At 38.1% G+C, this 101,626-nt stretch overlaps 12 protein-coding genes and 1 long non-coding RNA gene across 15 annotated transcripts; 6 read left to right on the forward strand and 7 right to left on the reverse strand.

Annotated features, from left to right (window-relative positions):
- Nucleotides 1–279: 279 nt before the first annotated feature.
- On the reverse strand, nt 280–4,592 carry LOC103416085 (zinc finger CCCH domain-containing protein 14-like). Its single transcript, XM_008354353.4, has 3 exons — nt 3,645–4,592; nt 2,513–2,573; nt 280–1,362 (listed from the first exon to the last, which is right to left on the reverse strand). The coding sequence occupies exons 1-3, from the start codon at nt 3,730–3,732 to the stop codon at nt 603–605; spliced, it is 909 nt and encodes a 302-aa protein (XP_008352575.2). The 5' UTR covers nt 3,733–4,592; the 3' UTR covers nt 280–602.
- A 1,849-nt stretch (nt 4,593–6,441) lies between these two features.
- On the forward strand, nt 6,442–7,503 carry LOC103401573 (AP2/ERF and B3 domain-containing transcription factor At1g50680-like). The gene has a single exon (XM_008340290.2). It carries the CDS (start codon nt 6,442–6,444, stop codon nt 7,501–7,503), a length of 1,062 nt encoding a protein of 353 aa, XP_008338512.2.
- A 632-nt stretch (nt 7,504–8,135) lies between these two features.
- LOC103401556 (protein NRT1/ PTR FAMILY 7.1-like) lies at nt 8,136–10,829 on the reverse strand. The gene is made up of 5 exons (XM_029087848.2): nt 10,688–10,829; nt 10,433–10,568; nt 10,069–10,286; nt 9,411–9,970; nt 8,136–9,211 (listed from the first exon to the last, which is right to left on the reverse strand). The coding sequence occupies exons 2-5, from the start codon at nt 10,566–10,568 to the stop codon at nt 8,260–8,262; spliced, it is 1,866 nt and encodes a 621-aa protein (XP_028943681.1). The 5' UTR covers nt 10,688–10,829; the 3' UTR covers nt 8,136–8,259.
- A 2,199-nt stretch (nt 10,830–13,028) lies between these two features.
- Nucleotides 13,029–16,840, forward strand: LOC103401557 (enoyl-[acyl-carrier-protein] reductase [NADH], chloroplastic-like). 3 transcript variants are annotated; one of them, XM_008340271.4, is made up of 13 exons: nt 13,029–13,271; nt 13,808–14,121; nt 14,674–14,783; nt 14,878–14,933; nt 15,022–15,106; nt 15,188–15,235; nt 15,388–15,462; nt 15,533–15,644; nt 15,728–15,779; nt 15,868–15,919; nt 16,011–16,068; nt 16,190–16,288; nt 16,376–16,840. In XM_008340271.4, the coding sequence occupies exons 2-13, from the start codon at nt 13,845–13,847 to the stop codon at nt 16,528–16,530; spliced, it is 1,179 nt and encodes a 392-aa protein (XP_008338493.1). In that variant the 5' UTR covers nt 13,029–13,271; nt 13,808–13,844; the 3' UTR covers nt 16,531–16,840.
- A 361-nt stretch (nt 16,841–17,201) lies between these two features.
- Nucleotides 17,202–19,975, reverse strand: LOC103425160 (non-structural maintenance of chromosomes element 4 homolog A-like). The gene is made up of 7 exons (XM_008363234.4): nt 19,461–19,975; nt 19,283–19,363; nt 18,791–19,028; nt 18,587–18,677; nt 18,246–18,462; nt 18,041–18,132; nt 17,202–17,721 (listed from the first exon to the last, which is right to left on the reverse strand). Exons 1-7 carry the CDS (start codon nt 19,660–19,662, stop codon nt 17,473–17,475), a joined length of 1,170 nt encoding a protein of 389 aa, XP_008361456.2. The 5' UTR covers nt 19,663–19,975; the 3' UTR covers nt 17,202–17,472.
- Nucleotides 19,976–26,953: 6,978 nt separating this feature from the next.
- Nucleotides 26,954–32,637, forward strand: LOC103401575 (uncharacterized). Its single transcript, XM_029087849.2, has 3 exons — nt 26,954–27,483; nt 27,587–28,397; nt 31,363–32,637. Exons 1-3 carry the CDS (start codon nt 27,161–27,163, stop codon nt 32,377–32,379), a joined length of 2,151 nt encoding a protein of 716 aa, XP_028943682.1. The 5' UTR covers nt 26,954–27,160; the 3' UTR covers nt 32,380–32,637.
- A 1,834-nt stretch (nt 32,638–34,471) lies between these two features.
- On the reverse strand, nt 34,472–36,700 carry LOC114819558 (receptor-like protein 2). Its single transcript, XM_029088672.2, has one exon. It carries the CDS (start codon nt 36,698–36,700, stop codon nt 34,472–34,474), a length of 2,229 nt encoding a protein of 742 aa, XP_028944505.2.
- A 2,146-nt stretch (nt 36,701–38,846) lies between these two features.
- Nucleotides 38,847–39,607, forward strand: LOC114819421 (uncharacterized). Its single transcript, XR_003766484.2, has 2 exons — nt 38,847–38,953; nt 39,047–39,607. It is a non-coding gene; the product is annotated as an uncharacterized lncRNA (long non-coding RNA).
- Nucleotides 39,608–40,611: 1,004 nt separating this feature from the next.
- Nucleotides 40,612–41,598, forward strand: LOC103401571 (uncharacterized). The gene has a single exon (XM_008340288.3). It carries the CDS (start codon nt 40,612–40,614, stop codon nt 41,596–41,598), a length of 987 nt encoding a protein of 328 aa, XP_008338510.2.
- Nucleotides 41,599–46,114: 4,516 nt separating this feature from the next.
- On the reverse strand, nt 46,115–48,328 carry LOC103425165 (receptor-like protein 3). Its single transcript, XM_008363239.3, has one exon. The coding sequence runs from the start codon at nt 48,326–48,328 to the stop codon at nt 46,115–46,117; it is 2,214 nt and encodes a 737-aa protein (XP_008361461.3).
- A 3,467-nt stretch (nt 48,329–51,795) lies between these two features.
- Nucleotides 51,796–53,027, forward strand: LOC103447116 (uncharacterized). Its single transcript, XM_070807814.1, has 2 exons — nt 51,796–52,795; nt 53,014–53,027. The coding sequence occupies exons 1-2, from the start codon at nt 51,796–51,798 to the stop codon at nt 53,025–53,027; spliced, it is 1,014 nt and encodes a 337-aa protein (XP_070663915.1).
- A 2,237-nt stretch (nt 53,028–55,264) lies between these two features.
- On the reverse strand, nt 55,265–57,463 carry LOC103447117 (receptor-like protein 3). Its single transcript, XM_008386293.4, has one exon. The coding sequence runs from the start codon at nt 57,461–57,463 to the stop codon at nt 55,265–55,267; it is 2,199 nt and encodes a 732-aa protein (XP_008384515.4).
- A 31,168-nt stretch (nt 57,464–88,631) lies between these two features.
- LOC103422597 (receptor-like protein 3) lies at nt 88,632–90,797 on the reverse strand. The gene has a single exon (XM_008360658.3). The coding sequence runs from the start codon at nt 90,795–90,797 to the stop codon at nt 88,632–88,634; it is 2,166 nt and encodes a 721-aa protein (XP_008358880.3).
- Between the last annotated feature and the right edge of the window lie 10,829 nt (nt 90,798–101,626).

The following is a 101,626-nucleotide window of genomic DNA, read 5'->3' on the forward strand; positions in this document are numbered from 1 at the left end:
AGAATAAGACAAAAAAAAGAGTAAGAGAATCCTACTTCACTTTTATTGGGCCTTAAAAGAATTAGTCGACATGTACAGGGCCTTTTGCCCCAATCTTATCACCATCTTTTCTAGATTCAACCAAGGAAAATATTCGGCTGCTTACGTTTTCTACATTTTTCGGAATACAAATTACAGTTTGAAACGTGCAGGAAAAAAATTTCTTGTGAATTTAGCGAGTTATTTTGCAGGTGTAACAATATTCTTAAAAAAACTTGAAATAAAAACCCTAAACAGATGTGAGCACAAAATCAACATCTCATTTTCCTTTAATCTGATAAAAACAAAATGAACACATTCAAGCAGCCAGGATTAGCATTTGCCACTGCAGATGCTAACTGGCGGCCTGTTCTTATCACTATTCACTAGATTAGTTCAACCAAGAGATCTCAACTTGACTCCGAAAGACGGGTGGAAAAACTACTAAATTTTCCGAATATTAAACCCTAGAAAACTAAGGAAGCTGCATTCTTGGAAAAATTTAACAAACACAAAATTAATGCTGTAATAAGTGTATCCTACAACAGAACGGTAAGAGAACACGAAAGAGGTATTGAAAGAAATCACATCCCCGACCTGCGCAACTCTTCTTGTCCATGTGCAAAGTGGCACCTATCCCCAAAGGTGCATGTACCTTTAGTAAAGTTCTCACAAAGCTTAGTCTTGAAGTTGCTTGCCGCAGATGAGGCTGATATAGCAGGGTTCCTCATGTTGTGAGCTCCAGCACCTGAACTCACGTTCCCAATAAGCTCACGAACCATGGCACTTGCGTCTTTAATCTGGTCCAAGGTTCCCTCAAGCTCAATGTTCCTCAGCTTATGATCTGTTTCATGCTCTCTTATAGAAAGCTTCGCTCCAGTCACACGACAAATTTGCTTTGAGTGCACACCGTTTTTCCCAATTATGGCTCCAGCAAGTGAAGCGTCAACACTGATCTTAGCTGTGGCTGTGGCCCCAAAACTTGCTACAGCTCCATGTGCTGGCGGGGGAGGCTCCATCCGACCTCCCATCCTGCCCGGAAATCCTCCCCCTGTACGAGGATCTTCATAGGATTGAGCAGTGGGCCTACCAAGCTCCCAGTCACCATGTGCAAAATGGCATTTATCCCCGAACTTGCAACCTTCAACTGTGTTGTACTTGTTACACAACCGTGTCTTGACAGTTGGAGGAGATGAACCATCTGGAAATGATGGTGGGGCTGCTGAATTTCTAGGAGGAGGAGGATGAGTTGGGTTGCTACCAGTCATCTGAGACACCGCTTTGATGCCACCAGGAACATAATGCAAGAAATGACATCCCTCACCAAAAGGGCACCCAGAAGTGCTGCATATAAATAAAACAAAAACTCCTGAGCCCAAATATGACAGACAGAAAATGTCACAGAATCCTGAAACTATATATCAGAAATGGGCCAAAGAGAAAATATCATACATAAGCTCAGTTGAGGAAAGGTTGTGTTATAGAACATATAGGAAAACACGAAACTTAAAATAATTTCTTCACCAGAATCACTGCCCAACTGGCTAAAAACACATGGTTTCTTAGAAATGTATCAAGATCCTAAAAGTTGTGAAACTAAGTGGAATTTTTAAGCTTAGTCAACTATATTTCAGGCGATCATGTTTCATTAGCAATGGCATAGTCTTCCAAAAGATGATGCAAGGCCAATCTTCTATTATCCAATTACATCACTACCACCCTTACCTGATAATAGAATGAAAATAATAACATACTAACACTGCATATGATTCACTATCATAAAGGACTATCCCAGCTCTTAAGAGTTAAGTCTGAGGTTGGAAATGTACATAATTCGCAATAAAGCTCTGTTTACAATATAAAAATGCCACCATGACTTAGACCTCACCCTATACAAAAATTGAAAGAGAACCAGGAACTTTTTGAAAACGATCAATGAAGTCACAATTTAAACAGAAGTTACATATCCCCGAGTTTGCACAAGGAGTCCCAGACAGTTTTTGAAAGAAAAAATGACTTGACCTCATAGCGCTAATAATTCTCAATTCATTTTACTTTTTGCATAGTCTGAACATAAAAAAACCGTTTCAAAACTTTGCGACCAGTTCTGTAGCTTCAGTCACTTTGATTTCAAAAGCAAGAAAGAAACTATAGATAACCATGATATGAAGGACAACTTCTGCATCCCATACAAACATGATAAACTAGATAGAATCCAGCAAGTACTTAATCAAACTGTTGTCATTCAACGATATCTGTTCGGTCTTTGTTATAGAATCCAGTAAGTACTTAATCGAACTGTTGTCATTCAACGATATCTGTTCAGTCTTTGTTATCATGATTAGAACAGATGATTCAACCTGTATCAAAGCTTTGATGGCCCATTTCATTAGTCCAAATTACTCGCAAAAATTGAAGAACAAACTTTTCTTAAACTTGTCAATATGCATGATTACATTTAGGCTATTCATTTTAGATAAGTTAAGATTAGAACCTGAAAAACTTTGTGCATGGCTTCGATTTGCTTCCTATACCAGGTTGAAAGGACTCCATTTCTGTTGCAGAACATTAATTAATTTCCCTCAGTTACACTTACAGTGGATTATTAATCTTCAAAACTTTAACAATGTATTATTCATCACCATGTTGCCATTTTTAGCAGTAAAAAAATATGTATAAAACACCAATTTCATTGCAGAATCAAAGTAGTGTAAGATCAAACCCCATTATACGGACTAATAAAAACAGACCTCTAAACCCTGTACTTTTTAAACCAACAAAGAGGTAACAAAAAGATAGTTTAAAATTATGGTTTTCAATCTATTAACTTTGAATCAAAAAGTTGATGCTTCGATTCTCAGATAAATGTGAAGAGAACATAGGATTCTTCATCTCCTTCCTCCTCGTCAGTCATTAGCAAATAATATTTAAAACAGTGGATTCCATCTTCGACTTGAATAACATCACCAAAATACAATACCAGATAGCTCAAGTAAAACCAAAACCAAGAGGGCAAAATGTAAGTGGCATACAACTTGAGAGAAAATTCCATAATTTTAACATGTTGTCTTAAGGGTGTCTTTTGCACAAATTATACTACAACTAAAGTCCTGCTTTGAAAAACGAAGATAATAGATACCACAAACACTCATAACCAGCTTTCAATTACATTTCACCCAACAAGCAAACAATTTTCATGAAGACATTAAGGAGCACAATCTTTTGAAGAAACATTATGATCATCAGTTGGGTAACCCAATATGAATGCCCACATGAGATAGCAACAAAGAGACCGGGCTCTTCGAATATCCTGTAAACTCCAATGAACTGAAATTCCGATATTTTTAAACTTGACAGCAAAATTCAACGTTCTTTAAATACTTTTCCTTCATTCATAACAAGCTGGAAGCTTTCTTAACTTAATTTAACCACTTTATCCAACCTTCTGAACTATCGCAATCGAGTACAAAAAAAATAGCTAAATGCACAAAAGCAGAACAAGCACATCAAAGCACCAAACCCTAACTTCAATGCATATAACTTACATATATACATATCGACATGATACAAAAATATGGAAAAGCACGAACAAAAGATTGAAGCTTGAAAGCAATGGGAAGACGAACCTGGCTTGGATTTCTTGAAGCCGCCATTGCCATTAAAGTGCCCAGCTTCCGGCCTGCCTCTCTTCCGGCCACCTCCTCCGAACTCCATTACCGCTCACAGAGAGCCCGAAACCGCGAGAAAGTTGTAGAAAACGGAACCCTAGGAGAGAGAAAGAGAGGGAGATTGAATTGAACTGTCTAGGGTTCGCGAAACAGGGGAAAAGCGGACTCGAAATGGCAATTTAAATGCGGTTAATAATTTGCAAGTGCTTTTTTTTTTTTTTTGGCGATTGATCTTTTGCAACGACCGTCTGTCTATCATGTGTGAGACCGTCATGGAGAGTCACGTGCGCCTCGTGTGACGTTATCATTTGATCATTGGTATCCGAATCTCCCAGGTGGGGGGTACGGCATCCAATTATTGGGCTTTTACCAATTTTATAATGGGCTTTCCATTGAAACTATAGAAGGGCTCATAGGTTTGGGTTTGATTTAAACCTGGGTTGGGCCAGATTAATATACAAAATGAGGTGACTTATGAGAGATTCTCTCTCTTCCCACCCTTAATTTGCATGCAACATGCTGTAGGTAAATTAATATTCTTAGGAGGGATTGTTGTATTTTTTTTTTAATTGGTGCTATGCTATGAGAATAAGTAACTGTGAAAAAAAGTAGGTAAGTGTTTGGTAAACTGTAGTGCTAAAAGTGCTTTTAGCAAAAAATGATGGTGTAGGATTGTCAATACGAAAGTTCATTAATTGGTATTGTTCACCTACCTCCTATAAAAAAAGCGTTTTCTTTTTTTAGAAGTATAAGTAGAGTTGTTTTTGCTTCCTACTATTTTACACTCATGATTTTTTTTTCCATTTACCAAACATAATTTTAACTTTAACTTTTAAAAAAAAAAGTTGCTTTTAAAAAAAATTAAGTAACTCTAAACCAACCCTTAAAGTCTTTGCAAAAAAAAAAAAAAAAAAAAAAAAACCCCTTAAAGTAATTGGGTGTTGGAGAATGTAGCGCTCACTCGATACAGATAATTAGATTGGAATTAGTAAATTACTTTTCTTATAGTATAGTAGGGGAATAAATGAAACTAATTAAGGGACCAAGACATTGGTTACTCAAGATGAAAACATGTCCATTCCAATTCTATCCATACCAAACGAGACCATCGCTCTCATCTTCTGCAAGATAAATGCTAGCTTATTCAAAAACTTATGCCAAATTCATCTTTCAGCTACTTAGGTCTAAACTTTTCATATCACCACATCTTCTCGACATATTCCATGATCTGAATTTCCATCTGAGGCCCCTCAAGGTCAATTCCCTTGTACCACTTTAGCACAAAACACATAAATTATGAAACCGAAAGTCGATAGGGCAGCAATTAGGAAGGAGAATCTGTCCATGTGACATGTATTCAGATCATCGGGATCCAACCAGGGCTTTTGCCTTTAGCTGTGAATCTGTGATTCCCATCACCATGTTAACCAGCTTGCTGCTCACATAATTCCCAAGAGATATTGAAGCCATGCACAGTGAACTTCCAAAGCTTTTATCCTATCTCGGGCTTGACCCTTGAAGAACTCCAGTTGACCAACATACATAAAAACTTCTGAAGCACCAACGAAACTGCAGAATTTGCCAAAATATGCTTAGAGTGCTTATCTTCTCACCAGCCGCACATGCTTGAGCCTTGCAATCTCTGTGACACCAGCTGCAGTCATCGATAACATTCTGATGATTAGACCTATCCCATTCTTTTTACCTCAGATAAACCCTTAGGGTTTCCCCTTAGTTTTCCGACTAGCGGCACGAGAAGTGGGGGATAAATTCCTGTGCAAATGAAATGAGAACGCTGCATATGTCAAAAGCAGACATGCTAGCAGCTAGGAGGTGAAAATCTCCAAAGTTGGATTTCATCACGCGTAGTTACAGTAGGCGGAATTTTAGAAGCTATAATCCCTTATTGTAAGGATATTTGTTTGTTGAGAATGAAGGTAATTATCACTGTGACGTGTCTTATTCATATACATTGCAAATTTACTCAACTAAAATCGAACACTCCGGTTAACTAAATGCAGATACTCGGGATCCCTTGTTAACGAGAGTGGAACAAACATCTTTGGTTTGCAATCTGCATATGTGATTTTTTACTTCTATTTTGCTATGTATCCCAGCCGTACATATGAACAGAATCTGACACATCATCGGTTTTATTCTATGATTAGCACATAAATTGTGATCAACTAATTAATTAAAATTATTTTTGTATCCAATTATTAAATTTATATTTGGAAACTTCTAATCAAGACTGATAGATGAGTGCTATAACATGTCTCTGATGTTATAGCCAGCTATCTACTTGTAACTTGTAATTAACTATATGCTTAACAAAATGGGTTATTTAGTTTGAGGCTGTGACACCTAATTAATTTTCCTAAATTAAGATAAAGCCGCTTCAATTCATTTTTTCTTCGATTAATCCTTGACTTTTCACTCGAAAATTTGGTTTATCTTTTCTAGAATAATGTGTTTAATTTGGTTGTTACTTACCTAATTCAGTTTAATATTTTGAACCCTCAGCCTTTCAAATACAAACCATGTTCATGCAACGAAAGCATATGCAAATCTCTGATTTCAGATTCTCTCCCTCAAAAACTCTCCCAAAGTTAACCATGTCTGCAATGTTAAAAGTTTCCCTCATCATGCTTTTCTTGAATGCCATTGATCACTTTGCAGTTTTGTAATACTCGATCAATTAGTCTTCACATCCATGTCAATATTGTGCTTATCTTTTCCCTTGAGATCATTCACAATGGCAGAAGATGCATCAATCATGATCTCAAGTGCCCAAAGAAATGTGGGTTTGGAGACTTCGGATTCAAACGAAACCGATTTTGCGCTGCTACATCAGAATAAGCGCGCGAGGCACGACAATGATGTCTCATTTGCAAAGTTCAAAGGGGTTGTGCCACAACAAAATGGTCACTGGGGTGCACAAATATATGCAAACCACCAAAGAATTTGGCTTGGCACCTTCAAATCTGAGAAGGAAGCTGCCATGGCTTATGATAGTGCGGCAGTCAAGCTTCGAAATGGTAAAGATTTGCATAGAAATTTTCCTTGGACCAACTTCACCATTCAAGAGCCTGATTTCCAAAACCATTACACAACAGAGGCAATAATTAAAATGATTAGGGATGGTTCCTATCCATCCAAATTTGATGCCTTTATGAGGTCCCAAGCACAATCTCAAATTGAGGAAATGAGCAAGGGCACCAACCCAATAAGAGTGCATGGCGATGGACAAGTATTGTGTCGACAACTCTTCCAAAAAGAACTTACTCCGAGTGATGTGGGTAAGCTCAATAGGCTTGTGATTCCGAAGAAATACGCGGTCGAGTATTTCCCTTGTATTTGTGAGAATGCGGAAGAAAATGTGACTGAGGACATTGAGCTAGTTTTCTATGACAAGCTCATGAGGGTTTGGAAGTTTAGGTATTGCTATTGGAGGAGTAGCCAAAGCTTTGTGTTCACAAGGGGTTGGAATAGGTTTGTGAAGGAAAACAATTTGAAGGCAAATGATGTGATCACATTTTATGCATGTGAGAGTGATGGTCAAGTGATAAGAGAGGAAGATAGAGAAAGTACTACATTTTGGTTAATTGATGTAATGCACAGTGAAGGTGAAAGCAAGAGATCATGTTTTGTTGAGGAGGCCAGTGAGTGTAAGGATTTGCAGGTAAAATTGGAACTAAATTTGGGGGAATGTAGCAGCTCCAAGTTTCAAAAAGGTGAAGGTAAATATAGTGAAGATCACAGGGCATCCATAGCTGAGGAAAAAGGAATTAGGCTATTTGGTGTGAATATTAATTAACCGTCTAGGAGAAGAAGATGATCATTTTATTAGGGTTTTTCTTTCCTCCAAATTATCCTTAATTTCTTGGGTCCTAATGCTTTTGATTATTTTAGGCTGTCAACTCACCGATTTGAAATGTAAGTTTCATCACGATCCGTCAAATTAAAGTTTCATTGTTGCTACAGCCTGTATATATATATTGTCCCAGCCAAGACCCCTACCTCTCTCTCTTGGTAATATATTACTCTCATCAATATACATGATGTTGCTTTCTGCTTCTGCATAATGTCCATTTCTATTTCAAACATATCCAATATACATGTCAATGTTTCTCCCAATCAAGTTTTCAAATCTCACAAAAAAAAAACATTTGGTGGGATCAATCTCATTGTCATTTGTTTGAGTTGGACTCTAACCATTCTAATATCCGACAAGCGATACTAGAGAAGGGGAATTCGAATACAGAACTTCAGGCCCATGGTAAACGTTTTTAAGCATAGAACTACAAGCACTTGTACCAAGTTGTTTTCGAAACGCATTAATTGGAAAGCATTTTATGAAGCTTGACCTAGATCATATCGATTCTTGATCAACTACTAAATGTTCAAATGTGTTACTCGATCTCGTGTTGAAATTGCTAGGGTTTAAAGTAAGGAGAAGTCATCCTCTACTCTGCAATATCTTTATTTTAAAACTTAAGCTTACATTCAAAGACAAAACAAGAGAAAGACTGCCTACAAAAGAACATAAAATAAGGAACATAAAACTTAAGGTTTAAACTTTGTTGAGCACTGCCTCATCTTGTGCTTTTCCCTGATTTGATGAACTTCCGGGTTGAGTTTCCGTGATCTGAGTTTCCTGCCCAGAACCTTGGAGATCATTGCCCTTCTGATTTTCCATGATCTCAATTTCCTGCTCAGAGCTTTGGAGGTTGATTCCCTTGTACCACTTAGCACAAAACAAATAAACCACAAAATCCAAAGCTGTTAGAATTGCAATGAGGAAGTAGAATCTATCCAAGTGACCTTCATTCAGATTATTTGGGATCCAACCAGGGTCTCCACCTCTAGCTGTAATATGCGTTACTATGTTAACTAGTAAGCTGCTCACATAGTTTCCGAGAGATATCGACGCCATGCACAATGAACTTCCAAAGCTTTTAATCCCATCCGGGGCTTGTCCATTGAAGAACTCAAGTTGTCCCACATACATAAAAACTTCTGAAGTACCAACAAGAACATATTGTGGGATTTGCCAAAATATGCTTAGTGAGCTTACCTTCTCACCTGGTGTAACACCTCTGAGCCTAGCAATTTCCGTGGCACCGGCCGCAACCATTGCCAACAATCCAATAATAAGCCCTACACCCATTCTTTGAAGCTCGGATAGGCCTTTTGGGTTCCCACTTAACCTTCCGGCTAAAGGCACAAGGAAATTGCGATAAAGTCCTGTGCAGATAAAGACACTGCATATGTCAAATACAGACATGCTGGCGGCCGGAAGGTGAAACTTTCCGATGTGGGATTCCATCACATCACCTTGCTCCACAAAAAGTGAAGCCATCTGTGTAAACACCACTGAGTAAATTATGGTGCAAAGCCAAACGGGTAGCATTTTTAGTACGCATTTCGCTTCCTCAACTTGAGTTACAGTACAAAGCCTCCATGGATTTGTTTCGTCTGCAGTTTGATCCTTCTCGGTTATTGTCGCTGCCTTGTCCAAAAACCTAACAAAAAGAACTTGAAATATTAGGAAACTAATAAAACTATTAAATCAGAGAGCTTCTATTACTCTTAAAATGCCATCTTGCACTCCTGGCATGATAAAATAAAAAGGATAAAAGTGCAGATGACATTATTTTAGAGCTCAGCTAACCACAGTTAACTTAATTAACTTACATACAGTTAAAGTGCAATATTACTTACAAAATCTCATTACTGTGTAGAATCTTTCTACTCCCTTTGATTGCAGATTTTGTTCCTTCCAGCTCATAAAGATTATCCGGGCTGGTTGGAGCAACACTCAATTTTCTAAAGGCAGCCACGAATACCTGAGCCACGCGTGGCAATGGGTTGCCACATGGTTTTAGGTACCGGTACCCAGGTGATGCTGCCAAATATGACACTAGGGCTAAGATAGCAGATCCTAATGACACCAGAAACCCCAGAGTCCATAAACCTTTATCCTCATAGTAAACCAATATGGTGTTTGAGAAAAGACACCCAACGTTGAGTGCAAAGTAGAAGTAAGCAAAGAAAGCTGCTTTCGAAAATTGTTGTTTGGGATCACTCTCGTCGAATTGGTCTGCTCCAAATGTTGCAATAGTTGGTTGGTGGCCACCGTATCCAAGTGCGATTAGATATATTGATAGGTAAAAGAAAGCCACACCAACTTTGGATGTTGGCTGGCAGTAATTTCCTACACCACCGCAACCGTGCGGATGGATCAGCCAGAGCCAAGACGTCAAGGACAATAGCCCCAAGCCCTGATTAACGAACATTAAGTTTTGTTATACATGTATGTTTGAAGAACAATTCAAAAAATTCACTTGGGACATCTCAAAAAGAAAAGTATATATTATACCAGAACAAGGATGACTTGAAAGATGGCGCAGGTTAAGTAACGACCCCAATAGGAGTCACTGAGGAATGCTCCAACTAGAGAGAACAAATAAACAGTTCCAGTCCATATGCTGACATTGTTTGCCGCAGTGGCACTTTCTTGATCAAGAACTCTGATCAGAAACAAAACCAAGTTCACTCCTACACCAAAGAAAGCTAGTGTTGCTAGGCCTTGGTTCGCTGCACCGAATAAGACATAACATGAATATAACCGAAGAAAAATGTGTATCGTTCTCCCTAATACTATTTGGAGAGATATGGAAAATAATCTTGAATTGCAAAATCTATATATGCTAGGAAAAGTGAATATCATCGATGATGAGTACCTAGCAAGATAAGTGCAAGTTTCCATCCTCCTACTCTCTTTTTGACAGTGGGTTTGGACTCCTGAGTTATCTCATGGATGTTTGTATCCACAACTTCTGCTCCTTCAATGTCTCGGTTAGGGGCTTCGCTTATCATCTGCCAATTTTGTAGGGGACACTAAGTTAATTATGTGCTACTGATAACAAATTAACTGTAAAGCTACATTATTACACAATATATGATGAAGATAGCTGAAATATGTTGGATATTCCAACCTTTTACGAAACTTGATCACTGCTCTTGAAATTGTTGAGCCGGACTCCGGTGATGAGGAAGAGCGTGGATCGGTAATCACAAACAGCAATGTAGTAGGCCAATTCACAAAAGTTGCCGGAAAACTAGAAAACACGGAAAACCCTTTTGTCATTTATGGTGGAAAATTGAACAAGAATATTTCACCCCAAGCAATGGCCCTTTGGCCAATTAGTCCCTTCTTTCAACCCAAAATCTCAATCCAAACTACTCGAAAAACCTCGAAAACTCATAATCAGACTGAAACCCTAATGCAGCTTATATAGAGAGACTGTATAACAGAAAATATATCGATCGCAAGAGAAACAAAGAGAAAGTTCTTGATCAAAGAGAATCAAAAGACTCGAAGCTTTTGCATGTGATATGTGTGAGTGTAACAAATGACTTATATATTCGAAGGCTTGGTGATGACAAGTGCCACATATTCAGGCTTCAGTTACGAATTTCCCTAGAAATACACAGATGTTTTCATCTCTTATCTCTGACTAGTTTGAAGTTTCGGATCTTAGATTTTAGACCAAAAAATTAGGAGATTTATTAAGCTTAAAATTTTGATTAATTAAGTTCACGAACAAGTACAGGTTCATTACGACTCAGCTTCTGTTTAGTATTAACAAATAGAGAATTTTCACAACTATAAATTCTAAACCACAAAATGATTGTGAAATCTCCAACATTTCGGTGGCACCCTAACTCTTCTATTCCACATGTTCTTCTCTTCCACCTTAAACAATATATATTTATTTACCAAAACTTAAAAAAAAAAAAAAAAAAAAAACCTATAAAGGTGAAGAAATAGAGGAGAAAATAAATTTTAATTTATAGTTTTTTTTCTTGTTAATTGATTTCATGAAGGAAACAGTACCTCAATACCATTCTCTTCAAGGGAACTGATAGAATTTATAGCTTAGGACCACCGAACCAAAATGTATCAAGCTTATCTGAGTTATCTCTGATGCTCCGTATCTAGCTCTGGCTGGCTGGTTTATAGCAATATATATATATAATGTGAAGTTTTGAGCTTTTGAGAGATGGATTCCAAGAAGATCACCAAAAGAAAGAGAAAAGAGGAGGATTTTGATTTGGGTTGTTTACAGGTGTATAGCAATATATACACACACAAACACGGAGGTTGGAGATTCCAAATTGGCCACAAACTGCATTAATTACAGACAATTCTAGTCGTGTCTGGATTGCATGGAAGTCCGGAACAATTTACTATACGTTGCTGATCACCTTTTCATCGTGTCTAGATGGAACATGTGAAACTCCAACATATGGACATAGAGTTGGTTGGCCTTTGAATGACCAAAAACAAAACACGATAAGGAAATTTGTTGGGCATCCTGGTTGTTGTGATTTCGATTTCTTACATTTTACTTAACAGGAATGAGAGCGATAAAAAATTAGAGAACTTAGAAATAGAAGAAGTAAGGAAAGAGATTGAATGAACTAACCCTTTTAGCTGATATGATTTATGATTTTCAGGTATTTGGTTTTCGGTTATAAAATAGCAACATTTCTATTGTGCAAACTCTTTTTTAATCTACGATTAAAATGTTTAATGTAACTAATCACTATACGTAACATAATTATCACAAAAAGTTGTAACAGTTTTTTCTTAGAAAATTGAAAAAAAATATTCATTGCAGAAGCAACGCCCAATTATACATTTTTTTTTTTACATATAAAGATGTTCGGGTGAAAAAATTGGACGAAACAATATGTATCAATCATAATTACATATCAAACTTGTTATTTATGAAAGTCGAACTTGAGATCTCACTATAAGGAAAATAGTAATACTACTAAAGCATAGTGCTAGTGGCTGACGAATTTTACAATTAGATACACGAACTCAAATCAATTAGACAGATAAGAAACACTTCGAGATCCTAGTCCTACAAATAGGACCTAGGAACTCATCTAGATGGACCAATTGCAGGACAAGGAAGGTGCCACCAAAATCATCACAAAGCATTCCAACAACCAAAAATCGACCATTGATTATGTTAATTTTTTTGTAATTTACGTAACGATTGTCTTCATTCAACACATATTTAAAAGGGAAAATAAATTTACACACCCGTTGTTCCTTTTTGCATGTTTCAATACCAACTTATGCTTGTTGATTTTTCTTTGATATGATTTATCAAAAAATAAAGAGAGAACGTGTAAGCGGCGAAAATGAGGTTATGACACTTCATTTATCTGAAAAGTTCAAAGACCAATTTGTGAAGAAAGAAAATTGAAGATCAAAGTGGAAAACCCATTAAAGCTCAAGGGCCACATTTGCAATTAACTCCTTTTCTTTTCTCTTTGACAATTGACACTGCGACTTCCTCTTCGCTCGAGAGTTCTCACTTCTCACCCTCACTGAGAAGCATATCATAGATTTCAGCGCCTCTCTCTCTCTAACGAGCAAAGCTGATAAGAACGAGAGTCTTTCCAAATTCCAACTCCCTTTTCTCTTTCCCAATTAAAAAATACACAGCTTTTTCTGTTTGCGCTCTCCACATTGGCGCTCTCAATTGCACAAAGCCAAAGGTAAGAAATTTATGCTGCATTCATCTTTTCAATTTGTTACTTGTATTGCTGTTGGGGCTACTGGTTCAGATCAATTATTTGGGTGCTGAGGTTTTTGTGAAATGTAGTTGAAGTTTGGAATTTTTCCCCCCTCAGATGTGAGATGATGGTGTTGAAATTTACCGGGGTTTAAGGTGGAGAAGGGTTTTACTATTCTGGTGTTATGATTTTTTTACCCAAAGTTTCTGGATTTAGCTTCAATGGCGGATATATGCGTCTATATTTTCTGGGTTCAGCTTACTTTAGGCAAATTTATGGGATTTCCTTCATGGGTTGGGAGTTTCCGCAAAAGGGTTTTGTTTATCTTAGTGTAAAAAAACCAGTATTTGGTGGAAATGCTGGATAATAGTCAAAAATCGATGTTGTTTGCTCCAAAACAGGATAAAAGAGAATTCCTTTATAATGTTTGAAAGTATTGTGTTCTCGAGAACCTATTGCTAGTTTACTTTCGCGGTTTTATGGATGTTAATTATGGTTTAGTGTAATGTGTTGTGTAGATCTCTGTTCTCCTTCGTGAGATTGCATTTATCAGAGATGGCAACAACTGCTGCTTCCAGCCTGCAAATGGCAACTGCCAGACCCTGCATTTCCTCTTCTCGTAGAGCTTTCGGGTCGAGCACTGCAATGCTTAATGGCAATTTTAAGGTGGCTTCATGGACTAAACTTTCGAGTGCATGCCACATATCATCTGTACAATCTTTCCAGAGGTGCTTTACTTCATCATCTATGAAATTGGATAAGTTTGTTACAAAGGCAATGGCTGGGGCTAGTGAAAACAAACCTGTCTCGGGGTTACCAATCAATTTGAAAGGTTAATATTCTTTCTAGCTATCTGATTCTACACGCTTGCTCAGTATTTATTTGTTTTGAGTTAATTTCTTCCCCTTCACTAGAATAGACGCAGTGTTTTCTTGTTGTCGAAGCTCATATTGGTGATTTCTCTCTTGTAATTCACTTTTATGTCATACATTGTGGTAATGGACTTTTTCCAAATGAAAAATTTATTGCAATAAAGAAAGCAGAAAGTTCGTACCTACTTATCATAAAGAAGCTTTTGGTTCCCTACTGAGATAATTACTCTTGATTCGGAATCTCGGATGCATCCACTTGGAAAAGGTGACTGTAGCTATAGCCAGCATACTTGGAGGAATAACATTACTCTCAAGATGATGTTTATTAGATTTCGTTTAGCTACATTTAATTGGCGATGGTTTATATGCAGAAAGTTTTCCTTTAATTGTTAGCTTTTAGATGGTTTCTCATCTGGAATATTGCATATATTCCCAGGTCCATATGCCAATTAGGTACTTGCATTTTGATGAGCAAATACCTTTCCAACTACATATGGATGTGCTTTGTGCAGGAAAGAGGGCATTTATTGCTGGTGTAGCTGATGATAATGGGTATGGTTGGGCAATCGCAAAATCTCTAGCTGCTGCAGGTGCTGAAATTCTTGTGGGAACATGGGTGCCTGTAAGTTGATTGGCCCGATCGCTAGGACTTTATATCTTCCTTTATCTTCTACATTTTGGATATGTTTTACTGACTACGATGAGTCTATGTGCAGGCTTTGAACATTTTTGAGTCCAGCCTGCGACGTGGAAAGTTTGATGAATCACGCATGTAAGATGTTTAATCTGGTTTTAATCCTGTTAACCGGTAAAATTGATGAATAGTTTCCAAGTTTCTAACAAGATATTTAATACCACAGATTACCGGATGGTTCTTTGATGGAGATTACCAAAGTATATCCCCTAGATGCTGTGTTTGACAACCCTGAGGATGTCCCCGAGGAGGTAAAGGAGATAAATATATAGTTTATATTAAAGAAAAATAAAATTGGATTCATATACGTTTTTGGGCGTAATTTCATGCAGATCAAAACAAATAAGCGCTACGCAGGATCCAGTAATTGGACTGTCCAGGTATAAATTAAATTTCATATTTGCTTCTAAATGTTTGTAGAAAAACTTTACGGTGCATGTTGGAGCTTGTGACCAGTTCTCAGCTTAATATACACATCACAGACTTTTTTAAACGACATGTTTTTTCTTGAATCTGGCTTTTATGTTTGCAGGAAGCTGCTGAATGTGTGAAAAATGATTTTGGCAGCATTGACGTTCTTGTGCACTCGCTTGCAAACGGACCAGAGGTACAGTAGTAACCATAATAGAATTTCTATTCTCTATCTTCTGACGGGTACTAAGTTATCTCGTTAATAGGTTGTTAAACCTCTGTTGGAGACGTCCAGAAAAGGATATCTCGCCGCTATTTCTGCATCGAGTTATTCCTATGTTTCTTTACTCAAGCATTTCCTCCCAATAATTAATCCAGGCAAGCTTCCATGTCACGTATCCACTATTTTTTTGTCTTTTACTTGTGTTTTTACTCAAATTAACATAATCTTTTGGTTACAGGTGGTTCTTCAATTTCGCTTACATATATTGCTTCCGAGCGGATCATTCCCGGGTATCTTTTCCATGCATATCACCGTTTGTGTATCGAGTTACATTTTCTAATATTTTACAATGATGGATTCTTAAATTATCTTTTGCAGATATGGTGGAGGTATGAGCTCTGCAAAAGCTGCTCTTGAGAGTGATACTCGAGTGAGTTTTTCTTCCACGTACTTGTACATGTAATTTATCCCGCTTTCGTTTCCTTCCATAAAGTCTTTTGACATGACTTGGCATTACTCAGGTGCTCGCTTTTGAAGCGGGAAGAAAAAAGGGAATTAGAGTCAACACAATATCTGCTGGTACCGTACATTTCTTTTGGATTACATTAATACTGGAATGCTTTTGGATCAACGACGTTTGTTTACATACACTGTTAAGATGACCAAGTTAAGCTTCAAGTTCTGTTTCTTTTAACTTCAGGTCCACTAAGAAGCCGTGCTGCAAAAGCAATTGGATTCATCGATATGATGATCGACTACTCATCGGCCAACGCACCTCTAGAAAAAGAACTATCCGCAGGTAATTTGCCGGTCTCCTCTTTGTTTTCTTGTACCTTTTCGTTTATCCATGGTTATAGATACTGAAGTCTCAAATCTCGTTGAACAGAGGAGGTAGGAAACACAGCTGCTTTCTTGGCATCACCTTTGGCCTCCGCCATTACCGGCGGTGTTATATACGTAGACAATGGTTTGAACGCAATGGGCGTCGGAGTTGACAGCCCAATTTTTGAGAACCTCAACATTCCAAAGGCGCAGCACTGAGGATGGTTAGGCTGGCTGGCCGAACGGTAATCCCAAGTGATGCATCGTACCGTGGGCTACTAAATGCAGTTAGTTTGTGCTACCCCTCCCCGAGTCACTGAATCACCGATGTCTTGGCCAATGGCCTCATTTTGGCATGAGAGAAATTTTACCGTAGGGACGTTAACAGTTTCCGAAAACCTTGATTCGATATGTGTTTACCTTAAAATTGTGTTTGATACTGGTTTACGCTTGTTAGTACTTGTCTATAAATTGAACCCGCTTTTGGTATTTGAGCAGTTCAAATTTATGGGGTTTTTTGTACTACAAATGCAATTGTGTAAATTTTTCAATACGCACGCACCACTTTTATCATTCAAAAGCAATGATCTACACTACTTTAACCTACACAGAGCGGGATTCGAACTCTAGTACATGGGGATGATCAATGTCTTCTTCAATTAGCTTGACACACATTTGCTAAAAGAATGTGCCAGTAATCGTAACTAGGGATACGCACAAATACACGTGGGTAAACACGCACGTGGCACAATCTTGGTTATTCATGCTTGTAAGACTCACAACGCAGGAACAACCAAGATGACCCCACTTGGTTATTCATACTTGTAAGACTTGCAACGCAAGAACAACCAAGATCACCGCGCGCGCATGAACAATTGATTCCATCACTCTTTTCTTTTGTCGAAATGTCGGAACATATTATACAAGAAGCCATACATTCCTACAATCCGAATGTAGCGGAATGTCAACACTGATAATTGATCACACAGCAGTGTCAAAACCTAACTTAATTTAGTGCAACTGCAGAACAGATATCTAACTCGAATTCTAATCTTCCTATCCAAAATATACAATATTGGACACAAACAGATATTCAGCATGTAACTGAACAATATAATCCTGCATAAACCTGGCAGTGATCGGGCAAAATCTATATCTGAATTAAAGCTTGCGCTTAGACCTGCGAAAGACGTTAGATCCAGTAGCATCATCATTTTCAGGGGATTCTTCTACAATAGATTCTTCCTGCACAACCCGACCACGATTTCTGGAGAGTTTTCGAATCGGGGTTGTGGGTAAGGCTGTTTGGGAATCGTATGCTGCTTGTTCCTCTTGAGAGGCAGGTGTAGTGTTTGGGGGTGATCTATGAGGCATCAGCTCCTCACCAACAGGCAAACTACCCATCATTACCTGCAAAGCAAGAAAGTATGTCTTTTAAGGACAGAAGATCGAGCATGACAAGGATGCAAATAAGAGTCGTACACATAATACAAGACCCAAGAGAAGGCCACTGATAGTTATAATATGACAAGATGATTTCAACTTCCTATAGATCTTTTCTTATGGCTGTAGTTTTTAAAAAATTCTGTTTAACAAAATACCAAATGAATCTTCAAATTTGGCATTTTAGCATTCTATAAAACACCTAGGACATGCTTCTGTGATGAAACCCATGCTGCAAGACATTAAACAAAACAATAACACTGAAGAAATGATCACTATGACATACCTTCCAGTCCTTGAAATCAAATCGGAACACAAAATGGTGGTAAGTCACCTTCCGTGATGCCACATCCTCAGCAGAAGGAGCATTCCTAGGCGCTGAAAAAAGAGTAAGAATGAATAAGCCAAAAGCATAGATATTAAAACACAAATGTAAACTAGAGAATGGTTATTTCAGTCCAGCCATCTTTGCTTTGTTATATTCTACTTACAAACAATATGAAAACCATTTGCATCCACAGATAATTCAGCCCGGCCATCTTTGACTAAGAACGACAGAGCAAATAAGTTCTCCACCGTCTGCGCAAAAGAGTTTCTGTTTAATATCAAAGCTTCCAGTCGAACCCGCTTTTTCCTTCTTAGAATGTCAAATATCGTTGACATGTTCTTGTCGGTATCAGTTTTCTCTTCTGTCTGAGTATCATCTATCTGTTCCATGGCATAAACCACAAAGGAGTAATAACATCAGAAATATCGATACAACCTGAAGGAGATGTTCCTAAAACAAATGAAAATCAAAACTATATCAGCTGTAAAACCATTTTAGCTTTACCTCATCAGGCCGATCAGTTGTGGTAGGCTTTACACGTTTACTGCGAACCACAGCCTTCCTTTGCTTCAACTCAGTACTCATGGGTCCAAGCCTAAGAAAAAAAATAACATAACCACGAGTGAACTAGAATTTCTTATATAAACAATGCGACAACGCACAAAAATTCTTAGACAACTGGGCAATCATTGGAAACAAGTGACTCACATAGTGCAACACCCATGAGCATTCTTGAAAATGGGCAAAACAGCCAACCCAATTTCCTTCCAGTTAACTGAGACATGGTCATCCCCTCCTCTCGGTTGGCTAAAATTGTTAAGCAAAGCAGTAACAAAGTCGGACGGGCTAATCCCGGCACTGGACTGTGACTTAACAGAGGTCCACAATGTGTTAGTTATGTCCAGCAGTGCCTCTGCATCTGCTACTTGTTCCCTTGGCTTCTGAACTGAAAAATCCCCAAATGGGCAATCCAAATTTTATCATCAGAAACCAAAATTATAGCTCACAAAATACAGAAAATTCATTTTTTTTTTGTTCTTCACAATATAGTCAATCTTCTCAGTAATCAGCGATACAAAAAAAATGGAAAATAAAATTAATAAAATAAAGTAATCATTTTTCTTATAAGGAACATATATTTTAAAGATATTCAAAATTTGGAATTTGGAATTCTCAGAAAATTAAACATAAAATAAATACCTTGCTCATGCAATTTCTCGACTTCATTGATGAGAAATCCGAACTTCTCCGAATCTGGGCACATCAAATCGTCTCTTTTCTCTGCAAATAAATAAATTTCAAAAGTATTAACATTTAAAAATTCAAAATTAATTACCTTCAGAATAATTTGTATTTGCGATAAGCACGAATTGTATACCACTGATGAGGTTCTTGACGGCGAGGTAGTCGGACCGGAGCGCCCGCCGCCGAACGGCGTCCTGCTCACTCGGGCGAGACGACTCGTCATCCACTCGGTCGCCGGCGTTGACCTTCTCGCGCTTCACGGCTCTGAGCTGCGCGGCATCGTCAACGCCTCGGGTTTGACTCGCGATCCGTTCGCGCTTCGCTGACTTCGGCATCGCGCCGGAATCCTCGGAGAATCGAACGGATTTCGACACTCTGAGAAAAACCCTTAATTTGAAAGGTCGGATGAGAGAGAGAGAAAGAGGGTTTTTGGAAATTTTTGAAAAAATTGGGGAAGGAAAGGAAAGTGCGAACAGTGAATTGAATTGATGTTGTAGTTGTTTTTGAAAACGGGAATTTTCGGGAACAGTTTTTAAAAAGGCGGTGCCTTTCCCGCTCTACTCTCAATTCTCAAATGCTGATTTCGATTTCGTTTTTGAGTTTGGAATATATATGCTTCGGTTCAAGATTATGCCAAAGCCCAACAGTAACATGTCCAAGGCAGAGAAAAAAAATATATAAAATGATTTATATGCTTCCACAATTACATCCTGTCACTTCTTTGATGAGATATTTTTCGGAAACACAGTCCGGTATAATATGAGTATCAGGACATGTGTGAAGTGAATCGTGTTCTGAGTTACCGAAAAATTGCTCCTACTTGATATTATGCGCAAAATACAATTTGGATTTAAAATGACTCAATTCATTGTTATATAATAATTTTCAAATAACTATAGGCAACAAATCTCTAAAAAAAACTTTGACATATATAAGATAAATCACTACAATACTTTGACATATTTTAACCATGCATACAGTAATTGATGGTAAAATTGAAAAGTGATTGTGTATATAAGATTATTGATTTGTTAATGTTGGGTACTTTTAGACCCACAAAATAGTGCATGCTGGGAAGAGGCAACGAAAATGCTCAAAGTGAGATCAAAGACCAAAGGGGCTAAGAAGCCCAAGACCCAAGGGGTTCCCGAGCGTTAAAGCCGACTACCAAAAGCACGTGGGCAGACTGACAACTTTATGGCACAAGGTTTTAAGAGCAGGTCTACTCAGACGTCAATCAAGCCACATGGCAACTGCGATCGAAGGTAGAGGCCTAAGATGAGACATAAATGTATCCGGTATGGCACTAAGACAAACGTATAATTTGTACCATATCAATTTGTCATTAAAAAAAACATGGTTAAGAGCCTAGGAAAAAAAACTAACAATGTCTCAAGGTCGAGAAATCACAGCAATATAAATCACCAAGAATTACCAAGTAAAAAATTTTACTTAAAAAAAAAGTACTTATTAAGGAAGTATTATAATTATGGTATTGTAGTAGCATCCAATTAATGTAGTTGGACTATTGTGGATATGAAACGGATCAATTCAGTAATGTGTAATAAATTTTAAATAATTGTATACAACGAATTACTAGAAAATTTTGACATTTGTTAACCATGCATAAGGAAAAGTTTGGCACCGGTCAACCATGCATAAGGTAATGCATAGTAAAATGAAAAGCGTGTGAGCGGATAAGATTACAGGTTAATTACTATAATACCCTTAATATTGTCCTAAATTACTACTAGTTTACTAAATTTTGATTACTAAATTACCCTTAATTTGTAATTGGATTACTATAGTACCATTATTTTTTTTAACATTCAAGGAAAGGTTGTGTTTTTTATGACTGCCCCAAACGAATTTAGACCAGCCTAGCCCTGCTAATTGCATGGACCCGCCCGTCCCATTTTGAGTTTAGAAATTCTGGACCCGGCCCGAATTGCATGGACCCACCACGACCGTGGGTTCAAGTCCCATCTGCAAGACCATAGTTTGTAATACTAAAATAGAAACTTACGTGTATTACTGGTATTATTGTTAAGCAATTAAATTATAAACATTGGTTCTTGCTTACTTTTAATTTTTAATTTTATTAAAAGCAATCATTTTTTCATAATTCAACCTCAAAGCGACATCAGACAATATAGAAGTATAAATACAAGAATGGTGCATCAACGACACCTATCACGTAAAAAACTTAATTGAAAACTTTAGACAACAAAAAATAACACAACACAATATCAACACTGTAGTTAACGGAAAATCAAATCCCTAACTTGAGATAACTTATAATGAAGTTTAAATATTAATTATTGCTAACTAAAACTTCATTTATATAGGAGTTCTTCATAAACCTAGTTAGAATCTTGTTCTAGGTTATATTTGGCATCCGCTAACTTCCAAAATCTCGAGATCATTTATGTTCTCATCGTTATACCATAATCTTCAAGATTTGTCGTTCATGATCATCATTCCAAAATCAGTGCGATTTGTCGTTTTCGATCACTGTTCCAAAATCTCTAGGATATGTCGTTATCTATATTCATCTTTGCCAAATCTTGTTCTTAATAGCCGTTTGCATACCATGACGTATTAGCTCTCTCGATTATTGGTGCTATGCAAGTTCAGAGAAGTTATAAATGATCTGATTTTCCAACATTCTGCCAAACCCTTCTTAATTCTTTTAGCCGGTACCTTAGTCGTACACCAGATCATAACCGACCATCGTACCTTTTCTTTGTCCAACATCAATTTAACCTTGACCTCAACATTTGCAGTGGAGATTATCGATTCACATGATCGTATATTTGGATATAAATTTCACTAGCACCATAACCATGACTCGAAAGAAAGAATTCCAAAGGGTAATTTCGGAATTTGAAATGTAAATAAGGAAACCCCAAGGGGTTTACAGGAAGATGTCGTCGAGTGCTAAAGCCAACCACCTACATAAAGTTATATTAACTCGAGTAACTCAAATAGTCCAAAACAATTAGTTTCGAGATATACTAACATAAAAATACATTTTAACCCGCATGTAACCAATATTTTACTTTTTTGTTTAAACGCCATTTCCTTCTCTTAGTCTTATTGCATTTAAAATAACCAAACTTCATTATATACTAGCATATTGGCACACACAAAGTGTGTGAATTTTTTATTTTTGAAGTAGAAGCAGAGGAAGTGAGTGATAGAGAATGTGGGAGTGGGGGAGAGCTTTATTTGGTTGTGTAGAATTACAATTCTGCCCATATTTCTTATTTATGTGCCCTTCTAATTAAAGGGTTAAACTAGTAATTTCATAAGATTTTAGTTGACAATGAGTGTTTTATTAATATGTAGTTTAGATAATTTATTTTTGGGTAAATTACATAGTAGGCCCTCAGGTTTGAGGTCTATTACAATCTCATACAATATCTTTAAAACATTTCACTTTCATACCTCACGTATTATTTTATTTCAAAATAGTACCTCCGTTACATTTTCCATCCATTGATCCGTTAAGTGCTGACGTGACTACCACATTTGAGCCACGTGGCTGCCAAATGTGTGCCACGTGGTAAAAATAATAATATTTTTTAATTTTTTAAAAAAAAAAACATGAATCTTCTAAAAAAAACTCAAAAAAAACCCCAACCCCATGCATCCCCAAACCAGAAACCCAGGAAGCAACCATTCCCCCCCCAACGAACCAGAAACCCAAAAAGAAAAACCCCACCCCCCCTTCACCAGCCCGTTTGCACCCTTCCATCACCTATCGCCAGCAACAACTCCAAGGATGGGTGTCTCCAGCTTTGGCCTTCAGCTCGAAAATTACGTCATCGATTATCAGAAGAGCACAACATCAAAAGTCCCGCCGCCAAGGTTGAAAATCAAGACCTGTTGCTCGCCCTTTCTCGACGTCTTCTTGTCGAGCCGTAGCAAATCCAAATCCCTTCACCACTCATCCGTCCCTCCCCCACGCACCAATTGATTTAGTTAGGTATTTGAATTCAAACTGGGTATTTGAGTTCGAACCTATAACCAAAATCCAACTGGTATTTTATTGCGAACCCAAAATTAAAAAATTTTGAAATCCCATATCTGCCTAAGAAAGAGATGGTGGGGAAAATGGGTTTTTGGATGGGTTCGCGTTCGATGCCAAGCTGTTGATTACAGAAAAGGAATTGATGGCTAAAGTTGAAATCTATTGAAGATGATGGGAATGGGGTGGTTCGAAGGTTGCTGGAGAAGGGTGGAAGAAGATTTTGAGAATGGGCGGATGAGGAAATTGAATCAGGTTTTTTTATTGTTGTTGTTTTGGGTTTGGGTTTGGAGTGGAAGATTTCAAGGGTGAGGAAGGAATGTCAGAGGGAAAGGTCATTTGGATCTTGCCCTGGGGACGGCCGGAGGGAAAGGTCGTTCTCGAACGGCAAGCTTAACACATATCTTGCCCTAGGGACAGTCGAAAGGGCGGATGAGCTAGAAGGTCCGGATTCGAGTCGAGTCATCTTGATCGAGGAGGTCCTTAAGTGGGACCTGGAGGGTGCCGACTAAGGGCTTGGGAGTGTTAGAGGGTTTGAAGTGGAAGATTTCGAGAGTGAGGAAGGAGTCATGGAGGGAGAGGGTGAGTAAGACGGTGAATCGCTCATTCAAAACCGAGCGGGTGGAGCAGGAGTCGTCGGACTTGGTGGTGAACAGGCAGTCGGGGTCCACCCAAAAAACAGCGTAGGGCTTGAGGTTGTCGTTCTTCCAGTTGACGGTTGACGCTCTTGAGATGCTTGGCAGAGACAATCGTGAGGTCGAGATCGATGTGGGGGTGGGATGTAGGGTTGGGGTTGGGGGTGTATTAGACTCACTGAGTTGGTTCTGGGTTTGGGTTTTTATTGTTGTTGTTGGTTTTTTTTTTTATTATTTTTAGTAGGGTTAATATTATAATATTTTTAATGTATAAACTTTTTTGCCACGTGGCAGCCACATCAGCACAAATGTGGTTGCCACGTCAGCATTTAACAGACCAACGGATGGAAAATCTAACGGATGTATTATTTTGAAATAAAATAATACGTGAGGTATGAAAGTGAAATGTTTTAAAGATGTTGTATGAGATTGTAATAGACCTCAAACCTGAGGGGTTAATATGTAATTTACCCTTTATTTTTTGTATATACTAAAGACAAACGTATAATTTGTACAATGTCAATTTATCATTTTTTTTAAACATGGTTAAGAGCCTAAGAAAAAAATGGTAACAATGTCTCAAGGTCAAGGAATCCTAGCAATATAAATCACCAAGAATTACCAAGTATTATAAAATTTACTTAAAAAATGTACTTATTAAGGAAGTAATATAATTATGATATTGTAGTAGCATCCAATTAATGTAGTTGTACTATTGTGGATATGAAACGGATCAATTCGGTAATGTATAATAAATTTCAAATAATTGTATACAATGAATCACTAGAAAATTTTGACATTTGTTAACCATGCATAAGGAAAACTTTGACACCTGTCAACCATGTATAAGGTAATGCAAAGTAAAATGAAAAGCGTATGAGTGGATAAGATTAAAGGTTAATTACTATAATACCCTTAATATTGACCTAAATTAATACTAGTTTACTAAATTTTGATTACTAAATTACCCTTAATTTGTAATTGGATTACGATAGTACTATTATTTTTTTTAACATTGAAGGAAAGGTTGCGATTCTAATGACTGCCCCAAACAAATTTGGGTTTGAGAGTCGAGAAGAATTGAGAGAGAGAGACTAACAGTGATATATGTGGGCCCCCGGTTTCCTCAAATTTTTAGACCCGCCCGCCCCGTTTTGAGTTTAGAAATTATGGACCCGGCCGAATTGCATGGACCCACCCTGACCCGTGGGTCCATGTCCCATTTGCTTGCCCCTAGTTTGTAATACTAAAATAGAAATTTATGTGTATTACTAGTATTATTTTTAAGCAATTAAATTATAATCATTGGTTCATGCTTACTTTTAATTTTAATTGTATCAAAAGGCAATCGGTTTCATAATTTAAGCTCAAAGCAACATCAGACAATACATAAGTATAAATATAGGAATGGTGCATCAACAACACCTATTGCGTAAAAACCTTATGGCGCGTTTACATAACCGCAATGAAAATAGGAGGAATTGAATTGAGGGAGGAATTGAATTGAGGAGGAGTTGGAATGAGGACAAGTCAAAATCAGACTCATGTTGAAGCTGTTTACTTAGAGTTTTGGAATCGGAATAGAAATGACACTGATTTCATAAAGCTGTTTACTAATTCAGCAGAATCGGAATATAAACCAATATGATTACTAAAATGCCCTTGTCCCAAATCAAGTATTTTATATATTTTTTTAATAAAATTTGATATAATATATAATAGTAAGAAAAAAATTAAATTGCTTTTTTTTTATTATTTCATAGACACACTAAAGTGATTTTGTTTATTTATTTTTATATATTTAAGTATTTACTTTAATATTTAAATTTTCTAGCTCAAATTGTAGTTTCTTCTCTTCAGCATATGCATGGAGTTATGCATAATATGAATGAGCATGAAGTTGTGCATAATGTGAATGAGGGCATAATAGGAAGAATAAATGCATTCATGATTCCTTCACCCTCCTAGAATTCAAAATACCTCATCTATTCAGGGAATCCCACTCCTCCAATTTCAGGAATTGCATTCCTTGTTTCGGGCGAGGTCCACCACACTATCGATTCCCCAGTATTTAGTAAACACCGGAGTAATCCATAACCGAAATTCAATATTTTTTTTTATTCTCATTACCCTTACGTAAACACGCTCTTAATTGAAAACTTTAGATAGAGATCCTTACAGCAAAAAATACACACAACACGATATCAACACTGTAGTTAACAGAAAATCAAATCCCTAACTTGAGATAACTTCTAATGAAGTTTAAATATTAATTATTGCTAACTAAACCTTCATTTATATAGAAGTTACTTCGTAAACCTAGCTAGAATCTTGTTCTAGGCTATATTTGGCATCCGCTAACTTCCAAAATCTTGAGGTTTCATTCATGTTCTCATCGTTATACCATAATCCTCAAGATTTGTCGTTTATGATCATCATTCCAAAATCATTGCGATTTGTCATTTTCGATCACTTTTCCAAAATCTCTAGGATATGTCGTTATCTACATTCATCTTTGCCAAATCTTGTTCTTAATAGCCGTTTACATACCATGACGTATTAGCTCTCCCGATTATTGGCGCTATGCAAGTTCGGTGAAGTTATAAATGATCTGACTTTCCAACATTTCTGCCAAACCCTTCTTAATTCTCTTAGCCGATACCTTAGCCGTGCACTAGATCATAACCGACCATCTTACCTTTTCTTTGTCCAACATCAATTTAACCTTGACCTCAACAATCGCAGTTGAGATTATCGATTCACATGATCGTATCTTTGGACATAAATTTCACTAGCACCATAGCCATAACTTGAAAGAAAGAATGTCCGAAGTGTAATTTCGGAATTTGAAATGTAAACAAGCAAAACCCAAAGTATTCGTATAAGTCTAGGCCCAAGGTGGTGGAGCGAGAGAGAGAGAGGCTACGCGAACTTTACAAAGCCTCCCACCCCCACGAAAAAAAAAAAAAAAAAAAACAAAGGTTCACTTCGTTGAAAATATAAAAGCGAACGAACAAACGTAATAAATCCATACATTCATCATCATCATCATCATCATCATCCATCATCCACTGTCAAAATTTTTTCTCCGAGATTTTGTTTTTCCAATTGGTATAAAACCAAAAACCCTAATTAAAAAAAAAAAAATGGTGATATGAGAGGAACATGGCTAGGGAACGCGGAACGAGCGCGCAACCATGGGGGACGTTAGAGGAGCTCTTGCTAGTTTGCGCCGTGAACCGCCACGGCGCCCAGAGTTGGGACTCTGTCGCCTTGGAGGTCGGGAGCCGCTGCTCCCCCACCGCGACGACGCGTCTCAGTGCTGACAACTGTAGGGACAAGTTCGCGGACATCAAGCGACGGTTCGTATCGGAAGACGACGACGACGACAGTTCGTCGGGGAGCCTGGGCGCGATGGTTGACGAGCTGCGGAGGCTGCGAGTTGAGGAGCTACGACGCGAGGTCCGCCGTCGCGACGTTTCGATCGTGTAAATTTCGCGTCCCTTGCGAGAGATCTGAGTGTGAGGTGTTGTCGTTTTAATGGTTTGAGATCTGAGAGTGTGTGTCTTCTCTGTGCGTGGTTTTTTACAGGTCGTTGGAGTTGAAGGTGAAGAGGTTGGTGGAGGAGAGGGAGCGGGGCTTGAAGGAGGATGCCGGGGCCAACCGTCCGAGCAAAGATCTCAAACGCCGCGGAGAGGATCAGCGGGATGGTTCGCCGGAGAACCTCGCCGAAAAAATGAACTCCGGCGAAGACTTCGGCTCGGACTTCAATTCCGACGAGCGCGAGAACCGATCCTTCAACGAGTCCAATTCGACGAGCCAAAGAGGCGATGTGAAAGGAAACGGCGCGGCAGAGAAACTGGCGGAGGGGGAGCAGGAGGAGGAGCCCAGAACGGACGGAAACGAACCAGATCCGATTCGGGTCAAAATCCGGTCCGAACCGGATCGCGATTGCTCTGTTAACGGTAAAGTAGCAGACGATGACGACGAAGACAATCAAAACAACAACAAAAAAGGTGGCGATGATACGGCGAAGGCGAGTCGGCTCGGCGAGTCGAGCGAGTTGTGGGAATCGGGTGGCGAGTCGAAGCGGGAGGGAAAAAGAGGAGGTGGTGGCGCGGCGGCGTCGAGGCAGCAGAACAGCGACGTGCAGAGCTCGGCGAGCTTGTCGAAGAGGAAACGACGTCGTGGCAGAGGAGGGGAGGGAGGAGGAGGGAGTAGGAGTAGGAGTAGGAGTAGGAGCAGCAGCGGCGAAGAGGCCGAGAGTGACGAAGTATCTCCCGCCACCAGCAAAGGGGTTAAGCAGCTCAAGCTGGTTAAATCTGAGCCGTTGATGAAGGTCCTCAAGATCATCCGCTCTCATCGGCTCGGCTCCGTATTCGAGCGGCGGCTTCGGAGTCAGGTATTGACAAATATTCCTAAAACAAATTTTAACGTATATAATTTTAATTTTGTATCTTAATGTGGAAAAATCTAAATTAAATAAATTACCCAAAAAAATATTTAAAAATCCGGAAAAATAATTAAGATTTGAAAAATATGATAGGGAAAAAGAGTTCTTCTGAGCTGATGGAAAATGGAGGTACTAATTCATGGTCCGAGATTAGATTTAGATTTTTGGGTGTGGACCAGTTAGAACATTACACGTCACGATGTCAAGGTGTTATGGTCATATGAGGGAGAAAAATGGGTGTATTTGGGGAATCCATTCCTCAATCCACGAAATATGGGAATCCGGATCATTAAGATTTGATCTAACAGCTAAAGTTATTATAATTTTAAAGTGGACCTCTGATTGTAGTTGTTGGATCAAATTTTAATGGTCGGATTTCCGAACTTGGTGGATTAAGAAGAAAGAATCTGGAGAGAAGTAAGATCGAGGCAGTTTGAAACGGTACATTGAGAATGGTGAGGATGGTAGCTAGCGTGCAGCGCATGAGCGTTACGGAGAGGACGAAAACTCAGTCAAGGTTTTGATGAAGGGTTACAACCATATGCCTTGGGCGGTGGGGTCCAGTAAGTAGTTTAAAATTAGGATTTAGAGGATTTTTTTGTTTTTTTGGTTAAATGTATGGTCTAAACTACTCTAGTTTATTAATGATACGTATTCTAAGTAGTTTGGTAAATTAACGGTAAGTTTTCTATGTAGAAATGTAATCTATATATAAAGAGAGTAGCTAAAAGAGGTGAAACATTTAAAATATCATAAATTGTTTCTAAACAATGTAAAAAATTACGATTGAAATAAAAAAGCTAAAGTAACTCAACACATTTTTATTTTTAATAATTTTAAAATTTCAAACCTTAGAAAAAAATAATAAAAACAAAAAACCTATAGTTGGTAGTTTTTGGTTGACTTCTAATTTATTTTTAAATAATTTTTTAATAAAAAATATACAAATATATATATATATATATTTTTAAATTGTTTAGTAAAAAAGGGTTATTTATAAACATATAAGCATGTGACAAGAGGCTATTGTCTATCTATATATAAAAAGAAAAGGCAAAAAAAGTGAAGTTTTCATGATACGCAAATTGCCCTTCTCCTATTAGAGTTAAAAAAAAAAAAAACTATGTAGGGTGGCTAGTAAGTTCATTATTTTTCAAAACATATTCTAACAAAAAACAACAATATCAAAATAAGTAAAACTAAAACAACAAATAGAATTTTAAAACAATAAAAAAGAGCTAACAATGCGTGTGGCAAAATGCTAGTAAATTTTTAAATAATTAAATTTACGTAAAATTTATATTGCACGTATAAAAATGGTGATATAAGCAGATCAATTGACCCAACCTAGATTTAGAGATTATTAAACCCATCAAACGGGGGTGTCCGACCCAAAGGAAGCGTTACGAAAGTACCAATGAGGACGTGTTAGTTTCTTTGACCTTGTTTACTAGCTTTAATTTTCTTCCCAATTTCCAAAGTTATTTTTTCATTTTAATTGTTATTTTTCTCAGGTATTTTATATTTTCGTTAGGTTTATAGGTAATAATAAGTCTTAGAGTTAAAACAACTTGTATGACACGGGTTCATCGTTTTATCATATACCAATAATACAAGGACACAACGGTACGAGAATATTATAAGTTATCTTACATTATGTTTATATAACAGATCATAGATTATTTTTTTATAAAGATAACGTTAATGTGTTAAATTATTAATTATTAAAAGAAAGAGGGTCGATGAGATCAAATTCGCGCTATAATGCATAAGTATAATTATTTATATCATTAGGATAAATTGTCATATGCAAACTTTAAATTATTTTAGGAAGGAAAAATTATGACGTTGGATATTATTACGTCCCATGCTAATAAAACACGATGATAGTTTAATGTATGAACGATGGGATTTATCCTGTGTACCTTAGTCCCGTGCATTCGCGCGTACACACAGGAACTCTTCCTCCCAATCCCAACTGATCCGTACTTATTATAAAAACAAAAATAAAACATAAAAAACTCCGCCGAAGTGGACGTTGGCCCGACGTGTAAAATGTTACACGTGTAACGTACAACTACCTGAAGCACAAAATTGCAGGTGATGGGCAGTAGCGGGTCTCGTGCCTTCACCTTTTTAACCAATATAAAAAAAAACCTATAAAACTACATAGGGTACCCTTCCGTATAGCCAACGCATACTTACACAGCCATTTGTATTTCTAATATATTCTTGTTAATTTTTCGTTTTTAATTTATTCGATTCCACCATCGAAAATTGAGAGAATAACACTCATTTTTATCATTTGTATTCCTGATATATTCTTGTTAATTTTTTGTTGTTGATTTTTTTTTCTTCAATTTATTCGATTCGACGATAAAAAATTGAGAGAATAACACTCATTTTTACTTCTTACATATTTTTTATATAAAGATGTTTAAGATGCAGTTTAGGCCAGTTGGTTAGAGTTATGTGCTCGATTTTCTTTAGTAAATATTTAGTTCTCTTTTCCATGAGTTAAGCTAGTTTAGAATAAAATATTTTAAAACTCAAATTTCTGGTTTTTATTTGACTACCAAGTATCAATTGGAAATTTATATTTCAATTACGTTATGCGTGTGGAGTAGTTTTTACTAGAAAATTAAGAGAAAAAGTTAGGAAAAAGAAGTAGCGGGCAAAGAAACTTTTTTCTATTTTTGTTTTCGAAATTCATATTTGATTGCCGTTAAACGAGTGTGATCAGTGTGATTTAGTTAATTTATTATAGAAATTTCGAAATTTAAAACTATTAATGAAAAAGTGATTTGGTGAGAGCAAAATTACTTTATTTTATTTTATTTGGTTTCTAGTTTGCTCTAATAAAAATGTTATGAGTACAACTTCTAATTAAAGAAGCCGTACAATATTTGTGCAGGAATCAGAAAGGTACAAAAGTTTGATTCGGCAACACATGGACCTGCATGTGATTCAATCCAAGCTTAACAAAGGCCTCTACACAGAGGATTGCATCCCCATGTTCTTCCGCGACCTCCTCCTCCTCTTCAACAACGCCGTCGTCTTCTTCCGCAAGAACTCTTCGGAGCACAACGCAGCTCAAGAGCTTCGCTCCATTGTGCTAAAGGAAATGAACGACCAGCTCCCGAACCCACAACCCACGACCGGAACAGTAACATCCAACGTGCCCAAGATCGAAACCAAAGCTCCCAAGATCGAGCCCGATGTCTCCGAGAAACCCACCAAGTCTTCCATTGTTGTTTGTGGAAAGCGTGGTTTTGTCAATGCACTATCAGAAGGCGGTGAGAAAGCAAAGGTGGCGAATGAGAAGAAGACGGATGGTGCTGCATCTGTGAAGGTTGAGGACAAGGGGATTAGGAGGAGGAGGACACAAGAAAGAGGCGGGCGGAGAGGGACAAGCACGAGGGGCAGGAGTGCAGCGAAGCCAACGAAGCCGCACGAGTATGGCGTCAATGAACTCAGTTCGCATGACGGTTTAGACGCATTGGAAGCGGAGAAGGAGAAGAAAGAAAACAGGAGGAAGAAGCAAGGCGCAGCGAGGTTCTTGAAGCGAATGAAGCAGAACTCGCCGAGCACTGAAGTGAAGAAGGAGACATCGGATGGTTCTGAGGATGATAGCGATGAGAGCGAGGACGAGAAGAAGAAGAAGAAGAAGCCGATGACAAGGGGTAGGAAGAAGCCGGAGGTTGAGAGGAATGAGAGGGTGACGCGGAGTTCAACGGGAAGCGGGGGAGGGAGGGGAGGGGGAAGAAGGTGTCAGGAGAGCAATGGGAGGGGAAGGAGAGGGGTCGGGAGGCCACCGAAGAGGCCGGAGACTGCGGCGGCAGAAGCGGGGAGTAGGAAGAGAGGGAGAGAGAATGGGGAGGCTGATCAGGTGGGGAGTGCAGGGAGGCGGAGAAAGCGTACAAGGAGGTGAATGCGGCCATTGTTGTAAGCTGTAAATTATTTTTGGCATGGTTTGGGTTAATTTCTGGTCTTGTTTTGTTGCTATTGCTAGGTTTTTACAGTCTTTTTTTAACCTTTTTACCCAAGAGCGTTCAAAAGAATTACTAGAGAGGGATAGGGAGAGACAGAGATAGATGTGCTGTGAACTTGTAGAATGTTTTGGGGCATCTCTTTTTGCATATACAGATCCTGATGAGTAGCATCTTCAGTGAGGACCTTTTTTGTTCTAGTTTCAATATTGTTCTTGTTTTTTTAGAGTGGGCTTTTTTGTTGCAATAGGAAATAAGCTGGGTCCAAAACACCTGAAAACAAAGGAAGAAATTAAGATAATACAAAATAAAATATACTGAGAAAGATAATACAAATGCAGATGACGCTGCAATATGACGGAAAAGAATATTACTTTTGCACTCTCGTGCAAGTCCGATCTTCTTCTCTCCTAACATTTAATAATTTAATCCAGTAATGCTATTATTTAAAAGAAAAAAGACAGAAAGATAATCAAATCATATAATATTAACAATTTCCTTGCCAAATGGTCGGATATTGATATTGAACGCAACTGATATTGATATATGCATTGATATTCCCACAAATTTACATATCGATATTTCTCCCGATACCCATATTTGAAACACTGCTTCTACTACTTTTACTTTTGTATAAATTTGTCTGATATGTTATGTTATCAAGAATAAGAGTTGTTCATACATGTCTTCGGATACCTAAGAGTGTTTAGTCTAATGGTCAGATCCTTGGTTTGTTACCAAGAGGTCTGGGGTTCGACACCTCTCAAGGTACCCACCTAGCAATTGCTAGAGTTTCTTGCCTACCAAATGTTGTGGGGTCAGGCGGGTGGCCTAGTGAGTAGTCGGGTCAAAGACCCGGAGACACTAGTTTCAAAAAAAAAAAATACATGTCTTCGGATGATGGTTGATAGTTTGGCAAGAAAACTGTTACTTGAAAAAGATGTTAAAAATTCATGTTTGTTGCCACTTAGTATTACGGTCAAGGGATGTTAAAAATTCATGTTTGTTGCCACTTAGTATTACGGTCAAGGGGTATTCCTCTTCACTTGTAAGTGAGAGGTCTGCTAACCCATTGTGAGGCTGAGCCCACCTCCATCCTTAGTGTAGATAATATTATTTGTTTAAAAAATAAAAAATAAAAAATAAAATAAAAATTCAGGCTTGTTCTACAACTTTATTTTTGGTCCAATTCAGCCTAAACCAAACCCAAACCTAATTAGGCCTTAAAAGATTCCAATTATTTCATCACTGCCCATGAAAAAGAGAAGTCAATGGCATTAATAAATAATAAAACAATGATATCCGGAGGATTACAGTGACGGGGATAGGCAAAATTATAAGGTAGATTACAGAAAACTTGGTCAACAAGAATGGTTAAATTCTTGAGAAATTAAATCGCAGCCTGCAAGTGAATTTCCAAGTGCTTCTGCTCAAAAGTTTCAGTATTCTATCCTTACGAAATTCCAAGGCATTTGCGTATGAATTTAGTTAGGAAAGTTGGATGCATGTTTAGTTTAGCCATCCCTACTACTTTAATTCCCTTTCTGTTTTACTCAGTTGTTAGATTTCTTGTATGCAGCAGCAATGTGGTTAATAAGCACTATTCTAAAAATTCTCGTGTAGTTACTAAGCGGTTGGACACCGTCCCAATTAATCTTAGGGATTCGAAAATTAAGAAATGGTGCATGTTGCCTAGACTTGTCCAGACACCCCCTAACCCCCTAACCGAAGACTCTCACTCAGACAAAAAATAGATCACTTTCACTTTGCTTTTTATTGTTATTTTCGATAAATTTTAAGAGACTTGTTGAGACATTCATTACATTGTTCTACATGTTTTCAATATGTTCTAATACTTTATAATTTATATGTTCCAATACAAGTATATTTATTTTTATGTAAAGTAAACACTTATTTATATGTTACATAAGAAAATTAATTAAAATAAAAAAAAACTGCCTAGATGCCTATGCGTTAGGCCCTTGCCGAGCGCTCGACTAGCGCCTATCACCTTTTTAATTGTTAATAAGTCCTTTATTTCTCTAAAAAAAAATTACACTTGATCAGCACATGAAGCGATCTTTTAACATTGGAGAGAAATTGGAAATACGCATATCGCCATGACGTGCTGAAAACTAGAGGGCCACAAACACCCCAAAATCCTACAATGAAACCAAGAGCCACTGAAATATGAAGCCATGGAATTTCATTCCTATTGTCATGTTCATCTTCCATGTTCTTAGTTGCATTATCACTTGTATTCATCTGTTGGCATTTGTTTGGAAGCGGGGAACCGCAAAGTCCCAGGTTGCCCTCATAGGCAGTGGCATCAAAGCCTTGGAGCTGTGTGCCTAACGGTACTTGTCCTTGGAGGTTATTGTATGCAACACTAAATGAACCCAAGAAATGAAGACTTGATAATGAAGCTGGGATGCTGCCTGACAGATGGTTACTTGAGAAGTTTAAACTCTCCAAGTTTGTGAGCTTAGATACCTCGTCTGGAATGCTGCCATCGATGTTGTTGATGCTGAGATCCAGCAGATGAAGGTTTTGCAACCGCCCTATCTTAATGGGAATGTTGCCACTTAGACTGTTATTTCGGAAGCAAATAGATGGCGGAAAGTTGGACAGATATTTGTACTGCAGCTCCGCGACAGTTTCATTCGTGAGCTGGTTGTAGATAGGTAGTTCGACATCACCACTATCCGTCTGAGCGGAAGGCTTCTCGGATACAAGAGCTTGCAGTGAGAAAAGCTCATTTGGAAGTCCCCCCGAAAGCAAGTTGTTGTCCAGGTTTATGAAGAAAAGACTAGGAAGACTTCCCAACCAAGGAGGTATTGAGCCTGTGAGTCTGTTATCAGACAAATGAAGGACTTCGAGTTTCTTGAGCTTTGACATCCACACCGGAATGTGACCTCTAAGTTGGCATTCCGATAAGACAAAAAGGCGGAGATTTTGAAACCCAGAACCAATCATTGCATCACCATCCGGCAGTTCTTCACCTAGAAAACTATGTGGAAGTGCGACCACCCTGAGACTTTCCAAACGCATCAATATATGTATAGCGCCGGTGACATTGGTGAGTTTGTTCCTACCAAGCGAAAGGAAGGATAGGTATTTCAACGAAACAATCTCGGGTTGTATATGTCCCTCTAGATCATTACTGCTCAGGCGAACTGCTTTCAGATACTTGCATGAGTAAAGGCTTTTTGGCATGGCACCAGAGAAGTGATTACTCACGAGATCAAGTTTGATAAGTTGATCAAGTTTGGAAAAATTTAGCTCCGAGATATTTCCATCCAAACGGTTGAATCCAAGATTGAGTTCGATAAGGTTTGTGCAATTCATCAAAGATGGGGGCAGAGGACCTTCAAGATTGTTGAGATGAAGGAGCATGAGTTTTAATTTGGAGAGCTTGCCGATGTGGAGAGGAAGTCCGCCGCTCAAATGATTGAAGTAAATCTCTAAGATTGTGAGGCTGGTGAGATTGACAATGTTGTCACTAATGTGACCGAAAAGCTGATTGGAAGGTAACGAAATTTCATGAAGAGCTTGTGCTTTGTAGAGATCACTAGGAAGAGTTCCAGAGAGATAATTGAAGCCCGCACGAAAGGTTTCCAATTTCGAACAGTTTCCTAGTCCGAGAGGAATTGAACCATTGAAACCGTTGTTGGAGAAATCCAAGACTCTAATCGAAGAGGAACGAAGACAGATAGAGGAAGGTATTTGGCCTGTAAAATGATTTTTGCTGACATTCAAACTGCTCAAATTCCAGGCATGCTGGAGGAATGAAGAAGGAATTGTAGCATTGAATTGATTGTTCGACAAATCCACTATTTGAATGTAACTAGATGATAGAAACAAAGGTAATTTTCCGGAGAGAAGGTTATAGCTCAAATCAAGGATTTCAAGGCGACTCGAGGACAAGAAGAGTCCAGCTTCCAGAGGACCAGAAAGCAGATTGTGGGAGAGATTGAGGTGCAAAAGATGCGTGAGGATTCCAAGAGAGTGAGAAATGCTTCCTTGGATCCGCTTAGAGGGCAACGAAACATGTGTTACCCTACCATCGGCATCACAAGCGATGCCTTCCCAGTGACAACAATCACTGGAAGACCAATTTAAGCGAGAAGAAGATATATCAAAAGATGACAAAAGAGAGTTGTGATCTGCCTCCTTGCAAGCATGGTTTGTAGAAATGAAAGTAGACAACAAAAAAAACAGGAAGAGGACTCCATAAGGTATTACGCGACTAGCTTCCGGCATGATGTTTTTCGCTATGTCACTACTGGAATTATATTGCTCACATCGTTTCGGGGGTATATATACACTCCTTTGTTTGGAGCAAAGGAGGTAGAAATTAACAAAGGGAAGAAGGTAATTAGGTGATGGTTTGAATTCTTGCGAGCGATGTTTGAGTTTTGAAAGAAACAAACCTGCAGAACACGGGACGTCACTAATGGAGGGTCTAATCACGGGTTGGCAACTTGGCAGCAACGTATTAGAAGGTTTACATATCTTTTAGTTTTGAATCGTGTACATATCTTTTATGTAATGTGGTTTTGTCTGCTATTTCCCAATATCTTCAATCGTGTAAAGATCTCTTATGTATTAGTATATGGATTTGAAGTGGTTTGGTTTGACTTTAGGCTTTAGGAGTAAACAGCAAACAAAAGACTTCAAAGAGTCACTTACACTGACTTCAAAGTGGCCAAATGCGTTCAGATTACAATTTTTTTCTTTCTTTTTTGGATAGAAGCCATAGTGAAGAAGAGGATAATCGAATCTCGGACTCAAGTGCAATAGTAAATGTTCTTAATCACTTGAGCTTATAAGTAAAAGTGAGTGGGTATTTCAAGTAGAAAAATTTGTTTGGATGGAGCTTTCACCCCGGAGTCCAAATATCATCTCATCTAAGTAATGCAATTATGAATAATTTAGAAATTTAATTACTAATTTTAGGTGAACTTTGACTGACCTATTTTCTGATTCCTCAAAAGCTTGGTAAAAGCTTTGAGAAAAGTGCAATTCCATTTCTTCCCATTCCGGTCCGGTTTCGCAACCACGCCATATATGTAATCATGGGTTTGCAACGTATTAGAAGGTTCCTTGACTTTGGGGTCGTGCTTTTGGAAGAGTACTTTAAAATGGTTATTTGATAAAAGTGCTTTGAATAGAAAGTAGAAACAGTTTTAATCACTTGGACAATTTTTTAGATGAACTAAGAGATAGTGAGTGGCCACCTCTCCTACATAATGATTATGGCAAAAAAACTGAGTTAACAGTGAGTCATTCATATTATTTTGGATAGGTATCTACATTGAATTAAAACTATTAAACTTTAAAATTGTAAAATAAAGATATATCTATTCATGTTGGTTGGATATCTTCATATCATTATTCAATTTTCATAAAAAATCTAAAATGCCTTTCCAATTTTAGATTTTTCAACAACTCCTCCTTACTCCCAACTTCTTAACCCATTGATTGATTTCAAATTATTGAACCGTCCCCCAGATTTTTTTTTATTGATTCTTTTCAAAACGAAACAATTTGAGTATGAGTAAAAGGTCTTCCTTTTTATTTTAATGAATCCGTTTTTATGTTATTTCGTATTGTTCAATTCCTTTGTTTGTGGGATCATTTTCTCACGAAATGAAATTCAAATAAATTATAGAATGGATTAATAAACCTATGTCTAGATCTAGGATAAATGGAAATTTTATTGATAAAACCTTTTCAATTGTAGCCAATATCTTATTACGAATAATTCCGACAACTTCGAGAGAAAAATAGGCATTCACCTATTACAGAGATGGTAAGATTTGATTATTCGATTTTTTTATTTTATTTTCTATTTTTTATTGCTCTCAGTCTTAAGAGAAAGACAACATTATTCGGGATAGGAAAAAAAATTATTGAAATAAATCTACACTTGTTGAAGGTGAAGTTTGTAAATAAAGCAAATCCTTTTGTCATGTATCCCCGATTAATGCAACCTCAGATGCTTCAATTGTCGATTCTAGAGTATTGAGCGGGAGGTTACACCTATGGGTTAGGTCTTCACCAATAGAGAGCGTAGGGGAAGAAGCACTACTCCTAGGAATCAACACATGAAAACTTTGTTATAAATTATCCCTTTTCCTTATCAGGATCGGGACTAACAAGAATGGTTGGGACAACAAACATCCATCTTGTTTGTTTTTTGGATACTTGTATAACCATTGAAGATTGTTGAAGTGACTAATAAAACAACCTTCCCAAATAAAACCTCTTTCGACGTAACCTCCAAACATCATCAAATTGTAGACGATGAAGCTGCATTTACATGTTTCTTCCTTAATGTGCTATCTTACGCTCACAAGATAACTGCAATTTTAAACTCTCTGAAAAAGAGATTGCACATAACTTATTTCCAACAATGGCCAATTTGCAGGGTAACTTATTTCCTGAACGGCCCTCCTCTTGTGATTTTCGGCTTCTGCTCGTGTTGGGATTCGTTCAACAACTTCCGAAGAAGTAAGTGAAAACCCAACTCACACTAGTTTTTTTTTTTTTTTGTTTTACTTCTGGAAAAAATACAAACCCAACTTACAGCTGCAGCATTTGTAGGAGCTGAGGCTGGCCATTGTTGGAAATTTTCCCATTAATGCTGTTGTCCTTCACGTCGATCACGTGAGGAAAGTAAGACAACTTGTACTGCAGAAACATTGCGTTGGTCGAGATGTAGATAGGCAGTTCGAGAACATCACCGTCTACTTGAGGAGCAGTTTCTTCGGATAACAACATGGGAATTGTACAGAGTTCCTTTGGAAATTCACCTGACATTCGATTGCCTAGGAATCGATTGGGTGATTCTGTTAAGACTCAAAATCACGAACCCTAGCTTCCTGAGCTTCGATAACCATTGAGTTATTTCACCGTTGAGCTCACAGCTACTCAAATCCTGTTAGTGTATAAGCATTGAGCTAATCTGTTTATTTTGAAATGAATAAGCCTTGTATTTAGTTGTGTATTCACTTTGGTAATTCTCACCAAGTGTAGGGCTCATAGTGTAATTGTGTCTAAGTGACATGTGTAAGGATCCTAGAATCTAGTTAGATGAGTGGCTGAGATCATCTTTCTGTTTTTCAGTAGTGAGAACATATATTGTATTTTCATCTGTTATGCACAGTGTGAAAGAGTAAGAACATTCTCTCTGAGATTTTAACAGAGAGCAAAAGCATCAAAGTTCTTTTCATTTTCTTATCTGTGATTTCATTCCTACTTCCTTCTTCAATCTGAAAATAGTCATTGAACTTTAACAAATCCAGCATTTGAAGATTTTGGAACCCATTGGAATTAGCCATTGCTTCATCACTTGGAATTTTCTCTCCTAGATAAAAACTTGTCGAAAGGAGGAGTACCTGGAGACTTTTGCAGCACCATTAGTATCTTCATTGCCCCTGTGATGTTGTCAATCGGCTGTAGCTGAGAGAGAGGAAGGACAAGGATTCGAGTGAAAGAATCTCGGGCTGTATCTGTCCCTCTAGATTGTTTTTGCTCACTCGAATTGCTTTTAGGGACTTGCATGAGCAGAGACTAGTTGGCAAGAAACCGGTGAAGTAGAGTTATGACCAAGTTCAAGTATTGGTTTGTTTAGTAGGATTGGAGAAGTTAAGTGTGGAGATGTTTTCTTTGAAAAGGTGGAGAGCATTTTACACTGTTGAATTGAAGGAACAGGAGTCGTAATTTGGACAGCTTACCAATGTTACTTTACGGGATCCGTTGGACAGGAGGTCATGGATTGCGAGGTCGAAAATTATTTCGCACCCGTGTAGTGAATTGCGAGGCAATGCAATTAAATTGCGAGGGAATGCAATTACTTCAAGTGTGGTAGCATTGTAGATGTCATCTGGGAGTAAGAGGTTGTTGTAACCAGCGCGAAACACACCCAATTTGGAACACGCACCTAGTCCATGAGAAATATTGCCACTACATTTATTTAGGGAGAAATCAAATAGTCTAGTCGAGGGAGACAAAGAAGACAAATAGGGGACGGGATAGACCCCGAGAAGGTGTTCTTGACGTTGAAACTAGTTTGCTCTAAAATAATGTTATGAGTACAATTTCTAAGAAGAAATCCCGCAATTTTTGTGCAGGAATCAGAAAGGTACAAAAGTTTGATTCGGCAAGACATGGACCTGCATGTGATTCAATCCAAGCTTAACAAAGGCCTCTACACAGAGGATTGCATCCCCATGTTCTTCCGCGACCTCCTCCTCCTATTCAACAATGCCATCGTCTTCTTCCGCAATAACCCTCCGGAGCACAACGCAGCTCAAGAGCTCCGCTCCATTGTGCTAAAGGAAATGAACGACCAGCTCCCGAACCCACAACCCGCGACCAGAACAGTAACATCTAAAGTGCCCAAGATCGAAACCAAAGCTCCCAAGATCGAGCCCGATGTCTCCGAGAAACCCACCAAGTCTTCCATTGTTGTTTGTGGAAAGCGTGGTTCTGTCAATGCACTATCAGAAGGCGGTGAGAAAGCAAAGGTGGCGAATGAGAAGAAGACGGATGGTGCTGCATCTGTGAAGGTTGAGGACAAGGGGATTAGGAGGAAGAGGACACAAGAAAGAGGTGGGCGGAGAGGGACAAGCACGAGGGGCAGGAGTGCAGCGAAGCCGACGAAGCCGCACGAGTATGGCGTCAATGAACTCAGTTCGCATGACGGTTTAGACGCGTTGGAAGCGGAGAAGGAGAAGAAAGAAAACAAGGGAAAGAAGCAAGGCGCAGCGAGGTTCTTGAAGCGAATGAAGCAGAACTCGCCGAGCACTGAAGTGAAGAAGGACGCATCGGATGGTTCTGAGGACGATAGCGATGAGAGCGAGGACGAGAAGAAGAAGAAGAAGAAGAAGAAGCCGACGACAAGGGGTAGGAAGAAGCCGGAGGTTGAGAGGAATGAGAGGGTGACGCGGAGTTCAACAGGAAGCGGGGGAGGGAGGGGAGGGGGAATAAGGTGTCAGGAGAGCAATGGGAGGGGAAGGAGAGGGGTCGGGAGGCCACCGAAGAGGCAGGAGACTGCGGCGGCAGAAGCGGGGAGTAGGAAGAGAGGGAGAGAGAATGGGGAGGCTGATCAGGTGGGGAGTGCAGGGAGGCGGAGAAAGCGTACAAGGAGGTAAATGCGGCCATTGTTGTAAGCTGTAAATTATTTTTGGCATGGTTTGGGTTAATTTCTGGTAAACCAAACCCAAACCGAAGTAGGCCTTAAAAGATTCCAATTATTTCATCACTGCCCATGAAAAAGAAAAGTCAATGGCATTAATAAATAATAAAACAATGATATCCGGAGGAAAGTAAGACAACGGCCATTGTTGGAAATTTTCCCATTATTGCTGTTGTCCTTCACGTCGATCACGTGAGGAAAGTAAGACAACTTGTACTGCAGAAACATTGCGTTGGTCGAGATGTAGATAGGCAGTTCGAGAACATCACCGTCTACTTGAGGAGCAGTTTCTTCGGATAACAACATGGGAATTGTACAGAGTTCCTTTGGAAATTCACCTGACATTCGATTGCCTCCTAATGCTAAAACAAGGAGCCTCGGAAGAGCCCCCAACCAACTAGGAATCGATTGGGTGATTCTGTTAAAACTCAAAATCAAGAACCCTAGCTTCCTGAGCTTTGATAATCATTGAGGTATTTCACCGTTGAGTTCACAGCTACTCATATCCAGCATTTGAAGATTTTGGAAGCCATTGGAATTAGCCATTGCTTCATCACTTGGAATTTTCTCTCCTAGATAAAAACTTGTCGAAAGGAGGAGTACCTGGAGATTTTGGCAGCACCATTAGTATCTTCATTGCCCCTGTGATGTTTGTCAATCGGCTGTAGCTGAGAGAGAGGAAGGACAAGGATTCGAGTGAAAGAATCTCGGGCTGTATGTGTCCCTCTAGATTGTTTTTGCTCACTCGAATTGCTTTTAGGGACTTGCATGAGCAGAGACTAGTTGGCAAGAAACAGGTGAAGTAGAGTTATGACCAAGATCAAGTATTGGTTTGTTTAGTAAGATTGGAGAAGTTAAGTGTGGAGTATGGCGTCAATGAACTCAGTTCACATGACGGTTTAGAGGCGTTGGAAGCGGAGAAGGAGAAGAAAGAAAACAGGAGGAAGAAGCAAGGCGCAGCGAGGTTCTTGAAGTGAATGAAGCAGAACTCGCTGAGCACTGAGGTGAAGAAGGAGACATCGGATGGTTCTGAGGATGATTGCGGGGAGAGCGAGGACAAGAAGAAGAAGAAGAAGCTGACGACGAGGGGTAGGAAGAAGCCGGAGGTTGAGAGGAATGAGAGGGTTGTAGCAAGTTTGTGGCGGAAGACTTTGAGTATGTCCTCTAGGTACTCGAAGCAACACTTCTCTTGGTGATGTTTAATCTCAAGTGTTGTAGGGGTTTTGCAGCAGGTGGAGATATGGGATTCACAGGTGATGAGATGGTCTTGAGGTAGGAGGAAGTGTGGGAATTTTGTCTGGCTCGATGGGTTGTTGCTGGAAACGGGCGCGCTGACAAGTTTCCAGGTTGCAGACAATGAAGAGGAGGAAAACCTGTTGAAGGAGACGAGGATGTGTCGAGATCATGTCTGAAGCTAAATTGTGATTTTTAGCTTGCAGCAGTTGCACATGCATTGGCAGTGACTGAATCGGAACATGACTAAAGAGGTTGATTCAGAGTGTGCATGCTGGTACGTAAGGCCAATGGACTTTGGTGATGGGTGCAAGGATTTTTGCATGGTGAATTCGCCAAGGTGGAGATTGTTGTGTTTGGCTCATACATTTGCGAGTAAATATGAGTCAAGTGTTAACAACAATGAAGTGATCTGTGTTTGCTTTCGGTGGAAATATCACATGGTGTGGGTTGCATGAAAGTTGCAGACAAAGTAAAAGCAAAAGTTTGGTGGACATCATCATGAGTAAAAACATAATGATGATGCTTGCTTTTGCTTTAATGATGATGTTTGTCTTTTGCTTTAATGATGATGCAAGACATAATGATGATGGCTTGGCTTTAATGATGATGCCTTTGCATTATATTGAGAGTGTTTGCCGAGGGAGTGTGAGGGTATCAGAGAGCATCCAAAGGGGGAGAGCATTCGGCTCTCCCATGGGAAAGCATGGGCATGAGTGAGAGAAAAGGTAGCATGATGGATCATCATTGTGTCTATGAAAAAAAGGAGAAGTTGACTCACTTTTCTGTCCATTTAATTGCAAAGAGCCGAAGTGGAGAAATGGAGAGAGAGAGCATCCGAAAAACATAGAGGGAAAAGAAAATAGAGTGAGAGTGAGAAACTTTTGGGGTAGAGTGAGGCTCTTGGGAAAATTCTATGAGTGGGTGTACAAGGGATTTGGGATTGGGTTATGTCGATTTAACTCATGTGTACTTGTACTGTTATTCTCATAGTGAAGAGCAATATCTCTCCGGGGACGTAGGCAGGATTTTTGCCGAACCTCGTAAATTTCTCGGTGTCTTTATTTCTTGTAATTTTATTCTGTTCAACTGAGTGTGATTTTGGGTGTGGTTGTAATCTGAATCTCGTTTCCGCACTAATGAACGGGCCAAGGCGCAACAACGCGGAGCTCAACGGGAAGCGGGGGAGGGAGGGGAGGGGGAAGAAGGTATCAGGAGAGCAATGGGAGGGGAAGGAGAGGGGTCGGGAGGCCACCGAAGAGGCCGGAGACTGCGGCAGCAGAAGCGGGGAGTAGGAAGAGAGGGAGAGAGAATGGGGAGGCTGATCAGGTGGGGAGTGCAGGGAGGCGGAGAAAGCGTACAAGGAGGTGAATGCGGCCATTGTTGTAAGCTGTAAATTATTTTTGGCATGGTTTGGGTTAATTTCTGGTCTTGTTTCGTTGCTATTGCTAGGTTTTTACAGTCTTTTTTTTTTATACCTTTTTACCCAAGTGCGGTCAAAAGAATTACTAGAGAGGGATAGGGAGAGACAGAGATAGATGTGATGTGAACTTGTAGAATGTTTTGGGGCATCTCTTTTTGCATATACAGATGCTGATGAGTAGCATCATCAGTGAGGACCTTTTTCGTTCTAGTTTCAATATTGTTCTTGTTTTTTTTAGTGTGGGCTTTTTTGGTGCAATAGGAAATAAGCTGGGTCCAAAACATCCGAAAACAAAGGAAGAAATTAAGATAATAGTAAAGAAATATACTGAGAAAGATAATACAAATGCAAATGACGCATTACTGCAAAGTGATGGAAAACAATAATACTCATGCACTCTCGTGCATATTCGATCTTCTTCTCTCTTAACATTTAACAATTTAATCCAGTAATCGTTTGTAAAAAAAAACATAGAAGGATAACACAAATCATATAATATTAACAATTTCCTTGCCAAATGGTTGGATATTGATATTGAACGCAACTTATATCGATAGATGCATTGATATTCCTGCAAATTTACATATCGACATTTGTCCCGATACCGATATTTGAAACATTGCTTCTACTATTTTTACTTTCATATAAATTTGTCTGATATATTATGTTATCAAGAATAAGAGTTGTTCATACATGTCTTTGGATGATGGTTGATAGTTTGGCAAGAAAACCGTTACATGAAAAAATGTTAAAAATTCAGGTTTGTTGTCACTTAGTATTACAGTCAAGTGGTATTTCTCTTCACTTGTAAGTGAGAGGTCTGCTATCCCATTGTAAGGTTGAATCCACATCCACTTAGGGTAGATAATATCGTTTGTTCACAAAAAAAAAAAATCAGGCTTGTTCTACTACTTTATTTTTGGTCCAATACTTTATAACTTCCAGCCTAAACCAATCCCAAACCTAATTAGTCCTTAAAAGATTCCAATTATTTCATCACTGCCCATGAAAAAGAGAAGTCAATGGCATTAATAAATAAAATAGTAATAATAATTAATAAAAAAACAATGATATCCGGAGGATTACAGTGACGGAGCTAGGCAAAATTATAAGGTAGATTACAGAAAACTTGGTCAACAAGAATGGTTAAATTCTTGAGAAAATAAATCGCAGCCTGCAAGTGAATTTCCAAGTGCTTCTGCTCAAAAGTTTCAGTATTCTATCCTGACGAAATTCCAAGGCATTTGCGTATGAATTTAGTTAGGAAAGTTGGATGCATGTTTAGCCATCCCTACGACTTTAATCCCCTTTCTGTTTTACTCAGTTGTTAGATTTCTTGTATGCAGCAGCAATGTGGTTAATAAGCACTATTCTAAAAATTCTGGCGGAGATGCTAAGCAGTTGGATACCGCTCCGATTAATCCTAAGCATTCGAAAATTAAGAAAGAGTGCCTGGTGCCTAGACTTGTCCAGACACCCTCTAACCTGTGACTCTCACTTAGACAAAAAATATATCATTTTCATTTTGCTTTTTATTTTTTTCGATAAATTTTAAAGACTTGTTGAATACATGATTGTTCATTATGTTTTCAATATGTTCTAATACTTTATAATCTATATGTCATTTTATTTTGCAAATATATTTATTTTTATGTAGAGTAGACATTTATTTATATGTTACATAATAAATTTAATTAAAATAAAAAAACTGCCTAGATGCCTATGCATTAGGCCCTTGCTAAGGGCCCGACTAGCGCCTATCACATTTTAAATTATTAATAAGTCCTTTATTTCTCACAGTAAAAATTACACTTGATCAACACACAAAGCGATCTTTAACATTGGAGAGAAATTGAAAATACGCATATCTCCATGACGTGCTGAAAGCTAGAGGGCCACAAACTCCCCAAAATCCTACAATGAAACCAAGAACCACTGAAATATGAAGCCATGGAATTTCGTACCCATTGTCATGTTCATCTTCCATGTTCTTAGTTGCATTATCACTTGTATTCATTTGTTGGCATTTGTTTGGAAGCGGGGAACCGCAAAGTCCCGGGTTGCCCTCATAGGCAGTGGCATCAAAGCCTTGGAGCTGTGTGCCTAACGGTACTTGTCCTTGGAGGTTATTGTGTGCAACGCTAAATGAACTCAAGAAATGAAGACTTGATAGTGAAGCTGGGATTCCACCCGACAGATGGTTTCTTGAGAGGTCTAATTTCTCCAAGTTTGTGAGCTTAGATACCTGGTCCGGAATGCTGCCAACGATGTTGTTGGTGCTGAGATCCAGCTGGTGAAGGTTTTGCAACCGGCCTATCTCAATGGGAATGTTGCCACTTAGACTGTTATTTCGGAATCTAATACATGGCGGCAAGTTGGACAGGTAGTTGTACTGCAGAGATGCGACAGATTTATTCTGGGGACTTGCGTAGATAGGTAGTTCGACATCACCACTATCTGTCTGAGCGGAAGGCTTCCCGGATACAAGAGCTTGTAGTGAGAAAAGCTCCTTTGGAATTCCCCCCGAAAGTGAGTTGTATGCCAAGTTTATGAAGAAAAGACTAGGAAGACTTCCCAACCAAGGAGGTATTGAGCCTGTGAGTCTATTAGAAGACAAATCAAGGACTTTGAGTTTCTTGAGCCTTGACATCCACACCGGAATACGACCTTCAAGTTGGCAGTTCGATAAGGCAAAAAGGTGGAGATTTTGAAACCCAGACCCAATCATTGCATCACCATCCGGCAGTTCTTCACCTAGAAAACTTTCTGAAAGCACGACCACCCTGAGACTTTCCAAACGCATCAATATATGTATAGCGCCGGTGACATTGGTGAGTCTGTTTTTACCAAGCGAGAGGAAGGATAGGTATTTCAACGAAACAATCTCGGGTTGTATTTGTCCCTCTAGATCATTACCGCCCAGACGAACTGCTTTCAGATACTTGCATGAGTAAAGGCTTTTTGGCATGGCGCCGGAGAAGTGATTACTCACGAGATCAAGTTTGATAAGTTGATCAAGTTTGGAAAAATTTAGCTCCGAGATATTTCCATCCAAACGGTTGAATCCAAGATTGAGTTCGATAAGGTTAGTGCAATTCATCAGAGATGGGGGCAGAGGACCTTCAAGATTGTTGAGATGAAAGAGCATGAGTTTTAATTTGGAGAGCTTCCCGATGTGGAGAGGAAGTGCGCCACTCAAATGATTGTAGTAGATCTCTAGGATTGTGAGGCTGGTGAGGTTGACAATGTTGTCACTAATGTGACCAAAAAGCTGATTGGAAGGTAACGAAATTTCATGAAGAGCCTGAGCTTTGTAGAGATCACTAGGAAGAGTTCCAGAGAGAGTATTGAAGCCCGCACGAAAGGTTTCCAATTTCGAACAGTTTCCTAGTCCGAGAGGAATTGAACCATTAAAATCGTTGTTGGAGAAATCCAAGACTCTAATCGAAGAAGAACGAAGACAGAAAGAGGAAGGTATTTGGCCTGTAAAATGATTTTTGCTGACATTCAAACTGCTCAAATTCGAGGCATGCTGGAGGAATGAAGAAGGAATTGTAGCATTGAATTGATTGTTCGACAAATCCACTATTTGAATGTAACTAGATGATAGAAACAAAGGTAATTTTCCGGAGAGAAGGTTATAGCTCAAATCAAGGATTTCAAGGCGACTCGAGGACAAGAAGAGTCCAGCTTCCAGAGGACCGGAAAGCAAATTGTGGGAGAGATTGAGGTGCGAAAGATGCGTGAGGCTTCCAAGAGAGCGAGAAATGCTTCCTTGGAGCCGGTTAGAGGGCAACGAAACATGTGTTACCCTACCATCAGCATCACAAGCGATGCCTTCCCAGTGACAACAATCACTGGAAGACCAATTTAAGCGAGAAGAAGATATATCAAAAGATGACAAAAGAGAGTTGTGATCTGCCTCCTTGCAAGCATGGTTTGTAGAAATGAAAGTAAACAACAAAAAAAAGAGGAAGAGGACTCCGTAAGGTATTACACGACTAGCTCTTGGCATGATCTTTTTCGCCATGTCTGCACTGGAATTAACAAAGGGAAGAAGGTAATTAGGTGATGGTTTGAATTCTTGTGAGCGATGTTTGAGTTTTGAAGTCTTTGCTTTCCACTTATATAGAAAAGAAACAAACCTGCAGAACACGGGACGTCACTAATGGAGGGTCTAATCACGGGTTGGCAACTTGGCAGCAACGTATTTGAAGGTTTACATTGACTTTGGCGTCGTGCTTTTTGGAAGAGCCAAAACAAATTTTAGTTTTGAAAATGATTGTTTGGAATTATTTTTTGAAAGATCAGTTTTTTGAGATTTGACACGATAAATGATTAATTGTTTTAGTAACGACAATACCTTAATTATATACTGATGACTAAAAAAGAGAGTTATGAACTAATAGATGAATAATTATATAGTTAATGTAGAAAGGGTTTTTCCTTAATAATCGAATGTACATGAGTACGAGAGTATGTATGTGTGTGTGTGTGTAGACGCATAGAAGGCCTTTATGGGAATGAATTTTCATTTTTTGATAATAGAAATTAGTTGTGGGACCCACAACACATCGAACTTTAACGCTTCGAACCGTTTATTTTTCAAGTTGGACCTTATAGATCATCTTTGCAAAATATTAGCTTAATCGGAAATATTTGAGACATCTAATTGAGTTCAAAAAAATTGACGAACATTTTGTTATATAAGAAACAATGAAATTTCTTCATGATAATTGAATAGGCAAATAATTTAGGATTAAATTGAATTCTTGCAAGGATGATCTACGAATCAAGACTACAAAATAAACGATTCAAATCGTTAAAGTTCGACGGAAAGTGGACCCTACAACTAGTCCTATTTTCACCCAAAAATAGGCATCGCTTTGGATAAAGGACCTATATATATATATATGTATATGTATATGTACTATGTATGTATGTAATGTGGTTTTGTCTGCTATTTCCCAATATCTTCAATCGTGTAAAGATCTTTTATGTATTAGTCTATGGATTTGAAGTGGTTTGGTTTGACTTTAGGCTTCAGGAGTAAACAGCAAACAAAAGACTTCAAAGAGTCACTTACACTGACTTCAAAGTGGCCAAATGCGTTCCGATTAAAATTTTTTTCTTTCCTTTTTGGATAGAAGCAATAGTGAAGAAGAGGATAATCAAATCTCGGACTCAAGTGCAATGGTAAATGTTCTTAATCATTTGAGCTTATAAGTAAAAAATGAGTAGGTATTTTAAGTAGAAAAGTTTGTTCGGATGGAGCTTTCATCCCGGAGTCCAAATATCATCTCCATCTAAGTAATCCAATTATGAATAATTTAGAAATTTAATTACTAATTTTAGGTGAACCTTGACTCATCTATTTTCTGATTCCTCAAAAGCTTGGTAAAAGCTTTGAGAAAAGTGCCTTCCCATTCCGGTCCGGTTTCGTAATCACGCCATATATAACTGAAATGGAACGTCACTAATGGAGGGTCTAATTGGATTTGGATCCTCTCCTGAGCTAATGGAGAGGATGCTCCTGACCAAGTGTTATGGGCCGTTGGATTTTCATCAAACGGCTATAATTATTATAACTTTAAAATGATCTCCTTTTTTGTAGCCGTTGGATAAAAATCCAAAGGTCTACAATACTTGGTTAGGAGGATCCTCTCCATTAGCTCAGGAGAGAATCCAAATCCGGTCTAATCATGCGTTGGCAACGTATTAGAAGGTTTACATTGACTTTGGACTCGTGCTTTTGGAAGAGTTTAAAGCACTTTAAAATGGTTGTTTGATAAAAGTGCCTTGAAGAGAAAGTAGAAACAGTTTTAATCACTTGGACAATTTTTTAGATGCAATCAAGTTAAGGAAATTTTATTGATTGTTATGAACTAACATATAAATAATTATATTGTTAAGAATAAGTAGAAGTGAGATGATCATTAATTAGTTTATTTATCAGTGAATTCTTCATCATTTAACAGTGTGTAAGGTTATGTTCTTGATTTTTTCTCTTTAAATATCGCTTGTATAAAAATGAATAATACAATTAAGCGCAATAATTACTTAATATATAGTAGGATAAATTTACCATGCGTGACCTATTTCACTACTATATTTTTTTTTACTGTGTCTTGACTTCGAAATTGCAAAGTATAAACATCATCACAAAGAATGCTTGAAATTTTGGACATTGACTTGCCGACTTATCGAAGTTGATTTTGTTCTTCTCAGCAGATTGGACTCGACGGTTTACTTAAGTCATGATCAAAGGAAATTAATTGAGCATTTCGTTTTGTTTTTTTTTTCTTGGGTAAGATGCTTTATTCAAATCGATACGAATCACAGTACATCGATTTTTAACGATTCAACCTGTCTTTTCAGTCTTCATTTAAACTTTCTGAAAAGAGATTGCACATGAACTGTTTGATGAAATTCCTGAACCGTTTTCTTTTGCGTGTTTTTTTCATGTTTCCAACAATGGCCAATATGCAGGATTAGGTGCCACTGTAACTCATTTCCTGAACCGCCCTCCTCTTGCGAAAGCTGCAGCTCTCTGATTTTCGGCTTCTGCTCGTGTTGGGATTCGTTCAACAACTTCCGACTTTCAACCCAAACAGCTGCAGCATTTGTAGGAGCTGAAGCTGGCCACTGTTGGAAATTTTCCCACTAATGCTGTTGTCCTTCACGTCGATCACGTGAGGAAAGTAAGACAACTTGTACTGCAGAACGTTGCGTTGGTCGAGATGTAGATAGGCAGTTCGAGAACATCACCGTCTACTTGAGGAGCAGTTTCTTCGGATAACAACATGGGAAGTGTACAGAGTTCCTTTGGAAATTCACCCGAAATTCGATTGCCTCCTGATGCTAAAACAAGGAGCCTCGGAAGAGCCCCCAACCAACTAGGAATCGACTGGGTGATCCTGTTAAAACTCAACATCAAGACCCCTAGCTTCCTGAGCTTCGATAATCATTGAGGTATTTCACCGTTGAGCTCACAGCTACTCAAATCCAGCATTTGAAGATTTTGGAACGCATTGAAATTAGCCATTGCTTCATCACTTGGAATTTTCTCTCCCAGATAAAAACTTGTCGAAAGGAGGAGTACCTTGAGACTTTTGCAGCACCATTAGTATCTTCATTGCCCCTGTGATATTTGTCAATCGGCTGGAGCTGAGAGAGAGGAAGGACAAGGATTCGAGTGAAAGAATCTCGGGCTGTATCTGTCCCTCTAGATTGTTTTTGCTCACTTGAATTGCTTTTAGGGACTTGCATGAGCAGAGACTAGTTGGCAAGAAACCGGTGAAGTAGAGTTATGACCAAGATCAAGTATTGGTTTGCTCAGTAAGATTGGAGAAGTTAAGTGTGGAGATGCTTCCTTTGAAAAGGTTGATACCGCGATTCAGTTTGATAAGGTTTGTGCAGTTCATCAAAGATGGGGGCAGAGAGCCTTTTAGACTGTTGAATTGAAGGAACAGGAGTTGTAATTTGGACAGCTTAGCAATGTTAATTTACAGGGAGAAAACCGCTCTATCAATTGGACTGGAGGTCAAGGATTGCATCTACACAGAGGATTGCATCCACATGTTCTTCCGCGACCTCCTCCTCCTATTCAACAACGCCATCGTCTTCCGCAATAACTCTCCGGAGCACAACGCAGCTCGAGAGCTCCGCTCCATTGTGCTAAAGGAAATGAACGACCAGCTCCCGAACCCACAACCCGCGACCAGAACAGTAACATCTAACGTGCCCAAGATCAAAACCAAAGCTCCCAAGATCGAGCCCGATGTCTCCGAGAAACCCACCAAGTCTTCCATTGTTGTTTGTGGAAAGCGTGGTTCTGTCAATGCACTATCAGAAGGCGGTGAGAAAGCAAAGGTGGCGAATGAGAAGAAGACGGATGGTGCTGCATCTGTGAAGGTTGAGGACAAGGGGATTAGGAGGAGGAGGACACAAGAAAGAGGCGGGCGGAGAGGGACAAGCACGAGGGGCAGGAGTGCAGCGAAGCCGACGAAGCCGCACGAGTATGGCGTCAATGAACTCCGTTCGCATGACGGTTTAGACGCGTTGGAAGCGGAGAAGGAGAAGAAAGAAAACAGGAGGAAGAAGCAAGGCGCAGCGAGGTTCTTGAAGCGAATGAAGCAGAACTCACCGAGCACTGAAGTGAAGAAGGAGACATCGGATGGTTCTGAGGATGATAGCGATGAGAGCGGGGACGAGAAGAAGAAGAAGAAGAAGAAGCCGACGACAAGGGGTAGGAAGAAGCCGGAGGTTGAGAGGAATGAGAGGGTGACGCGGAGTTCAACAGGAAGCGGGGGAGGGAGGGGAGGGGGAAGAAGGTGTCAGGAGAGGAGAACAATGGGAGGAAAAGGAGAGGGGTCGGGAGGCCACCGAAGAGGCCGGAGACTGTGGCGGCAGAAGCGGGGAGTAGGAAGAGAGGGAGAGAGAATGGGGAGGCTGATCAGGTGGGGAGTGCAGGGAGGCGGAGAAAGCGTACAAGGAGGTGAATGCGGCCATTGTTGTAGCTGTAAATTATTTTTGGCATGGTTTGGGTTAATTTCTGGTCTTGTTTTGTTGCTAATGAAAGGTTTTTACAGTCCTTTTTTAACCTTTTTACCCAAGAGCGGTCAAAAGAATTACTAGAGAGGGATAGGGAGAGACAGAGATAGATGTGCTGTGAACTTGTAGAATGTTTTGGGGTATCTGATTTTGCATATACAGATCCTGATGAGTAGCATCATTAGTGAGGACCTTTTTTGTTCTAGTTTCAATATTGTTCTTGTTTGTTTAGAGTGGGCTTTTTTGTTGCAATAGGAAATAAGCTGGGTCCAAAACACCTAAAAACTAGACCTGGCATTTTCAACCCGACCAATTAAAATTAGTATTCGGATGGGTGATAAACAGGTCAGGTGGTTAACGGGTCAACCCGTTAATCACCCATTACATAACGGGTCATTTTGGGTGAACCCGCAAAACTCGTTAACCACCCATTAACACCCGTTATTGAGGACTTTTGTGTAATTGCAATAAGAAATAAGCGGGGTCCAAAACACCTGAAAGCAAAGGAAGAAATTAAGATAATACAAAATAAATATATTGAGAAAGATAATACAAATGCAAATGCAAATGATGCTGCAATATGACGGAAAATAATAATACTCATGCACTCTCGTGCAAGTTCGATCTTCTTCTCTCTTAACATATAACAATTTAATCCAGTAATGCTATTATTTAAAAGAAAAAAGACATAGAAAGATAATACAAATCATATAACATTAACAATTTCCTTGCCAAATGGTCGGATATTGATATTGAACGCAACTGATATTGATATATGCATTGATATTCCCACAAATTTACATATCGATATTTCTCCCGATACCCAAATTTGAAACACTACTTCTACTACTTTTACTTTTGTATAAATTTGTCTAATATGTTATATTATCAAGAATAAGAGTTGTTCATACATGTCTTCGGATGATGGTTGATAGTTTGGCAAGAAAATCGCTACATGAAAAAGATGTTAAAAATTCAAGTTTGTTGCCGCTTAGTGTTACGGTCAAGTGATATTCCTCTTCATTTGTAAGCGAGAAGTCTACTAACCCATTATGAGGCTGAGCCCACCTCTATTTTTAGTGTAGATAATATCGTTTGTTCACAAAAAAATAAAAAATAAAAAAATTCAGGCTTTCTCTACAACTTTATTTTTGGTCCAATACTTAAAAACTTTCAGCCTAAACCAAGCCCAAACCTAATTGGGCCTTAAAAGATTCCAATTATTTCATCACTGCCCATGAAAAGGAGAAGTCAATGGCATTAATAAATAAAAGGGAACTTTAACGAAAAGCACCCGGTACTGTTCACTTTAACGAAAAACCACATTTTTACACTAAAAAATCAATCCTGGTACTATTCACTTTACCCTTTATTTTGTCCTTATCATTAAAACTCAAAGTTTTCAAGCCATTTTCATTAGTTTTCCTTAAATAAAATAGTAATAATAATAAATAAATAAATAATGATATCCGGAGGATTACAATGACGGAGCTAGGCAAAATTATAAGGTAGATTACAGGAAACTCGGTCAACAAGAATGGAAAAGGAACGAGACCGTCCATCGTACATAATGCTGTCAGTTTTCGTTAAGTACTATTTATATTTAATTTTAAAATTTAAAATGATTTCTGATCGGTACGATGTACGATGGATGGTCCGGATCACGGGATTCCTATGATCCCTAGGAAAAGAATCCGGCGAGCATCATTTTCCAACAAGAATGGTTAAATTCTTGAGAAAATAAATCGCAACCTGCAAGTGAATTTACAAGTGCTTCTGCTCAAAAGTTTCAGTATTCTATCCTGACGAAATTCCAAGGCATTTGCGTATGAATTTAGTTAGGAAAGTTGGATGCATGTTTAGCCATCCCTACGACTTTAATTCCCCTTCTGTTTTACTCAGTTGTTAGATTTCTTGTATGCAGCAGCAATGTGGTTAATAAGCACTATTCCAAAAATTCTCGTGTAGGTGCTAAGCAGCTGGACACTGTCCTGATTAATCCTAAGCATTCGAAAATTAAGAAAGGGTGCATGGTGCCTAGACTTGTCCAGACACCCTCTAACCCGCGACCCTCATTTAGAAATAAAATAAATCACTTTCATTTTTCTTTTTATTTTTTTCTATAAATTTTAAAAGACTTGTTGAGACACTCGTTACATGATTGTTCAACATGTTTTCAATATGTTCTAATACATTATAATCTATATGTCATTTTATTTTGCAATTTATGTATCTCAATACGAGTATATTTATTTTTACGTAGAGTAGACATTTATTTATATGTTACATAATAAATTTAATTAAAATAAAAAAAAACTGCCTAGACACATATGTGTTAGGCCCTTGCTGAGCGCCTATCACCTTTTAAATTATTAATAAGTCCTTTATTTCTCACGAAAAAAATTACACTTGATCAGCACACGAAGCGATCTTTAACATTGGAGAGAAATTGAAAATACGCATATCGCCATGACGTGCTGAAAACTAGAGGGCCACAAACTCCCCAAAATCCGACAATGAAACCAAGAGCCACTGAAATATGAAGCCATGGAATTTCGCTCCCATTGTCATGTTTATCTTCCATGTTCTTAGTTGCATTATCACTTGTATTCATTTGTTGGCATTTGTTTGGAAGTGGGGAACCGCAAAGTCCCGAGTTGCCCTCATAGGCAGTGGCATCAAAGCCTTGGAGTTGTGTGCCTGACGGTACTCGTCCTTGGAGGTTATTGTATGCAACACTAAGTGAAGCCAAGAAATGAAGGCTTGATAGTGAAGCTGGGATTCCGCCCGATAGATGGTTTCTTGAGAGGTCTAATCTCTCCAAGTTTGTGAGCTTAGATACCTGGTCCGGAATGCTGCCAACGATGTTGTTGATGCTGAGATCCAGCTCGTAAAGGTTTTGCAACCGCCCTATCTCAATGGGAATGTTGCCACTTAGACTGTTATTTCGGAAGCCAATAGTTGGCGGCAGGTTGGACAGATAGTTGTACTGCAGAGATGAGACAGATCCATTCTGGGGACGCGCATAGATAGGTAGTTCGACATCACCACTATCCGTTTGAGCGGAAGGCTTCTCAAATACAAGAGCTTGAAGTGAGAAAAGCTCCTTTGGAAGTCCCCCCGAAAGCAAGTTGTTGTCCAAGCTTATGACGAAAAGACTAGGAAGACTTCCCAACCAAGGAGGTATTGAGCCTGTGAGTCTGTTAGAAGACAAACAAAGGACTCTGAGTTTCTTGAGCTTTGACATCCACACCGGAATATGACCCTTAAGTTGGCAGTCCGATAAGCTAAAAAGGCGGAGATTTTGAAACCCAGAACCAATCATTGCATCACCATCCGGCAGTTCTTCACCTAGAAAACTATGTGAAAGTAAGACCATCCTGAGACTTTCCAAACGCATCAATATATGTATAGCGCCGGTGACATTGGTGAGTCTGTTTTTACCAAGCGAGAGGAATGATAGGTATTTCAACGAAACAATCTCGGGTTGTATTTGTCCCTCTAGATCATTACCGCTCAGGCGAATTGCTTTCAGATGCTTGCATGAGTAAAGGCTTTTTGGCATGGCGCCAGCGAAGTGATTACTCACGAGATCAAGTTTGATAAGTTGATCAAGTTGGGAAAAATTTAGCTCCGAGATATTTCCATCAAAATGGTTGAATCCAAGATTGAGTTCGATAAGGTTAGTGCAATTCATCAAAGATGGGGGCAGATGACCTTCAAGATTGTTGAGATGAAGGAGCATGAGTTTTAATTTGGAGAGCTTCCCGATGTGGAGAGGAAGTGTGCCACTCAAATGATTGTAGTAGATCTCTAGGATTGTGAGGCTGGTGAGGTTGACAATGTTGTCACTAATGTGACCAAAAAGCAGATTGGAAGGTAACGAAATTTCATGAAGAGCCTGAGCTTTGTAGAGATCACTAGGAAGAGTTCCAGAGAGAGTATTGAAGCCCGCACGAAAGGTTTCCAATTTCAAACAATTTCCTAGTCCGAGAGGAATTGAACCATTGAAATCGTTGTTGGAGAAATCCAAGACTCTAATCGAAGAGGAACGAATACAGAGAGAGGAAGGTATTTGGCCTGTCAAATGATTTTTGCTGACATTCAAACTGCTTAAATTCCAGGCATGCTGGAGGAATGAAGAAGGAATTGTAGCATTGAATTGATTGTTCGACAAATCCACTATTTGAATGTAACTAGATGATAGAAACAAAGGTAATTTTCCGGACAGAATGTTATAGCTCAAATCAAGGATTTCAAGGCGACTCGAGGACAAGAAGAGTCCAGCTTCCAGAGGACCGGAAAGCAAATTGTGGGAGAGATTGAGGTGCGAAAGATGCGTGAGGCTTCCAAGAGAGCGAGAAATGCTTCCTTGGAGCCGGTTAGAGGGCAACGAAACATGTGTTACCCTACCACCGGCATCACAAGCGATGCCTTCCCAGTGACAACAATCACTGGAAGACCAATTTAAGCGATAAGAAGATATATCAAAAGATGACAAAAGAGAGTTGTGATCTGCCTCCTTGCAAGCATGGTTTGTACAAATGAAAGTAGACAACAAAAAAAACAGGAAGAGGACTCCATAAGGTATTACGTGACTAGCTTCCGGCATGATCTTTTTCGCTATGTCTGCACTGGAATTATATTGCTCACATCGTTTCGGGGGTATATATACACTCCTTTGTTTGGAGCAAAGGAGGTAGAAATTAACAAAGGGAAGAAGGTAATTAGGTGATGGTTTGAATTCTTGTGAGCGATGTTTGATTTTGAAGTCCTTGCTTTCCACTTATATAGAAAAGAAACAAACCTGCAGAACACGGGACGTCACTAATGGAGGGTCTAATCACGGGTTGGCAACTTGGCAGCAACGTATTAGAAGGTTTACATTGACTTTGGCGTCGTGCTTTTTGGAAGAGCGAAAACATATTTTAGTTTTGAATCGTGTACATATCTTTTATGTAATGTGGTTTTGTCTGCTATTTCCCAATATCTTCAATCGTGTAAAGATCTTTTATGTATATATGTATTTGAAGTGGTTTGGTTTGACTTTAGGCTTTAGGAGTAAACAGCAAACAAAAGACTTCAAAGAGTCACTTACACTGACTTCAAAGTGGCCAAATGCGTTCAGATTACAATTTTGTTTTCCTTTTTGGATAGAAGCAATTGTGAAGAAGAGGATAATCGAATCTTGAACTCAAATGCAACGATAAATGTTCATATTTCAAGTAGAAAAATTTATTCGGATGGAGCTTTCACATCAGAGTCCAAATATCATATCATCTAAGTAATTCAATTAAGAATAATTTAGACATTTAATTACTAATTTTAGGTGAACCTTGACTCACCTATTTTCTGATTCCTCAAAAGCTTAAGCTTTTGAGAAAAGTGCAATTCCATTTCTTCCCATTCCGGTACGGTTTCGCAACCACGCCATATATGTAATCATGGGTTGCAACGTATTAGAAGGTTTACCTTGACTTTGGGCTCGTGCTTTTGGAAGAGTACTTTAAAATGGTTGTTTGATAAAAGTGCTTTGAATAGAAAGTAGAAACAGTTTTAATCACTTGGACAATTTTTTAGATGCAATCAATTTTTTTGATGAACTAACAGATAGTGAGTGGCCGCCTCTCCTACATAATGATTATGGTAAAAAAAACCGAGTTAATAGTGAGTCATTCATATTATTTTGGATAGGTATCTACATTGAATTAAAATTATTAAAAAATTAAACTCTAAAAATAGAAAACTTTTCATCAAAGACAAATCCTTCCGCATAAACTCTAAAAATAGAAAACTTTTCATGTTGGATATCTTTATATCATTATTCAATTTTCATAAAAATTCTAAAATGCCTTTCCAGTTTTAGATTTTTCAACAACTCCTTACTCCAACTTCTTAACCCATTGATTGATTTCAAATTATTGAACCGTCCCCTAGATTTTTTTATTGATTCTTTTTAAAATGGAACAATTTGAGTATGAGTAAAAGGTCTTCCTTTTTATTTTAATGAATCCGTTTTTATGTTATTTCGTATTGTACAATTCCTTTGTTTGTGGGATCATTTTCTCACAAAATGAAATTCAAATAAATTATAGAATGGATTAATACACCTATGTCTAGATCTGGGATAAATGGAAATTTTATTGATAAAAACCTTTTCAATTGTAGCCAAGGACCAAAATATCGAAAATATCGGCGATATTTCGCCGATATTATCGTTTTTTTTTAGATGACGATATTTCGTGACTTATCCTCTTAATTATCGTTAATATATCGCGATAATATCGATAATATCGCGATTATATCTAATATCGCGATATGAAATCCAAAAATACTTGAAAATTTCTGAAAAGTCTCAATTTTGAGCATAGAGGGATTCGAACCCGGATTCCTTCAACGCCTTAACCACCATATCACTTATGCTTTTGTGATAATATGCTAAAATATTTATATATATGGTTTTGTTTTGAATTCTTTTTACAAGAAACAAATTTGCACATATTCCAAATTTTTTGTGGTATTATATTTTAAATTGTGTCAATTAATTACTTAGTTAATGGCATGTGGTTTTTAATTTTTCTATTTTATATTTGGTCACTTAGATGGTAGGGCTGGAAAAAATTCCTGAAAATCCCAAACCAAACAAAAAAAGTCCCAAACCCAAACCGAAAAATCCCAAACCAAAACCATCCCGAAAAATACCGAAATTTTCGATATGGGATTGGTTTCCAAATCCCATTTGTTTGGTAATCCTGAAATCCTGAAAAATACCGAAGTATTTAGTTTCCTATTGACTTTTGGGTTTTGGTTCTTGAAAGCCATTACCATGGTTGCTGACTACTATTCGCAATACAATTACTCTACACATAGAGATGATGAAGATAGTGAAAATTTTGAACCTTATAGGAACTTTATGTGGTACTAAGTCATTCATGTATCTTACCATGCAATGTATAAAGTGTAAAATATTTCTAATTCATTATATATAAATGATTATGGTGTGTTTAAACTTCTTTCATTAATTACTACATATTTTCTACACTCACAATGTTTACCAGCTCGCTATATAATCAACTTAAATTAGTTAAATCCATCATGCAATGCATTTCCTTCCAATTTTTTGTGATAAACTAATAGATAATTGACTAAATAAACATCCTGCAAAGTTTCAATAAAAATTTCCACGTTTTTCTTACAATTTCCGTGGTTTTTATTCAATTTTTATCGATATCGATAATATCCCGATATTTCCATCGAAATTTCCGTGTTGTTGGACTACCGATATTTCCGATATCATCGATATTTTATACCTTGATTGTAGCCAATATCTTATTACGAATAATTCCAACAACTTCAAGAGAAAAGGAGGCATTCACCTATTACAGAGATGGTACAATTTGATTTTTTTAAATTTTTTTTCTTTTCTATTTTTTATTGCTCTCAGTCTTAAGAGAAAGACAACATTATTCGGGATAGGAAAAAAATTATTGAAATAAATCTACGCTTGTTGAAGGTGAAGTTTGTAAATAAAGCAAAACCTTTTGTCATGTATCCCCGATTAATGCAGCGTCAGATGCTTCAATTGTCGATTCTAGAGTATTGAGCAGGACGTTACACCTATGGGTTAGGTCTCCACCAATAGAGGGCATAGGGGAAGAAGTACTACTCCCAGAAATCAACACACGAAAACTTTGTTATAAATTATCCCTTTTCCTTATCAGGATCAGGACTAACAAGAATGGTTTGGACAACAAACATCCGTCTTGTTCGTTTTTTGCATACTTGTATAACCATCGAAGACTGATGAAGTGACTAATTCCTGCAAATTAAAAGGCGTTGAATTCAAAGAAATTTTTGGGGTAACTTTTTATCTAATACCAACATGCTTGATGTTAAGTGAAGATCTTTTACAAGAAGGTTGGCTAGAGATTTCTTGTAAAAACACCAGCCCTGCTTAGTTTATAATGAGAATATTTCAATCTTTTTTTATTCCATGTATTATTATCATTATGCACATAAAGGAGGAGCCGTATGTGATTAAAAATCTCATGTACGGTTTTGAAACGGAGATTTTTTGAATCGAATGACAACCGTAACTGTGAAATCCCGTTCTTGGATTTCACTGTTATAATCTACGTATTTGTATTATTGAGATTTTATATTATTTTTTGGGAATTTATATTAGTTTATTTGAATTTAGGTTTTAATTAAACTAGTTATGAGGGTTGAAGTTTCAAAATTAATTATTTAAATTCCGTAGACCTTTTGAGGTCATAATTTATATTTTCGAATAGAGCTCGATCTCATAAACGCGTAGGCGAAAACCGTTCGTGAAATGGAGTTAAAATGAAGAAATTAGAGACGTTTTAGTTGTTGGGAAATAAATAAATAAATGTTTAGAAGTTGCCAAGTGGCAGCAAGGGAAATGGGAGAAAGGAGAGAGCAAGGAGGGGAAAGGAGGGAGACTCGAGTTGGGTCATTTTTGACCCGCGAACTATCATTTTTGACCTTGCCATATCTCCTTTATCCGACTTCCATTTTTGGTGATCTTGGTGTCCATGGAAAGCTCTTGACGAGTCCCATCCCTGTAGTGTTAGATTTCCATTTTTCTAGGTCGAAGCCATAAAGTGCCGAGGGTTTTCCGGCGACTTTTCTCATGTTACGGTGATTCCGACAACGATTACAGTCGATCACCACCACCAATAGACTCCCCTCAACCCCTGGAGCAAGGCCCAAGCATTGGATGAGGCGTCAGAGTTCGTTTTGGTGACGAATCGAGGAACACCCATTTCTAGGTTTTCCGGTGGGTTCGAGAGCAATTGGAGCTTTTCCCGGCCAAATTGGGCTTGGCCTTAGGTATGAAACTTTCTCCACTCATTGAGATCTATTTTCCTGTAAAATTTGGTAATTTTTTGAAATAGTTGAATTTTCCGGCGAGTCGGGGCAGCCGACCGCCACCCTCGGGGGCGCGTGGCCAGTGGGCCGACTACCACCCGCGGCGGCGCGTGGCTAGTGGGCCGATGATGTCTTTTTAAGTACTATTAGATGCCCTGGGTTCATGTTTGATAACTGTATGGCGTAATTTGATTGTTTGAACTTAGTTTCATTACGATACATTACTTGATCAAAATATGAATCGACGATCCGACCGTTGGATTGTCACCAAACCTTAATGCGTTATAGAAAATAATATTTGATGATCATAGAAACTTACGGATCGGGAATCTGTCGTACGAATATTCCCGAATGGATTTCTAAGTTTGTAAAATAAATTGTTGATCGCCACTTAATTCTATAAATTGGCGGAGATCCGACTGTTAGATCGCGATGAAATTTTAGTATGTTGTTCTAGAGGCATAACATGGATTTTAGAATATTATGGATCCAAAATCCGATGTGCGGATCTTCTGGATCAAATTAAGTAGGGATGTGGACCACGCCATTGATTGAGAGTTGACTTTTGGTCAACATGTCTCGAATCGTTCATACAACTAAAATTAGTATTACTAGAGACTCAGTGAGGCTTTGCGGTCTTGTCTCGGTGAGTGACTTTAATATATGTGATATGGTGATTACCTAATTCTTTATATTAATATCTTTTGTGGATATGACTTGGGTTTTATAAATATGTTTTCTGTTAAAATGTGATTCTTTTATAATTGGCCATCGATATATTTTTATTAAATGTGAATTGATTCATGGATTGGTAATATTTGTGAAAAAGTGTTTTGAATTGCATATTGAAATGTTTGTTAAATTGAGGGCTAGTACAAGACCATGACCCTGCTTGGTTAATCCGCGATAAGAGGTCAATAGTGGTCCTGTTTGGTTAATCTATGATAGGGGACCATATTATTTATGGATCGTGCTTGGTTAATCTGTGAAAGGGGACCATATTATTTATGGATCGTGCTTGGTTAATCCACAATAGGCGATCTTTATGGCCATACACACTTAGGGGTGATCATGCTTGGTTAATCCGCGATAGGTGATCACTGCCTAATAGTTCCATAGGTGTGACTCTGCTTGGTTAATCCACAATAGGGGGTCACTACCTACTTAGTTATCTTGGTTATTCTTGGTTAATCCGCGATAGGGGACCATATTTTCTATGGATCGTGCTTGGTTGATCCGCGATAGGCGATCCTTATATCTTTGGTATGGCCACACACACACACACACTTAGGGGTGATCATGCTTGGTTAATCCGCGATAGGTGATCACTGCCTAACATATGCGTAGGAGTGACTCTGCTTGGTTAATCTGTGATGGGGGGTCATTGCCTACTTGGTTACTGCAGGGGTGGTTCTGCTTGGTTAATCTGCGATAGGGGCCATTTCCTGTTTGGTTACATATGTAGGCTTTGGCTGAACTGTGTCCTTCTAGCCTTAGTTTTTAATGCATATATGAACGATGATTTTTGGGAATCTTATGGTTTGAATTAGAAAAATCGTTGGATGTCTGGATGACTCCTACGGAGTTTTCAATGACTTGATTATGATTCCATAAAGCATGATTTTATACTTGATGTTTATAGATTATGATTGATGGTCTGTTTTAATTGAATATCACATACTTGTATTATTGTCACTCACCCGAGCTTCGCAGTTTATCCGAGTTCTGGTTGGGCAGTGCACCATTCCCCTGATGTAGGCACTGATTATACATGTGATAGATTTGGGTGGACTACGAGAAACGCTAGATATTTTGGATTCCATTGACTGGTCTGGAATCCTTGCTCTTGTTCATTTCCATAAGGTTAGTCTAGAACCCTAGATTCGGGTGAATGGGAATTACCCACAATAGAGCTTGTGAATACAAATTAGACTTACCATGTTACTATTCATAATCCAAGTAGGGAATTATATAGAGTTCCTTGGTTAAATTCATGAATTGATATGTTATCGCATTGTTTGATTAACGTAATTAAATGCTAAGACCGTGCATCTTTGATTCATGAATTTATTAATTGACGGGATTGTGGAATGGCGCTGGATATGAGTGTTGTTATTATGATTATTTTAGTTGATCAATGTTTCTAGAGAATAATATTGTGCATTGTTAATTCTTTAAGATGTTACATGCTATGAAATGTGATTTTATGTGGGAAACATGATGATTTATGTGATGGATGAGGTGGAAATGTTAATCTTCATGTGGGATTGTTATGTTGGATATCATTGTTATTGTTATGATTAGACTTGTTGATAAATATGGCTAGAGAATATGATTATGCTTCGTTGTTTGTTCTTTGAAATATTGCATGATATGCATTGTGGTATATTGTTAGGACAAAACGATTTATATGATGAATATTCGAGTGTAGTGAAATAATGAACTACAAATGGCTTGATCCCTATTTAGGGTATGTAGGTAGTCTAACGAGGATGTTAGATGCAGCCATAAAGTCTACGAAGAATTATTGCGCAGTTGGATCTTAAGTTGTGTTTTGTCATTTCCCGGAGGCGGGGTATGTTAGAGATACGGGTATTTGATGACGTCACGTGTCGATCCTGGACATATGTCGGGATCGAGGCGTGACAACTTTTTGTGGTATTAGAATTATTGCGTAGTTGGATCTTAAGTTGTGTTTTGCCATTTCTCGGAGGCGGGGTATGTTAGAGATACGGGTATTTGGTGACGTCACTTGTCGATCCTGGACGTATGTCGGGATCGGGGCGTGACAACTTTTTGTGGTATCAGAGCTTAGGTATTAGGTCCAAGTTCCTTTACCTTTAGATGCTGGAAATTGTGTGATGGAATAGAAAATATATTTAATGGTTTTTCTTTACTTAGATTATGATTATTGAGGATTGTGATTTGAAATTCCAATGATTTTGGCTGGAATTTCTGATATTTGATTTGCCAATTCTGATGGTGTGGTTTGAAAATCTGGTATTTATTTAGCCAATGAGGATTGCGGCTTGATGTTTGATAATTATTTTGCCAATGTGTATGGCTAGAATTCCTGATATTTATTCTGCCAATAAATGTTGCTAGGAATTCGAGTATATGGGTGAGAATCGCAATGATTTATTCATTGACTTATTTATTTTGAGTTTGAATAAACTCGTAGACTGAGATTATAATTTTGTTCACTATAAATGGAATGATGGGGAAAATTTGTAATTATAAATTTGGTTGGTTTGGTTGCCAGAATCATGAGTATATTGATGAATTCTTATTAATAGTGGCATTCCTTGTGCTTGTACCAAGATTTGGTGTTGAGGTCGTCTTGAGACGAAGATAATTGAAATTGTGAGTTGTGGTTCGATGGTGTCGAACTTGATGATAGCCAAATTCGAGTATAGTGAAAGTGTGAATGTCATTTGGGCATCGTTATCTGTTTAATATGTGGCATTGGTGAATATGAAATTGATACTGAAATTTTGAGGACAAATTTTTTTTAGGGGGGAAGAATGTGAAATCCCGTTCCTGGATTTCACTGTTATAATCTACATATTTGTATTATTGAGATTTTATATTATTTTTTGGGAATTTATATTAATTTATTTGAATTTAGGTTTTAATTAAACTAGTTATGAGGGTTGAAGTTTCAAAATTAATTATTTAAATTTCGTAGACCTTTCGAGGTCATAATTTATATTTTCGAATAAAGCTCGATCTCACGAATGGGTAGACGAAAACCGCTCGTAAAATGAAGTTATAACGAAGAAATTAGAGACGTTTTAGTTGTTGGGAAATAAATAAATAAATATTTAGAAGCTGCCAAGTGGCAGCAAGGGAGAGAGGAAAAAGGAGAGAGCAAGGAGGGAAAAGGAGGGAAGTGGGCCCTACAACTAGTCCTATTTTCTTTCAAAAATAGGAATCGCTTTGGATAAAAGACCTATATATATGTATATGTATATGTACTATGTATGTATGTAATGTGGTTTTGTCGGCTAGGACCCGGCTTCTCTGCCCTTCTAGTTTCCATACACTCATATCCCATTTTATTTTGTGCGGTCACGGTTAAGCCACATCAATATTTTATATTGCTTTTTTTTATAGGGATATAAAATGTTGACATGGCTTAACCGTGACTTCACAAATAGAAGGAGATGAGAGTGTATGAGAACTGGGAGGGCAGAGAAGCCAGGTCCATTTCCCAATATCTTCAATCGTGTAAAGATCTTTTATGTATTAGTCTATGGATTTGAAGTGGTTTGGTTTGACTTTAGGCTTCAGGAGTGAACAGCAAACAAAAGACTTCAAAGAGTCACTTACACTGACTTCAAAGTGGCCAAATGCGTTCAGATTACAATTTTCTTTCTTTCTTTTTTTGGATGGATCATAGAAGCAATAGTGAAGAAGAGGATAATCGAATCTCGAACTCAAGTGCAATGGTAAATGTTCTTAATCACTTGAGTCTATATGTAAAAAGTGAGTGGGCATTTCAAGTAGAAAAATTTGTTCGGATGGAGCTTTCATCCTGGAGTCCAAATATCATCTCCATCTAAGTAATCCAATTATGAATAATTTAGAAATTTAATTACTAATTTTAGGTGAACCTTGACTCATCTATTTTCTGATTCCTCAAAAGCTTGGTAAAAGCTTTGAGAAAAGTGCCTTCCCATTCCGGTCCGGTTTCGTAACCACGCCATATATAACTGAAATGGAACGTCACTAGTGGAAGGTCTAATCATGGGTTGGCAACGTATTGAAGGTTTACATTGAGTTTGGACTCGTGCTTTTGGAAGAGTTTAAAGCACTTTAAAATGGTTGTTTGATAAAAGTGCCTTGAATAGAAAGTAGAAACAGTTTTAATCACTTGGACAATTTTTTAGATGCAATCAAGTTAAGGAAATTCTATTGATTGTTATGAACTAACAGATAAATAATTATATTGTTAATAATAAGTAGAAGTGAGATGATCATTAATTAGTTTATTTATCAGTGAATTTTTTCTCTTTAAATATCGCTTGTATAAAAATGAATGATACAATTAAGCGCAATAATTACTTAATATAAAGTAGGATAAATTTAGGGTAAATTACAAAAAACTACCATAACTATTGGTCTCACGACACTATCATACCTTTTTTTTTTTAAATTGACAATGTCATACCTTATCTTTAGAATTTGGTTCAATGTTATACATTCTGTTAGCCTGGCCGTGAATTTGTCAATTAAATGCTAACGTGGCTTGATCCAGAACCCCACTTTCTATTAAAAAATAATAAAATATTAAAAAAATTAAAAAAAATCATTTAATATTTTTTTAAATATTAAAATAATAAAGAAAAGTCAAAAAAACAAAAAACAAAAAACAAAAAAAAACAAAACCTCAGTTCCTCCCTTCCCCCTCCCCATCTCTTCATCTTCTTCCCCTACTTGCAACCCAGGAAAAAAAAAACTAATTTATCTTACCCCCTCACCCACCCTCAATTTGTTTTCCCCGACCCCCCCTTCCCTGCAACCCACCCTTTTCTTCCCCCCTCTCGTCTTCCCTAAACCCTCCACACCCACTACTTGCAACCCAGAAAAAAAACCCAGATCCCCTCTACCCCGGAGAAGGTTGATTCCGCGGGTGGAGAACCTGGGCGCGGAGAAAATGGGGGGAATGAGTGTGCATTTAAGGAGTGGGGTGTGTAGATGAGGGAAGAGGGTGGGTGCGGGGAGAAGACGAACTGGGAAGAAGATGAAGATGGGGAGAAGAGAGGAGAGGATGAGGGGAAGGGGAAGTTTGGGCCTTTTTTTTTTTTTTTTGGGTTGCAGGTAGGGGGAAAAAGATGAAGATGGGGGAGATGAGAGAGAGACAGGGAGGGGAGGGGGAAGGGACGAACTGAGGTTTTGGCTTTTTTTTTTATAATTTACTTTTTTTATTATTTTACTATTTAAAAAATATTAAATGATCTTTTTTTATAGTTTTTTTAATATATTTTTTTATTTTTTAATAGAAAGTGGGTCTAGGATCAGGCCACGTTAGCATTTAACTGATAAATTCACGGCCAGGCTAACATAAGGTATAACATTGGACCAATTATAAAGATGAGGTATGACATTGTCAATTTTAAATAATGAGGTATGATAGTTTTGTGAGACCATTAGTTGAAGTAATTTTTTATCATTTACCCATAAATTTACCATGCGTCACCTATTTCATTTTTTACTGTGTCTTGACTTCGAAATTGCAGAGTATAAACATCATCACAAAGAATGCTTGAAATTTTGGACATTGACGTGCCAACTTACCGAAGTTGATTTTGTTCTTCTTAGCAGATTGGACTCAATGGTTTACTTAAGTCATGATCAAACGAAATTAATGGAGCATTTTGTTTTTTTTGTTTTTTCTTGGGTAAGATGCTTTATTCAAATCACCATGATATGATACAAATTACGATAGAAACAGTCAATCTGAAACCCAAGTGGCTAAAACAGAAAACAAAAGCGTCATCTTTTTTAAATGGAGACTAGTTGGGGGTATCACTCTACATCGACTTTTAATGATTCAAACTGTCTTTTTCAGTCTTCATTTATAAATTATCATTGCTAAAAAAAAAAATCTGAAATTATTTGCCAATTTGATTGTCATGATGAAATTTCAATATTTCTTACTACATTTTCACTTTGACATTTTTCAAGGATGATCTTAGTTGAAAACATATATGATTTGAATTGTTAAGTTCGATGTGAATGAGCCTCAAAACTAGTTCTCATTTTTAAAAAATAATGAAAAATCACTTTGAACAAAGGGCTTGCTTATATAAAACAAAAGAAATGTGCATGCCTCTGCAGCCCCATCTCCAAATGCATAAAACGCTACACAATTTTTATACCTTTTAGTTCAAGCCAAACTAATTCAGCTTAATTCTTGAAGTTAATCCAATCATCACTAAAAAGGTGAACACAAACCTTGAAACATTAGACTTCATTTTTAAAATGAAGAAAAAAAACCTTCCCAAATAAAACCTCTTCCGACATAACCTCGAAACATCATCAAATTGTAGACGATGAAGCTGCATTTACATGTTTCTTCCTTAATGTGCTATCTTACGCTCACAAGATAACTGCAATTTTAAACTTTCTGAAAAGAGATTGCACATGAACTGTTTGATGAAATTCCTGAACCGTTTTCTTTTGCGTATTTTTTTTTCTTCCAGATTTCCAGATTGTTTTCATGTTTCCAACAGGGGCCAATTTGCAGGATTAGGTAATTTGCAGGATTAGGTGCCATTGTAACACATTTCCTGAACCGCCTCCTCTTGCGAAAGTTGGAGCTCTGCGATTTTCGGCTTCTGCCCGTGTTGGGATTTGTTCAACGACTACTGACTTTCAACCCATGGAAACTAGAAGTGAAAACCGAACTTACAGCTGCAGCTTTTGTAGGAGCTGCGGCTGGCCATTGTTGGAAATTCTCCCACTAATGCTGTTGTCCTTCACGTCGATCACGTGAGGAAAGTAAGACAACTTGTACTGAGGAACGTTGCATTGGTCGAGATGTAGATAGGCAGTTCGAGAACATCACCGTCTACTTGAGGAGCAGTTTCTTCAGATAACAACATGGGAAATGTACGGAGTTCCTTTGGAAATTCACGCGAAATTCGATTGCCTCCTAATGCTAAAACAAGGAGCCCCCAACTAACTAGGAATCGATTGGGTGATTCTGTTAAAACTCAAAATCAAGACCCCTAGCTTCCTGAGCTTCGATAACCATTGAGTTATTTCACCGTTGAGCTCACAGCTACTCAAATCCAGCATTTGAAGACTTTGGAACCCATTGAAATTAGCCATTGCTTCATCACTTGGAATTTTCTCTCCTATATAAAAACTTGTCGAAAGGAGGAGTACCTTGAGACTTTTGCAGCACCATTAGTATCTTCATTGCCCCTGTGATGTTTGTCAATCGGCTATAGCTGAGAGAGAGGAAGGACAAGGATTCGAGTGAAAGAATCTCAGGTAGTATCTGTCCCTCTAGATTGTTTTTGCTCACTCGAATTGCTTTTAGGGACTTGCATGAGCAGAAGACTAGTTGGCAAGAAACCGGTGAAGTAGAGTTATGACCAAGATCAAGTATTGGTTTGTTTAGTAAGATTGGAGAAGTTAAGTGTGGAGATGTTTCCTTTGAAAAGGTTGATTCTGCGATTCAGTTCGATAAGGTTTGTGCAGTTCATCAAAGATGGGAGCAGACAGCGTTTTAGACTGTTGAATTGAAGGAACAGGAGTTGTAATTTGGACAGCTTACCAATATTGTTATTTTACAGAGAGAAAACCGGTCTATCCATTGGACTGGAGGTCAAGGATTGCGAGGTTGAAAATTATTTCGCACTGTGTATTGAATTGCGGGGCAATGCAATTTCTTCTAGTGTGATAGCATTGTAGATGTCATCCGGGAGTAAGAGGTTGTTGTAACTACATTTATTTAGGGAGAAATCAAATAGTCTAGTCGAGGGAGACAAAGAAGACAAGTAGGGGACGGGATAGACCCCGAGAAGGTGTTCTTGACGTTGAAACTAGTTAAATTCGAAACATGTCTGAAGAAGAAGGATGAAATTTCTCCATGGAAGTGATTGCTGGACAAATCAACAATCTGTACATTTCTTGGCAGCTGAGAAAATGAGAGTTCTCTGGAGAGAAGGTTATAGCTCAAATTGAGAATCTCAAGGCGATTCAAGGACAAGAATGGTTAAGTTCTTAAGAAATTAAATCGCAGCCTGCAAGTGAATTTCCAAGTGACTACGCTCAAAAGTTTCAGTGTTCTATCGTGACGAAATTCGAAGGCATTTGCGTTTGAATTTAATTAGGAAAGTTGGATGCATGTTTAGCCATCCCTACGACGTAAATTCCCTTTCTGTTTTACTAAGTTGTTATATTTTTGGTATGCAGCAGCAGTGTGGTTGATAAGCACTAGTCTAAAAATTTCCGCTTATGCGCTAGGCGTGTGAAATCCCGTTCTTGGATTTCACTATTATAATCTACATATTTGTATTATTGAGATTTTATATTATTTTTGAGAAATTATATTAATTTATTTGGATTTAGGTTTTAATTAAATTAGTTACGAAGTTTGAAGTTTGGAAGGTAATTGTTAAAATTCGTTGACCTTTTGAGATCACAAGTAACGTTTTCGAATAGGTCTCGAAGCCATGAGCGCATATGCGAAAGCCGTTTGCGAGTCTGAGTTATAACGGTATAGTTATGGACGTTTGAAGTTGTGAACTATAGATTGTGGGAATTATTTAATTCTCACATGTGGGTTAAAGGTTAAGAGAGTTCAATAAAAGAGGGAGGGACCAATTAGAAAGAGGGGAGTTTTCTGAAAAAAAAGGGAGGGGTCTGATTTTTTTGACCCGTTTTGGGGCATTTTCGACCCTTAAAACTACAAACTTGACCCGCTTGTATCTCCTTCATCCGATCTCCGTTTTGGGTGATCTTGGTGTCCATGGAAAGCTCTTGATGAGCCCTACAACTCTGTAGTGTTAGATTTTCCATTTTCTTATCCATTTTTTAAAGTTCGAGGCAGCAAAGTCCCGTGGGTTTTCCAGCGGTTTTGTCATTTTTTCGGCAATTCCGGCAACCATTTCCTTCAAGTGAGGTATGAAACTTCATCTACTCTTCATAATATTCAAGTTGGTATACTTAGTTTGTGCTTTCGTATTCATTTTAGAGTTGGGTGTGTAGAACCTTAGAAATCCGGTTTTCACCGGTGATTTTGGGCAGTTTCCGGTTAGAATTTGTCGTCGGCCAAGTTGTGAAAAGTGTTTCCCTTGCTGAGCTCTAGCTACCACATAAATTTGAGCCTTTGTGGTTAAGGTTAAAAAATTGGGTTTTCAAACCCTTCACTATGGCTACTATCGCGTGTGGAGGTGCGTGGAACCGTTCACGAGTGTTCTCTAAGTACCAAATACCTTCTAGTGACCCTATAAACCTATGTCTAGCTTGGTTTTCCAAAATTCAATTGTTTGGTGTGGTGATCAAATTGGACCACCATTTGTTTGTGTGATTGATGACAATCCGATCGTTGGTTCGTTGTACAATTTTGTGAACACCCTAGTTGTCAGTTGTTGGACCTTTGAGAACTTACAGATCAAAAATCCGATGTGTGGATCTTCCGGATGGAATAACCTTAGGTTGTTGACCTTAATGGACCTACCTTATCGACGGTTGATGTTTTAGTCAACGTGCTCTACTCTAGGGTGTCGCTTATCTCTAGTTTGTTGTTGAGGCTTGATGGAGCTTAGTTGGCTCATCACGATGATGGGTTGTTTCCAGTTGACGTGTCTTGATATATGTATTAGCAACACTATATTGAGTTATACTTGTTTATTAAATGTACTTTCTATTGAATTGTTATCTTTATTTTTTTTAGCATCGATCTATGTTTATTAATTGTGAATCGACTGTAGCTTGGAAACGTTTATGAAATGTGGTTAGATATGTATGATTAGTATGATGTATATGATTGTTTTTATGACGATCTAAACCCAAAATCTTATGAGAAGTTTATGTAGAACTTTTATGCTTGTATGATAAGATAGTGGTCATGAGAAGTTGATAGTGCAAGTGATTACGATGTAAATCATAACGGATGAGATAAGGGTACGTGGGTTGTGTGTTGATCTTACTACACCATGTAGTACTTGTACATTGATGGTCCTGCTTGGTATATCCACATTGGGGGACCATACACATTCTAGGAGTGATCATGTTTGGTATATCCGCATTGAGTGATCACTACCTACCTGATTATCTTGACCCTGCTTGGTTAATCCGCATTGGGGGGGTCACTAGTGGTCCTGCTTGGTTAATCCGCATTGGGTGGGTGACTCCTACAGAGTTTTCAATGACTTGATTATGATTCCATAAAGCATGATTCTATACTTGATGTTTATATATTATGATAGATAGTCTGTTTTTATTGAATATCTCATACTTGAATTATTGTCACTCACCCAAGCTCCGCAGCTTATCTAGTTCCGTTTGGCCAGTGCACCATTTCCATGATGTAGGCATTGATTTTACTTATAACAGGTCTGAGTAGATTGTGAGAAACCGCTTGATATTTTGGTTCCGTTGAGTGGTTTGTAACCCGATGTTGTTGGATTCCGTTGAGTGGTCCGGAATCCTTACTTTCGTTAATTCCCATAAGATTAGTCTAGAACCCTAGATTCGAGTGAATGAGAATTACCCACAATGGATCTTGTGAATACAAATTAGAATCACCATGTTATTATTCATAACCCAAGTAGGGAATTATGTAAAGTTCTTTAATTAAATTCGTGAAATGATATGCTATCTCACTTATTGATTAAGGTAATTAAATATTAATATTGTGCTTCGTGATTCCTTGATATGTTACAAGCTATGGATTGAGATATAATGTTGGAAACATAGTGATTGGTATGATGTAGTGAAATGTGATTTGACTTGTGTATTGGAAATGGTTGTGACATGTGATTAAAATGCTTATTGAATTTCTTGGGTGATGTGAGGTCTGGTAATAGACCGATAACCCATTGTGATGGGGATTTGTTGCTCGATATTGATTCGTTTCGTTTAGTCTTCGTGAATTGACTAACTTGAATCATGTCTTGTTTCTTCGAGCTGTAGTTATGCTTCTTAGACTTCCGTTCGGTTCTGTTGAGTGGTCCGGAACTGAGTTCTACTTGGATTCCGTTGAGTGATGGTCCGAAATCGTATCCTGATTTGGATTCCGTTGAGTGATGGTCCGAAATTGTATCCTGATTTGGATTCCGTTGAGTGATGGTCCGGAATTCCTTCTACTCCGTGATTTCGTTGAGTAATGATCCGGAATCGTATCCTGATTTGGATTTCGTTGAGTGATGGTCCGGAGTCCCCTTTGGTGCTTTGATTCTGTTGGATGGTCCAAAATCCCCTTTCCAGAAATGTAATCTTCGGCCAAACTGTGTCACTCTAGCCCTGCATTTCGGTCTATGATATGTGATATTGATTGATGTGATTGTGAATGATGTTGGTTGTGATTGTTGCCATTATGATTAGACTTGTTGACCAATGTGGCTAGATAATAACATTGTGCTTCGTTGACCGTTCTTTGAGATGTTGCATACTATGATTTGCGGTGATATGTGAAACATGATGATTTATGTGATGGATGAAGTGGAAATGTTAATTGTCATGTGGGATTGTTATGTTGGATATCATTGTATTTGTTATGATTAGACTTGTTGATAAATATGGCTAGAAAATATGTTGTGTTTCGTCATTGTTCTTTGATATATCGCATAATATGCATTGTGGTATATTGTTGGGACTAAACGTTTTATGTGATGGATATTCGATTGTAGTGAAACAATGAACTACAAATGGCTTGATCCCTATTGAGGGTACGTAGGCAGTCTAACAAAGAGGTTAGATGCAGCCATAAAATATACAAAAATTTCTATGAGATTTGGATCTTGAATTATGCTATGTACATATCTCGGAGGTGGGGTAGGTTGAGATACGAGTATTTGGTGACGTCATGTGTCGATCCTGGACGTATGTCGGGATCGGGGCGTGACAAGGCGTCTGACCACTGCTCCGATTAATCCTAGGGTTTGAAAATTAAGTAATAGTGTCTAGACTTGCCAAGTCACCCACCTAGCCCGCGACTCTCACATAAACAAAAAGTAGATAACTTTTAGTTTTTTAATAAATTGTAAGAGACTTGTTAAAACACTCATTACATACTTGTTTCACATGTTTTCAATATATTCTAATATATTATAATTATATGCTATTTATTTTGCAATTTATGTATCCCAATACAATTATATTTATATTTAATGTAAAAGAAGACATTTATGTATATGTTATATTAATAAATTTAATTAAAATTAAAAAAACCGCCTAGACGCCAATGCGCTAGGTTCCTGTTGAACACATGACTAGCGCCTAACACTTTTTAGAACTTTGTTAATAAGTCATTTGTTTCTCACAGAAAAAATACACTTGATCAGCACACGAACCGATTTTTAACATTGGAGAGAAATTGGAAATATGCGTATCGCCATGACATGCTCAAAGCTAGAGGGCCACAAACTCCCCAAAATCTTACAATGAAACAAAGAGCCACTGAAATATAAAACCATGGAATTTCATTTCCATTGTCATGTTCATCTTCCATGTTCTTAGTTGCATCATCACTTGTATTCGTCTGTTGGCATTTGTTTGGAAGCGGGAAACCGCGAAGTCCCGGGTTGCCCTAAAAGGCAGTGGCATCAAAGCCTTGGATCTGTGTGCCTGACGGTATTTGTTCTAGGAGGTTATTGCATGCAACGCTAAATGAACCTAAGAAATGAAGACTTGATAGTGAAGCTGGGATTCCACCCGACAGATGGTTTCTTGAGAGGTCTAATCTCTCCAAGTTTGTGAGCTTAGATACCTGGTCCGGAATGCTGCCAACGATGTTGTTCATGTTGAGATCCAACTCCTGAAGGTTTCGCAACCGGCCTATCTCAGTGGGAATGTTGCCACTTAGACTGTTATTTCGGATGGAAATAGTTGGCGGCAAGTTGGACAGATAGTTGTACTGCAGAGATGCGACAGATCCATTCTTGGAATGCGTGTAGATAGGTAGTTCGACATCACCACTATCCGTTTGAGCGGAAGGCTTCTCAGATACAAGAGCTTGAAGTGAGAAAAGCTCATTTGGAAGTCCCTCTGAAAGCGAGTTGTTGTCCAAGCTTATGCGGAAAAGACTGGGAAGACTTCCCAACTAAGGAGGTATTGAGTCTGAGAGTCTGTTAGAAGACAAATCAAGGACTTTGAGTTTCTTGTGCTTTGACATCCACACCGGAATACGACCTCCAAGTTGGCAGTTCGATAAAGCAAAAATGCAGAGATTTTGAAACCCAGAACCAATCATTGCATCACCATTCAACAGTTCTTCACCTAGAAAACTATATGAAAGTACGACCGCCCTGAGACTTTCCAAACGCATCAATATATGTATAGCACCGGTGACATTGGTGAGTCTGTTCCTACCAAGCGAGAGGAAGGATAGGTATTTCAACGAAACAATCTCGGGTTGTATTTGTCGCCCTAGATCATTACCGCTCAGGCGAACTGCTTTCAAATACTTTCATGAGTAAAGGCTTTTTGGCTTGGCGCCAGAGAAGTGATTACTCACGAGATCAATTTTGATAACTTTATCAAGTTTGGAAAAATTTAGGTCCGAGATATTTCCATCCAAATGGTTTTAATCCAAGATTGAGTTTGATAAGGTTGGTGCAATTCATCAAAGATGGGGGCAGAGGACCTTCAAGATTGTTGAGATGAAGGAGCATAAGTTTTAATTTGGAGAGCTTCCCGATGTGGAGAGGCAGTGCGCCAGTCAAATGATTGAAGTAGATCTCTCGGATTGTGAGGCTGGTGAGGTTGACAATGTCGTCACTAATGTGACCGAAAAGCTGATTGGAAGGTAACGAAATTTCAAGAAGAGCCTGAGCTTTGTAGAGATCACTAGGAAGAGTTCCAGAGAGAGTATTGAAGCCCGCACGAAAGGTTTCCAATTTTGAACAGTTTCCTAGTCCAAGAGGAATTGAACCATTGAAATCGTTGTTGGAGAAATCCAAGACTCTAATAGAAGAGGAACGAAGACAGATAGAGGAAGGTATTTGTCTGTAAAATGATTTTTGCTGACATTTAAACTGCTCAAATTCCAGGTATGCCGGAGGTATGAAGGAATTGTAACATTGAATTGATTGTTCGACAAATCCACTATTTGAATGTAGCTAGATGGTAGAAACAAAGGTAATTCTCCGGAGAGAAGGTTATAGCTCAAATCAAGGATTTCAAGGCGACTCAAGGACAAGAAGAGTCCAGCTTCCAGAGGACCGGAAAGCAGATTGTGGGAGAGATTGAGGTGCAAAAGATGCCTGAGACTTCAGAGAGAGCGGGAAACGCTTCCTTGGAGCCGCTTAGAGGGCAACGAAACATGTGTTACCCTTCCATCGGCATCACAAGCGATGCCTTCCCAGTGACAACAATAACTGGAAGACCAATTCAAACGAGAAGATGTATCGAAAGATGACAAAAGAGAGTTGTGATCTGCCTCCTTGCAAGCATGGTTTGTAGAAATGAAAGTTGACAACACAAAAAACTGGAAGAGGGCTCCATAGGGGCATTACGCGACTAGCTTCCGGCATGATGTTTTTTAGCTATGGACTGTACATATACACTCCTTTGTTCGGAGCAAAGGAGGTAAAAATTAACAAAGGAAGAAGGTGACTAGGTGATGGTTTGAATTCTTGTGCGCAATGTTTGAGTTTTGAAGTCTTTGCTTTCCACTTGTACAGAAAAGAAACAAACCTGCAGAACATGGGAACTCACTAATGGAGGTCTAATCATGGGTTGGCAACGTATTACAAGGTTTACATTGACTTTGGGTTCGTGCTTTAGGAAAAGCTAAAAACACTTTGGTCAACTTAAGTCACTTAACATATTTTTTAGTGTAATATCGTTCTTTTCTCATTCATAAGCTTTTAATATTTCATATAGGTTATGAATCTAACATCCTATTTACCCTTCAAAGTTAATTCTATACACTATTTCTTTATGTAAAATTACCAATTCACCCTCCAATGTGTATCACATGCAAGTAACGTGACTTAAATTGACGGAAAATTGAATATAGTAGATTTGAATATAATATTAGGGATGTAGTTGGCAAATTTTTTTAATTCAAGGATTGATTTGTTTTGAAAAAATAGTTTAGGGACCTAATTTCAGGTGGTAATTCAGAGACTAAATTAGCAGTTCACCCTAATTAAAAATAAGAAGCATAAGAACGTATTAGAAGGTTTACATTGACTTTGGGTTCGTGCTTTTGGGAAAGCTAAAAACACTTCTATTGTAAAAAATGGTTGTTTGATAAAAAAGTTGTAAAAAATGGTTGTTTGATAAAAGTGGTTCGAGTAGAAAGTGTTATGAACTGACAGATGAATAATTATATAGTCAAAATTAAGAAGTATAACAACGTATAGAAGGTTTACATTGACTTTGGGTTCATGCTTTTGGAAAAGATGAAATCACTTTTGTCGTAAGAAATGGTTGTTTGATAAATGATGCTTCGAATAGAAAGTGTTATGAACTAACAGATGAATAATTACAAAGTTAAAAATAAGAAGTATAAGTGTTACATGAAAGGGACTTATAAGTTAAGGTTAGCTCGATTTTTCCTTCATAAATGTCATTTATATAAAACGAAATGGCACAGTTAAGTGCAATAATTATTTTAAGGCCTAATCGGATAAATGGTCTCCGTGGTCATAAGGTATTCGGATGATAACCCCTGTGGTAAAAAAATTCAGATTTAAACCCCTGTGATCACAGTCTGTTAGGATTTAAACCTCTGTGGTCTAAGTCTGTTAGGATTTATGTCATTTTGTCATTCCTCCATTAGGTTTAGGTTGGCCAAATCGGATAAATGATCCCCGTGGTCATAAGGAATTTGGAAGATAGCCCTTGTGGTAGAAAAAATTCGGATTTAAACCCTTGTGGTCTAAGTCTATTAGGATTTATGCCTGAAATTAGAGGTTTTGTCATTCCTTCGTTAAGCTTACAGGTGGAGCAGAGTTTCTCTGAGTATCTATCAATAAAAAATATCTTACAATAAAAAGAGGGGGGGGGGGGAGAAGATTTCAGTTTATGGTAAAAAAATTCATTCATTTCAGTTATTTCACAAGAAGAAAAAGACGAAAACAGAGGATCTGTTGAATTTCAAATAGTTAGTTTCACCAATAGGATACGAAGACTTACTTCACATTTATAATTACACAAAAAAAAACTATTTATCTCAGAGAGGTTTACGTAAAATTCTGGGAAGACGCCAACGATTACTGTGTTATTTGTCAAAGAAAAATAGAATATGTTATAAATAATTAATTAATCGGTTGGATGTTCGGGAGTCAAAAACTCGTTAATTTTATAAAGGCATTTTGAATTATTTGATTTATTAGATCTTGAATTTTAATGAATTATGTGATATATTAGTTCCACCTCGTTCTGTCGCGTCTCCTCAAAGAAACTCTGCTCCACCTGTAAGCTTAGCAGAGAAATGACAGAACCTCTAGTTTCAGGCATAAATCCTAACAAACTTAGATTACAGGGGTTTAAATCTGAATTTTTTTACCACAGGGACTATCTTCCGAATACCTTATGACCACGGGGACCATTTATCCGATTTTGCCAACCTAAACCTAATGGAGGAATGACAGAAGGGTATAAATCCTAACAGACTTAGACCACGATGGTTTAAATCCTAACAGACTGTGACCACAGGGGTTTAAATTCAAATTTTTTTACCACATGGCTATCATCCGAATACTTTATGACCACAAAGACCATTTATCCGATTAGGCCTTATTTTAATATAGAATGGCGTAGAGCTACCATGCATGACTTATTACACTATTATATAATTTTTTCTTGAGAAATGCTAAAAGACTCTTTCAAAATTGGAAATCTTCATAGACTATCTGTCATCTCAAGTTTTTGACATAATGTTTTATAATGTGAAACAGAAATTGACGTTAAACTATGAGGTGACTGAGAATTTATAAAAAGTTTCCTTAGCAATTTTTTTTTTTGGGTCTTTTGGCTTTGAATGCAATAATATAATAATTAACACGAAGAATGCTAGAAATTTTGGAGATGGACACATAGCCACTTATTTAAGTTGATTTTTTTTTTCTTCTTATCAGATTGGACTCAATGGTTTAATTAAGTCATGATCAAGGGAAGTTAATGTAGCATTTCGTTTTCTTTTTAGTTGCGTAAGATGTTTTATTCAAAACAACGATCCAGACTGTCTATTTATTTAGTTTTCATTTATAGATCATTTTTGCAAAAAGATCAATTTAATTCGAAACTATTTATCTATTTGATTGTTGTGATGAAATTTTAATATTTCGTAGAACATAGTGTCCGTTTTGCATAATATTTTGTAAAAATGATGAAATGCAACTTGAAAATTAGACGATTCATATAGTTAAAATAAAGCCCAAAACTAGCCCCTATTTTTATGAAAAAAAATTGGAATCCCTTTGAGTCAAGCACCTGTTTATAATTAATCGGATGAAACGTGCACGTCTATTGAATCCTATCTCCAAATACACAAAAGGCTTCATATTCCAATACTTCTTAATCTAAGTCAAGCTAAATTCAGTTTAACCTTTGAAGCTAATTCAATCCTAGCTAAAAAGGTGAACACAAACGGAGCCAAAGTCTCTCTAGCTCATTGTGAGCTAGACCTATTGCATTAGACCTCATTAAAAAACTAGGAAAGAGATCCTTTTTGGATTTCTTTCACTAAGGTCACCGGATCAAATAATCCGAACCTTTCAAATTTTATTCAACGGCCAAAATTTATTATAGATTTTAAAAGATCAAAACAGATGGATCGTTGGATGAAATTTGAAAAGTCCGGAGATGATCTCTTTCAAAAAAAATAAACCTTCCCGAAGAAAAGCTCTTTCGACATAACCTCGAAGTGTAGTCCCAGACATTTGTTTGCCAAAAATTTCAACAGAAAAAACTGTTACGTTGCATGCGTGTTTTGTAGACGATGAAGCTGCATTTACATGTTTCTTCCTTAATGTGCTATCTTACGCTTACAAGACAATTGCAATCTTAAACTTTCTGAAAAGAGATTGCACGTAAACTGTTTGATGAAATTCCTGAACCGTGTTCTTTTGCCTCTTTTTTTTTTTTCCAGATTTCCAGATTGTTTTCATGTTTCCAACAATGGCCAATTTGCAGGAGTAGGTGCACTGTAACTCATTTCTTGAACCGCCCTCCTCTTGCGAAAGCTGGAGCTCTACAATTTTCGGCTTCTGTTCGTGTTGGGATTCGTTCAACAACTTCCGACCGTCAACCCGTGCAAACTAGAAGAAGTAAGTGAAAACCCAACTTACACAAGGTTTTTTTTTATTTTTATTTATGTTTAGTATCAAATTCAATCAGGACCCTTTTCTTAGTTTCAATTATCTTTTTAACCAAACTGATTGCGCAAGTTTATGAAAATCCAGGGGAATTTCGCGGATGGTTTGATTTGTTATGTGACATAGCTTTTTGTGGTTAAACATATATGGTGTATACTCTTAGGCTTTAGTCACGTGTAAAATCGTCTGATATATTATGTTATCAAACTTCGTATTTTAGCTGATGATTGATAGTTTGGTCATAATTTTGGTCTAAACAAAGGGAGAAAATAAATAAAAAAGAGGTTAGGGAATGCACATCCTACTCTTAAGTAGATATTTTGCACTCGAGAATTTCTGGCTCAATCCGTGCACGGTAATATTTCTTTGTCTTCTGGGCAGCGAGCTTTAACTGGAACATTGAAGAGTGGTTGCTTGTTAGTCTTCACCCTATGTGTTTGATTAATCAAGTGGAAGAAGGGGAAAAAAGTAATTGAGCATCATATAAAAAAAGAAGCAAATTGAGAAAAATTTAGCTGTAACTCAGGATATTTTCCGGATAACAACATAGGAAGTGTACAGAGTTCTTTGGAAATCACCCAAAATTTGATTGCCTCCTAATGCTAAAACAAAGAGCCTCGGAAGAGCCCCCAACCAACTAGGAATCGACCGGGTGATTCTGTTAAAACTCAAAATCAAGACCCCTAGCTTCCTGAGCTGACACCTACTCAAATCCAGCATTTGAAGGTTTTGGAACCCGTTAAAATTAGCCATTGCTTCTTCACTTGGAATTTTCTCTCCTAGATAAAAACTTGTCAAAAGGAGGGGTACCTTGAGACTTTTGCACCGCATTAGTATCTTCATCGCCCCTGTGATGTTTGTCAATAGGCTGTAGCTGAGGGAGAGGAAGGACAAGGATCCGAGTGAAAGAATCTCAGGTTGTATCTGCCCTCCTAGATTGTTTTTGCTCACTCAAATTGCTTTTAGGGACTTGCATGAGCAGAGACTTGTTGGCAAGAAACCGGTGAAGTAGGCAAAATTATAAGGTAGATTACTGAAAACTTGGTCGACAAGAATGGTTACATTCTTGAGAAATTAAATCGCAACCTGCAAGTGAATTTCCAAGTGACTATGCTCATAAGTTTCAGTATTCTATGCTGATGAAATTCATAGGCATTTGCGTTTGAATTTAGTTAGGAAAGTTGGATGCATGTTGCATGTTTAACCAACCTTACAATGTTAATTCACTTTCTGTTTTACTCAGTTGTTAGATTGTTTATGTGCAGCAACAATGTGGTGGGTAAGCACTGTTCTAAAATCCCCGCCAAGACAACCTCGATTAATCCTAGGCGTTTCAAAATTATGTAAGAGTGCCAAGACCTGCCAAGTCACCCGCCTAACCCTTTATTCTCACTTACACAGAAAATAGATAACTTTTATTTTGTATTTTATGTTTTTGATAAATTGTAAGTGATTTGTTGAAACACTCATTACGTGATTGTTCCATATGTTTTCAATATGTTCTATAACATTATAATCTATATGTCATTTATTTTGCAATTTATGCATCCCAATACAATAATATATATATATATATATATGTATATATTGTTGTGGTCTATTTTATCTGACAGAGAGACTAGGGCCGACGGCAGAGAGAGAGGAGAGAGATGTGTGTTTGTAGAATTGTAGGGGAATGTGTGTGTTGTTATCCCTCCTACTATGTGCCTTTATTTATAGTAGTAAAGGGAGAGAAGATATTCCTTCTTCTCCAAGTAATACAAGTTGTAATAGGAAAGGATAACTAGAATCAAATCTTATCTAGGATTTACACAATCATACTTAAACTAGGAATGTTTACAACACTCCCCCTTGAGTGTGTAAATACTCAAGGTAGATTCAGCATCATGCAGAAGTTGAGGAAGTCGACTCGTTGGCACTGGTTCCAAGGAACAACGCTTATTCTCAATAAGGTAGGAACTTGTATAAGTAGTAAGTCTCACTAAAAAACCCTAAGGCTATGGCAAAAACCCGAGTAGGGACAAAATCCATAGTCTAAGGAAAAATGCGTGAGAAATGCAAAGTCAAAAGAAACGTCTACAGGACGTCATCAGGGATATGACCAGCCCAAGGTGGGTGCCTCGTTAAAACCTAGTTAGGTAGCAAAAACCCAGTGGGAAAAATGCTCCTAATCGTAGGGAAAAAGAGTACATTAAGATCAAGCAAGTATCTAGAAGATACTCCCCCTGAGTTTGACATAATTCCAAAGAGAAATAGCAAAGTTACAACTCAGAAAGTTTACGCATACCAATTCCATGAACAAGCTTCTGAAACGTCGCATTCGGTAGTGATTTGGTGAAGAGGTCGGCCAGATTGTCTTGTGATCGGATTTGCGTGACTTCAATCTTCTGATGCTCTTGTTGTTGATGTGTAAAGAAGAACTTCGGCGCAATATGCTTGGTGCTGTCTCCTTTGATGTAACCCTTCTTGAGCTGTTCGATGCAAGCTGCGTTGTCTTAAAAAATCGTCGTCGGGGCATTAACGGCGGGATGAAGATCACATGAGCTTCGAATATGGCCCACTACTGCTCTCAACCAGAAGCATTCCCGAGTTGCTTCATGTAAGGCGAGAATTTCAGCATGGTTAGACGAAGTGGCAACTAAGGTCTGTTTAGTTGACCTCCAAGATATTGCGGTGCCTCCAACGGTAAAGACATAACCCGTTTGAGAACGCGCCTTGTGCGGATCAGATAAGTATCCAGCGTCGGCATAACCAACAAGGCGAGAATCAACCCGATGAGCATAGGGTGCGGCATCACTCGAGGATTCGTAGGGATAGAATAAGCCCAAATTCGTAGTACCCTTAAGGTAACGGAAGATGTCTTTCACGCCAGTCCAGTGTCTGCGTGTTGGTGCATTGCTGTATCTTGCCAAAAGATTAATAGCGAAGGAGATGTCGGGTCTAGTGCATTGAGCTAAGTACAATAAAGCGCCTATCGCACTTAGATAAGGAACTTCAGGCTCCAAAATCTCTTCATCATCCTCCTTCGGACGGAAGGGATCTCATTTTGCATCTAGCGTACGAACGACCATAGGAGTACTTGAAGGCTTCGCTTTATCCTCATTAAAACGGCGCAACACCTTCTGGGTGTAGTTCGATTGATGTACTAAGATTCCATCCGAACAATGCTCTATCTCAAGACCGAGACAGTATCGAGTCTTACCTAGATCTTTCATCTCAAATTCCGACTTCAGGTGCGAAGCAGTTCTCGCGAGCTCTTCAGGAGTTCCGATGAGATTCATGTCATCGACATATACTGCAACAATCGCAAATCCGGAATGTGACTTCTTAATGAACACACAAGGGCATAGTTCGTTATTCACATATCCCTGACTAGTCAAATACTCACTCAAACGGTTATACCACATTCTTCTGGATTGTTTCAAACCGTATAGTGAACGCCTCAGCCGAATTGAGAGCGTGTTCCGGGGTTTGGAAATATTTGAACCAGTCAATGTAAGTCCTTCAGGAACTTTCATATAAATTTCCGTATCAAGATCCCCATAGAGATACGCGGTTACTACGTCCATCAGCTGCATATCAGTTTTTCGGAAACTACCAAACTGATAAGGTATCGAAAAGTAATCACATCCATAACGGGTGAGTAAGTTTCGTCATAGTCAATCCCGGGGCGTTGTGAGAAACCTTGTGCTACAAGACGAGCTTTGTAACGCACAATTTCGTTCTTCTCATTACGCTTCCGAACGAAAACCCACTTGTAGCCAACAGGCTTCACATGTGGAGGAGTAGGAACTACAGGTCCAAACACCTTACGTTTCGCAAGTGAATCAAGTTCGACTTGGATTGCTTGTTTCCAGTTTGACCAATCAGCTCTACGTCGACATTCATCAACGGAACGCGGTTCAATGTCATCGCTCAACATGATCTCAGTAGCTACTGCAAATGCTAATGCATCGTCGACAATCATCTCATTTCTACGCCACACATCATCTAAGCTAGCATAATAGACCGAAATCTCACGATTCTCGGGAGGAGGATTCGTCTCTTCAAGGACGCTTCCATAATCTAGAATTTCCTCATGAGTTGGGTAAAATGAGTAAGCGATAGTCGGATTCACGGTAGGCTCTTCAGGACCTTGTGCCGTGGTTTTCCTCTTCCGGGGGTGTGAATCCTTTGAACCAAGGGGTCTGCCACGCTTTTGTGTAGGGGCAGATGATTGGCTAGCCGCTAATGTACGTGGATCACCAGAATTGGCGTTCCGGGCTTCCAGGAGGGTAGTCCGTCGTACATTTGGTACATCTATCTTTGCAGGCGTATTTGCAGCTGGAATATGTGATCTTGTCACGCGCGCTAGATCGGTGAAAGCATCTGGCATGCTCTGAGCTATGCTCTGGAGATCTAATATGCGCTGCACTTCAGCTTCAGACTGAGCGGTGCGGGGATCTAAATGAGACAAAGTGGGAGTCGTCCACGATAATTCGCGTCGTTCATTAGGAACGTTGACGTTCTTATCTCCCCCTAACGATGGGAAGACTGTCTCATAAAAGTGACAATCCGCGAAACGAGCGGTAAACAGATCGCCTGTCCAAGGTTCTAAGTAACGAATAATTGAAGGAGAATCATATCCGACATAGATTCCCATCCTTCGCTGAGGCCCCATTTTTGTACGTAAGGGTGGCGAGATCGGCACATAGACCGCACAACCAAAAACGCGCAGATGCGATATGTCGGGTTCGCATCCGGTGACCAACTGAAGGGCACTAAATGGTTGTGTCGCAACAGGCCTCAGGCGGACCAACTTTGCTGCGTGCAATATTGCATGGCCCCAAGCAGTGATCGGGAGCTTGGTACGTATGACCAACGATCGAGCAATCATTTGTAAACGCTTAATGAAAGCCTCTGCCAGGCCGTTCTGGGTGTGAACATGGGGTACATGATGTTCAACTTCAACCTCAACCGACATGCAATAGTCATCAAAAGTTTTAGATGTGAATTCTCCAGCATTATCCAGTCGAATAGATTTGATCGGATAATTAGGGTGGTGAGCCCTGAGCTTGATAACCTGAGCCAACAGTTTGGAGAATGCAGCGTTCCTTGTGGACAACAAGCACACGTGTGACCAACGTGTAGAAGCGTCAACCAAAACCATAAAATATCTAAATGGTCCGCAGGGAGGTTGAATCGGTCCACAAATATCCCCCTGAATCCGTTGTAGAAAAATGGGAGGATTCGAACGAATCTTGTCATAAGAAGGCATAGTAATAAGCTTTCCCATAGAACATGTTTGACATGCAATTTCATGGATCGAACCTAAGCTTCGGGTTAGTGGATGCCCGTGTGAAGTTTTGAGGATACGGCGCATCGCTATTCGTCCAGGATGTCCCAAACGATCATGCCAAAGTGTAATTTCGTGCACGGTCCCTGTGGTAGGGCCGGCCACATAGTGGCATTCTATGGGGCGTATGGTCGTAGTATACAGACCACTCGGGTTACGCTCCATCTTCTCTAGAATACGCTTCTGGCCATATTCGTAGGAAGTTACGTACAGAAATTCAACTCCATTTTCTACGTGGGTTTCAGCGTGGTAATTGTTATCTCTAATGTCCTTGAAACTTAGTAACGTTCTTCCGGAACGTGGAGAATAGAGTGCCTCAGCAATGGTCAAGATTGTACCATTGGACAACATTATACGTGCCTTACCGTATCCTTCGATCAGGTTGGATGGGCCTGAGAGGGTTGTCAGAGGTGCATTCTTAGGTACGAAGTTAGTGAAATAGATGCGTTCACGCAAAACAGTATGCGTGGTTGCACTATCTGCCAGACAACTAACTTTCCCACTAGTCATACCTAGAATGAAAAATTAATTTGAATTGGTCACATGCATAAAAGTTTATAAAAACAAGTATCAATTCAAAATAATTTCATTTATTCAAGGATTAAAAACTTAATATCCAAAAACTAATAATTTCGCATGAAAAACTTCAGGTTTCATGGGTGATATGTTTAAGTGAAAACTTCAGGTTTTCAAACAAGGCATGTTTATAAGAAACTTCGGGTTTCAAAATAATTATGAACTTCAGGTTCATATATTCCTGCAGGCAAACACAAATATATATGCAAACAAATATGCAAAGAATATATGCAGAAATATTGTATAATGATAAGTGAATTAATTTATTTTTGGTCTTCGGGGCCAAATTAAAGTGTGGGTGAAAACATAAAAACCCATATTATTTAAAAGTATTAAATAATAAGATCTCGGGGCCTAAAAATATAGGCCGAGAACCCTCGGGTGGGTCTTGGGTGAGCTTCAGGCTCACGGGGAAGGGAGCAAAAAAAATTGGTTGAGCTGCCATGGGCAGACCCAAATTTTTTTTTTTTTTTTCATAAGGGCTGTTGCAAGCTGGCCCAAAAGAAACAAAAAAAATTGCTCTTTTTTTCTTTCTTGGGCTGGGCCGCTGCAAGCAAGCCCAGATAACAAAACAATTGTTTTTTTTTTCTTTCTGTCACACGGGCCGAGAGGCTAGAGCCCACTAGGGCTCGGGTTGGAACCAGGAACACCCCGGCTTTTGCTGGGAACGGTTGCCGGAGCGCCGCCACTGCAGGTGGCCGTGTTCTGGGAGGCTATCGATCGTGGGAAACACGGGGGTCCAACTGGGGAACCAAATATGAACGGAGATTGGAGAAATCTCGACGTTATATCAACCAAACCCTAGAAAATTTCAATCGGATTTATGAAAAATTCCGATGAGATCTCAGCAAATCTCAGACCATAGGACACCGTGGACGATCTGCAGGTCGTCTGAGTAGGCTAGGCACGGCGACAGGCCGTGCAGCACGGTGATGGATGGGTGGCGACACCTGCTGGGTGTTGGGTTTGGGGTTTGGACGAGGAGCAGAAGCTCCAGCCGTGATCTTGGGCTCGGAAGATCGATGCAGGCTGCAGGCCTGGTGAGGAAACCGAGCTGGGCCATCGCAGGTTGCGGGCCTGGTGGCTTGAGACTTGCATGGTGCAAGTGCACGGGTTCGAAGAACCTTAATTCCCAAATCGCAATTTTTTTTTTCAATTCAAATATAATTATATGCATGTGGAATTCAATGAATCACATATTTACGTTGATGCATATGCAAATAATAGTTTCAATGCATGTACATATGTAGGATTCAATTCATGACAAATATCAAATTCACATAATTGTAGCAATTTTGATTATGAAGCATACACAATTTATGTAGAATCTAAAATACGTAAAACGTAAAGTTGGGTCATGCATCATGGTGAATGTTCATGCTATCAGGGCTTGCAAAATATCGAGTTAAAAGCCGTTGTTTGGAAAGAACCTGATTGCGTGATGATATGGATGAACTGGTTTGATGCAGAAAAAAATCTCCAACGTCAGATTCCTAAGCGCAGCGGTAGGAGCATGCTGATAACGTGTTGTGGTCTATTTTATCTGACAGAGAGACTAGGGCCGGCGGCAGAGAGAGAGAGAGGAGAGAGATGTGTGTTTGTAGAATTGTAGGGGAATGTGTGTGTTGTTATCCCTCCTACATTGTGCCTTTATTTATAGTAGTAAAGGGAGAGAAGATATTCCTTCTTCTCCAAGTAATACAAGTTGTAATAAGAAATGATAACTAGAATCAAATCTTATCTAGGATTTACACAATCATACTTAAACTAGGAATGTTTACAACATATATGTATATATATATAAATAAAAGTAGAGATTTATTTATATGTTATATTAATAAATTTAATTTAAATTAAAAAAACTACCTAGACGCCTATGTGCTAGCCCTTGTTGAACGTCGACCTAGCACATTTTAGAACCTTATTAATAGGTCCTTTATTTCTCATGGAAAAAATACACTTGATCAGCACACGAAGCGATCTTTAACATCGGAGAGAAATTGGAAATATGCAAATCGCCATGACGTGCTCAAAGCTAGAGGGCCACAAACTCCCCAAAATCCTACAATGAAACCAAGAGTCACTGAAATATAAAGCCATGGTATTTCATTCCTATTATCACTTGTATTCATCTGTTGGCATTTGTTTGGAAGTGGGGAACCGCAAAGTCCCGGGTTACCCTCATAGGCAGTGGCATCAAAGCCTTGGAGTTGTGTGCCTAACGGTACTCGTCCTTGGAGGTTATTGTATGCAACACTAAGTGAAGCCAAGAAATGAAGGCTTGATAGTGAAGCTGGGATTCCGCCCGATAGATGGTTTCTTGAGAGGTCTAATTTCTCCAAGTTTGTAAGCTTAGATACCTGGTCAGGAATGCTGCCATCGATGTTGTTGATGCTGAGATCCAGGTGGTGAAGGTTTTGCAACCGGCCTATCTCAATGGGAATGTTGCCACTTAGACTGTTATTTCGGAAGCTAATAGATGGCGGCAAGTTGGACAGATAGTTGTACTGCAGAGATGTGACAGATCCATTCTGGGGACGCGCATAGATAGGTAGTTCGACATCACCACTATCCGTTTGAGCGGAAGGCTTATCAGATACAAGAGCTTGAAGTGAGAAAAGCTCTTTTGGAAGTCCCCCCGAAAGCAAGTTGTTGTCCAAGATTATGACGAAAAGACTAGGAAGACTTCCCAACCAAGGAGGTATTGAGCCTGTGAGTATGTTAGAAGACAAACCAAGGACTCTGAGTTTCTTGAGCTTCGACATCCACACCGGAATATGACCTCTAAGTTGGCAGTTCGATAAGCTAAAAAGGTGGAGATTTTGAAACCCAGACCCAATCATTGCATCACCATCCGGCAGTTCTTCACCTAGAAAACTATTTGAAAGCACGACCACCCTGAGACTTTCCAAACGCATCAATAAATGTATAGCGCCGGTGACATTGGTGAGTCTGTTCCTACCAAGCGAGAGGAATGATAGGTATTTCAACGAAACAATCTCGGGTTGTATTTGTCCCTCTAGATCATTACCGCTCAGGCGAATTGCTTTCAGATGCTTGCATGAGTAAAGGCTTTTTGGCATGGCGCCAGCGAAGTGATTACTCACGAGATCAAGTTTGATAAGTTGATCAAGTTGGGAAAAATTTAGCTCCGAGATATTTCCATCAAAATGGTTGAATCCAAGATTGAGTTCGATAAGGTTAGTGCAATTCATCAAAGATGGGGGCAGATGACCTTCAAGATTGTTGAGATGAAGGAGCATGAGTTTTAATTTGGAGAGCTTCCCGATGTGGAGAGGAAGTGTGCCACTCAAATGATTGTAGTAGATCTCTAGGATTGTGAGGCTGGTGAGGTTGACAATGTTGTCACTAATGTGACCAAAAAGCAGATTGGAAGGTAACGAAATTTCATGAAGAGCCTGAGCTTTGTAGAGATCACTAGGAAGAGTTCCAGAGAGAGTATTGAAGCCGGCACGAAAGGTTTCCAATTTCAAACAATTTCCTAGTCCGAGAGGAATTGAACCATTGAAATCGTTGTTGGAGAAATCCAAGACTCTAATCGAAGAGGAACGAATACAGAGAGAGGAAGGTATTTGGCCTGTCAAATGATTTTTGCTGACATTCAAACTGCTTAAATTCCAGGCATGCTGGAGGAATGAAGAAGGAATTGTAGCATTGAATTGATTGTTCGACAAATCCACTATTTGAATGTAACTAGATGATAGAAACAAAGGTAATTTTCCGGACAGAATGTTATAGCTCAAATCAAGGATTTCAAGGCGACTCGAGGACAAGAAGAGTCCAGCTTCCAGAGGACCGGAAAGCAAATTGTGGGAGAGATTGAGGTGCGAAAGATGCGTGAGGCTTCCAAGAGAGCGAGAAATGCTTCCTTGGAGCCGGTTAGAGGGCAACGAAACATGTGTTACCCTACCACCGGCATCACAAGCGATGCCTTCCCAGTGACAACAATCACTGGAAGACCAATTTAAGCGATAAGAAGATATATCAAAAGATGACAAAAGAGAGTTGTGATCTGCCTCCTTGCAAGCATGGTTTGTACAAATGAAAGTAGACAACAAAAAAAACAGGAAGAGGACTCCATAAGGTATTACGTGACTAGCTTCCGGCATGATCTTTTTCGCTATGTCTGCACTGGAATTATATTGCTCACATCGTTTCGGGGGTATATATACACTCCTTTGTTTGGAGCAAAGGAGGTAGAAATTAACAAAGGGAAGAAGGTAATTAGGTGATGGTTTGAATTCTTGTGAGCGATGTTTGAGTTTTGAAGTCCTTGCTTTCCACTTATATAGAAAAGAAACAAACCTGCAGAACACGGGACGTCACTAATGGAGGGTCTAATCACGGGTTGGCAACTTGGCAGCAACGTATTAGAAGGTTTACATTGACTTTGGCGTCGTGCTTTTTGGAAGAGCGAAAACATATTTTAGTTTTGAATCGTGTACATATCTTTTATGTAATGTGGTTTTGTCTGCTATTTCCCAATATCTTCAATCGTGTAAAGATCTTTTATGTATATATGTATTTGAAGTGGTTTGGTTTGACTTTAGGCTTTAGGAGTAAACAGCAAACAAAAGACTTCAAAGAGTCACTTACACTGACTTCAAAGTGGCCAAATGCGTTCAGATTACAATTTTGTTTTCCTTTTTGGATAGAAGCAATTGTGAAGAAGAGGATAATCGAATCTTGAACTCAAATGCAACGATAAATGTTCATATTTCAAGTAGAAAAATTTATTCGGATGGAGCTTTCACCTCAGAGTCCAAATATCATATCATCTAAGTAATTCAATTAAGAATAATTTAGACATTTAATTACTAATTTTAGGTGAACCTTGACTCACCTATTTTCTGATTCCTCAAAAGCTTAAGCTTTTGAGAAAAGTGCAATTCCATTTCTTCCCATTCCGGTACGGTTTCGCAACCACGCCATATATGTAATCATGGGTTGCAACGTATTAGAAGGTTTACCTTGACTTTGGGCTCGTGCTTTTGGAAGAGTACTTTAAAATGGTTGTTTGATAAAAGTGCTTTGAATAGAAAGTAGAAACAGTTTTAATCACTTGGACAATTTTTTAGATGCAATCAATTTTTTTGATGAACTAACAGATAGTGAGTGGCCGCCTCTCCTACATAATGATTATGGTAAAAAAAACCGAGTTAATAGTGAGTCATTCATATTATTTTGGATAGGTATCTACATTGAATTAAAATTATTAAAAAATTAAACTCTAAAAATAGAAAACTTTTCATCAAAGACAAATCCTTCCGCATAAACTCTAAAAATAGAAAACTTTTCATGTTGGATATCTTTATATCATTATTCAATTTTCATAAAAATTCTAAAATGCCTTTCCAGTTTTAGATTTTTCAACAACTCCTTACTCCAACTTCTTAACCCATTGATTGATTTCAAATTATTGAACCGTCCCCTAGATTTTTTTATTGATTCTTTTTAAAATGGAACAATTTGAGTATGAGTAAAAGGTCTTCCTTTTTATTTTAATGAATCCGTTTTTATGTTATTTCGTATTGTACAATTCCTTTGTTTGTGGGATCATTTTCTCACAAAATGAAATTCAAATAAATTATAGAATGGATTAATACACCTATGTCTAGATCTGGGATAAATGGAAATTTTATTGATAAAAACCTTTTCAATTGTAGCCAAGGACCAAAATATCGAAAATATCGGCGATATTTCGCCGATATTATCGTTTTTTTTAGATGACGATATTTCGTGACTTATCCTCTTAATTATCGTTAATATATCGCGATAATATCGATAATATCGCGATTATATCTAATATCGCGATATGAAATCCAAAAATACTTGAAAATTTCTGAAAAGTCTCAATTTTGAGCATAGAGGGATTCGAACCCGGATTCCTTCAACGCCTTAACCACCATATCACTTATGCTTTTGTGATAATATGCTAAAATATTTATATATATGGTTTTGTTTTGAATTCTTTTTACAAGAAACAAATTTGCACATATTCCAAATTTTTTGTGGTATTATATTTTAAATTGTGTCAATTAATTACTTAGTTAATGGCATGTGGTTTTTAATTTTTCTATTTTATATTTGGTCACTTAGATGGTAGGGCTGGAAAAAATTCCTGAAAATCCCAAACCAAACAAAAAAAGTCCCAAACCCAAACCGAAAAATCCCAAACCAAAACCATCCCGAAAAATACCGAAATTTTCGATATGGGATTGGTTTCCAAATCCCATTTGTTTGGTAATCCTGAAATCCTGAAAAATACCGAAGTATTTAGTTTCCTATTGACTTTTGGGTTTTGGTTCTTGAAAGCCATTACCATGGTTGCTGACTACTATTCGCAATACAATTACTCTACACATAGAGATGATGAAGATAGTGAAAATTTTGAACCTTATAGGAACTTTATGTGGTACTAAGTCATTCATGTATCTTACCATGCAATGTATAAAGTGTAAAATATTTCTAATTCATTATATATAAATGATTATGGTGTGTTTAAACTTCTTTCATTAATTACTACATATTTTCTACACTCACAATGTTTGCCAGCTCGCTATATAATCAACTTAAATTAGTTAAATCCATCATGCAATGCATTTCCTTCCAATTTTTTGTGATAAACTAATAGATAATTGACTAAATAAACATCCTGCAAAGTTTCAATAAAAATTTCCACGTTTTTCTTACAATTTCCGTGGTTTTTATTCAATTTTTATCGATATCGATAATATCCCGATATTTCCATCGAAATTTCCGTGTTGTTGGACTACCGATATTTCCGATATCATCGATATTTTATACCTTGATTGTAGCCAATATCTTATTACGAATAATTCCAACAACTTCAAGAGAAAAGGAGGCATTCACCTATTACAGAGATGGTACAATTTGATTTTTTTAAATTTTTTTTCTTTTCTATTTTTTATTGCTCTCAGTCTTAAGAGAAAGACAACATTATTCGGGATAGGAAAAAAATTATTGAAATAAATCTACGCTTGTTGAAGGTGAAGTTTGTAAATAAAGCAAAACCTTTTGTCATGTATCCCCGATTAATGCAGCGTCAGATGCTTCAATTGTCGATTCTAGAGTATTGAGCAGGAGGTTACACCTATGGGTTAGGTCTCCACCAATAGAGGGCATAGGGGAAGAAGTACTACTCCCAGAAATCAACACACGAAAATTTTGTTATAAATTATCCCTTTTCCTTATCAGGATCAGGACTAACAAGAATGGTTTGGACAACAAACATCCGTCTTGTTCGTTTTTTGCATACTTGTATAACCATCGAAGACTGATGAAGTGACTAATTCCTGCAAATTAAAAGGCGTTGAATTCAAAGAAATTTTTGGGGTAACTTTTTATCTAATACCAACATGCTTGATGTTAAGTGAAGATCTTTTACAAGAAGGTTGGCTAGAGATTTCTTGTAAAAACACCAGCCCTGCTTAGTTTATAATGAGAATATTTCAATCTTTTTTTATTCCATGTATTATTATCATTATGCACATAAAGGAGGAGCCGTATGTGATTAAAAATCTCATGTACGGTTTTGAAACGGAGATTTTTTGAATCGAATGACAACCGTAACTGTGAAATCCCGTTCTTGGATTTCACTGTTATAATCTACGTATTTGTATTATTGAGATTTTATATTATTTTTTGGGAATTTATATTAGTTTATTTGAATTTAGGTTTTAATTAAACTAGTTATGAGGGTTGAAGTTTCAAAATTAATTATTTAAATTCCGTAGACCTTTTGAGGTCATAATTTATATTTTCGAATAGAGCTCGATCTCATAAACGCGTAGGCGAAAACCGTTCGTGAAATGGAGTTAAAATGAAGAAATTAGAGACGTTTTAGTTGTTGGGAAATAAATAAATAAATGTTTAGAAGTTGCCAAGTGGCAGCAAGGGAAATGGGAGAAAGGAGAGAGCAAGGAGGGGAAAGGAGGGAGACTCGAGTTGGGTCATTTTTGACCCGCGAACTATCATTTTTGACCTTGCCATATCTCCTTCATCCGACTTCCATTTTTGGTGATCTTGGTGTCCATGGAAAGCTCTTGACGAGTCCCATCCCTGTAGTGTTAGATTTCCATTTTTCTAGGTCGAAGCCATAAAGTGCCGAGGGTTTTCCGGCGACTTTTCTCATGTTACGGTGATTCCGACAACGATTACAGTCGATCACCACCACCAATAGACTCCCCTCAACCCCTGGAGCAAGGCCCAAGCATTGGATGAGGCGTCAGAGTTCGTTTTGGTGACGAATCGAGGAACACCCATTTCTAGGTTTTCCGGTGGGTTCGAGAGCAATTGGAGCTTTTCCCGGCCAAATTGGGCTTGGCCTTAGGTATGAAACTTTCTCCACTCATTGAGATCTATTTGCCTGTAAAATTTGGTAATTTTTTGAAATAGTTGAATTTTCCGGAGAGTCGGGGCAGCCGACCGCCACCCTCGGGGGCGCGTGGCCAGTGGGCCGACTACCACCCGCGGCGGCGCGTGGCTAGTGGGCCGATGATGTCTTTTTAAGTACTATTAGATGCCCTGGGTTCATGTTTGATATCTGTATGGCGTAATTTGATTGTTTGAACTTAGTTTCATTACGATACATTACTTGATCAAAATATGAATCGACGATCCGACCGTTGGATCGTCACCAAACCTTAATGCGTTATAGAAAATAATATTTGATGATCATAGAAACTTACGGATCGGGAATCTGTCGTACGAATATTCCTGAATGGATTTCTAAGTTTGTAAAATAAATTGTTGATCGCCACTTAATTCTATAAATTGGCGGAGATCCGACTGTTAGATTGCGATGAAATTTTAGTATGTTGTTCTAGAGGCATAACATGGATTTTAGAATATTATGGATCCAAAATCCGATGTGCGGATCTTCCGGATCAAATTAAGTAGGGATGTGGACCACGCCATTGATTGAGAGTTGACTTTTGGTCAACATGTCTCGAATCGTTCATACAACTAAAATTAGTATTACTAAAGACTCAGTGAGGCTTTGCGGTCTTGTCTCGGTGAGTGACTTTAATATATGTGATATGGTGATTACCTAATTCTTTATATTAATATCTTTTGTGGATATGACTTGGGTTTTATAAATATGTTTTCTGTTAAAATGTGATTCTTTTATAATTGGCCATCGATATATTTTTATTAAATGTGAATTGATTCATGGATTGGTAATATTTGTGAAAAAGTGTTTTGAATTGCATATTGAAATGTTTGTTAAATTGAGGGCTAGTACGAGACCATGACCCTGCTTGGTTAATCCGCGATAAGAGGTCAATAGTGGTCCTGTTTGGTTAATCTATGATAGGGGACCATATTATGTATGGATCGTGCTTGGTTAATCTGTGAAAGGGGACCATATTATTTATGGATTGTGCTTGGTTAATCCACAATAGGCGATCTTTATGGCCATACACACTTAGGGGTGATCATGCTTGGTTAATCCGCGATAGGTGATCACTGCCTAATAGTTCCATAGGTGTGACTCTGCTTGGTTAATCCACAATAGGGGGTCACTACCTACTTAGTTATCTTGGTTATTCTTGGTTAATCCGCGATAGGGGACCATATTTTCTATGGATCGTGCTTGGTTGATCCGCGATAGGCGATCCTTATATCTTTGGTATGGCCACACACACACACACACTTAGGGGTGATCATGCTTGGTTAATCCGCGATAGGTGATCATTGCCTAACATATGCGTAGGAGTGACTCTGCTTGGTTAATCTGTGATGGGGGGTCATTGCCTACTTGGTTACTGCAGGGGTGGTTCTGCTTGGTTAATCTGCGATAGGGGCCATTTCCTGTTTGGTTACATATGTAGGCTTTGGCTGAACTGTGTCCTTCTAGCCTTAGTTTTTAATGCATATATGAACGATGATTTTTGGGAATCTTATGGTTTGAATTAGAAAAATCGTTGGATGTCTGGATGACTCCTACGGAGTTTTCAATGACTTGATTATGATTCCATAAAGCATGATTTTATACTTGATGTTTATAGATTATGATTGATGGTCTGTTTTAATTGAATATCACATACTTGTATTATTGTCACTCACCCGAGCTTCGCAGTTTATCCGAGTTCTGGTTGGGCAGTGCACCATTCCCCTGATGTAGGCACTGATTATACATGTGATAGATTTGGGTGGACTATGAGAAACGCTAGATATTTTGGATTCCATTGACTGGTCTGGAATCCTTGCTCTTGTTCATTTCCATAAGGTTAGTCTAGAACCCTAGATTCGGGTGAATGAGAATTACCCACAATAGAGCTTGTGAATACAAATTAGACTTACCATGTTACTATTCATAATCCAAGTAGGGAATTATATAGAGTTCCTTGGTTAAATTCATGAATTGATATGTTATCGCATTGTTTGATTAACGTAATTAAATGCTAAGACCGTGCATCTTTGATTCATGAATTTATTAATTGACGGGATTGTGGAATGGCGCTGGATATGAGTGTTGTTATTATGATTATTTTAGTTGATCAATGTTTCTAGAGAATAATATTGTGCATTGTTAATTCTTTAAGATGTTACATGCTATGAAATGTGATTTTATGTGGGAAACGTGATGATTTATGTGATGGATGAGGTGGAAATGTTAATCTTCATGTGGGATTGTTATGTTGGATATCATTGTTATTGTTATGATTAGACTTGTTGATAAATATGGCTAGAGAATATGATTATGCTTCGTTGTTTGTTCTTTGAAATATTGCATGATATGCATTGTGGTATATTGTTAGGACAAAACGATTTATATGATGAATATTCGAGTGTAGTGAAATAATGAACTACAAATGGCTTGATCCCTATTTAGGGTATGTAGGTAGTCTAACGAGGATGTTAGATGCAGCCATAAAGTCTACGAAGAATTATTGCGCAGTTGGATCTTAAGTTGTGTTTTGTCATTTCCCGGAGGCGGGGTATGTTAGAGATACGGGTATTTGATGACGTCACGTGTCGATCCTGGACATATGTCGGGATCGAGGCGTGACAACTTTTTGTGGTATTAGAATTATTGCGCAGTTGGATCTTAAGTTGTGTTTTGCCATTTCTCGGAGGCGGGGTATGTTAGAGATACGGGTATTTGGTGACGTCACTTGTCGATCCTGGACGTATGTCGGGATCGGGGCGTGACAACTTTTTGTGGTATCAGAGCTTAGGTATTAGGTCCAAGTGCCTTTACCTTTAGATGCTGGAAATTGTGTGATGGAATAGAAAATATATTTAATGGTTTTTCTTTACTTAGATTATGATTATTGAGGATTGTGATTTGAAATTCCAATGATTTTGGCTGGAATTTCTGATATTTGATTTGCCAATTCTGATGGTGTGGTTTGAAAATCTGGTATTTATTTAGCCAATGAGGATTGCGGCTTGATGTTTGATAATTATTTTGCCAATGTGTATGGCTAGAATTCCTGATATTTATTCTGCCAATAAATGTTGCTAGGAATTCGAGTATATGGGTGAGAATCGCAATGATTTATTCATTGACTTATTTATTTTGAGTTTGAATAAACTCGTAGACTGAGATTATAATTTTGTTCACTATAAATGGAATGATGGGGAAAATTTGTAATTATAAATTTGGTTGGTTTGGTTGCCAGAATCATGAGTATATTGATGAATTCTTATTAATAGTGGCATTCCTTGTGCTTGTACCAAGATTTGGTGTTGAGGTCGTCTTGAGACGAAGATAATTGAAATTGTGAGTTGTGGTTCGATGGTGTCGAACTTGATGATAGCCAAATTCGAGTATAGTGAAAGTGTGAATGTCATTTGGGCATCGTTATCTGTTTAATATGTGGCATTGGTGAATATGAAATTGATACTGAAATTTTGAGGACAAATTTTTTTTAGGGGGGAAGAATGTGAAATCCCGTTCCTGGATTTCACTGTTATAATCTACATATTTGTATTATTGAGATTTTATATTATTTTTCGGGAATTTATATTAATTTATTTGAATTTAGGTTTTAATTAAACTAGTTATGAGGGTTGAAGTTTCAAAATTAATTATTTAAATTTCGTAGACCTTTCGAGGTCATAATTTATATTTTCGAATAAAGCTCGATCTCACGAATGGGTAGACGAAAACCGCTCGTAAAATGAAGTTATAACGAAGAAATTAGAGACGTTTTAGTTGTTGGGAAATAAATAAATAAATATTTAGAAGCTGCCAAGTGGCAGCAAGGGAGAGAGGAAAAAGGAGAGAGCAAGGAGGGAAAAGGAGGGAAGTGGGCCCTACAACTAGTCCTATTTTCTTTCAAAAATAGGAATCGCTTTGGATAAAAGACCTATATATATGTATATGTATATGTACTATGTATGTATGTAATGTGGTTTTGTCGGCTAGGACCCGGCTTCTCTGCCCTTCTAGTTTCCATACACTCATATCCCATTTTATTTTGTGCGGTCACGGTTAAGCCACATCAATATTTTATATTGCTTTTTTTTATAGGGATATAAAATGTTGACATGGCTTAACCGTGACTTCACAAATAGAAGGAGATGAGAGTGTATGGGAACTGGGAGGGCAGAGAAGCCAGGTCCATTTCCCAATATCTTCAATCGTGTAAAGATCTTTTATGTATTAGTCTATGGATTTGAAGTGGTTTGGTTTGACTTTAGGCTTCAGGAGTGAACAGCAAACAAAAGACTTCAAAGAGTCACTTACACTGACTTCAAAGTGGCCAAATGCGTTCAGATTACAATTTTCTTTCTTTCTTTTTTTGGATGGATCATAGAAGCAATAGTGAAGAAGAGGATAATCGAATCTCGAACTCAAGTGCAATGGTAAATGTTCTTAATCACTTGAGTCTATATGTAAAAAGTGAGTGGGCATTTCAAGTAGAAAAATTTGTTCGGATGGAGCTTTCATCCTGGAGTCCAAATATCATCTCCATCTAAGTAATCCAATTATGAATAATTTAGAAATTTAATTACTAATTTTAGGTGAACCTTGACTCATCTATTTTCTGATTCCTCAAAAGCTTGGTAAAAGCTTTGAGAAAAGTGCCTTCCCATTCCGGTCCGGTTTCGTAACCACGCCATATATAACTGAAATGGAACGTCACTAGTGGAAGGTCTAATCATGGGTTGGCAACGTATTGAAGGTTTACATTGAGTTTGGACTCGTGCTTTTGGAAGAGTTTAAAGCACTTTAAAATGGTTGTTTGATAAAAGTGCCTTGAATAGAAAGTAGAAACAGTTTTAATCACTTGGACAATTTTTTAGATGCAATCAAGTTAAGGAAATTCTATTGATTGTTATGAACTAACAGATAAATAATTATATTGTTAATAATAAGTAGAAGTGAGATGATCATTAATTAGTTTATTTATCAGTGAATTTTTTCTCTTTAAATATCGCTTGTATAAAAATGAATGATACAATTAAGCGCAATAATTACTTAATATAAAGTAGGATAAATTTAGGGTAAATTACAAAAAACTACCATAACTATTGGTCTCACGACACTATCATACCCTTTTTTTTTTAAATTGACAATGTCATACCTTATCTTTAGAATTTGGTTCAATGTTATACATTCTGTTAGCCTGGCCGTGAATTTGTCAATTAAATGCTAACGTGGCTTGATCCAGAACCCCACTTTCTATTAAAAAATAATAAAATATTAAAAAAAATAAAAAAAATCATTTAATATTTTTTTAAATATTAAAATAATAAAGAAAAGTCAAAAAAACAAAAAACAAAAAACAAAAAAAAACAAAACCTCAGTTCCTCCCTTCCCCCTCCCCATCTCTTCATCTTCTTCCCCTACTTGCAACCCAGGAAAAAAAAAACTAATTTATCTTACCCCCTCACCCACCCTCAATTTGTTTTCCCCGACCCCCCCTTCCCTGCAACCCACCCTTTTCTTCCCCCCTCTCGTCTTCCCTAAACCCTCCACACCCACTACTTGCAACCCAGAAAAAAAACTCAGATCCCCTCTACCCCGGAGAAGGTTGATTCCGCGGGTGGAGAACCTGGGCGCGGAGAAAATGGGGGGAATGAGTGTGCATTTAAGGAGTGGGGTGTGTAGATGAGGGAAGAGGGTGGGTGCGGGGAGAAGACGAACTGGGAAGAAGATGAAGATGGGGAGAAGAGAGGAGAGGATGAGGGGAAGGGGAAGTTTGGGCCTTTTTTTTTTTTTTTTGGGTTGCAGGTAGGGGGAAAAAGATGAAGATGGGGGAGATGAGAGAGAGACAGGGAGGGGAGGGGGAAGGGACGAACTGAGGTTTTGGCTTTTTTTTTTATAATTTACTTTTTTTATTATTTTACTATTTAAAAAATATTAAATGATCTTTTTTTATAGTTTTTTTAATATATTTTTTTATTTTTTAATAGAAAGTGGGTCTAGGATCAGGCCACGTTAGCATTTAACTGATAAATTCACGGCCAGGCTAACATAAGGTATAACATTGGACCAATTATAAAGATGAGGTATGACATTGTCAATTTTAAATAATGAGGTATGATAGTTTTGTGAGACCATTAGTTGAAGTAATTTTTTATCATTTACCCATAAATTTACCATGCGTCACCTATTTCATTTTTTACTGTGTCTTGACTTCGAAATTGCAGAGTATAAACATCATCACAAAGAATGCTTGAAATTTTGGACATTGACGTGCCAACTTACCGAAGTTGATTTTGTTCTTCTTAGCAGATTGGACTCAATGGTTTACTTAAGTCATGATCAAACGAAATTAATGGAGCATTTTGTTTTTTTTGTTTTTTCTTGGGTAAGATGCTTTATTCAAATCACCATGATATGATACAAATTACGATAGAAACAGTCAATCTGAAACCCAAGTGGCTAAAACAGAAAACAAAAGCGTCATCTTTTTTAAATGGAGACTAGTTGGGGGTATCACTCTACATCGAC

The sequence above is a fragment of the Malus domestica genome, chromosome 11 (genome assembly GCF_042453785.1).
Source record: "Malus domestica chromosome 11, GDT2T_hap1".
Taxonomy (NCBI): domain Eukaryota; kingdom Viridiplantae; phylum Streptophyta; class Magnoliopsida; order Rosales; family Rosaceae; genus Malus; species Malus domestica.

Excerpts from the sequence above, each read along its gene's own strand:
- LOC103425165 (XM_008363239.3), bottom strand. The coding sequence starts at position 48,328 with ATGGCGAAAAAGATCATGCCAAGAGCTAGTCGTGTAATACCTTACGGA.
- LOC103401556 (XM_029087848.2), bottom strand. The coding sequence starts at position 10,568 with ATGATAAGCGAAGCCCCTAACCGAGACATTGAAGGAGCAGAAGTTGTG. Across the intron at positions 9,971-10,068 it reads TTCAAGTCATCCTTGTTCTG|GGCTTGGGGCTATTGTCCTT; the intron begins GTATAATATATA and ends TTCGTTAATCAG. Across the intron at positions 9,212-9,410 it reads CTACACAGTAATGAGATTTT|GTTTTTGGACAAGGCAGCGA; the intron begins GTAAGTAATATT and ends TCTTTTTGTTAG.
- LOC103416085 (XM_008354353.4), bottom strand. The coding sequence starts at position 3,732 with ATGGAGTTCGGAGGAGGTGGCCGGAAGAGAGGCAGGCCGGAAGCTGGG. Across the intron at positions 2,574-3,644 it reads CTTCAAGAAATCCAAGCCAG|AAATGGAGTCCTTTCAACCT; the intron begins GTTCGTCTTCCC and ends GTTCTGCAACAG. Across the intron at positions 1,363-2,512 it reads CCATGCACAAAGTTTTTCAG|CACTTCTGGGTGCCCTTTTG; the intron begins GTTCTAATCTTA and ends ATTTATATGCAG.
- LOC103425160 (XM_008363234.4), bottom strand. The coding sequence starts at position 19,662 with ATGCCGAAGTCAGCGAAGCGCGAACGGATCGCGAGTCAAACCCGAGGC. Across the intron at positions 18,678-18,790 it reads GCTCATGGGTGTTGCACTAT|GCTTGGACCCATGAGTACTG; the intron begins GTGAGTCACTTG and ends TTTTTTTCTTAG. Across the intron at positions 17,722-18,040 it reads TTGATTTCAAGGACTGGAAG|GTAATGATGGGTAGTTTGCC; the intron begins GTATGTCATAGT and ends CTTGCTTTGCAG.
- LOC103447117 (XM_008386293.4), bottom strand. The coding sequence starts at position 57,463 with ATGCCGGAAGCTAGTCACGTAATACCTTATGGAGTCCTCTTCCTGTTT.
- LOC103447116 (XM_070807814.1), top strand. The coding sequence starts at position 51,796 with ATGTTAATTTACAGGGAGAAAACCGCTCTATCAATTGGACTGGAGGTC.
- LOC103401571 (XM_008340288.3), top strand. The coding sequence starts at position 40,612 with ATGGACCTGCATGTGATTCAATCCAAGCTTAACAAAGGCCTCTACACA.
- LOC103401575 (XM_029087849.2), top strand. The coding sequence starts at position 27,161 with ATGGCTAGGGAACGCGGAACGAGCGCGCAACCATGGGGGACGTTAGAG. Across the intron at positions 27,484-27,586 it reads CGTCGCGACGTTTCGATCGT|GTCGTTGGAGTTGAAGGTGA; the intron begins GTAAATTTCGCG and ends GGTTTTTTACAG. Across the intron at positions 28,398-31,362 it reads AGCGGCGGCTTCGGAGTCAG|GAATCAGAAAGGTACAAAAG; the intron begins GTATTGACAAAT and ends ATATTTGTGCAG.
- LOC103401557 (XM_008340271.4), top strand. The coding sequence starts at position 13,845 with ATGGCAACAACTGCTGCTTCCAGCCTGCAAATGGCAACTGCCAGACCC. Across the intron at positions 14,122-14,673 it reads GTTACCAATCAATTTGAAAG|GAAAGAGGGCATTTATTGCT; the intron begins GTTAATATTCTT and ends TGCTTTGTGCAG. Across the intron at positions 16,289-16,375 it reads AGAAAAAGAACTATCCGCAG|AGGAGGTAGGAAACACAGCT; the intron begins GTAATTTGCCGG and ends CTCGTTGAACAG.
- LOC114819558 (XM_029088672.2), bottom strand. The coding sequence starts at position 36,700 with ATGCCGGAAGCTAGTCGCGTAATACCTTATGGAGTCCTCTTCCTGTTT.
- LOC103422597 (XM_008360658.3), bottom strand. The coding sequence starts at position 90,797 with ATGCCGGAAGCTAGTCACGTAATACCTTATGGAGTCCTCTTCCTGTTT.
- LOC103401573 (XM_008340290.2), top strand. The coding sequence starts at position 6,442 with ATGGCAGAAGATGCATCAATCATGATCTCAAGTGCCCAAAGAAATGTG.